We start from the raw sequence: 103,296 nt of genomic DNA, 5'->3' as shown, positions 1-103,296 counted from the left end.
ACAAAGTGGGATTAAAATGTCTTTTTGTCAACAATCTATGTAAAAGACTAATGTCAAAGTGGATAACAAATGATTAAAATATAGTGGTTGCATAAGCATTCAGACCCTTTGTTTAGGTAAGCCTAAATTAGTTCAGGAGTCAAATTTGTCTTAAAAAATCACTTGTTAGATGGATTCACTCGGTGGGAAATAATAGGGGTTGACATGACTAGACCTTCCTCTGTCTCCCATACATACGACATCTGTAAGGTCCCTCAGTTAAGTGTTGAATTTCATGCACAGAGACCAGGGAGCTTTTCGAAAGCCTCATAAAGAAGGGCAGTGATTGATAGATGGCTAACAATAAATCAGACACTGAATTTCTTTAACCATGGTGTAGTTAATCATTTAGCTGTGGATTATGTATTAAACCACCCAGATACATCAAAAGATAGTCGTCATTCTGAATTGAGCTCCAGGACAGGAACTAAACTGCTCAGGGATGTTACAATGAGGCCATTGGTGATTTTACAACTGCTTCAATTGCTGTGATGGGAGAAAAACATTGAGTGAAAAGAACAGAAATATACAGAACACAAATGCATGCATCTTGTATGCAACAAGGCACTAATGTAACACGGCAAAGAAACACAGCAAAGGTCTAAATGTAAAGCCAGAACAACACTGAGTAACTGCCTCCTTACTTTCAAGTATGGTGGTGGCTGCATCATGGTATCAGTATGCTTGTCATTGGAAAATACCGGGGAGTTTCTCAGGATAAAACGAAATGGGATTGAGCTAAGCACAGGCAAAATCCTAGAGGAAAACCTGTGTCACATCAGAGAATGGGAGAGGAATTCAGCAGGACAATAACATACCACAGAAGGCCAAATCCTCACTGGAGTTGTTTACCAAGACAATGCTCCTGAGTGGCCAAGTTACTTGACTTAAATCTCCTTGAAAATCTAGGGCAAGAGTTGATAATTCCTGTTTAGCTATGATCCGCAACATCTTGATTGAGCATAAAGAATAATAGGCAAATATTGCACAATGCAGGTGTGGAAATCTCTTAAGAGACTTACCCAAGAAGACTCACAGCTGTAATCGATGCCAAAGGTGTTTCTAACATGTATTGACTCAGGGAGCTGAATATTTATGCAACTTAATGACTATGTCATTACATTTTAATGAATCAAAAAAACAAACATTATTCCACTTTGACAAAGTACTGTGTAGACTGTTGACAAAATGGCCAAAAAAATGTAATCCCCATTTAACAATTAAAAGTGAAGAAATCCAAGGGGTCAAAACCTCTACAAGTTCATTTAAGCTTTTTTAATAAACCAGAAATGATTTCTGGTTGTTTATCAAAGTCACCTGGCTAACTCACTCATCGATACTGCTTTGTAGTATACCCACAGGCATTCTTGTATGCAAACACACAAATACAAAAACCACTAGAAACAGTCTCTCCGTTGAGTCATTTATTTGTAAGGCACCATAGACATTTCCTTACTGCCGAGCGCTTCTTTCAGTCATGTTGTGTAGTCAATGTTTCGGTTTGGTTGGTTTACATTAGATGTGACTTTTCCCCGCCACGTCTTTTAAATGAAGCTATAAGTATTGGTTTTTCATAACACAGATGACATACATTATCGCCAAGTACACACCTATGAAGTTTCACATATAATGACAAATTAAAGAGTTTTAAAAATTACATTTACAAAGCTCAACAAGGAGGCGACATTTCCTCAGCATTGTCATGGGGGCAGGAGAGGAGGGGGGATATTGGGTAGTACCTCTTTCCATAGCACATCACATAATACACACGCTGCACTGACACGTCGTCTTCCATCACACGCATACACACCAAAAGCAGCTTTGAAACATACAAAAATGCTTAAAAAAGTATATATGTATATTGATATATAAATGGGCCCTTCACAACAGAAACACACAAACCATTCATGTCCGAGTTTTGCTCTAAATTCAATCAAACCTGCAATAGCAAAGTTTACAGTGTCTTGGTTTACAAACTACTGCCCGAAAACACACTTCTTATTCTGAAAACTTGAAGCATCTACCTGTGAGGAGAGTCTACCTGGCAGAAGTAGTAGTCGGTCTTTAGGGTCCTGTGATTTGAATCAACCCATTGGGGGGGAATAAAGTCTGTAAATACTGTGGTTTGATTGAATACAGCCCTGGGTCTGGTTTGGTGTGGCATTGCTGCCACCTACTGTCCTGGAGAAGAACTAAAACGTATCGCCTTGAATTAGAAAGACAGTTATTCGTCTGAGGGTAGGTCTTAGGTTAGTGCGCTACAGCTGTGTTAAACGGTTTGGCACCATGCTCGCTCACCACACATTCTAGCTCCAAGTGCTATGCTAACCAACAGAACGACATATGCAAATGTATTCCTCTCTCTTTCTACCAATAGGATCTGATCTGAATGAGCACATGATTGATGTGAAGCTTAGGTCCCGTTAGATTTAGGCCTCGTCCAGGATCAACCCTTACCCTTCAGACACTTCCTCTGTCTAGGGGAAAGTGCTTAGGGGCTAGGGGTTGATTTGGGACTGGACCATAGACTTGGTCAGTTAAGAGAGTGGACAGACAGGGGCGGGAGGGAGAATACGAAAGGTGGTTCATAAATATAAAACGTACGTTTGCACACACACACACACACACACTCGCTCGAGCTCCTATGACTTTTACACTCGACTGTCTTATTCAAGTGGCCCTTTCAGAACACTGTCTGTGAGATCAGTGAGCAGAGTTAGCAGTAACTCTGCAGCCAATCAGCAGAGACCTACAGGAGGAAGTGGTCCGTAGACACTGATCAAAGGTCAGTAATGTTTTGATCGTTTAAATCTGAGCTTAAGGGCAACTTCTACGAGGAGAAAAGGAACAGAGGTCAGGGGTTAAAGGGTTAGAGCTAAGATGGGACCAAGTCACAATTTTGCAAGTCTCAAGTTTTAAGCTTTGAGTCAAGTCCCAAGAAATAACGGGCAAGTCTCAAGTCAAGTCCCACAGCTTGGGTCAAGTCACAAGTTCCTAATTTTGGGTTTCGAGTCCTCAAGTCAACGCTTAAGTGTTTTATGCCAATTTCATTGTAACTGCAATGATTTAGGACCAACGTGTTTTAAAAACTGAACGCAACGATTTTTTGGGACTGATCCAGAGATGGCACCACAGGTCCCAGAGTGGTTAGTTTCCCCTGGGGCTTGGACCTTTCCCTAATCTGGTAACCTAACCAGGTATAAAGACTTTATAGGGTATGACAGTCATTAATCAGTTGTAAAATGGTTTTTATATGGACAATGATGTGAGTGGGACCCAAGATTATTATTTTTTTTTTACTCCTGGCCCTTGGGAGGATGAAAACCCCTGTCAAACTGCAGCAACCCTGTACTTGTTCACATGAATTATATTTAAAAACTAGACTAACAGGGGTTTCCTCTACAGACACAACAATTGCAATTGGACAATAACTCACAGGGCTTGCTTTATGCAGGTTTGCATCGTGTAGGCCTCTGCAACTTTAATTCAAATGTAACTCACACAGTCCATGTAAATCAGTAGTGTTTGATTAATTTCAGTTAATAGTTTTAGATTGAAAAGGTCAAGGCAGCCTAGCCAGTCCAAGTTTGAATTTAGCTTGAACCAAATTTGATCACATTCACATTTTCTCCTAACACAAATAAATGGTCTATAAAATAGGCTACATAACATTACCACCTGGTTGTTATCAGTAGCCTAGTTGATTAGACTGAGAAGTCATCTCGTTTTCTTCCCCTACAGTTTAGGTGTTGGCTGCTGTAACATTTCGGGTTAAGAGTTCTTGCTTTTGTTTGTTGGGAGTGATGTGTTATCACGTTTGCTAAATAAATACCGCAGGACAGTGGAGTGGGGCGCTTGATAAAATGTCAAGTCATAAAATGTCCAAGTCACGTGACTCGAGTCCACATCTCTGGGTTAGCGGTCAGGGTAGTATCTGTTGGCAATGGGTTGTCAGCAGCAATAGTGAACAGAGGAGAGGAAAGGAAAAGAGGAAGGAGTCAGACAGAGGAGACCTGTCCAACAGGCTTGGTGACGAACTGATTTGATGATAATAGAAGATGAAAAAGAAGGATAAGGAAGCGATGGAGTGGAGGCCCAGAGAGTAACTCTAAAGACCTGAACCACGGGGTGACACCTACTGTATGAACACTCAACTCAACCCCCCCCCCTAGCCCTGCCACAGTAGATCCACTCCTGGATGTCCATCAGTCCAACTTGTCTCACCCTCGCCCCGCTCTCCACTCCTTCCCATTCACGCTCCACCATCAGTCGGACTTGTCTCCGTCCTCTTCCCTCTGTTCTCTCTCTGCTGCGTCTCTGGCCTTGTCTTCTTTAGCCAGCTGGGCCTGAGCCTGGTGGGGGAGGAGACAAGAGAACAAAACACAAGGAGTGGAAGAGAGCCGTGAACTGGGGGGGGTGGGGGGTGCACGTGTTACCTGCTAGGGGGGTGTGTGTGTGTGTGTTACCTGCTAGGGGGTGCTCGTGTTACCTGCTAGGGGGGTGTGTGTGCGTGTGTTACCTGCTAGGGGGTGTGTGTGTGTGTGTTACCTGCTAGGGGGTGCTCGTGCGTGTGTTACCTGCTAGGGGGTGCTCGTGCGCGTGTTACCTGCTAGGGGGGTGTGTGTGCGTGTGTTATCTGCTAGGGGGTGCTCGTGCGTGTGTTACCTGCTAGGGGGTGCTCGTGCGTGTGTTACCTGCTAGGGGGTGCTCGTGTTACCTGCTAGGGGGTGCTCGTGCGTGTGTTACCTGCTAGGGGTGCTCGTGCGTGTGTTACGTGCTAGGGGGTGCGTGTTAGGGGTGCTAGGGGTCGTGTTACCTGCTAGGGGTGCGCGTGTTACCTGCTAGGGGGGGTGCTCTAGGGGGGTGCGCATGTTACCTGCTAGGGGGTGGGGGTGTGTGTGCGTGTGTTACCTGCTAGGGGGTGTGTGTGTGTGTGTTACCTGCTAGGGGGTGCTCGTGCGTGTGTTACCTGCTAGGGGGTGCTCGTGCGCGTGTTACCTGCTAGGGGGGTGTGTGTGCGTGTGTTACCTGCTAGGGGTGTGTGTGTGTGTTACCTGCTAGGGGGTGCTCGTGCGTGTGTTACCTGCTAGGGGGTGCTCGTGCGCGTGTTATCTGCTAGGGGGGTGTGTGTGTGTTACCTGCTAGGGGGTGCTCGTGCGTGTGTTACCTGCTAGGGGGTGCTCGTGTTACCTGCTAGGGGGTGCTCATGCGTGTGTTACCTGCTAGAGGGTGCTCGTGCGTGTGTTACGTGCTAGGGGGTGCTCGTGTTACCTGCTAGGGGGGTGCGCGTGTTACCTGCTAGGGGGTGCTCGTGCGTGTGTTACCTGCTAGGGGGTGCGCGTGTTACCTGCTAGGGGGTGTGTGTGTGTGTGTTACCTGCTAGGGGGGTGTGTGTGTGTGTGTTACCTGCTAGGGGGGTGTGTGTGCGTGTGTTACCTGCTAGGGGGGTGCGTGTGTTTCCTGCTAGGGGGTGCTCGTGCGTTTGTTACCTGCTAGGGGGGTGCGTGTGTTACCTGCTAGGGGGTGCGTCGTGTTACCTGCTAGGGGGGTGCGCGTGTTACCTGCTAGTGGGGTGCGCCTGTTACCTGCTAGGGGGGGGTGCGCGTGTTACCTGCTAGGGGGTGCGCGTGTTACCTGCTAGGGGTGCTCGTGCGTGTGTTACCTGCTAGGGGGTGCTCGTGCGCGTGTTACCTGCTAGGGGGTGCTCGTGCGCGTGTTACCTGCTAGGGGTGCTCGTGCGCGTGTTACCTGCTAGGGGGTGCTCGTGCGTGTGTTACCTGCTAGGGGGTGCTCGTGTTACCTGCTAGGGGGGTGCTCGTGTTACCTGCTAGGGGGTGCTCGTGCGCGTGTTACCTGCTAGGGGGTGCTCGTGCGCGTGTTACCTGCTAGGGGGTGCTCGTGCGCGTGTTACCTGCTAGGGGGGTGCGCGTGTTACCTGCTAGGGGGTGCTGTGCGCGTGTTACCTGCTAGGGGGGGTGCTCTGCGTGTGTTACCTGCTAGGGGGGGGGTGCTCGTGTTACCTGCTAGGGGGTGCTAGGGGTGCTCGTGTTACCTGCTAGGGGGTGCTCGTGCGTGTGTTACCTGCTAGGGGGGGGCTAGGGGGTGCGCGTGTTACCTGCTAGGGGGTGCTCGTGCGAGTGTTACCTGCTAGGGGCGAGCGCGTGTTACCTGCTAGGGGTGCTCGTGCGTGTGTTACCTGCTAGGGGGGGGTGTGTACGCGTGTTACCTGCTAGGGGGTGGCGTGTGTTACCTGCTAGGGGGTGCGTGTTTACCTGCTAGGGGGTGCTCGTGCGTGTTACCTGCTAGGGGGTGCTCGCGTGTTACCTGCTAGGGGTGCGTGTTACCTGCTAGGGGTGTGTGCGCGTGTTACCTGCTAGGGGGTGCTCGTGCGTGTTACCTGCTAGGGGTGCTCGTGTTACCTGCTAGGGGGTGCTCGTGTTACCTGCTAGGGGGGTGCGCGTGTTACCTGCTAGGGGGGTGCTCGTGCGCGTGTTACCTGCTAGGGGGTGCTCGTGTTACCTGCTAGGGGGTGCTCGTGCGCGTGTTACCTGCTAGGGGGTGTGCGTGTTACCTGCTAGGGGGTGCGTGTTACCTGCTAGGGGGGTGCGCGTGTTACCTGCTAGGGGGTGCTCGTGCGCGTGTTACCTGCTAGGGGGGTGCTCGTGCGCGTGTTACCTGCTAGGGGGTGCGCGTGTTACCTGCTAGGGGGTGCGCGTGTTACCTGCTAGGGGGTGCGCGTGTGTTACCTGCTAGGGGGTGCTCGTGCGCGTGTTACCTGCTAGGGGTGCTCGTGCGTGTGTTACCTGCTAGGGGGTGTTGTTACCTGCTAGGGGGGGTGCGCGTGTTACCTGCTAGGGGGGTGCGCGTGTTACCTGCTAGGGGGGTGCGCGTGTTACCTGCTAGGGGGTGCTCGTGCGCGTGTTACCTGCTAGGGGGTGCTCGTGCGTGTTACCTGCTAGGGGGTGCTCGTGCGCGTGTTACCTGCTAGGGGGTGCTCGTGCGTGTGTTACCTGCTAGGGGGGTGCGCGTGTTACCTGCTAGGGGGTGCTCGTGCGTGTGTTACCTGCTAGGGGGTGCTCGTGCGCGTGTTACCTGCTAGGGGGTGCTCGTGCGCGTGTTACCTGCTAGGGGGGTGCGCGTGTTACCTGCTAGGGGTGCTCGTGTGTGCGTGTTACCTGCTAGGGGGTGCTCGTGCGTGTGTTACCTGCTAGGGGTGGTGCGTGTGTTACCTGTTACCTGCGCGTGTTTCCTGCTAGGGGGTGCTCGTGTGTTACCTGCTAGGGGGTGCGCGTGTTACCTGCTAGGGGGTGCTCGTGCGCGTGTTACCTGCTAGGGGGGGTGCTCGTGCGCGTGTTACCTGCTAGGGGGTGTGTACCTGCGTGTTACCTGCTAGGGGGTGCCGTGCTACCTGCTAGGGGTGCTCGTGCGCGTGTTACCTGCTAGGGGGTGCTCGTGCGCGTGTTACCTGCTAGGGGTGCTCGTGCGCGTGTTTACCTGCTAGGGGGTGCTCGTGGGGTGTGTGTTCCTGCTAGGGGGTGCTCGTGCGCGTGTTACCTGCTAGGGGGGTGTTACCTGCTAGGGGGTGTCGTGCGCGTGTTACCTGCTAGGGGGTGCTCGTGCGCGTGTTACCTGCTAGGGGGTGCTCGTGCGCGTGTTACCTGCTAGGGGTGCTCGTGCGCGTGTTACCTGCTAGGGGTGCTCGTGCGCGTGTTACCTGCTAGGGGTGGTCGTGCGCTAGGGGGTGTTACCTGCTAGGGGGTGCTCGTGCGCGTGTTACCTGCTAGGGGGTGCTCGTGTGCTAGGGGGTGCGCGTGTTACCTGCTAGGGGGTGCGTGTTACCTGCTAGGGGGCGTGCGCGTGTTACCTGCTAGGGGGTGCGCGTGTTACCTGCTAGGGGGTGTTACCTGCTAGGGGGTGCGTGTTACCTGCTAGGGGGTGCGTGTGTTACCTGCTAGGGGGTGCGTGTGTTACCTGCTGCGCGTGTTACCTGCTAGGGGTGCTCGTGCGTGTGTTACCTGCTAGGGGGTGCGCGTGTTACCTGCTAGGGGTGCTCGTGTTACCTGCGTGTTACCTGCTAGGGGTGCTCGTGCGCGTGTTACCTGCTAGGGGGTGCGCGTGTTACCTGCTAGGGGGGTGTGCGTGTTACCTGTGCGCGTGTTACCTGCTAGGGGGTGCTCGTGCGCGTGTTACCTGCTACCTGCGTGTTACCTGCTAGGGGTGCTCGTGCGCGTGTTACCTGCTAGGGGGTGCTCGTGCGCGTGTTACCTGCTAGGGGGTGCTCGTGCGCGTGTTACCTGCTAGGGGGTGCTCGTGCGCGTGTTACCTGCTAGGGGGTGCTCGTGTGTTACCTGCTAGGGGTGCTCGTGTGCGTGTTACCTGCTAGGGGGTGCTCGTGCGCGTGTTACCTGCTAGGGGGTGCTCGTGCGCGTGTTACCTGCTAGGGGGTGCTCGTGCGCGTGTTTCCTGCTAGGGGGTGCTCGTGCGCGTGTTTCCTGCTAGGGGGTGCTCGTGTTTCCTGCTAGGGGGTGCTCGTGTTTCCTGCTAGGGGGTGCTCGTGCGCGTTTTACCTGCTAGGGGGTGCTCGTGCGTGTGTTACCTGCTAGGGGTGCGTGTTACCTGCTAGGGGGTGCTCGTGCGCGTGTTACCTGCTAGGGTGGTGCGCGTGTTACCTGCTACCTGCTAGGGGTGCGCGTGTGTTACCTGCTAGGGGGTGCTCGTGCGTGTGTTACCTGCTAGGGGTGCTCGTGCGCGTGTTACCTGCTAGGGGTGGTGCGTGTTACCTGCTAGGGGGTGCTCGTGCGTGTGTTACCTGCTAGGGGGGGGTGTTACCTGCTAGGGGTGCTCGTGCGCGTGTTACCTGCTAGGGGGTGCTCGTGCGCGTGTTTCCTGCTAGGGGGTGCTCGTGTTACCTGCTAGGGGGTGCTCGTGCGCGTGTTACCTGCTAGGGGGTGCTCGTGCGTGTGTTACCTGCTAGGGGGTGCGCGTGTTACCTGCTAGGGGGGTGTGTGCGTGTGTTACCTGCTAGGGGTGCTCGTGCGCGTGTTACCTGCTAGGGGGGTGTGCGTGTTACCTGCTAGGGGGTGCGCGTGTTACCTGCTAGGGGGTGGTGCGGTGTTACCTGCTAGGGGGTGCGCGTGTTACCTGCTAGGGGTGCTCGTGCGTGTGTTACCTGCTAGGGGGTGTGTGTGTTACCTGCTAGGGGGGTGTGTGTGCGTGTGTTACCTGCTAGGGGGGTGCGTGTTACCTGCTAGGGGGTGCGCGTGTTACCTGCTAGGGGGGTGCTCGTGCGTGTGTTACCTGCTAGGGGTGCTCGTGCGTGTGTTACCTGCTAGGGGGTGCTCGTGCGTGTGTTACCTGCTAGGGGGGTGCGCGTGTTACCTGCTAGTGGGGTGCGCCTGTTACCTGCTAGTGGGGTGCGCGTGTTACCTGCTAGGGGGGTGCTCGTGCTACCTGCTAGGGGGGTGCTCGTGCTACCTGCTAGGGGTGCTCGTGCGCGTGTTACCTGCTAGGGGTGCTCGTGCGCGTGTTACCTGCTAGGGGGTGCTCGTGCGCGTGTTACCTGCTAGGGGGTGTGCGTGTTACCTGCTAGGGGGGTGCGCGTGTTACCTGCTAGGGGGGTGCGCGTGTTACCTGCTAGGGGGTGCGCGTGTTACCTGCTAGGGGGGTGCGCGTGTTACCTGCTAGGGGGTGCTCGTGCGCGTGTTACCTGCTAGGGGGGTGCGCGTGTTACCTGCTAGGGGGGTGCGCGTGTTACCTGCTAGGGGGTGCTCGTGCGCGTGTTACCTGCTAGGGGGTGCTCGTGCGCGTGTTACCTGCTAGGGGGTGCTCGTGCGCGTGTTACCTGCTAGGGGGTGCTCGTGCGCGTGTTACCTGCTAGGGGGTGCTGTTCCTGCGTGTGTTACCTGCTAGGGGGTGCGTGTGTTACCTGCTAGGGGGGGTGCGCGTGTTACCTGCTAGGGGGTGTCGTGCGTGTTACCTGCTAGGGGGTGCTCGTGCGTGTGTTACCTGCTAGGGGTGCTCGTGTTACCTGCTAGGGGGTGCGCGTGTTACCTGCTAGGGGGTGCTCGTCGTGTTACCTGCTAGGGGGTGCGCGTGTTACCTGCTAGGGGGTGCTCGTGCGTGTGTTACCTGCTAGGGGTGGTGCGCGTGTTACCTGCTAGGGGGTGTGTGCGCGTGTTACCTGCTAGGGGGTGTGCGTGTTACCTGCTAGGGGGTGCTCGTGCGTGGGTTACCTGCTAGGGGGTGCGCGTGTTACCTGCTAGGGGGTGCTCGTGCTACCTGCTAGGGGGGTGCTCGTGCGTGTGTTACCTGCTAGGGGGTGGGGTTACCTGCTAGGGGGTGCGTGCGTGTGTTACCTGCTAGGGGTGTGCGCGTGTTACCTGCTAGGGGGTGCTCGTGCGTGTGTTACCTGCTAGGGGGTGCTCGTGCGCGTGTTACCTGCTAGGGGGTGCTCGTGTTACCTGCTAGGGGGTGCTCGTGCGCGTGTTACCTGCTAGGGGGTGCTCGTGCGTGTGTTACCTGCTAGGGGGTGCTCGTGCGCGTGTTACCTGCTAGGGGGTGCTCGTGCGTGTGTTACCTGCTAGGGGGTGCTCGTGCGTGTGTTACGTGCTAGGGGTGCTCGTGTTACCTGCTAGGGGGGTGCGCGTGTTACCTGCTAGGGGGTGGTGCGCGTGTTACCTGCTAGGGGGTGTGTGTCGTGTGTTACCTGCTAGGGGTGTGTGCGTGTGTTACCTGCTAGGGGTGCTCGTGCGTGTGTTACCTGCTAGGGGGTGCTCGTGCTGGTGTTACCTGCTAGGGGGTGCGCGTGTTACCTGCTAGGGGGGTGCGCGTGTTACCTGCTAGGGGTGCTCGTGCGTGTTACCTGCGTGTTACCTGCTAGGGGGTGCTCGTGCGTGTTACCTGCTAGGGGTGCTCGTGCGCGTGTTACCTGCTAGGGGGTGCTCGTGTTACCTGCGTGCGCGTGTTACCTGCTAGGGGGTGCTCGTGCGCGTGTTACCTGCTAGGGGGTGCGCGTGTGTTTACCTGCTAGGGGGTGCTCGTGCGCGTGTTACCTGCTAGGGGTGTGTGTGCGTGTTACCTGCTAGGGGGTGCTCGTGCGCGTGTTACCTGCTAGGGGGTGTTACCTGCGTGCGCGTGTTACCTGCTAGGGGGGGGTGTTACCTGCTAGGGGGGTGTGCGTGTGTTACCTGCTAGGGGGTGCTCGTGCGTGTGTTACCTGCTAGGGGGTGCTCGTCGTGTTACCTGCTAGGGGGGTGCGCGTGTTACCTGCTAGGGGGTGCTCGTGTTACCTGCTAGGGGGTGCTCGCGTGTGTTACCTGCTAGGGGGTGCGCGTGTTACCTGCTAGGAGGGGGTGTGTGTGCGTGTGTTACCTGCTAGGGGGTGCTCGTGCGCGTGTTACCTGCTAGGGGTGCTCGTGCGCGTGTTACCTGCTAGGGGGTGCGTGCGCGTGTTACCTGCTAGGGGGTGCTCGTGTTACCTGCTAGGGGGTGTGTTACCTGCTAGGGGGTGCTCGTGCGCGTGTTACCTGCTAGGGGGTGCGCGTGTTACCTGCTAGGGGGTGGTGCGCGTGTTACCTGCTAGGGGGTGCGCGTGCCTGCTAGGGGGTGCGCGTGTTTCCTGCTAGGGGGTGCTCGTGCGCGTGTTACCTGCTAGGGGGTGCTCGTGCGCGTGTTACCTGCTAGGGGGGTGCGCGTGTTACCTGCTAGGGGGTGGTGCGCGTGTTACCTGCTAGGGGGGTGCGCGTGTTACCTGCTAGGGGGGTGCGCGTGTTACCTGCTAGGGGGGTGCGCGTGTTACCTGCTAGGGGGGTGCTCGTGCGCGTGTTACCTGCTAGGGGGTGCGCGTGTTACCTGCTAGGGGGGGGGGTGCTCTAGGGGGTGCGCGTGTTACCTGCTAGGGGGGTGCGCGTGTTACCTGCTAGGGGGGTGCGCGTGTTACCTGCTAGGGGGTGCGCGTGTTACCTGCTAGGGGGGTGCGCGTGTTACCTGCTAGGGGGTGCGCGTGTTACCTGCTAGGGGGTGCGCGTGTTACCTGCTAGGGGGTGCGCGTGTTACCTGCTAGGGGGTGCGCGTGTTACCTGCTAGGGGGTGCGCGTGTTACCTGCTAGGGGGTGCGCCTGTTACCTGCTAGGGGGTGCGCGTGTTACCTGCTAGGGGGGCGCGTGTTACCTGCTAGGGGGGTGCGCGTGTTACCTGCTAGGGGGTGCTCGTGCGCGTGTTACCTGCTAGGGGGTGCTCGTGCGCGTGTTACCTGCTAGGGGGTGCTCGTGCGCGTGTTACCTGCTAGGGGGTGCGCGTGTTTCCTGCTAGGGGGTGCTCGTGCGCGTGTTTCCTGCTAGGGGGTGCTCGTGCGCGTGTTTCCTGCTAGGGGGTGCGCGTGTTACCTGCTAGGGGGTGCGCGTGTTACCTGCTAGGGGGGTCGCGCGTGTTACCTGCTAGGGGGTGCGCGTGTTACCTGCTAGGGGGTGGTGCGTGTTACCTGCTAGGGGGTGCTCGTGTTACCTGCTAGGGGGTGCGCGTGTTACCTGCTAGGGGGTGCTCGTGCGCGTGTTACCTGCTAGGGGGTGCGCGTGTTACCTGCTAGGGGGTGGTCGTGCCGTGTTACCTGCTAGGGGGTGCGCGTGTTACCTGCTAGGGGGTGCGCGTGTTACCTGCTAGGGGGTGCGCGTGTTACCTGCTAGGGGGTGCGCGTGTTACCTGCTAGGGGGGTGCGCGTGTTACCTGCTAGGGGGTGCTGCTAGGGGTGCGCGTGTTACCTGCTAGGGGGTGCTCGTGCGCGTGTTCCTGCTAGGGGGTGCTGCGTGTTACCTGCTAGGGGTGCTCGTGCGTGTGTTCCTGCTAGGGGTGCTCGTGTTTCCTGCTAGGGGGTGCTCGTGTTACCTGCTAGGGGGTGCTCGTGCGCGTGTTTCCTGCTAGGGGGGTGCTCGTGTTTCCTGCTAGGGGGTGCTCGTGCGCGTGTTTCCTGCTAGGGGGTGCTCGTGCGCGTGTTTCCTGCTAGGGGGTGCTCGTCGTGTTTCCTGCTAGGGGGTGCTCGTGCGCGTGCTACCTGCTAGGGGGTGCTCGTGCGCGTGCTACCTGCTAGGGGGGTGCGCGTGCTACCTGCTAGGGGGGTGCGCGTGCTACCTGCTAGGGGGGTGCGTGTGTTACCTGCTAGGGGGTGCGCGTGCTACCCGCTAGGGGGTGCGCGTGCTACCCGCTAGGGGGTGCGCGTGCTACCCGCTAGGGGGGTGCGCGTGCTACCCGCTAGGGGGCGCGCGTGTTACCCGCTAGGGGGGCGCGCGTGTTACCCGCTAGGGGGGGAGCGCGCGTGTTACCCGCTAGGGGGGGAGCGCGCGTGTTACCCGCTAGGGGGGGAGCGCGCGTGTTACCCGCTAGGGGGAGCGCGCGTGTTACCCGCTAGGGGGAGCGCGCGTGTTACCCGCTAGGGGAGCGCGCGTGTTACCCGCTAGGGGAGCGCGCGTGTTACCCGCTAGGGGGGCGCGCGTGTTACCCGCTAGGGGGGGCGCGCGTGTTACCCGCTAGGGGGCGCGCGTGTTACCCGCTAGGGGGGCGCGTGTTACCCGCTAGGGGGCGCGCGTGTTACCCGCTAGGGGGGGGCGCGCGTGTTACCCGCTAGGGGGGGGGCGCGCGTGTTACCCGCTAGGGGGTGCGTGCGTGTGTGTTACCCGCTAGGGGGTGCGTGCGTGTGTGTTACCCGCTCGGGGGTGCGTGCGTGTGTGTTACCCGCTCGGGGTGCGTGCGTGTGTGTTACCCGCTCGGGGGTGCGTGCGTGTGTGTTACCCGCTAGGGGGTGCGTGCGTGTGTGTTACCCGCTAGGGGGTGCGTGCGTGTGTGTTACCCGCTAGGGGGTGCGTGCGTGTGTGTTACCCGCTAGGGGGTGCGTGCGTGTGTGTTACCCGCTAGGGGGGGGTGCGTGCTAGGGGTGCGTGCGTGTGTGTTACCCGCTAGGGGGTGCGTGCGTGTGTGTTACCCGCTAGGGGTGCGTGCGTGTGTGTTACCCGCTAGGGGGTGCGTGCGTGTTACCTGCTAGGGGGTGCGTGCGTGTGTGTTACCTGCTAGGGGGTGCGTGCGTGTGTGTTGCCTGCTAGGGGGTGCGTGCGTGTGTGTTACCTGCTCGGGGGTGCGTGCGTGTGTGTTACCTACTAGGGGGTGCGTGCGTGTGTGTTACCTGCTAGGGGGTGCGTGCGTGTGTGTTACCTGCTAGGGGGTGCGTGCGTGTGTGTGTTACCTGCTAGGGGGTGCAGGTATCCTTCTCCTGACAGAAGCGAATGCAGATTCTCTCAAGGTAGCTATTCAAAGGCTTGCGTTTCCAGCCTACTGAGGTAGTTCCAGCCTCGGACTACATTATGCTACGATTGGCTCATTGAGCTGCGTGTTGCATTATGATATTGGTAGTTCTTCGTGCGATTACCAACCATAGAATATCAGAAATACTACAACCACGGCAGTATTGGTTCTGGGGGTAAAGTCCCCACTTGGATACATCACGTTGACCGTTTAGCGCATATTTATTTTTAGTCACATATGCGAGTGAAATGGTCACACTGTAGAGCCCTGGAGGTGTGTGTTGCTGATGTTAGGTGTGTGTGTGTGTTACCTGTGCATGTGCTGCCTGTGAGTGGGAGTGAGAGGCCAGGATGGAGGACAGGGACATCAGTCCCGCGCTGGAGGTTGGGGGGAGGCTGGGAGCAGACAGACCCATGGGGAGAGGGGCCATCGTGGGGAGGCCCAAGCCCTGGAGCTGAGACAACTGGTGCACCTGGAGCTGCTGCTAAACGCACAGACAGATACACATGGTTATATACACACACATATTCATACACGAGTCACATATGCACAGTTAACACACACACACACACCAGCCTACCCGTATGATAGAGTTCATCTCAGGAGGAGTGACCTGCTTGGCTCTCTCTATGGCCCCTAGGACCTGCTGCTGATGCTGCAACACACACATCCAAACACATTTAGCTATTGTACAGAATTAAATAGATTGACATTGTACAACACGTTGATATGGGATTATGATATCCTAAGGAAAAGTATGTGTAGAGAGGAGAGTGTAATACCTCTTGAGATAGGTAGGGGAGAACCTGAGCACAGATCCCGTTTAGTCTCTTCACGATCTCAGCCTGGGGAGAAGAGACAGACAGACAGACAGTCAGAATCATAGAGATAGAGGTTTCTAGTGCCCAAAGCCCGTTTTAGCATGGGCAGCGCCATTGAAGACACTCACCATTTTTTATTTTTATTTTACCCCTTTTTCTCCCCAATTTCGTGGTATCCAATTGTTGTAGTAGCTACTATCTTGTCTCATCGCTACAACTCCCATACGGGCTCGGGAGAGACGAAGGTTGAAAGTCATGCGTCCTCCGATACACAACCCAACCAGCCGTACTGCTTCTTAACACAGCGCGCATCCAACCCGGAAGCCAGCCGCACCAATGTGTCGGAGGGTACACCATGCACCTGGCAACCTTGGTTAGCGCGCACTGCGCCCGGCCCACCACAGGAGTCGCTGGTGCGCGATGAGACAAGGACATCCCTACCGACCAAGCCCTCCCTAACCCGGACGACGCTAGGCCAATTGTGCGTCGCCCCACGGACCTCCCGGTCACGACAGAGCCTGGGCGCGAACCCAGGGACTCTGATGGCACAGCTGGCGCAGCAGTACAGCGCCGTTAACCACTGCGCCACCCAGGAGGCCCCACCATTTTTAAGTAGTTAACTGAGTGGTACTTCCTATGGGTTAAGGAAGGATCACAAAATTCCATTCAGGTCATCAGGAGGGATCAGCCAATGAATTATACTGGTGAGGAAACATTCCATAACTACAGGTGGCAGTAAATCGCCAACCTTGGCTTTATGCCGTGTGCACCCTTTCAGTTTGTTTACCAACTCAGAAGTAGTAGAATAAGAAAATGTACTACTTCAAAATGGAGATGGCCTCAATGGTGCCAATGCTCTCACAGACGCCATAATGGGAAAGATGCAATGTTGCATCCTCTAACGATCTCTATGGTCAGAATACAACACAGTACCAGAGAGAGAGAAGGGGGGAAAGAGAGAGAGGAAAAGAGAGTGAGTGAGAGATAATAAGTTACCTGTTTGTGCATTTCAATGTTCAGTCCATAAGACATCTCGTAGTACTGCAAAAAGAAGATTTGGGAGTTTGTGACGTAACACTAACATACTGCAGAATTCCAAATCAATCCATAAATACACTTGTGTACAGTACCAGTCAAAAGATTGAATGAATAGGTGTGTCCAATGCGCTCTTTTTTTTATGATTCTCTACACTGTAGAATAGTGAAGACATCAAAACTATGAAATAACAGATATGGAATCATGTAGTAACCAAAAACGGGTTAAACAAATCAAAATATATTTGAGATTCTTCAAAGTAGCCACCCTTTTCTCAACCAGCTTCATGAGGAATGCTTTTCCAATAGTCTTGAAGGAGTTTCCACATATGCTGAACACTTGTTGGATGGTCCAACTCATCCCCAAACATCTCAATTGGGTTGAGGTCGGGTGATTGTGGAAGCCAGGTCATCTGATGCAGCTCTCCTTCTTGTTCAAATAGCCCTTACACAGCCCGGAGGTGTGTTGGGTCATTATCCTGTTGAAAAACAAAATATAGTCCTACTAAGTGCAAACCAGATGGAATGGCGTATCGCTGCAGCATGCTGTGGTAGACATGCTGGTTAAGTGTGCCTTAAATTCTAAATAAATCACAGACAATGTCACCAGAGAAGCCCCCCCACACCACCTCCTCCGTGCTTCACGGTGGGAACCACACATGCGGAGATCATCCGTTCACCTACTCTGCGTCTCACAAAGACACAGTGGTTGGAACCAAAAATCCCCAAATGGGACTCATCAGACCAAAGGACAGATTTCCACCGGTCTAATGTTCATTGCTTGTGTTTCTTGGCCCAAGCAAGTCTCTTCTTATTGGTGTCCTTTAGTAGTGGTTTCTTTGCAGAATTTTGACCATGAAGGTCTGATTCACACAGTCTCCTCTGAACAGGTAATGTTGAGATGTGTCTGTACTTGAACTCTGTGAAGCGTTTATTTGGGCTGCAATTCCGAGGTGCAGTTGACTCGAATGAAGTTATCCTCCGCAGCAGAGGTAACTCTGGGTATTCTTTTCCTGTGGCCAGTTTCATCACAGCGCTTGATGGTTTTTGTGACTGCAGCCGAAGAAACTTTCAAAGTTCTTGAAATTTTCCAGATTGACTGACCTACATGTCTTAAAGTAATGATGGACTGTCGTCTCTCTTTTTTCTTTGATCGGCTCAAACGCATTAGGAAAGAAATTCCATAAAAATTAACATTTAACGAGGCACACCTGTTAATTGAAATGCATTCCAGGTGACTACCAAGAGTGTGCAAAGCTGTCATCAAGGCAAAGGGTGGCTACTTTGAAGAATCTCAAATATATTTTGATTTGTTTAACCCGTTTTTGGTTACTACATGATTCCATGTGTTATTTCAAAGTTTTGATGTCTTCACTATTATTATTCTACAATGTAGAAAATAGTAAAAATAAAATAAAAACCCTGGAATGAGTAGGTGTGTCCAAACCTTTGACTGGTACTGTATATCTGAGAGAATTGTAGTAATGGACAACGCGTATCCTAGGTTGGCTAAAAGTAAAAGAAGAGGTGATGATGTCACTCACCATGATGTAATGACGCTGCATCTCTGACTTCTCACTAGCTAGCTTGTCACACTCCATCTTCAAGCTGATTGGATATATGACAACATTTGGTGAGGAACATGTCATACATATATACATATATATACACATATATATATATACATATATATACACATATATATATACACATATATATATACATACATATACATATATATATACACATATACATATATACATATACACATACATATATATATACATATATATACATATACATATACATACATACATACATACATATGAGTGAGTGCATGTTGGAGTCTGAGTGCATGCAGTGTTTGTGGGTGTTTTCAGTGTGTGACTGAGCATGTGTGTGTTTCAGTGTTACCTATGGTATTGTGCTTGTAGGAACTGAAACTCGTCCTTGATGCGGTCGCAGGAGTCAGAGGTGGTGAACTTGAGAGGCTGGGAGGACTGGGAGGAAGCCTGGGGGACAACAATAACAAATATACAACAGTCAGAATCCCCAAGACAACAACAACAAACAGTTAGACAATCAACAAGATATCAACAATCAGTGAGAAGCTGCGTTTCCATCCCCTACCCCTCTCACCGACGTGTGCATTTCTTCACTCCCCCTGTATATGGGACTGTATGTTTATCAGAAGGGGCGTACACTTGGGTGTGTGATAGAAAGGGAACAGGCACGGTTTGTGACTGTGTGTGTGAGAGACAGATGGGGGTGGTATTGTTTGTTTAGTAACAGAGGGATTGACCTCTGAGATTAACCTTACTGCAGTTTTTTTATCTAGGCTTTTACTGGGGGCTGGGGTGGGGGGATAATATTAGCGCAGGCTGAGAGGATGTGTGAGTCTGAGTATGGTCAGTGTTAGATGAGTTTCCAGAGGTGGCCAACTAACAAGAATGACCCCAGGCTGAGTCAGAGCCATAATCCAGTGTTAAGCTTCTCATTAAGGCCTTACTACTTCAGACTGGTGGAAGGAGGCCACCACCCAAATTACACCAGGGCTCTACAACTACCATCCTGGAGACTTATTGGCTGTGAATGCTTCTGCTCCAGCCCCTACACAAACACACTTGGTTTAGCTAATCAAGGTCCTCCTGATGAGGTGATTAGTAGGGCTGGAGCAAAAGCCTGTGCACCCAGTGGAGCACACACTCTCCAGAAGGGGCTGGTAACTACTAGAATTGAGAGAGGACAGGTTTATGCAGGGACAAACCCTGATAGTGTGAACTACGATCCCGGCCTAAGGGGTAGTAGGACGCTAAAGAGAAAGAAGAAGCACAGAAATAGGCTCAACCATAAACTGTGTACATTCTTATTTCCCACCCACTATCAGCATCATTAGCACACCAGTATTAATTTTAAAACCTTTAGGCCTAAATTATTTAGCCACAACATCCCGTATATTTCAGTTGGTAGAGCATGGCACTTGCATCGCCAGGGTTGTGGGCTCGATTCCCTGGGCCACACATACATAAAATGTGGGCATGACTAAGTCGCTTTGAATAAAATAGTCTCCTAAATGGCATATTTTATTGTATATTACATCCACTTCTGTAGTGATCCCAAATGGCATAGTGGCTGGAAGTCCTTGAGACTAAAATGTAATCAAGGATCCAAATTAAAGACATCCATTGAATCCTCAATCAAGGGTACCTTTTAATTATTATTGTATGAATTAACTGATTTAATTCCACATGCCCTTAAGGTGTTAGGTTTGACTAAAAGACTAAAAAGTTATCTAGCTAGCAACGTTGGCTAGGCTACGTATTATTAGCAGATGTCACTTTACCTAGCTAGCTGAGATATCCCTGTTCAAATATGTCACATTACTAATGAGTGGACAACGTTTAGTATAGTAATATAGACTGGCTAAAATGTAAACATCCATTCACAAATCTTAATGAAAACCGCTGTAGTTAGTAATATTGGTTAGCTAACGTTAGCTAGCTAAGTAGGAGCTAGCCTGGAATGTAAACAAATGCCGGGGGCGCGTGACAGACAAGCGATTGAATCCATCATCAACAACACAAATGAAAACATACCACGGCCATCGTAGATATCCCCCTTTATTCTTACATGGATAAAGCTTAATTGTTTATGTGACTAGCTAGAATAGCTCGAATTTAGCTATCATCGAGCTAGTTATGCTAACGTTAGCTACTTACCGAGTGTCTTGATTGTGGAAACATCATGTCAATGGATTTATCGGTGTTCCTCAGCAACCAGGATAAAAATATCTAGACCCCGTTTTTGGACAACTATAACGTCTTCCCTTTCTTGTTTTTTAGACAGCTACGTTAATGTTAGCTGGCTATGTATTTATCTTAATGTTATCTAGGACACCAGTTAACCGGTCTCGCGCCGTGATGGTTTTTTCTCCAACGCTGTTGGCTAGCTAGCGTTGGTTTTGATTTGGTTCCTGGCTAAAAATTAACAAATTGCACAAACAAAGGCTGAACATCAAGACGTGCAAAATTAGATATGGCACCGATTACGAAGAATCTTAAAATAAATCTGGGCTAGGTAGATGTTGACAAAGTCACAGCAATATCATTTCTTGTTAGCTAACTAACTAGCTAGCAAATCTGAGCAGAGACATGCGAGCCAACGTAAATTTAGGTAGCAGATTTGTATATTGTCCAATTCCTCGTAGATATTCTAGCTTCTGTCAAGTGGGGCAATCGTGTCGAAAATCTGTTCTTGAAAAGCGTCTTCAATTCCACAATATGTTAGCTAGCTACCGATAGCAGGCTAGCTAATGTCCACACACAAGCCTTCACTACTAGCTGAAACCACCCCTTGCTCAACAAAATGTACGAGTCATCGATGAGCAGGCGTTGCATGTGATGAGAGAATGAGGCGGCGCTCCGAAGGCCCATTTTAGATGTCAAATGTATAAAATTACAGTTTGCGGAAGTGTTGCTGCTGCCGTGTGCCCCCCGGTGGAAGGTGTGTAGAACTGTCCCCTAATGAAAGCACGCAAGTGTGAGATGTGGTGGTTCCCTAACACTCATAACAATAGCCTGCTCATTTAATGTATAATGACCCCAATCCCATAACTTCGGTATCATGATCCTCATAATGTAGATGAAATATGTCCATCACTGATTATTTCTATTCTGTGACACTCCATCTATTTCACTATCAGAAGTCACAGAATAACAGCTGACAATTCTGAGAGATGACAGCATTTCAAAAACACCAAGAGAGGATGGAAAACCTCTATATAGACCCAAGAGCCATATTGTATAGACACTCTTTGATGGAACAAGGGCCAGGTCCAGAAACAACCCCTATTATTCAGAACCATAGGCACTTGAAGGCCTACTTATCAAATCCTCTGAGAACTACAGAAGTGAATAGTGGCTAGAGGAGAAGTGCTTGGGTTGTTTCTAGACATGGAATATGCCAGACTAGTCATGAACCACACACACACACACACACACACCATCAGCAAGTATACGAACAAATTTATTTAAATTTAAAACAGATACCTTGTCATTATGTTCTCTCTTAGAAGGCGGAAATGATCGTAATAAATCATGTTCATGTTTGAATGAGGATCAGGCAACAGTGGTTGAAACAAATGCATGAAAACACACAACAAAAAAAGAAATATGGCGAGAGTATTGCAAATCAATAATACATAACCAACCGATCAATCAATAACCGATTTCACCCTTTCATCAAGATCTCTGCATCAGCCAATACATTTTTCAGAGGCTTCACCTCCTCCCAACACTAAACAATACATGCAATTATATAATTACACAAAAAATGTGTACTTATAGTTTTTGTTAGGGGTGGCGTAGTCGCCACGTGTTTAGGTCTCTGGTGTTCTTAAAAATGGGACCATCCAAGATGGCTGTTCCCTGATGATGATGTCAGCGTTGGCACTTAAGAGAGAGAGAGAGAGCCTGGCTCTAGAGAGTTGGGTTGGCACACAATATAATACATAATTTACATTTGGGTTACATACAAAATAAAGAAACAAAAACAGCATTGTATATTTTATACACCAACTAAACATTTAACCCTCAGATTAAAAAATAAATCAAGTGGTCCTAAATACAATAGTGTTCCGGTAATGTTTTTTTAATCTTACAAAAAAGATTGAAAGGAAATAAGTCAAGCTAAGTTCTCAATATGCACCATGTCCATGTTAATCTGACCAGGTAAAGCTCTGGGTCCTAGTTACAGCCTAGGAACAACTCTGGGCCCTAATGTGCAGACACTTCAGGACTGCCAACCAATTAACCCACAGAAAGTGGTAAACAAGAGATTAGTAGTGTTTCCTATAAATATAAACTGATTAATCACCAAGTTAGATGATTGTAGTTAGGGCTGTTTTCACCCTTCATTGTGGAGGCAGTACTGGAGCCCAAGTGCTTGTCTGTTTGCTATGCGAGTTGTATTCAACACATTGTTTGTGGGCAGGTCAACACTGAATTAAATACTGCATGTCATACTTGGATAACATCCTCTAATACTGGCTGCAGTGTGCAGGCTTTAGTTCAAGTACAACACTAACACACTTGGTTCAACTAGTTGCGGTCTAAATCCAAATCCATGATTAGTTCTCAATCAGTTGACTGGGGTGTTAGTGCTGGTATGGAACAAAATCCTGCACAGGTGTGCTTGAGCTGTGTGTTGTGCAGCTATGCTTTAACTTGGAATAGCATTTTAACACCTGGTTTACCTCCCTGCTTCTACTGTAGGAGTGTCTATTGACAATGTGTAAAATCTCAACAAGCACAAAGCACACCCCCGGATGGTACAACTAACAGTAGGACATTAGAAGGAAAGTTCCCCTTAACACTGATCTAAGGTCACTTTTGCATCCCCCCTAATGGATAAAGGCCCAATGCTGACTTTTTTTTTTTTTTACCTCAAAATCAAGAAATTTCTGGGTAACAATTAAGTACCTTACTTTGATTATTTTTGAAGCATTTTGAGTGAAAACGAACAAAAATAGCTTTTTAGCAAGAGTAATTTATCAAGCATGAATTTTGCTAGGACTGTCGAAGTAGTGTGAGTGGCATTGTGGAAACTGAAAACTAGCTGTTATTGGCAGAGAGGTTTGAAACTTTATTTATTGGTTTATTAACTAATTTACCGTATGGTGATATCGAACAGACAAATCAAAACCCCATCCCACCAAAATAGGCAGAAATTTCAGGCGGTCTTTTCAAACAGCTCTTACACTAACATAGCATTAACACCATTTTCACAATTTCACAAGATTATTCCAACCTCAGTGTGGAAATCTATACAAAACACAGGAAAATCACAATTGACTGCACTGGGTCTTTAAGGTTAGCATTGAGGGAGGGTAAGCTGATCCAGGATCACACCCTTGATGATAACACATCAAACAGTGAAGTAGGGAACTTGGGGCTTGAGAGATTCCCTCATTCGGAGCTGGAAGCTTGTCTGATCCACTGTTGATCCAGAGAAATAAAAAGTAAAAAAAATAACCTTCTAATGATAGTGTTGGTCATGTATCCTACCACAGCTGTATTCACACACAGTCTTTGTTGAAACAAACACTCATGAGTGAATGGCTTAGTTGACTGTGAACCTAAAACCAGGGGTGCACAACCCAGTGCTTCGAAGTCCGCATTCCTGCTGGTTTTCATTTCTCCCCGGCATTTACTTGATCAATGAATGTTACCAATCGGCTAGGGATTGCAAACACCTGATTTCACAGGTAGAAATCAATTTTTGGTTAGAAGGCAACAGAAAAAAACCACAGCAAAACTGCAGCCCTTGAGTACAGAATGCAACAGTGTACCCTTGTCCTCTACTGCCCATCGCTTTCTAGGATTTGTGAATTCACTCATCGAATTTCCACTCACTTCATGAATTGAAAACCGAATTGAGCCCCGTCTCCCCCATCTGCCTGCCTGTCTGATGCATGGCGATAGCCCTTAATGAGAATAATGAAGAAAAGTTGCCTGTAGAAAGAGGTTCAAAAGTAGATCTGCAACGTCACTGGTTCTATCAAAGCAAGCCTCGGAACTTGAACTAAAACAACTCAAACCAACGACAACGCAAACTGTGTTTAAATTACAACGACAGAGCAAGCATAGACCGTACTGGTCTCCAATCACTGGTTATAAAAATTCACCTACGTTCATATGATACATTTCCTATGTATGCAGTTACAGAGCTGTGTCTATTAGAAACCCAAGAGGAGAAATACAAGTTTTCATCAATGAAATGAAACAAAGTGACTTAATGTGAGAAGAAAACCATAGAATTTAACATGGATATAGATAGAATGGCAAAGTACATCTGGAATTGTCTTAAGATTCCAAAAGAAAGCAGAGATTTAGTACATACTATAGTAGACGTTTGTTTTGTTACAGCAGTTTAGACTCAAGTCTAGCCCTGACCGCATTTCAACATGATAGAAACAAAAGCAGTAAAAATTAATCAACACCTTCAAACCTGGTTCCATAAATTATTAAATTAAAAAAAAAAAAAAATCTTTATTTAGTTACTCTTTTAATATCATGTCTTTAGTCAACATATTGTGAATAACTAATCTGCTCTAGTGTTAGTAGGGAGAAGCTGCAGAGGAGAGCCGAGGATCTAGAATGTTCTAAAGGTTCTAGACTAGAAGGCTCCTGATGGTTTAGAACCTCTGTTCTGAGACTGTTCCTTTCCTCTCACTGCAGCCCTCTGTGTGTGTAGTCCTTTTATAATCAACTGATTATCAATCATCAAAGAAATCCAGAATCACAGTATAAATACTAGCAAATTCATAGGAAAACAAAAACAGTACACTATCGAAAAAAGTGGATTTTCTTTTTTTTTTTTTTTTTTTTTTTTTGCCAAAGATTTTTTGTACCACAGAGTGTTTTTGTACAGGAGCGTTTCTGTGTACATGTATTTACAAACAGAAATATACACAAACAATAACTTTTTGTAGACTTCAGAGTGCGCTGTCCATTTGGGAGGCAGGATCATACATCCCCCGCTCCCCCGCTCCCACCAATCAACAACCACCTCTCATCAACAAACAAAAAAGTGTCTATACAGTAAAAAAAAAAGTAAACAACGTAAAGCTTCCTGTGTGTCTGGGATAATGGATGCCACCGTGTCATTTGTGGGGATTGATTGCCCAGAATCTCCAGAGCACATCTATTTGGGTCGCTGGGCAACTTAACACGTGATGTCATACTTTCAGACTGATGTACTGTATGCTGATGACATCATCCATTCATGACTCCCTCCCCCTCAGCGACTGTCCAATCAGAACATAGTTGCGAGTATTGGATGTTCGGTACTCTTAATGTAGCGTGTATCAAACAGAACATGGTACTGCCGATGTCAAACGGAAGCTTCCGGTGTATCAGTCAGTATACCAGTGAAGGAGGGAAGCGATGTGATCAAACCTAAACATGAACAACCACAGTCGTCTGTAAAGGATAAAATTAGAGTCAGTTTCTGGTTACCATCTTGTTTTTTGTGATATTTTGGCAATTTTGCAAATTTTTTAAATACGAGATTTTGTTTTGTTAACCGCTTCTAAAACTTTTCAAACCACTTCTTAGTCGTCAGATAGAAGTTGACGTAGCAACAAGTTACTATTATTAAAAACTATTTGTAAAAAAGCTCAGCGATACACATATTTAATCAATTAGCTTTTTCCACTCCTTCTGGTGCTTTCAGTCTTAGTGTATTTTGTCTACATATGTAATTACTTTATAACATATTTAATTATATATATATTTTTGCGTTTGCAACGATCACTCGGAGTATACATTCATCGATGCGAGGTGCAAACAGAATCCTTGGTCTGACTCCTCATTTGTGTGTGACATCACTTCCTGCTCGGGTCCTAGTGGCTTCCTTTGTTACCTCATCGTCTCCACCCCACTCCCAGTCTTTATCCCCTCCCTTATAGTGTAAAACGTCACCCTCTCAGGTGTTTTTTGCCTTGCGGTTGGGTCACTCCTTCCACCAAATCAGAGGATGTGATCTCAAGCCAGTTGACTGATGGTTCAAGAGATAAAGACCCACAGTTCACTGACCACACTGGTCCTCCTCCTCACCTTCTCTCACACACACACACACACACACACACACACACACACACACACACACACCCCCACCCCCACCCTTTGTCCCCTCCCGTAGTCACTGTATACTGCATGGCGTGTGTGTATGTGTGGTGTGGAGAAGAGGAGACTGACAAGCTGCTGAGAACGAGGGAGAGGACAAGCTTATGGCAAAAGGGTAGAAAGAGGGAAGGAATGAGAGAACGAATGGGAGGAGAGATATTGGAAGAGAGGGGTCTTAAAATCGCTGGAGTGAAAAGCAGGAGGGGAAAGATCAACTAGACATGTAGGTGTGTGTAAGCTTCATAGGTGTCCGTGTGTGTGTAGGCTAAGCTGTGCAACTGGGAAGAGTGTGTGTGTTTGTGTGTAGGCTAAGCTGTGCAACTGGGAAGAGTGTGTGTGTGTGTGTGCAAGAGTCTCTCAGACCAGGTTGTATTCTTTGAGGTTGAGCTGCAGGATGGTGTCTTTGACGGCAGCGAAGACGAAGCGGATGTTCTCGGTGTCCGTAGCGCAGGTGAAGTGGGAGTAGATGATCTTGTCGCTATCCGGGTTCAGGTCCACAAACATCTTCAGGATAAACTCCCGGCCCGCCTGGGCATCTCGCTGGGGACCTGGGGCGGCACAGACACGAGCACACACACACAGTCAATCCCGCATCACGGTAGTCAGAAACCATCAGACACACGGTATATCACGAAGGTAACTGTAGACAGACACACACACACCATCAAACTCAGGGAAGTAATCAACCAGGTGGGAGTATGAGATCTTCTCCTCCAGCAGATCCTTCTTGTTGAGGAACAGGATGACTGAGGAGTTCTGGAACCAGGGGTAGGTGATGATGGTCCTGAACAACGCCTTACTCTCCTCCATACGGTTCTGACAGAGGGACAGAGGACAGTTAGTAAGGGTGTTTGATGTGTGTGTGCTGTGATGTGTGCGGCGAGTGTGTGGTATCATTGACATGATAACCACAGTTCTAGGATCAGATTACCTAACCCAAACTCCAAAAATGAACCATTAAGGCATATCAGATCCTGGATCACTGGATAGAGTCAAATTCTACATAGTCCACCAATGTTTCACTATTGGAAACCGGGAGTGCAAAAAGGCGAGCCATCTCTCCCACCTTTCCCTAGTGTGTGTGTGTGTGTGTGTGTGTGTGTGTACACACCTCGTTGTCAGACTCCACCAGGACTTGGTCGTACTCGCTGAGGGCCACCAGGAACATGATGGAAGTGACATTCTCAAAACAGTGGATCCACTTCCTCCTCTCTGACCTTTGACCCCCTACATCCACCATCCTGAAGCATGGACGGAGCGAGGAGAGGTGCCAGGACACAGAGGACGAGAGAGAAGAGACGTTAAACAGTGTTGTTGTGTTTGTGGAACAACTAATAAGAAAAACTCTAAAATGGCTTCTTGAATCCATCCATTAAAAAAGGGTTGGTCCTCATTGATTTTCTATGTCTGTGATTTAACTCTACATACAGTAGTGTATGGATGGATTCAACAGCTACATGAAGACTGAGCCCAAAACCACACACATATACAGAAGGGTGGTGGCAAACTTGAGATGTAGAATCCTAATGGCCGCCATTTTGGCACCTAACGTTCCAAGACAATCCCATTCCACTGAGAATCTAAACGAGAACGTTTGGTGGCAACATGGAGGATAGTTTGTTCGCTGAATTCTGTCTCATCTACGGCCCTGAGAGGTCACAGTTAGGAGAGCCTACGGTGGAAAACACACACAGATCATAAACTGAAATACAGTACCAGTCAGAAGTTTGCACCTACTCATTCCAGGATTTTTCTTTATTTTTACTATTTTCTACATTGTGGAATAATAGAAGACATCAAAACTATGAAATAACACATATGGAATCAATCAAAAAAAGTGTTAAACAAATCAAAATATATTTTATATTGGAGATTCTTCAAAGTAGCCACCCTTTGCCTTGATGACAGCTTTGCACACCTATTGGTCGTTCTCACAACCAGCTTCATAAGGTAGTCACCTGGAATGCATTTCATATAACGGGTGTGCCTTGTTTAAAGTTAACGTGTGGAATTTCTTTCCTTCTTAATGCGTTTGAGACAATCAGTTGTGTTGTGACAAGGTAGGGGTGGTATATAGAAGACAGCCCTATTTGGTAAAGGACCAAGTCCACATTATGACAAGAATGACTCCAATAAGCAAAGAGAAACGACAGTCCATAATTACTTTAAGACATGAAGGTCAGTCAATGCAGAAGATTTCAAGAACTTTGAAAGTTTCTTTAAGTGCAGTCGCAAAAACCATCAAGCGCTATGATGAAACTGACTCTCATGAGGACCACCACAGGAAAGCAAGATGGTGTGGGGTTGCTTTGCTGGTGACACTGTTGGTGATTTATTTAAAAATTTAAGGCACATTTAACCAGCATGGCTACCACACCATTCTGCAGCGATACGCCATCCCATCTGTTTGTGCTTAGTGGGCCTATCATTTGTTTTTCAACAGGAGATTACCCAAAGCACACCTCCAGGCTGTCTGAAGGAAAATCAGCCAACAAGTGCTCAGCATATGTGGGAACTCCAAGAGGTCTGGAAAATCATTCCTCATGAAGCTGGTTGAGAGAATGCCAAGAGTTTGCAAAGCTGTCATCAAGGCAAAGTGTGGCTACTTTGAAGAATCTCAAATATATGTTTAACACTTTGTTGGTTACTACATGATTGTGTCCAAACTTTTGACTGGTACTGTATGTAACACAGTGTGGAAGCAAATGTAGGTAACACTTTACTTCTTGAAGATCTGACTTTAAACTGCTTATTATCATTACATCATTTAGTTTATGTAGGCCTATGTTATAGGCAGTTTATAACCTTATCTATGCATAAAGTGTTACCCAGTGAATGGATCATCAGTAAAGAGTGAGCGGTGCCCATCCCCATTCTCAAGTTGCCCCTAACCTCAGATCTAGGATCAGATAACCTTACCCCAATTCAAAACATTAACCATAATGGGGATGCAGGTATATCAGATCCTGGATCAGTGGATGGAGGAGAATTCTACCTAGTCCACCCAGTGGCAAGATGGGAGGGCAAAAAAAACAAACCAGCTCTCCCACCATTCCCTAGTGTGTGTGTGTGTGTGTGTGTGTGTGTGTGTCCGTGTCCCTGAAGCATGAGCCAAGCACAATTGTGCAACCCTGGTGGAGGTGAGACAAAAAGAGGAGAACGGGAGAGGAGGTAGAGAGAGGACTAGGAACAGAGAAAGAGGAGCAGATGAAGACTGAGGAAGGGATGAGAATAAAAAAGGGAAGAAGATGGAGGGATACAGAAGGCACCTCTGATGGCGGGATTCCTTTGCTGGGTGAACGACAGGAGTGTGTCCTCCGAGTAGTTCTGACTGGAGTGTGTGTGAGAGAGTGTGTGTGTGCGCATGTCAAGGTTTCTTCCTTCCGTTTCTCTATGCCACTGTCCTCCTAGGTTGTCTTTTAGGTTTTGTTAAGCATTCTTCTGTGTTAAACGATTCAAGTAGAAGCAAAGGTAAGTCATGTAAAATGTTACTCTGTCTGATCAAGTTACATTATGTACCAGGAACTGATTCAGACCAGGTGAGACTTGTTCTAAGTCAGCGATATTAATCAATGATTTAACATCCAGGGAAAAGGCAACCAGCAGTACGGTGGTCTTCGAGGCCTAGATTTACATAGTCCTGTCTTTGAATTAAACAGATAGTGAATGTATGTGATTTAATTTGTGATGAAACGCCCTCCTGTTGTAGCATGGGATACTGCAGTCCACAGAGACCAAGAGCCAATCAGAGCCCTGCAGGACCCCAGGCCCGAAATAACATCCTTCACTGGGAGAGAGAGAGAGGACGACCTCCTTTCCTCTGCCAGGATGAACAGAGGGGAGAAGAGGAGAAAGAGGGTGACCCATTTTAAAAAGACGGGCGCCAGAATGTAGGACTTTGGACTCACGAGGATGTGTCTGAGTGGAGGAGGTTGTGAGAGAGAGAGAGAGAGAGCACCATAATGGTGGAGATCAAGCCTACAATAAAACACAGCTCTGTCCACTGCTGATCGAAGAGTTCAATGATAGTTATGGAACAACCAGAACGTATGACATGTGAAATGAACGCACACATCGGTATGCCCTGTCCAAATACTGATAAATAAATGCATTTTTCCTTAATTTAAAGTAACCACTAATTCATGACATGACTGGATTGGTGAAAGCTTAAAGTGGGAGCCTAACATTCACCTATGCTCTCATGCCAAAGCAGTGATTACTTTGAGAAAAGGAGGATGCATTTTAAGAAGTAATGGAGCAGGGTCATGGGATGATTCACTGGTTAACATGACTGCACAAGGGCACTGATGCTAGCATCCCCTTCCTGAATGATGCATTTGCTAGGCCAATGTTAGCACCTTAGCCTCTTCTACTTGAATAGGATGCTTTTTGAAAGCGGACGTTAATTGCGCCACCTGACTGATGCTTTTGCTGGGCTCATGTTAGCACGTTAGCATTGTCTACCTGAAAATTATGCATTTTCTAGGCTAATGTTAGCAACTCCACCTGACTGTGATGTATTTGCTAGGCTAAAGTTAGCACACTAGCATTGTCTACCTGAAAATGATGCTTGACAAGTCGAAGGGATACTCTATGATGCCGGTGGTGGGGATTCGCACTCTCAGAACATCTTGCTGTGTGGGCAGATAGTTGTTGTCTGAGATACGGTCCAGATCAGTTAGATAGCTACAAACCAAGGGAGAAAGAGAGACAGAAAGAGACAGACCACAGTCATATAAAGCACGGTAGATAGTTAGCATTACCGCCACACACCCCTACCAATCCAGAGAAGGTGGATCAGTCCAGTGTGGAAGGCTTTGGCGACCGTACCAAGTCTATAAGAACAGTGGTGTTGGTCCGTATTAGGCTTCCAACACCACCCCGAGCCCCATACACAGACCCGCTCACCCCCCAAAGCAACTCTGAGAACGTCCGTTTCAGGTCTTTTACCGTCACAATAAAAGACCTTGAGGCTTTAGTTTTGTTGTAGCAATTTTTGCATCAAGCTAACAAGCCATTTTGATGCCATTTCACATCCTTTCTAGTTTGGGGTTCTGCAACGATTGCATAACAGTTGGGTTGTCCTGAGTGGGCCCAGTCTCAGAGAGGTGCTATGTGGGGACCTGGGTGTGTGTGTGTGTCAGTGTGTTGCAGGACAGTGACATAGTGAGGACGTCGGTGGCAGCAGCAGAGGCAGAGAAGGAGCAGTCCCTCGCTGCAGTACCGTGACGGTACCTGAAGATGCAGTTCTCCAGGTCAAACGGGTACTCTATGATTCCGTGGTGGGGACCCGGACACGAAGCACATCCTGCTGAGTAGGAACATATCCCTCCGCGGTGACGCGGTCTATATCACTAAGGTAACTGCAGACACACACAGACACACAGTCTATCACTGAAGAAACTGGATGGCTGCACATACGCACTAACATGCTGACCAGACTGCTCGTTTGTGCGCCATTGCACGCATGTTGATTTTGTCCAACCACACCAGACGCGATCAAGACACGCAGGTTGAAATATCAAAACGAACTCTGAACCAACTACATTCATTTGGGGACAGGTCGAAAAGCATTATATAAACATTGGGTTGTTATTTTACCTGAAATGCACAAGGTCCTCTACGCCGACAATGAATCCACAGTTAAAAGGGTAAACAGAGTTTGTTTCTAGTAATCTCTCCTCCTTCGGGCTTCTTCTCCTTTGACTTTATATGGCGGAGTGCTACCAACTTTAAGGTGTATTACCACCAACTGAACTGTGAACCTCAGTTCATCCTTCAATCACACTGTGGGTATATAATCCGAAAAACCAATGAGGAGCTGGGAGAGGCGGGACTTGCAGCACGTCAAGCATCACAAATAGAACCAAGTTCTATATTAGAGCCTGGCTATGGAGACACTCGTTGACGTGCGCAAGCAGTGTGGGTGCAATGATAACATCTGTGTACATTTATTTTGCTATGCTTACGATGTGAGCACTGTGGTCAGCATGTAATTCTCACACACACACACACACACACACACACACACACACACACACACACACACACACACACACACACACACACACAGAGAGAGAAGAGACTGATTAGCTGTAATACAACAGGGTTTTTGACAGGGGCAGCGTTGGGAGCGATTCTTCAGCCCTGGTCCTGGAGATGCCTTGGGTGTGCAGGAGTTCGTTCCAACCCAATCCAACTCAAACACACCCAATTCAGCTTATCAAAGTCCTGATGTCCAATTATCCGGGTGTCAGCAGAGATGGTGTCCTCTCATAACGTTAACAGGCAACCAACCAGGAATCAAAGATCAACATTACGCTCACACACACACGATTCAATTTATTCTAAGGTTTGACTTGACTTAAATGTAAGCAATAGATTGTGTAAATGATAAATGCGTGTGTAGTAGTGTATTATTGTTGAATAAGTACTGGAGATTTATTCCCAGCACCTCTTAGAAGGTAAAGCAATGGTGTATGTTCAACATAAGCTTCCATTTAGCTGAGTGTGAGGGGTGGAGAGAGAAGTACGTGAACTGTAGTGTGTGTGTGTACAGTGCATTCGGAAAGTATTCAGACCCCTTTGATTTTTTCCCACATTTTTGTTACGTTACAGCCTTATTCTAAAATGGGTTACAAAAAAAAAATCCTCAATCAATCCACACACAACACCCCATTTGACAAAGCAAAAGCAGGCTTTTCAAAAACAGAAATAACTTATTTACATAAGTATACAGACCCTTTATACAGACCCTTTGGCCCTGTCCGGGGGTGTCATCGGATGGGGCCACAGTGTCTCCTGACCCCTCCTGTCTCAGCCTCCAGTATTTATGCTGCAGTAGTTTATGTGTCGGGGGGCTAGGGTCAGTCTGTTATATCTGGAGTATTTCTCCTGTTTTATCCGGTGTCCTGTGTGAATTTAAGTATGCCCTCTCTAATCCTCTCTTTCTCTCTCGGAGGACCTGAGCCTGAGGACCATGCCTCAGGACTACCTGGCATGATGACTCCTTGCTGTCCCCAGTCCACCTGGCCATGCTGCTGCTCCAGTTTCAACTGTTCTGCCTGCGGCTATGGAACCCTGACCTGTTCATGTGCTACCTGTCCCAGACCTGCTGTTTTCAACTCTCTAGAGACAGCAGGAGGGGTAGAGATACTCTGAATGATCGGCTATGAAAAGCCAACTGACATTTTCTCCTGAGGTGCTGACCTGTTGCACCCTCGACAACTACTGTGATTATTATTATTATTACTATGAACATTTGAAAATCTCGGCCATGTTCTGTTACAATCTCCACCCAGCACAACCAGAAGAGGACTGGCCACCCCTCATAGCCTGGTTCCTCTCTAGGTTTCTTCCTAGGTTTTGGCCTTTGTAGGGAGTTTTTCCTAGCCACCGTGCTTCTACACCTGCATTGCTTGCTGTTTGGGGTTTTTAGGCTGGGTTTCTGTACAGCACTGTGATATATCAGGCTGATGTAAGAAGGGCTATATAAATAAATTTGATTTGACTTTGCTATGAGACTCAAAATTGAGCTCAGGAATGTGTCGAGGCACAGATTTGGGGAAGGGTACCAAAAAATGTCTGCAGCTTTGAAGGTCCAAGAACACAGTGGCCTTCACTATTCTTAAATGCTGGCTGTCCGGCCAAACTGAGCAATCGGGGGAGAAGGGCCTTGGTCAGGGAGATGACCAAGAACCCAATGGTCACTCTAACAGCGCTCCAGAGTTCCTCTGTGGAGATGGGAGAACCTTCCAGAAAGACAACCATCTCTGCAGCACTCCACCAACCAGGCCTTTATGGTAAAGTGGCCAAACGGAAGCCACGCCTAAGTAAAAAGGCACATGACAGCCCACTTGGAGTTTGCCAAAAGGCACCGAAAGGACTCTGACCATGAGAAACAAGATTCTCTGGTCTAATGAAACCAAGATTGAACTCTTTGGCCTGAATGCCAAGCGTCACGTCTAGAGGAAACCAGACACTGCTCATCACCTGGCCAATACCATATCTAGGGTGAAGCATGGTGGTGGCAGCATCATGCTGTGGGGATGTTTTTATGCGGCAGGGACAAGGGGACTAGTAAGGATCAAGGGAAAGATGAACGGAGCAAAGTACAGAGATCCTTGAAGAAAACCTTCAAGGACCTAAGACTGGGGCGAAGGTTCACCTTCCATCAGGACAACAACCTTAAGCACACAGCCAAGAGTGTACCGAAGCCACTGCTGCGTGGCTTCGGGACAAATCTCAATGTCCTTGAGTTGCCCAGCCAGAGCCCGGACTTGAACCCGGTCGAACATCTCTGGACAGACCTGAAAATAGCTGTGCATCAACACTCCCCATCCAATCTGACAGAGTGTGAGAGGATCTGCAGAAAGAAAAATGGGAGAAACTCCCCAAATACAGCTATAAATTAGCATTTTAAAATAAGGCTGTAAAGTAACTAAACATGGAAAAAGTGAAGGGGTCTGAATACTTTGTCACACACACAGTGCATTTGGAGTCAGTATCTCACTTTATTTCTAGCCATCAGCTCTCTGGAGTTGGGGCAACCGGTCAAGAGGCACCAGAGTGAACCACATACACACAGGCGCGCGCACAAAAATGACTTAACCCCAACACACCCACGTGCGCTCACATCCACCCCTCCCCCACATGAACAACCTCTTACACACAAACACACCAGGACATACTATTTAGTAGAGTCTGATAGCTGGTATTCCCTGCGTCTGTCGTAGGCCTCCTGTATCCCAGGGTCGGCCCACAGGGTCTTGATGGCGCTGATGTAGGGCTGGTCGAAACCACAGATCTTCTCTATGTCCACCTCCTTCACTAACATGGCATTAGACTGGGGAGGGAGGGGAGAGACAGACAGAGAGAGGAGGGAAGAGTGAGCGCATTGGAACTAGATAGTGTTTGTGTGAGTGACTGTAGAAGCGTTCTGACCAAGCCTATTCTGGTTGTGTGTGTGTGGAAGGCAGTGTTTTTTTTAATGGTTGCGTTAGTACTTCCTACCCGGTTCTGTTCGTATTTGAAGGGGATCTTGAGGTTCTCTGTGGCTTTGATCATAGACTGCATGGAAGTGAAGATGTTCTGGTACACCAGCCTGATGAAACCCCTCTTGTCCTCCTCTGTGTAGCCCGCCCCGTGGATGATCCTCATCTGCTTGATGAATGTACTCTTCCCACTCTCTCCTGTACCTGGTCACACACATAGAACAACCACTGTTAGCACCACCCTCTCCTGTACCTGGTCACACACATAGAACAACCACTGTTAGCACCACCCTCTCCTGTACCTGGTCACACACATAGAACACCCACTGTTAGCAACACTCTCTCCTATACCTGGACACACACACCTACAGTGAGCTCCAGAAGTATTTGTTTTGACTCTGTACTCCAGCATGTTGGATTTGAAAAGTGCAGACAACTTTATTGAGGGTATTTTCATCTATATTGTGTGAACAGTTTAGAAACTACAACTATTTTTGTACATAAATGGCAAGGGGGGTTAAGGGCACCAAAAGTATTGGGACAAATTCATTTGTGTATTAAAGTAGTCAACATTTTTGCATTTGGTCCCATATCCTTCGCACACATTGACTACATGAAGCTTGTGACTACAAATTTGTTTGATGCATTTGCTGTTTGTTTTGGTTGTGTTTCAGATTATTTACCATTAATTTTTATTGGGCACAATAAAAATGAATTTCTTACACTTCTACATTAAATGTGGATGCTTGTAATGGTGAGAGGTTAGCATGTCTTTGGGGTATGATATTTGTGCATCTAACTTTCACTCATCGTTATTCACGATTCATCCAGGACTATCCGTAACCATGGTAGCATCCATTTTAAATGTTTATAAACATTCTATTCTTATTTACAATAAAAGTGACTCCAAAATGGATACACATTACTTACCATTTATTCCTATTGGGCACAAAATAATATGAAACACAACCAAAACAAAACAGAAAATGCGCACCTGTGCTATGCAACAGGTGCGATAATTTAGCGGGGATAGGTGTGTAAACGCTATTCATAAAATTACATTGAAAAAAAGTGTGCAAATTGCATTAAACCTTCAATACATCACTAGAGAGCATAGTATACAGAGCCAGCGCGAACGAGACGGAGAGCGAGACAGAGAGCGGGGGAGAGCGAGAAAGCGAGGGAGGGTGTTGTGTTGTGAGTGCCAGGGTGAAGGGGAATCCAGTGAGATCCGTTTCAACAGTGTCGTTCTTTAACACAAACAGCTACTACAGCAGCAGACAGCTTCTAAGAGAAGGAACCAGATGTTTGTCAGATCTCCACAGTCATGTCCTCCTCCTCAGACTGACACCCCCACCAGCACCACCCAAAGCTCCATTCAACCCAGCCTGCACTGCAGTATCCAGTCGCACACTGGCTCTTTTCACCCCCATGGTCAACTACAAACTATAGGACGGTTTGGGGTTACTATGAAATCCTATTACTGTAAGACCCCCAGTTAGACTCCCCTCACAGTTTCTACAAAGGACTGCTTGCTGACTCCAACCCCATGAATTTAAATCATTGGCTTGGTGTAGGTATGGGCTACAGGGAGTTTCCACTGCCTTCACATTCCTTCTTTCACCAGTCCTTTCCAATCCATGAAGAGGAATGAATGAGTGCACACTTCCGTGAGAAGGGTAACAATCGTAAACAGAGGAATGGGTTCAAATGAGTCTCTATCCAACCAATGACATACACTGAACAAAACAACAAAAACGCAACATGTAAAGTGTTGGTCCCATGTTTCATGAGCTGAAATAATAGATCCCAGAAATATTCCATACCCACAAAAACTCTCGCTCAAATTTTGTGCACAAATTTGTTTCCATCCCTGTTAGTGAGCATTTCTCCTTTGCCAAAATAATCCATCCACCTGACAGGTGTGGCATATCAAGAAGCCGATTAAACAGCACGATCATGACACAGGTGCACATTTTGCTGGGGACAATATAAAGGCCAATATATAATGTGCAGTTGTCACAACACAATGCCACAGATGTCTCAGGTTGATGAAGCATGCAATTGGCATACTGACTGCAGGAATGTCCACCAGAGCTGTTGTCAGAGAATTGAATGTTGATTTCTTTACCAATTTTAAATCGATGGCAATTTGAATGCACAAAAATACAGTGAAGAGATCCTGAGGACCATTGTGAGGACTATTTTTTTTAAGGTATCTGTGACCAGTCATGAAATCCCATAGATTAGGGCCTAATTCATTTATTTTGACTGATTTCCTCATATAAACTGTAACTCAGTACAAATCAATGAAATTGTTGCAAGTTGCGATTATATTTTTGTTTTTCGTATCTAATCCAGGGGAGGCAGGGGATTGGTTCAAACAAAACTGTCACATGACTTGACTGCCAGAAGTAGACCCCCGTCTTTCCAGTAGAAACTTGGGACCCTGCCATACCCTCATCTCCTTTAGCAAACACAAGCCTATCCAGGGCCCAGCCAGACACCGTGCACTACAAAACAGTACTGGGAACAGATCTAATTGATTACGCTAAACTGTTTATGCTCTCAGATACGTCAAAGGTTCTTTGTCCCGATACTACAGCCATCTGAGAGGGGGGGAAGTTATGGAAGACGATAATCAGCCATATCATTGGGTGAGATTAAACAACTTGAGCCGCTTGCCCTTTAAAGGAGGGGTGTTCCCCTACAGTACTGCTGCAACTCTGCTCTCCCTGGTAATTAACTGATTGATTTCTGGCACCAGCTGTGCTCACCTGGGTCATGTCTTGTACGAACGAGACGGAAAGAAACGGCGAGGTACTATCTGAACTTCTCCAATCAGAAATTCATTTTCTGATGCAGTGGTTTTATGAGAACTCACAACACACACATTTGGCAAAGTAACCGTTTTAGCTAGATTTACTTCACCTCGCTGGCTAAACCCTCACTAGCCAAGGGGACTGCTGGTAACCCATATTGCTCAGCCTCTCAGCACCATATGCACATAAATACACATATACCCTGGAGGCAGGCTAACACCAGGCTACTGCCACGTCAATCCCTAAACACAGATCTGCTATATCTGCAAACGGAAAGAGATGGAGAAAGAGATGGAGAGAAAGAAACACCACCACCTACATTCAAGGTTTTTGAAGAGCAGCCATATTTCGGTTGCCACGGCAACCCTATTCTCTCCTCTTGCATTTTTTCCCTCTTTCTTTCCTAGCGGATAGTAAATATAACTACGCCTCAAGCTCTCTCTCTCCATCTCACGCTGCTGCTATGTAGAAGAGCTCTGCTCCTCTTTTCAGTCTGTTAGATACAATACTGAGGAGGAGGATGAGGCTGTTTCTAGACAACTGTTGCGCAAACGTTGTGCTGCTGCCATGTTGTGTTGCTATCATGTTGTCATGTGGTGTTGCAACCATGCTGTGTTGTCATGTGTAGCTGCCATGCTATGGCGTTGTCTTTGGTCTCTATGTAGTGTTGTGGTGTCTCGTCATGATGTGTGTTTTGTCCTATATTTTTTATCCAAGCCCCTGTCCCCTCAGGAGGCCTTTTGGTAGGCCATCATTGTGAATAAGACTTTGTTCTTAACTGACTTGTCTAGTTAAATACAGGTTAAATTAAATAAAAATGTATACAGTACCAGTCAAAAGTTTGGACACGCCTACTCATTTAGGGTTTTACTTTATTTCTTCATTGTTGAATAATAGTGAAGACATCAAAACTATGAAATAACACATATGGAATCATGTAGTAACCAAAACAAGTGTTAAATCAAAATATAATTTAGATACTTCAAAGTAGACACGCTTTGTCTTGATGACAACTTTGCACACTCATTCTCTCAACCAGGTTCATGAGGAATGCTTTTCCAACAGTCTTGAAGGAGTTCCCACATAAGCTGAGAATTTGTTGTCTGCTTTTCCTTCACTCTGCGCCCCTACTCATCCCAAACCATCTCAATTTGGTTGAGGTTGGGTGATTGTGGACGCCAGGTCATCTGATGCAGCACTCAATCACTCTCCTTGTTCAAAAAGCCCTTACACAGCCTGGAGGTGTTAGGTCATTGCCCTGTTGAAAAATAAATGATCTTCCCACTAAACGCAAACCAGATGGGATGGTGTATCTCTGCAGAACACTGTGGTAGCAATGCTGATTAAGTGTGCCTTAAATTCTAAATAAATCACTGAGTGTCAACAGAAGAGCACCCCCACACCATCACACTTCCTCCATTCGTCACAGTGAGAACCACACATGTGGAGATCATCCGTTCACCTACTCTGCATCTCACAAAGACAGTTTGGACTCATCAGACCAAAGGACAGATTTTCACTGGTCAAATGTCCATTGCTTGTGTTTCTTGGCCTAAGCAAGTCTCTTCTACTTATTGGTGTCCTTTAGTAGTGGTTTCTTTGCAGCAATTTGACCATGAAGGTCTGATTCACGCAGTCTTCTCTGAACAGTTGATGTTGAGATGTGTCTGTTACTTGAACTCTGGGGAGCATTTATTTGGGCTGCAATCTGAGGTGCAGTTAACTCTAACTTATCCTCTGCAGCAGAGGTAAATCTGGGTCTTCCTTTCCTGTGGCGGTCCTCATGAGAGCCAGTTTCATCATAGCGCTTGATGTTTTTGCAACTGCACTTGAAGAAACTTCCAAAGTTCTTGAAATGTTCCCGATTGACTGACCTTCATGTCTTAAAGTAATGATGGACTGTCGTTTCTCTTTGCTTATTTGCGCGGTTCTTGCCATAATATGGACTTGGTCTTTTACCAAATAGGGCCATCTTCTGTAAACCCCCCCTACCTTGTCACAACACAACTGATTGACTCAAACGCATTAAGGAAAGAAATTCCACAAATTAACTTTGAACAAGGCACACCTGTTAATAGAATTGCATTCCAGGTGACTGCCTCATGAAGCAGGTTAAGAGAATGCAAAGCTGTCATCAAGGCAAAGGGTGGCTACTTTGAAGAATCTCAAATATATTTTGATTTGTTTAACACTTGTTTGGTTACTACATAATTCCATGTGTTATTTCATAGTTTTGACAATGTAGAAAATAGTACAAATACAGAAAAAACCTGGAATGAGTAGGTGTGTCCAAACTTTTGACTGGTACTGTATATATAAAAGATGCTGCTGATGTAAGGTCAGTTTTGTATTTCCCCTTCACAGTATTGGGATGCAGCCCAAGGAGAGAAGATGCTGTGTTACAGTACTGGAACACGGCCCGTGTCCTCAGTGAAAGATCAGTCTGAGGTCTGATTTATTTCTCGTGACCCTGTCATAAGATCTCTCCTTCCATCTCGCTTCTGTTCTGTCGCTTCCTCTCCTCTAGAGCACACTACCAGCCTCTGTCTCCCTCCTCTCCTCTCCCCCAGCCCACTCCCGCCTCCCCTTCACCCAGCCTCGCCCTTACTCCATCTCTCCTCTCATGCCCCTAATCGTTGTCTTCCTCCCTGAGGCTGGAAATCCATCTCCCCATTATCATCCACCTCCCCTTTCCCTTCGCCTCTCCCGTCCCTCACTCGCTCATTCTCCTCCCTGTCAAGCATTTGGGATATTCAGAACTAGAATCTGTCCATTCTTTTTTGGTGGCGACCTAGAAAAACGGAGGTCACCTTTTAATAGACCACACTACTGGGTTTGATAACACTTTCCTTCCCAGTCGGCAAAGAGAGAGCGAGCGAACCAGAACAATGGTTACATATACACTCACACACCTTTTACTAGCTGACACTACTTGGGTCTTTCCAGGCAGCAGCGGGAGAAAGACAGCATCGCTTAGAAAAACGCCCACGAGGCTACAGCGCAGGGTGAAACACACAGCCCACACACACACACACACACACACCCACGTCTGGTAAAGAGAGGGGTGTATGTGGTATCAGATATGATGGTGGCAAGAGAGCAGAGTAATCGGGGAACCTTGCGCAAAAACCTCAAACGGAGACGCACACAAACAGTACTGATTTTTAGCGGACACTAAACATCACATTTGAAAAATTAATTGGTAAATGCACACAAATGTTGAATGTGTTTGTTTAACATACAATTCCTCAGGGAAACAGAAAAATAGAATGAGGTCAGCAAAAAATCTGGACGTTGTGTTGAACTTGAGTAGTGTGTGTGTGTGTGTATAAATACAGTTGAAGTCGGAACTTTACATTCACCTTGGCCAAATACATTTAATCTCAGTTTTTCCCAATTCCTGGCATTTAATCCTAGTAAAAATTCCCTGTTTTGGGTCAGTTAGGATTATCACTTTATTTTAAGAATGTGAAATGTCAGACTAATAGTAGAGAGAATTATTTATTTCAGCTTTTATTTCATTCATCACATTCCCAGTGCGTCAGAAGTTTACATACACTCAATTAGTATTTGGTAGCATTGCCTTTAAATTGTTTAACTTATGTCAAACGTTTCAGGTGGACTTCCCCAAGCTTCCCACATGGTCATTATGGCCAAACAGTTCTATTTTTGTTTCATCAGATCAGAGGACATTTCTCCAAAAAGTACGATCTTTGTCCCCATGTGCAGTTGCAAATTGTAGTCTGGCATTCTTTAGTGGTTTAGGAGCAGTGGTTTCTTCCTTGCTGAGTGGCCTTTCAGGTTGTCGATATAGGACTCGTTTTGCTGTGGATACAAGGTCCTTTGCTGTTTTTCTGGGATTGATTTACCCTTTCGCACCAAAGTACGTTCATCTCTAGGAGACAGAACGCATCTCCTTCCGGAGAGGTATGATGGCTGCGTTGTCTCATGGTGTTTATACTTGCATACTATTGTTTGTACAGACGAACGTGGTACCTTCAGGCATCTGGAAATTGCTCCCAAGGATGAACCAGACATGTGGAGGTCTACAATATTTTTTTTTTTTGGGGGGGGGTCCTGACTGATTTCTTTTGATTTTCCCATGATGTCAAGCAAAGAGGCAGTGAGTTTGAAGGTAGGCCTTGAAATACATCCACAGGTACAACCCCAATTGCCTCAAATGATGTCAATTAGCCTATCAGAAGCTTCTAAAGCCATAACATAATTTTCTGGAATTTCCCAAGCTGTTTAAAGACATACTTTGTGAACTTCTGACCCACTGGAATTGTGATACAGTGAATTATAAGTGAAATATTCTGTCTGTAAACAATTGTTGGAAAAATTACTTGTGTTATGCACAAAGTAGATGTCCAAACGGACTTGCCAAAACTAGTTTGTTAACAAGAAATTTGTGGAGTGAAAAACGAGTTTTAATGATTCCAACCTAAGTGCATGTAAACTTACGACTTCAACTTTATGTTATTTCATAGTTTATGTCTTAATTATTATTCTACAATGTAGAAAATAGCCCAGCAGCAGAACCGCTACCTCCGCCTTTGTGCAAGGAGCACTGCCAGAGCCCTGCAAAATGACCTCCAGCAGGCCACAAATGTGCATGTGTCTGCTCAAACGGTCAGAAACAGACTCCATGAGGGTGGTATGAGGGCCCAACGTCCACAGGTGGGGGTTGTGCTTACAGCCCAATACCGTGCAGGACGTTTGGCATTTGTCAGAGAACACCAAGATTGGCAAATTCACCACTGGTGCCCTGTGCTCTTCACAGATGAAAGCAGGTTCACCCTGAGCACGTGACAGTCTGGAGAAGCCGTGGAGAACATCCTCCAGCATAACCGGTTTGGCGGTGGGTCAGTCATGGTGTGGGGTGGCATTTCTTTGGGGTGGGGGCCGCACAGCCCTCCATGTGCTCGCCAGAGGTAGCCTGACTGCCATTATGTACCGAGATGAGATCCTCAGACCCCTTGTGAGACCATATGCTGGTGCGGTTGGCCCTGGGTTCCTCCTAATGCAAGACAATGCTAGACCCCATGTGGCTGGAGTGTGTCAGCAGTTCCTGCAAGAGGAAGGCATTGATGCTATAGACTGGCCCACCCGTTCCCCAGACCTGAATCCAATTGAGCACATCTGGGACATCATGTCTCGCTCCATCCACCAACGTCACGTTGCACCACAGACTGTCCAGGAGTTGGCGGATGCTTTAGTCCAGGTCTGGGAGGAGATCCCTCAGGAGACCATCCGCCACCTCATCAGGAGCATGCCCAGGTGTTGTAGGGAGGTCATACAGGCACGTGGAGGCCACACACACTACTGAGCCTCATTTTGACTTGTTTTAAGGACATTACATCAAAGTTGGATCAGCCTGTTGTGTGGTTTTCCACTTTAATTTTGAGTGTGACTCCAAATCCAGGCCTCCATGGGTTGATAAATTTGATTTCCATTGATAATTTTTGTGTGATTTTGTTGTCAGCACATTCAACTATGTGAAGAAAAAAATATTTAATAAGAATATTTCATTCATTCAGATCTAGGATGTGTTATTTTAGTGTTCCCTTTATTTTTTTGAGCAGTGTATATACACAAGTGTGTTTGCAAATCCAGAGGTAGACATTTGCATTGTGGTAAAGCAGACTGCTGATAACAGGTTAGGTGAGGTTAACCAGTGGTGAACTGTGGTTGATTATCTGTGTAGTTCATTTCTGGAATACCCCACTGTGGGATGGGAACATGATCATAGACCGTGTCGATGCTGCCCAAGCTCCGTCTACTATGCCTCACAACTTTTTTTTTAAATAACTATTTCTTAGTGTCTTGGGATTTTTTGATTCGTTTTTCCCCATTATGTTTTTGTTGTACCCTGAACCTGTTGTGGAAACGTGGGTGTGTGTGTACTACTTTAGAAAGGAGAAGAAATAAAGGACTATTCATAGTACAGAGACAAAACACAGGAGCATGCCTGCTGGGCGACCCAAAGTATACGCATCTCTCTGGCAGCATTTAGTGCGCATGCACACACACAGAGTAGCAGCCAAGGCAGCCCTAAGGCATACAACACACACCAGCTGCCTACCAACTGAGGTTATAGAGATCCTGTGGTCAGCCGCAGGCCAGTCAATGTTACCTACGCTGTAACGCCCCACTTCCCCTAGTTGGACTACCTAAACACACCCCCCTTATCCCCAAGCTTAGGGTAAGAAGGGGAACAAACGTATGTACCAGCAAATCAGTTCCGTTCTGACATCAACAGGGGGAAGGGAGGGGATATAAAGAGACAGAAAAAGGGAACGATGAGGGGGGGTGCAGAGACAGAGGGATACAGAAAGAGGGGGAGAAAGAGACGTGGGGGTCTGACCACCGGGGTGGGGTATAAGAACTGGAGTCTGCATCCAAGATGTACGCCCCGTTAAATTTCAAGGTAATCTAATCACGTTCGCCAGTTCATGGACCGTCTATATCCGGGTTGCATCCGGTTTATACAGACCAGCATCACATGTGCACTACCACTCAGTGCACACAGAGAGCAGTGCGAGCAGCAACATCATGTTATCCAAAAAATATGTCAGACATTGCATGAATATAAAAACAATAATATCTTTGGCTGTGAGTGCTAAATTAAATTAAGTTTATTTTTTAATATTCGGCCTCAGCTACAATTATTTGACAAATTCAGATTTTTATGGCACAAATGTGATGACTAAAAGGGTCTTATTAGCAGGCCTGGAATTTCTTAGTGGCAAGGCAATTTTGGCATTCAAGAGGAACCCAGTGTGCCAGGGCACCAAGGCCACCTTCTAGGGCACCAAGACCACCTGCTAGGGCACCAAGGCCATTAACCAAAATAGACCATTTAAATTGATATATATATATATATGCTAAATGCCAGTCATGTTTGATAAATATAAGGTGGGATATTTATTTCCCGCACAATAGAATGTCTCAACTTTTGTACTATGGAGCATAGTACATTGACATAGGCTAGTGCTTTTGCTGTTCATTAGGCATACGCATCTTGTTGATGTGCCTCGGAATAATTTAACTAAAATTGTTTCGTTTTTTTATTCCGTTTCTATATCTGGATTCCATTTTTACAAGGCCCTACCTGGTGATTTACGTGTGTGTTTATGCATGCATGTATATCTCACACACACACAGTTAAAGTCGGAAGTCTACATACACCTTAGACAAATGCATTTAAACTGAGTTTTTCACAATTCTGACATTTAATCCGAGTAACAATTTCCTGTCTGAGGTCAATTAGGATCACCACTATTTTAAGAATGTGAAATGTCAGAATAATGGAAGAGAATGATTTATTTCAGCTTTTATTTCTTTCATCACATTCCCAGTGGGTCAGAAGTTTACATACACTGAATTAGTATTTGGTAGCATTGCCTTTAAATTGTTTAACTTGGATTATACGTTTTGGGTAGCCTTCCACAAGCTTTCCACAATAACTTGGGTGAATTTTGGCCCATTCCTACTGACAGAGCTGGTGTAACTGAGTCAGGTTTGTAGGCCTCCTTGCTCGCACACGCTTTTTCAGTTCTGCCCACAAATTTTCTTTAGGATTGAGGCCAGGGCTTTGTGAAGGCCACTCCAATACCTCGACTTTGTTGTCCTTAAGCCATTTTACCACAACTTTGGAAGTATGCTTGGGGTCATTGTCCATTTGGAAGACCCATTTGCGACCAAGCTTGAACTTCCTGACTGATGTCTAGAGATGTTGTCAATATATCCACATAATTTTCCTTCCTCATGTACCATCTATTTTGGGAAGTGCACCAGCCTCTCCTGCAGCAAATCACCCCCACAACATGATGCCACCCCCATGCTTCACGGTTGGGATGGTGTTTGCTGGCTTGCAAGCCTCCCCTTTTTCCTCCAAACATAACAATGGTCATTATGGCCAAACAGTTCTATTTTTGTTTCATCAGACCAGAGGACATTTCTCCAAAAAGTACGATCTTTGCCCCATGTGCAGTTCCAAACGTTAGTCTGGCTTTTTTATGGCGGAGCAGTGGCTTCTTCCTGAGTGGCCTTTCAGGTTATGTCGATATAGGACTCGTTTTACGGTGGATATAGATACTTTTGTACCCGTTTCCTCCAGAATCTTCACAAGGTTTTCGCACCATAGTACGTTCATCTCTAGGAGACAGAACGCGTCTCCTTCCTGAGCGGTATGACGGCTGCGTGGTCGCATGGTGTTTATACTTACGTACTATTGTTTGTACAGATGAATGTGGTACCTTCAGGCGTTTGGAAATTGCTCCCAAGGATGAACCAGACTTGTGAAGGTCTACATCCCATGATGTCAAGCAAAGAGGCACTGAATTCGAAGGTAGGCCTTGAAATACATCCAAAGGTACACCTCCAATTGACTCAAATGATGTCAATTAGCCCATCAGAATCTTCTAAAGCCATGACATCATTTTCTGGAAATTTCCATGCTGTTTAAAGGCACAGTCAACTTAGTGTATGTAAACTTCTGACCCATTGGAATTGTGATACAGTGAATGATAAGTGAAATAATCTGTCTGGAAATAATTGTTGGGAAAATTACTTGTGTTATGCACAAAGTAGATGTCCTAACCGACTTGCCAAAACTATAGTTTAACAGGAAACTGGAGTGGCTGAAAAACTAGTTTTAATGACTCCAAGCTAAGTGTATGTAAACTTCCAATTTCAACCGTATATATATATATATATATATGCATTGTGGTAAAGAAGACTGCTGATAACAGGGCCGTCTTCACTTATAGTCTACCGGCGACGCCGGTGAGAAGGACCCAATCACGTGACAGGCATTGGTTAATAAGAATTTAATTATCTGATAAAGACATGCGAGCGAGAGATGCTTCGGAGCATGGCGATTGGTAGCTGGGAGAAGCGAAGAATAATTATTGTATTCAGCGCAAGGGCACAATGGCCACTTTGACTGAAAGGCATGGATTTTTTTTAGGGGGCATTACGGCCATGTCCGTCGATGCCGCCGGGAAATTCGAGAGGTGCTTATTAGGAATTTTCTAATCTGACTTCTCTATGTGGCAATTATCTTTCTAGGCTGGGTGTCAGTTAAACTGCAATACCGAAGCAAAGCTGTAGGAGCAGTCGAAACCGTGCTTCTAGAACGGAACCGTGGCCCCTTGGAACTTACAAATTGGACAGTTTTCCCCTCTACCCTCACAAGGCTCAAAACTGCGACAAAAAAACAAACACTTGCATTTGCAACCATTTGACTTGGCAGTACGACACACATGTTTTATTGGTCGCTAGGGTGCAAGTGAAAAACAAAATGTAGCTGGTGACGTTAGTCTTTGGTTCAAAATTAGCTTTTCAAAACAGCAATGGGTAAGTAAAACCAGGTATTCAAAAATTCTTGGTTGAATCTTCGCGATGCGCAATTCAGTCATCATGCAATGTTTGAATTAACTTTATTTTGTTGTAATTTTTACTCACCTTTCCCCCCTGATTTTTGTGATTACGATTTTGTCTCGTCGCTGAAACTCCCCAACGGGCTCGAGAGAGGCGAAAGCAGAGTCATGCGTCCTCTGAAACATGACCCGCCTAACTCGGAAGCACCACTGAACTGAGGATCGAGGTAAGCTTGCAGGTGCACGGCCCACCACAAGGAGTCGCTAGAGCACGATGAGCCAAGTAAAGCACCCCAACCTGGCCAAACCCTCCCCTAACCCGGACGATGCTGGGCAATTGTGGCCGGTTGTGACACAGCCTGGGATCAAACCCCAAGCTGTAGTGACGCCGCAACACTGCGCTGTAGTGACTTCGCAACACGCCTTAAACCGCTGCGCCACTTGGGAGGCTGAATGAACATTTCTAAAGGCATTCCCCAAAGAACCTTCCCAATTAAATGTTGACTGCAAAGTAGGTCTATCTGGCAGAATGATTTCATGATGATTTGGACCAGTCGCGGGACATTTGTTTAGCAAACTGCCATCACATTAGGCTACAATGTACAGTGTAGGCTATGAGTAAAAAACAACAACGAGCCAAACAATGGTCTGTTGCTAGTTTACACAAATTAAAGGGCAACTAAACACCTCCAATGTTGCTTTTGTTCTCCTTATGTGGTTTAAGCATTGTCGTGGACTTAAATACAGAAATTGAACGTTCTTTTCTATGAAAAGGTGATTTTGAGAGTGAAAACCTGGGAAAAAAATAGGATAACTCAGAAAAAAATAAAACCGCGAGAACTGAATTTACCAAAAGATAAAGCTGGATTTTATAGGAACAGTAACACCCTTTCTTTTATAAAATAAAATCTTTGCACCATTTTTTCCCTTCCAAACAATAAATATAAATTATATTGTCAAGTTAAAATGTAATTGATTTGTGTATGGAGGGTAGGTCATTATAGACCACAAACGAAAGATAACATTTAAATTATGCGTGCATTGTCCACTTTCCCTAGTCAGTATTCTTTTAATTCGGGCCAGTAGCTTTCAGTTGGCACTGGCCCGGTGTGCCACTCGCAAATGTACCTGAATGTCAAGATCTGCAAGGGCATGCTAATATAAAAGACGGCTAGTCATTATTAGGTTCTGTATGGAATGCAGGCACATTATGAGACTCAGGTCACTATCGCTGAGCGGTGGTCAAAAACCAGGTGCTGGTGCCATCAACTGAAAACATTGGGAGCACCAGCGCCACCAGAATAAAAGTTAGTCTGGAACTCTGCCTCATAACCCCCCTACATCTCCAGAGAGGAATGCATGACCCCGTTTGGGCTGTGTGTGCTTGGTGTTCCATGAGGATTGGCGGCTGTGGGACACACATTCAATTAAAATCCTCTTCATTAACAAGGTGAGCACCTGGGAAAGTATTTATAGGCTGGCTTCTGAGTGTGTGTGTGTGTTCGGACTGTGTACAGCCGGCAAGTCAGTCACAGTGGGTCAGAATCATAGAAACATTTTGTTGAACCTGAACACTGTGTTGATGGCCTACGAGGTAAAAAAAATGGCCACTAAAAAAATAAATGCTATTACAAAAAAAATGCATTATGTAATTTGATGTAATACAAGTCAGATCATTATCCCTAAACCTGACCCTTGGAATGGAGGGATTTAACACACACACACACACACACGGCTGTCAAAACTAGCTCAAGAAGCATGACAACATTCCCTTATATGACCAAAATAATGAGAGAACACCTGAGTCTTCTCTCCTGCAGGCTATTTCTGCTCTGACCGTCACCAGGGTTTAGAACTAAACCCATCAACCTGCCCCTGGCTAGTGAGTGACCACCCAAATCGAACTTCATCTGAGCTAGCTTATTCTCCATTGGGAGAGTCTAAGCCCTGCTAGCCCGACATGGATACCCCTCCCATTTGGAGAGAAGCTGCAGGGCAAGAAAGTGACTAGTAGGCAGCAGTTCATTTAGCCAACAGCCCAGGTCACCCATGCCACAGATACACAGCCCCAAGTCAGGCTACAGCAGCCACCAGCCCAGCCAGCCAACAAAGCTCCAAGTCATGCTGCAGCAGCCCCCAGCCCAGCCAACACAGCCCCAAGTCAGGCAACAGCTGCCCCCAGCCCAGCCAGCCAGTCCCAAGTCATGCTGCAGCAGCCCCCAGCACAGGCAACACAGACCCAATTCAGGCAACCGCTGCCCACAGCCAGCCAGTCCCAAGTCATGCTGCAGTAGCCCCCAGCCCAGCCAGCCAGCCCCAGGTCAAGTTACAGCAGCCCCCAGCCTGGCCGGCCCCAAGTCAAGTTACAGCAGTCCCCAGCCCAGCCGGCCCCAAGTCAAGTTACAGCAGCCCCCAGCCCAGCCGGCCCCAAGTCAAGTTACAGCAGCCCCCAGCCCAGCCGGCCCCAAGTCAAGCTACAGCAGCCCTGATCCCAGCCAGCCAGCACAGCCCCAAGCCCAGCAATAGCAGCCCAGGCCAGCAAGCCCCAAGTCAAGCTACAGCAGCCACCAGCCGAGCCAGCCTTGTTTTGACCAAGTAGAGAAAAACACAGCTGTGGACCATGGCTGGTCCTATGGCCTGATATTGCCCTCAGTAGCACATGTTACAGGGGAGATTTGGGGGGACCATGGCTGGTCCTATCTTCAGGCATCAAAACTCAACTCTGGTCATACAAGCACTTCATACCAACCAACCAAGCCATAGGAAACCACAGTATTTGCATGTACAATCAACTCCTGATAAATGCAACTGCTTGGGACTGTGGTACTCGTAACATCATGCATTGAACAGGAGAGTGTAGAACTATGGAGCATTTAAAAACAAGGTGATTGACCTGGAAAACCACGCATAGCCCTGGTGAGACGTGTGACTAACAGGAGTCAGTGACATATCAGTCTAAGCTTTATCCATGTTTAACAAAGCCTATTATAGACCTGGACTAATCCTTCTTTACACCACCTTATCCCTGCTCAGACACAAATACACAGCCTAAACTCACTTAGAATAGTCTGTTTACTGCATGACTGGTCACACAGAGGCACAGGCACACACTGCCTCTCACAGAAGCCCCACTGACGGACTAAAATCTAAGAATCTGATACAGGAAGTAGACTTCTCCACTGATCCCTGATGAGGGCTAACCTGGTCTTTACATGCTTTAGTTCCTGCAGAACTAGTACTGGTTTTAGTTCCAGCCCTGGTCCCAGACTCACACAGCATTGTATCACAAGAGTAGGAATAGTCAGTAGGTATAAACAGAGATATATTGATGAAGTGAGCAGTCCCAACCCACACATCCATCATCTATGTGCTCCACTCTGAAGCAGTAGAATTGAGAAATGGAAGTGGGGAACAGTAATCCAACAGCGCCTACTCTGTGTACACACACCAAAAATATCAAACGCAATATGCAAGAATTTCTAAGATTTTACTGAGTTACTGTTCAAAGAAAATCAAATCAATAGAAATAAATTAATCAGGCCCTAATCTATGGAATTCACATGACTGTGAATACAGATATGCATCGGTTGGTCACAGATACCTTTAAATAAAAATAAAAAAGGGGATCAGAAAACCAATCTGGTTTCATGACCATTTGCCTCATGCAGCATGACATCTCCTTCACATAGAGTTGATCAGGCTGTTGATTGTGGCCGGTGGAATGTTGTCCCACTCTTCAATGGCTGTGTGAAGTTGTTAGATATTGGCGGGAACTGGAACACACTGTCGTACACACCAATCCAGAGCATCCCAAACATGCTCAATGGGTGGCATGTCTGGTGAGTATGCAGGCCATGGAAGAACTGGGACATTTTCAGCTTCCAGGAATTGTGTATAGATCCTTGCAACACTGGGCCATGCATTATCATGCTGAAACATGAGGTGATAACACCAGATGAATGGCATGAGGATCTCATCATGGTATCTCTGTGCAATCAAATTGTCATTGCTTAAGTGCAATTGTGTTCATTGTCCATAGCTTATGCCTGCCTATACCACAACCCCACTGCTACCATGGAGCACTCTGACATTGACATCAGCAAACCGTTCGCCCCACACACCATATACCGCTGTCTACATATCTGCCCGGTACAGTTGAAACCGGGATTCATCCATGAAGAGCACACTTCTCCAGCGAGTGGCCATATCAAAGGTGAGAATTTGCCCACTAAAGTCAGTTACGATGCCGAACTGCAGTTAGGTCAAGACCCTGGTGAGGACGACGAGAACCCAGATGAGCTTCCCTGAGATGGTTTCTGACAGTTTGTGCAGAAATTCTTTGGTTGTGCAAACCCAGTTTCATCAGCTGTCCAAGTGGCTGAAGAAGCCGGATGTGGAGGTCCCCGGCTTGCGTGGTTACACGTGGTCTACAGTTGTGAGGCCAGTTGGATGTAATGCCAAACTCTCTAAAATGACATTGGAGGCAGCTTATGGTATAGAAATGAAGATTAAATTCTCTGGCAACAGCTCTGGTGGACATTCCTTCAGTCAGAATGCCAACAGCACACTCCCTCAAAACGTTAGACATCTGTAGCATTGGGCCTTTTATTGCCCCCAGCACAAGGTGCACCTGTGTAATGAGCATAATGTTTAATTAGATTCTTGATATGCCACACCTGTCAGGTGGATGGATTATCTTGGCAAAATGAGAAATACGGTAGTCACTAACAGAGATGTTAACAAATTTGTGCACAGAATGAGAAATAAGCTTTTTGTGCATATGAAACATTTCAGAGATCTTTTATTTCAGCTCATGAAACCAACACTTTACATGTTGCGTTAATATTTTTGTTCAGTGTGAGTTATATATTTTTTTCTCTATGACCTAGGCCTAATATGCTCCCCACCGGTTCAAGTCAAGAATACAATACAGTAGGATAGAGTGTGATGAAATAGGGAAAAAAATGACTAAATAGCCTACAATAGAATAGTGCGTCTCTGTGTGGTTTGGCCTACTTCTCAGAACTGAGCCAGGGTCCACAGGGAAACGACTGGAGAGAGGGGCAATCACACGTGTCAGACAACCTGGGATATGTTTTGTAAGTGTGAAACGGGAGCAAACGTTTCTGAAACAGAGGTAGTCTACTACTCGAAATGAACTTGTCCAATAGAAACACAATGCAATTTTTTAATTTCTAGAAGACTGGTAGATGCTGGCAATCTAAGGCCAGTTATTTTTAGGAACGCCAAACTGATCCTAGAGACCTGTGTCTTAGGAAAACTTCTACTGCCAGGAGATTTAAAAAGAGCTACTGCTGATTTAGCCTCCATGCTCTTCATCGTGGGGGTCTGTAAAAGCACAGACACACATATACAGACACACAAGTATCTTCATGCTTCTGACTGATGTTGTTTCATATATACATTTAATTCAGAGAGCACACCATAACTCTTTCCCATATAGAGCCTAGGCCTAGCTATAGGAATTGCATCTGCCAGGTTGTGTAATGTGTGACACCCTAGACATCCTTTTCAGCTCACCTGTATTCTTTATTTAGCAGTACAACTGTTACAGTCTATCACCTTCCAATGGATCATTCATTTGGCTGGGGTTAACATAAAAATAGCCAGGAGGGATCTGTTTTCTGCCATACAGTACCACTAACATGACAATATATGCTTAAATTATTTTCACCATCAGATTCATTCTGAAATTGACCTTTCCAGTCCTTGTAGTAATAGTAGAACTTGGATATAACAATATGGTGACACTAACGTTACTCATCTAATAATACATAGTTAGCATAACCACTTGATTTGATTACGAACCATTCCCCCGTTCTAGGAATTCAATTGAAGCCTAGCACTTAGCTAACTAATCGTTCATAGACTAATTGACTAGTTAAACCAAGGGTGGGTGGATGGTAAGCAAGATACAGTTAGCTAACAAGCAAGCAATGACAGCAAATAGCTAGATGCCAACGTTAGGTAGCTCGTTGGTACTAGCAAGCACCAACACCAACAGCTAAAGTGACCAGATGTTGGCAAAGTGGCTTGGTGATTTAGCTAGCAACAGAAAGTAGCTATCTTACCCATCTGACTAGCTAACAAACTCCTTTGCTAACCAAACACATATCTAGCTAGCTAACGTTAACTAAAACATATTGACTGGTTAGCTAACATTAGCTAGCTCACTTGAGGCGGGGGGGGGGGGGGTGGAGGCCTGAAGCTTGCTAGCTAACCTATCTTGTTAGCTAAATTGATATTTCACAAAACGGCAACTAGCTACGTATGGTTCAAAGAATCCCCAAAATATGGATGAGTTTGAGTTACCGAGAAGGAGCAATTTCAGTTCTCTCCTCGAGTCCCGCTTGTCTCGCCGGAGTTGTTTGTCTATCTCCGCATTGATTCGTTTCGATTCCTTCGCCTCTTCGCTCAGGCAGCAAGCCATCATCGACTCCAAAGTCATCCCTCCTGGTTTTGGCAACCCACGGGTTAGAATGGACAAGCTGGATGACAGATTTCGGTTGGATGGGTTAACTTTAGCTCGGTATCTAATATCCCGATCCTCACTTCTAATGTCTTGCGAAGAGGTGGACTGAGGGGTCTTGGATGGGAATGGGGGAGGGGAGCTAGGGGCCTCGCTGTCAAGTTGTCCCCAACCGAGAACTGTCCGACTTCACCCGTGTACAGACCTCAGCAAATCACGGGAGGATCGGCGAAGAGGGGGCAGTGTCGATGCGAGGGGGTGTGTTGAGGGCCTCTCTCCGTTGATGCGCGCTTCAAGCCTTATTTAGATTTCTCACGTTAGCTAGCTAACGTTAGTTGGACAACTGGCTAGCTACCTGGCTAGCTAACTATCCCTATTACCCGCCTCGATTGCGATACCCCTTGTTCACTGACTGGGTTCGTGGGTCCCTACGAACGAACCTAACTCCACTGCCGCGACATCCAACAAGCTAACGTAGCCAACTGTCCGCCTTCTCAGAGCTGTCCGCCCCCTAGATAGAGCCAAGCCACAATTGTCAATAAAATGCACACGAAGGCAACGCATCCATATGACCAGTCTTGCAATGACACAGTCAACGCTTCCCAACAAATGTTCGTCCTCTTTTTCTATCCAACTAAACGCTAGCTAGTTTCCAGCGTTATGTCTCGATAGCTGAACGTCTTCGTGATGTGTCAGAGCTGTGATGCTGGCAAACTGAGAAATGACCATTCCCCAGTCAGATTTGGCTGACTAGCTAGCAGTGCAACATTCGATTGAATCTCGCATCATTTTTGGCGCAGTTATCGAGCTATCTGACGTTAGCTTGCTAATACATTTCCCATGAAAACACAGCCGCTAGTTAAATAAACAGAAAACAAAATGCGTATTGATGGCCTTCGTTCAAGAAGATGGATCCATCACTCGCTAGCAACTAGCAGTTCCATTTATTAGCAGATCGTTGCGTTTCTGTTGAAAACCGTGGGCATGGCACACTCTAGAATCTAGAGTCTAGATTGATGCCAGGAGGGTACTAGGCAACCAAAGTGAGTGACAGTGGGTTTGCACGCTACATGAGCAGGAAAAGGGGTGGGGCGTCTTTTAATTCTGGATGTGGATTCTGAGAACCACTCAAATTGGGTCGATGCATACAACGAACGGCACATAAAATACAGCTAGAATTCAACGACAGATAATTCCGATCTTTGCCATATTTCCTTATGAGTTCATAATAGATCTATTTAGGGTGATTACCGGTATTGTTTTTTCAATGGCACTGGGATCAACGGATTAATATCGCAGTTCCCACCCACTCATGATCTGCTGGTTTGCATTGCAAATGCGGGCTATTAGAGTTGATGGACGTTAGGGTACTTGGTGGTAACTAGCCCCCCCCCAAGAACAAGTCTAATTGCCGATACAAAAAAGCAACATTCGCACATTGCATGTCACCATTAATATCCGCGCTATGAGGAGATTTGATGCAAGGTTCCTCTTTTTAATTCACCTGCACATTAATTTTCTCTGCTGTTCTTTTTCCGTACAATCCATTATGTACAATGGCACTACATATTATTTGAATAATGCAAGATTTTAAATCCCAACAGTTTTAAAAATTATATTCAGTAGCAAAAGGTTTTTCAATAGTTGTTAATTCAGAAAAAAAATATATTAATTGGAATATAATATTGGAATATAACTAATAACATTGGAATATAACATTTAATAACAATAACTCATAACTAATTAATTCAGTGTAACATTGATGTGGCAACTCTTATGCTCTGCTATTGCACAATTCTAATTTGTACATAGGTCACAAATAAAGCTATCCCCAGTAAAAGTGGAGCACAACTCATAAGCCCACCTGTGACTAAAAACAGGGGGAGAGATGCCAATTGAAATGCTCTCTTAAAAATGTTGCTAGCTATCAAGTTATATCAAATCATATTTCTCACAGGCGCCAAATAGACCTTACTGTGCAATGCTTACTTAAAAGCCCTTAACTAACAATGCAGTTCAAGAAATAGAGTTAAGAAAATATTTACTAAATAAACTAAAGTAAAAAATTTAAGAAAAAGTAACACAATAAAATAACAATAACAAGGCTATATATAGGCGGTACCAGAACCGGGTCAATGTGCAGGGGTACAGGTTATTCAAGGTAATTTGTACATGTAGGCCCCAGTGATGTACTGGGCTGTATGCACTACCCTCTGTAGCGCCTTACGGTCAGATGCCGAGCAGTTACTATACCAGAGGGTGATGCAACCGGTCAGGATGCTCTCGACACATGCCAAATCTTATCAGGTCCCCGAGGAGGGAAAGGCCTTCTTCACGACTTTCTTGATGTGTTTAAACTATGATAGTTTGTTGGTGATGTTGACGCCAAGGAACTTGAAACTCTCGACCCGCTCCACTACAGCCCTGTCGATGTGAATGGATGCTTTTGGCCCTCCTTTTCCTGTAGTCCACGATAATCTCCTTTCTCTTGCTCACGTTGAGAGAGAGGTTGTTGTCTTGGCACCACACTGCCAGGTCCCTGACCTCCTCCCTATAGGCTATCTCATCGTTGTCTGTAATCAGGCCTACCACCGTTGTGTCGTCAGCAAACTTAATTATGGTATTGTAGTCGTGCTTGGCCACGCAGTCGTGGGTGATTGGGGAGTACAGGAGGGGTCTAAGCACACACCCCTGAGTGGCCCCCATGTTGAGAATCAGCGTGGTGGATGTGTTTTTGCCTACCCTTATTACCTGGGGGTGGCCTGTCAGGAAGTCCAGGATCCAGTTGCAGAGGGAGATGTTTAGTCCCAGGGTCCTTAGCTTAGTGATGAGCTTTGTGGGCACTATGGTGTTAAACGCTGAGCTTTAGTCAATGAACATCATTCTCACATAGGTGTTCCTTTTGTCCAGGTGGGAAAGGGCAGTGTAGAGTGCGATTGAGACTGCATCATCTGTAGATCTGTTAGGGCGGTGTGCAAATTGGAGTGGGTATAGGGTTTCCAGGATGATGGTGTTGATGTGAGCCATGACCAGCCTTTCAAAGCACTTCATGGCTACCGTCGTGAGTGCTACGGGGCGATAGTCATTTAGGCAGATTACATTAGTGTTGTATTCGGCGCATGTGACAAATAAAATTGGATTTGATTTGATTTAGAGACGGGTTACCCACTTGCAGATGAATTCTCATAAGGAACCCCGATCGCCGTCCCCTGTACCTCTGTCTTTTCCTCACGCAAATGATTTGGGGCTGGTCTCGGAGAAACAGTATATCCTTTGCGTCGGACTCATTAAAGAAAAAATCTTTGTCCAGTTCGAGGTGAGTAATCGCTGTTCTGATATCCAGAAGCTCTTTTCGATCATAAGAGACAGTAGCAGCAACATGTACAAAATAAGTGACAAACAATGCAAAATTGGTAGTAAGGTTGCTCGCTAGCACTAGCCGTTCCTATTTGTATATTACAAACATTATAGTTCTAACTTCATTAGAATATATATACAACTTTTTCAAAATTAAAAAAATTGAGAAACTTACCTCAAAATCATTTAGTTAAATAAAGGTTAAATAAAGGTTAAATAAAATAAATAAAAACAATGTGCTGAGCAAGAGCAGTGGCAGCCAGGTAAAGAGTTGGGAAAATAATTTGGTGACATCTTGTGGTCTTAATGTGAATTACAGGGGGTGGGGGAAGTTACCCCCAGGGGGCAAGATACCACCCAGTACCCTATTTTCAATAGGTTAGAACACTGATGACAATTTCTTTGGAGACCATTACAGCATATAAAAAACAACAACATAATAAATAAATAAACAGAACCACCACGACAATAAAGCAAATGTAGAGAGCAAAACTTTTGAAGAAGTGTATTGACATCTTGTGGCCATATTGCATAATTACAGTCTCAAGCGGGGCAGGCCCTTGAGAGCTTTCAGGACCCTGAAAAAGCTGAGATAAATAACACATCGAAAATAACAGTAGGAGCTTTAAAATATCAACCACACAATTGAGTCAAGGGAACACACCCACATTTGAATCAAGGCCAAGGGAAAGACGCAGTGTTTATAAATCCATCAATGATGGGTATGGGACCTGGATATGATGGGATACAATGATGGGTATGGGACCTGGATATGATGGGATACAATGATGGGTATGGGACCTGGATATGATGGGATACAATGATGGGTATGGGACCTGGATATGATGGGATACAATGATGGGTATGGGACCTGGATATGATGGGATACAATGATGGATATGGGACCTGGATATGATGGGATACAATGATGGGTATGGGACCTGGATATGATGGGATACAATGATGGGTATGGGACCTGGATATGATGGGATACAATGATGGGTATGGGACCTGGGTATGATGGGATACAATGATGGGTATGGGACCTGGATATGATGGGATACAATGATGGATATGGGACCTGGATAGGATGGGATACAATGATGGGTATGGGACCTGGATATGATGGGATACAATGATGGGTATGGGACCTGGATATGATGGGATACAATGATGGGTATGGGACCTGGATATGATGGGATACAATGATGGATATGGGACCTGGATAGGATGGGATACAATGATGGGTATGGGACCTGGATATGATGGGATACAATGATGGAAATGGGACCTGGATATGATGGGATACAATGATGGGTATGGGACCTGGATATGATGGGATATAATGATGGGTATGGGACCTGGGTATGATGGGATACACATCACTAGAAAGAAGCGGGAGTTTGAGTTTCACTTTCCAAGCGTAGATCACATTCCCTTTCCATTCTGAGGCGACTGTTGAGGGGTTTCCACTAGATAGCACAGCCACAAAGTATATCTGTCTATGTCTGTAGTTTGGTTATATCATAAAAATTCCTGAAAACTAAAATAATATTTTTGGTCATAAGTTAAGGTTAGGCATACGCTTAGCAGTGGGATTAAGGTTAGGTTTAAAATCACATTTTATTCAGAAGATACATTTTAGAAGTAGGCGGGGTGGTAACTAGTGACGACCCTGTTGAGGGTTGAGAGGGAGGCTACAGCTAAAGAGAGGACAAAGTCAAACAACACAGAGTCAATAGGCTCAGTCAGTAGTCTGCTCACTTCACTACAAGCCTGCTGCAGACATAAACAAGGTAAGACATTCAGGGTACCGGTATTATAGTTTCTATATAGTTGATATGTCTTTATATATTTGTTTATATTGTAGCAACCCTCTAGGACTATCATGCAGGGCCTCGTGGGTAAAGGAGTTGCACCTAGTTCGGCTCTGATAGGCCACTAGGTTTGGGGGTTGAGGGGGATAGAGAAATGGGAGATAAGAGAACGTAACTCAACCGCATACCCATAGTACACTATCGCAGAAATCTCTCATCGAGTTGGTTTCTTTCCACCATTGGTGGACAAACCTAAAGGTCCTGATGAGCCGCTGATTGTTAGAGAAGGGTTGGAGTAAAAGCCTGCACACCCAGTAAATCTAAAAAAGGAGTGTTTGCCAAAGTTTTATGACTTAGACATAAATATGCCTGGTTAGTTCAACCGTTTCAGCGTACACTTCACCTTTGACCCTGGAAAGAGGAATTCCTATCTGCTCAATCTAATCAGAGACCTAATGAACAGCAGGAGCTTTAGAAGTGCAGCAGCGTGAGGCTGTAGTGAGGGAAGGGACAACCAAAGTCTACGTTGACTTTGGTTGGCCCCTCGCTACGGCCTCACGCTGCTGCACTTGTTCGCTCACAATATCGCCTTCGACAACAATGGCAACATCAGAAGTCCCCCCCTTCAAACCAAACAGGGGAGACTACGGCTTTCATCACTATTACAACTATGAACGTATGTTACCTTATCCAGACGGGGATGAATACGACACACTGGGAAATCTCAACCACAGTGGCAACCACAACAAAGCACTTCTTGCTTATGTTACTAAACGCTGCTACAACTCCCTGGATTCTAGGGACAACAAGAGACCGAGTTGTATTCAGAGTCAGACAGGAAGGCTATATGGGATTCAGAGTGGACAAGCTCTACATAACACAGAACCATCCATACAGCCACCCACAAGGAATTGCATACAACCCACGGAACACCTATGAGGTCACACACAACCTCCTAGGGGAGATCCAAAGATTCCGGGAACTCCCTGGAATGACGCCAGGTGAAATCCGAAGCTGCTGCAAAAGAGATGTGAGTCAGCTGGGGTGCCTCAGCAGGGATAGCACTGCTGCTGATTTTGTATTCGGTGGAGAGGATTTCATTCGTCCGTACGGTGGACTGCAGGGTGCTGAGGTAATGAGCAACAACTGTCAGGCTGAAGCTGGAAACAAAGAGCACACAGAGAGGGAGAGCTCAGATCAGATGGACGGACATCTCCAGAAGGCTCCTGGACCAGTGGTGCTTTATAAGAACAAGAGAGGCTGGACTACACTGTGGTCATGGGCGGGGCCCCTGAGAGCTACGACACCTCAGTGCTCCTGAATCCCGGCCTGCAAGCCAGGCTGCACCAGGAGAACTCTCATTGGTTCTAGTGGGGAGGATCCCTCTTATTTATCGCTCTGTGAAGCCAGTCTGCAGCTGGGTTAAAGATGGAAGGTAGCCTAGCAGTTAAGAGTTGTACCAGTAACAGTAAGGTTGCTGGTTAGAATCCCTGAACCGACTAGGTGAAAAATATGTTGATCTGCCCTTGAGCAAGGCACTTAACCCTAATTGCATAGGGGTATAATAGGGGTATAACGGGTGTTCGGCACAGAAGGGAAATCATGTTCATTACAACATACATTTAACTGCAGTAGACCACAATAAATTCAAATCACCAGCACATACGGAAAGTATTCAAGCACCTTGACTTTTTCCACATTTTGCTACGTTACAGCCTTATTAAAAATTGAATTTAATTATGTTTTCCTTTCATCAATCTACACACAATACGGGTTCAAGTCTGGGTTCTGGCTGTGCCACTCAAGGATATTCAGAGACTGTGTGCCTAGGGTTGCTGTTCTGTTGGAAGGTGAACCTTTGCCCCAGTCTGATGCCCTGAGTGCTCTGGAGCAGGTTTTCATCAAGGATCTCTCTGTACTTTGCTCCGTTCATCTTTCCCTCAATCCTGACTAGTCTCCCAGTCCCTGCTGCTGAAAAACATCCCCACAGCATGATGCTGCCACCACCATGCTTCACCGTAGGGATGGGGCCAGGTTTCTTCCAGATGTGATGCTTGGCTTTCAGGCCAAAGTTGCATCTTGGTTTCATCAGATCAGAGAATCTTGTTTTTTGAGTCCTTTAGGTGCCCTTTGGCAAACTCCAAGTGGGCTGTCATGTGCCTTTTACTGAGGTGTTGCTTCCGTATGGCCACTCTACCATAAAGGCCTGATAGTTGGAGTCCTGCAGAGATGGTTGTCCTTCTGGAAGGTTCTATCTCCACAGAGGAACTCTGGAGCTTTGTCAGAGTGACCATCGGGTTCTCGGTCACCTCCCTGACCAAGGCCCTTCTCTCCCGATTGTTCAGTTTGGCCGGGTGGTCAGCTCTGGGAAGAGTCTTGGTGGTTCCAAACTTCTTCAATATAAGAATGATGGTGGTCAGTGTTCTAGGGGACTTTCAAGTCTGCAGACATTTTTTGGTACCCTTCCCTAGATCTGTGCCGCGACACAATCCTGTCTCGGAGCTCTACGGACAATTCCTTCGGTCTCATGGCTTGGTTTTTGCTCTGACATGCACTGTCAACTGTGTGCTTGTCCAAATCATGTCCAATCAATTGGATTTACCACAGGTGGACTCCAATCAAGTTGTAGAAACATCAAGGATATTCAATGGAAACAGGATGCACCTGAGCTCAATTTCAAGTGTCATAGCAAAGGGTCTGAATACTTATGTAAATAAGGTATTTCTGTTTTTATTCGTAATAAATGTACAAACGTTCAGAAAAACCTGTTTTCACTTTGTTATTATGGGGTATTGTGTGTAGATTGATGAGAATAATTATTATATATTTCTTTTTAAATAAGGCTGCAATGTAACAAAATGTGTCAAAAGTAGAGAGGTCTGAATACTTTCTGAATGCATTTTAGGCCTGCTCACCTTCAGCTTATATTCAGTGACAGTCATTCTATTATAACGTTATTTTTCAGAAAGACAAGAATGTCCACATTCTCTGCTAAGAGGGCAGCTCCGTTAGCTGGAAGTGTTTCCCCTAGGATTTCTTCCAGTAGAGGAAGAGTAGGAGATTGGAGACAATAGATCTTATTTACAGCTACAAAAAGTGCAGTGTATGTACTAGGTAGCGAGAACAATGTTTTTTGTTGTTGTTGTTGTTTTTTAAAAATCAGGGCATAGAACAATGCCAGTGTAACTGTAGATACAAATGTAGTGACAGACAGAACAGAAAATGTAACTTGTATTGTGCATCAATAAAAAACATGACTATATACCCCATATGCACATGAACACTGAGCTACACAACTATTTAGACACACTAACAACCTACGAGAGAACAAAACCAAAAAAAAACAGTAACAGAACAGAGAGAAAGTATCTCAGAATAGGAGTGCAGATCTAGGATCAGGTCCCCCCTGTCCATAATCTTGTTCACTATGATCTAAAAAGGCCAAGCTGATCTTAGATCAGCACTACCTACTATTCTGAGATGCTTTATGAATACAGGCTGATAGAGATTGTAGGGACAGTAACTGGAATGCTGGCCAGGGCTATGTATAAAGTTGTGAGAATCTTGTGGAGAATTCTATATTTTTTCCCCCTCTTTCCTCATCACAACACTGTCCATTCCATTAGTCCTGTTGTTGTAGTTGTGACTGCTGGAAGTAGTGACAGAACAATTTTCTGACCTCCTCACCCTGGAGGTGGTCTGAAGTTCCAGAGGGAGAGGGGGCGCGGGCTGCAGTGTGACCAGGCTGGGGGTTCTCACCCTTGATCACCTCGCCATGCCATTCCCCCCGGAACAAATCTCCATGGGCCTCACACACGTTATGCAGGATGCAGCAGGCCAGGATCATGGTGGGCACCACGTCCAGGCTGCAGTCGTTCCTCTTGCTCAGGCATTGCCAGCGCGCCCGCAGGCGAAGAAGCGCCGTTGCTGCCCCACGCCACGCCCGCACAAATCGCTACAGCAGGAGATAAAGTAACCAGGTTAAACGTTGATCAACAATTTTTTTTTTTGATTTACTGCAGCAAAACTCTGGGTCTACTACAGTCTAATGTGTAAATTTAGCTCACAACTGTGTAAAACGTTACTACTTTGAGTTTAATCCATGAGTGATTCTGTTTTGCGTTGTTGAAAATAAAACCTGCCTGGTTGAAGGCCCTCCGGGCCTCCGCGTGCCCCCCTTCCTCCTCCTCCACATCATCCTCCTCTTTCTTCTTGGAATAGGCCTTCATCAGCCAGGGCTGGAGGGGGTACCCTGGCTCCCCCAACAACACATATCTGGACAAGACAATGTGCTTTCAGTCTATTAGGCTGGTAGGACACAGGTCACCAGAGGGATAACAATAGTAATTGTATCACTGGACTACTATTACTGCTCATACTTATACAAGTAATAATGATAGCACTATCTAAAAGGGGTAAATAATAATATCAATGATACCTCAGGGGTTTTCCCATGAAGCTCGGGGGTGGGTCAGGTGACAGCACACCCTCAGAGGCCGACGCCCAAAGTGCTGAGTTCTGCAAGATGGCTGTCGGCTCAGTGCTGCCAGGGAAACCAGCACAGACGTCCCAGAACTGACCCAGCCCGTTCACAGCCACCTAACAGACAGATAGGAGTGTTACTACCTGACAGACAGGCAGATGAATGTTACTATCTCACAGACAGACAGGCAGTCAGACACAACCATATACTGTAACACTTCAATTAAATGCCGAGTCTCAAATAGCCACCTGTCCCTTTCAATAGCCGGGCATCGGCACAAAATTCAGCAATTGTTTGTCTAAATGAATTGTTATAGGCACACGCTCTCCATGGTGCTGAACCGCAAAATCTGGGGTTTATGATAGGCAGCCTAGTCTTTGCAAGTCTGATCTGCGAAGGATGTTATTCTAATGTTTATATTGGTCATACTGGTCACAATAAATGGCATGGTAGTCTTTTCAACATTTTATTGAGGAAAAATAGACGCTTGGCTCAAATAGAGGCCTGTCTCTAATAAGAGCTGGCTGTGTTCAGCAATTGAAGCAAATAAAAGCCCGGGCAATTTATTGCAGCAGAGGTCCTGTCCTACCTGGGAGACCACAGAGAGCCACCCGTCTGGGTTGGCGTAGTTGGCCACGTTAGCGGACGGCGTGAGGATGGCAGTGTGGAGGGTTGCTACGGCGCCCACACAGTGAGGGAAGCCCCAGCGAGATAGGAAGTGACGTGCAGAGTCTTCTACTTCCTGTACGCTGGGCGAGCATAGGTAGACGGGCCGGAGTAGTGTGACAATGGCGTGACACACGTCCCTAACACACTTACACACCGTGGAGCTGCCCACGCCAAACAGCCCACTAATGGTGCGGTACTCAATGTTGGACGCCAGCCGCCACAGGGCAACCGCCACACGCTTCTCCAGCGGAAGCGCCCGGCGGAAGTGGGTGTCCTGGCGAGCCAGGCGGGGTTTCAGCTTGCCACACAGGAAAAAGAAGGTCTCCCGGCTCATGCGGAACTTCTCCAGCCAATCAGAGGGCTGGAACTCAGTCATCACTACCCGCTCCCACCAATCAGTGCACTCCGTGCTGGTCCAGGGTCGGGTACGGATGTCACAGCTGCAGCGCACGTCTCGAGCTGTCAGCATCTGGAGAGAGAAAGAGGGAGAGACAGAGAGGGGGGGTCTTTGTTTTCACCAGTGATATAAATCAGTATTATAGACCGGGTGGTTTAAGCCCAGAATGCTTATTGCCTGAAAGCCGTGATATATCAAACCCTATACCACGGGTATGACAAAACATTTATTTGTACTGCTCTAATTATGTTGGTAACCAGTTTATAATAGCAATAAGGCACCTTGGTGGTTTATGGTATATTGCCAATATACCACGGCTAAGGGCTGTATCCAGGAACTCCGCGTTGAGTTGTGCCTAAAAACAGCCCTTAGCCGTGGCATATTGGCCACAGTGGTGACCTGTCATTCAGGGCTGGTGGGGCCCGTTTTGAGCCCCACCTGTTTAGCAAAAAAAATTATATATATACACATGCACATATATAGATCCAGTTGCAGAGGGAGGTGTTTAGTCCCAGAGTCCTTAGCTTAGTTATGAGCTTCGTGGGCACAATGGTGTTGAACGCTGAGCTGTAGTCAATCAACAGCATTCTCACATACAGTGCTGTGAAAAAGTATTTGCCCCCTTCCTGATTTCTTATATTTTTGCACATTTGTCACACTTAAATGTTTCAGATTATCAAACAAATTGTAATATTACACCAAGATAACACAAGTAAACACAAAATGCAGTCTTTTAGTGATACTTTTATGTATTAAGGGAAAAAGCTATCCGAACCTTCATGGCCCTGTGTGAAAAAGTAATTGCCCCCCCTTGTTAAATCATGAATTTACTGTGGTTAATCACATTTTTTGGAAAGCCGAGTTCAATTTCACTAGCCACACCCAGGCCTGATTACAGCAAGACCTTTTGAATCAAGAAGTCACTTAAATAGAACCTGTCTGACAAAGTGACGTAGGCCAAAAGATCTCAAAAAGCAAGACATCATGCCGTGATCCAAAGAAATTCAGGAACAGATGAGAAACAAAGTAATTGACATCATCAGTCTGGAAAGGGCTACAAAGCCATTTCTAAAGCTTTGGGACTCCAGCTAACCACGGTGAGAGCCATTATCCACAAATGGAGGACGGATGGTGCCGGCTCAGCGCTCCTGGTCACCAGTACGCCTCCTTGGACCAGGATATCCTGCGCCGGCTCTGCGCACTGTGTCTCCGGTGGGTCTGCACAGCCCAGTGCGTCCTGTGCCAGTGCCCCGCATTTGCAGGGTGAAAATAAACATCCAGCCAGGACGGGTTGTGTCAGCTCTACACTCCAGACCTCCAGTATGCCTCCACAGTCCATTACGTCCTGTGCCTCCTTCCCGCACTCACCCTGAGGTGCGTGTCATCAGCCCGAGGCCACCTGTACCAGTCCCACACACCAGGCCTCCAGTGCGCCTCCACAGTCCAGTACGTCCTGTGCCTCCTCCCTGCACTCACCCTGAGACACCAGTATCGTTCCCACGCATTTGGCCTCAAGTGCGCCTTCACAGTCCAGTTTCCGGCGACAGTTCCCAGTCCAGGGCTTCCGGCGACATTTCCCAGTCCGGAGCTTCCGGCGACATTTCCCAGTCCGGAGCTTCCGGCGACAGTTCCCAGTACGGAGCTTCCGGCGACAGCTTCCAGTCCGGAGCTTCCGGCGACAGCTTCCAGTCCGGAGCTTCCGGCGACAGTTCCCAGTACGGAGCTTCCGGCGACAGTTCCCAGTCCGGAGCTTCCGGCGACAGCTTCCAGTCCGGAGCTTCCGGCGACAGCTTCCAGTCCGGAGCTTCCGGCGACAGCTTCCAGTCCGGAGCTTCCGGCGACATTTCCCAGTCCGGAGCTTCCGGCGACAGTTCCCAGTACGGAGCTTCCGGCGACATCTTCCAGTCCGGAGCTTCCGGCGACAGCTTCCAGTACGGAGCTTCCGGCGACAGTTCCCAGTACGGAGCTTCCGGCGACAGTTCCCAGTCCGGAGCTTCCGGCGACAGCTTCCAGTCCGGAGCTTCCGGCGACAGCTTCCAGTCCGGAGCTTCCGGCGACATTTCCCAGTCCGGAGCTTCCGGCGACATTTCCCAGTCCGGAGCTTCCGGCGACAGTTCCCAGTACGGAGCTTCCGGCGACAGCTTCCAGTCCGGAGCATCCGGCGACAGCTTCCAGTTCGGAGTTTCCGGCGACAGTTTCAAGTCCGGAACCTCCAACGACGGTCCCCATTCCAGGGCCTCCGGCGATGATCCGGCGATGTTCCACAAAGGCGGAGGGATCAGCGTAAAGAGGGGGGGCCGAGGGTAGATGCCCACCCGGACCCTCCCCTATAGGTTCAGGTTTGCGGCAGGGAGTCCGCACCTTTGGGGGGGGGGGGTGTGTACTGTAATGAATGTAGGAAAATATAACACAATAGATCTGGTTTAGATAATATAATGAAAAAAAAACATACGCTTTTTATTTTTATATCATCTTTAAAAATAACAAGATAAAATAAACATTCAGATAGGATGATGGGGACAATTTCAGCGAAAAATATAAGAGGGCAACAGTACTTGTGCAAAGTTTCAGAATAACTTACAAAATGAGTGTGCTTACATGACATTTATCATGAAGTCACCCAGGTGTCCCACACAAGTAGCCCAAATGTACCCAAGTGGCCAAATTGGTGATGGTATACAAATAACTATATACAAAATTCCAAAATGGTATTCTAACACCCCCCCCAAAAAAAAATTGAGAAAAAAAATATATACATTTACAAAATAACATGGGTAACTATTTGCACACTTTCAATATTTGGAAGACCCTCAGTCCTCTATCAAATCAAATTTATTTATATAGCCCTTCGTACATCAGCTAATATCTCAAAGTGTTGTCCAGAAACCCAGCCTAAAACCCCAAACAGCAAGCAATGCAGGTGTAGAAGCACGGTGGCTAGGAAAGACTCCCTAGAAAGGCCAAAACCTAGGAAGAAACCTAGAGAGGAACCAGGCTATGAGGGGTGGCCAGTCCTCTTCTGGCTGTGCCGGGTGGAGATTATAACAGAACATGGCCGAGATTTTCAAACGTTCATAGATGACACGCAGGGTCAAATAATAATAATCACAGTAGTTGTAGAGGATGCAACAGGACAGCACCTCAAGAGTAAATATGAACAGTTTAGGGTTCCATAGCCTCATAGGCTATTTCATTTCACAAATATATTTTATATTATTAATTTCAAACAACGGCATTGGCATGAGAAGAACGTACCAGTCCACAACGGTGACGTTGTTCCTCTTCTGCAGGCACTTTACAGATTATACATAGTGGCTACAACGGTGTCCTCTCAGTTAAAAAAATATTCATCCACTTGGGAATCGCTAAATGAATTGTCCAACAACAATCTGTCTCACTTTTCCGATCAATTTCTTCTAAAATTGTGTGTACATATGTACAGCTAGACTTAGATTTAGCTTTCCCTGACTGAGTCACTGTACTGATTGATATATAAACAGCTGAATCTGCGCGTTTACCAAAAACAACGCTGTGCGTAAAATGCGTAGCTCCTTCCGGAATAAAACTTCAATAGCGAATGACTCTCTTTACGCTGGAGTTTACGACATGGGTTGGTCTTCCAACACACAACCATTGCATATTGCCACTTACCTCAGCTCATTGGCTATCTACCCAGCTAGATTTCAAGACGATCAGTGGTCATTGGGTTAAAATACAGTCGATCAACGAGACAGTGGTCATATAATTGGTGCACAATGAGCTCGTCACTTGTTATCTTCCAATCGTTTTTTTTCGGGTCAATACGTCCCGCGAGATGACCCATGAGGTTTGGTTGTGTTACAAACAGCTGATTGCAAGGAAACCAAACATGACTGGACAAAGTCAGGTATAGTCTGTGTATTTACGCAGGATGTTTAGTCGAAAATTGAATGACACGAAATTCAACGAGATAAGCGTTCACAAAATGTTTTGTGTTAGGCTATACATTTCTTATTTAACCGAACAAAAGACCATTCATTGTGTAACAATGAGCCTTGGGATTGCAAACAGAGTAAGATCTTCAAAGGTAAACGATTTATTTCAATGCAATCTGTGATTTTGTTACGCAAGTGCTGGTTGATATGGGGGTCTGTGCTCAGATAATCGCATTGTATTCTTTCGCAGTAAATCCTTTTTTACATCTGACAACGCAGTTGGATTAGCAAGATTGTAGGCTTTTGAAGCATGTGAGACACTTGTATTTTCAGGAATGTTTAATATGACTATTTGTGGCGAACACCGTATGTTGTCGAATTCAAACCCGTATCCGGGATCGGTAGATCAGAGAAGTTAAGCAAGTCAGCCATATCAGCTATGTTTTTTTAAAAAGGCAGTAAATGAGGCTAAATTAACCGTTTCGCTGGCTCCGCCAATAGCCAGGTGTAGCGGTGGTAAGGATTCACTCCATGGTGCTGAAAAGAAAGCTCTGCTGTTGAGACATCTTTATGAACAGGGCCTTTGGAAACTATTCAGACCCATTTACTTTTCCCACATTTTCTTACGTTACAGCCTTATTCTAAAATGGATTAAATAAATAACAAAAATCCTCATCAAGCTACACACAAAACCCCATAATGACAAAGCCAAGAGGTTTTTAGAAATGTTTGCAAAGTCATTAAAATTAAAAACAGAAATACCATTTTTATATAAGAATTCCGAACCTTTGCTATGAGACAAAAAATTGAGCTCAGGTGCACCCTGTTTCCATTGATCATCCTTAAGATGTTTCTACAACTTGATTGGACATGTGGTAAATACAATTGATAGGACATGATTTCGAAAGGCACACACCTGTCTAGATAAGGTCCCACAGTTGACAATGCATGTCAGAGCAAAAACCAAGCCATGAGGAATTGTCCGAGACAAGCTCCGAGACAGGATTGTGTCGAGGCACAGTTCTGGGGAAAGGTACCAAAACATTTCTGCAGCATTGAAGGTCCCCAAGAACACAGTGGCCTTCATCATTCTTAAATGGAAGAAGTTTGTAACCACCAAGTCTCTTCCTAGAGCTGGCCGCCCGGACAAACTGAGCAATCAGGGGAGAAAGGTCTTGGTCAGGGAGGTGACCAAGAACCCGATGGTCACTCTGACATAACTTCAGAGGTCCTCTGTGGAGATGGGAGAACCTTCCAGAAGACCAACCATCTCTGCAGCACTCCACCAATCAAGCCTTTATGGTAGAGTAGCCAGATGGAAGCCACTCCTCAGTAAAAGGTACAACATCCCGCTTGGAGTTTGCCAAAAGGCACCTAAAGACTCTCAGACCATGAGAAAGAAGATTTTCTGGTCTGATGAAACCAAGATTGAACTCTTTGGCCTGAATGCGAATAGTCATGTCTGGAGGAAACCTGGCCCCATCCCTACGCTGAAGCATGGTGGCGGCAGCATCATGCTGTGGGGATGTTTTCATGGGCAGGAACTGGGAGACTAGTCAGGATTGAGGCAAAGATGAACGGAGCAAAGTACAGAGAGTTCCTTGATGAAAACCTGCTCCAGAGAGCTCAAGACCTCAGACTGAGGAGAAGGTTCATCTTCCAACAGGACAACGACCCTAAGCAAACAGCCTAAGACAACGCAGGAGTGGCTTCAGGGGCAAGTCTCTGAATTTCCTTGAATGGCCCAGCCAGAGCCCGGACTTCAACCCGATCAAAAATCCCTGAAGAGACCTGAAAATAGCTGTGCAGGAACACTCCCCATCCAACCTGACAGAGCTTGAGAGGATCTGCAGAGAATGGGAAAAACTATCCAAATACAGGTGTACCAAGCTTGTAGCGTCATACCCGAGAAGACTTGAGGCTGTAATCGGTGCTTCATCAAAGTATTGAGAAAAGGGTATTAATACTTATGTAAATGTGATTGCTATTTAATTAAAATAAAAAAATAAAAATTCTAAACTTGTTTTTGCTTTGTCATTTTCGGTAATTGTGTGTAGATTGATGAGCTTTTTTTTCTTCTTTTTTTTCCTTTTTTTTTAAAGTGTCAAGGAGTCTGAATACTTTGCGAAGGCACTGTAAGCCCTAACAGTTTGTGGGCACCGTTTGTCACCGTTATAGTGCAATTAATGTATTGTGTAGTGTTGTGCCATGCTGGCATGGCAAAAATGGGGTTTGCCCCTCCAAGATGTACATGCTAAAATTGCCACTGATTGGCCATATACCACACGCCCTCGTAATGTATTGCTTATGGGCGCTGTTACCCCAAGTACGTTTTGCTAGGTCATTGTGGACTGGTAAGTATCTGCTTCTGGTGCAAAATGTTACATGTCTGAATCCAGCAATATAAAGTTACTTTTGAGACTGTCGTTTCAAGCCTATCCAAAATCTTCACCATTCGGAGTTAATACCTAAACGTAACCTTAAACACTTCTTAATTTGACGTTTACAACCAATTAGAATTTTGAGAAACACGGTTGAACGTCTTATGTGACACATAGTTTATTGCTTTGTTTAAGCGTGTGCTGTTACGGAGTCTAGTTGATAGGTAATCGACTAGCCGGACTGTTCCCCGGACTCCAGTTGTAGGGATTTGTACAATGCACAAACAAGGCTATTGAACCTGACATTGGTGTCTGTCTTTATTCCTTTATCTAACATATCATACTGAAACATGTGCGTTTAGCTATTCGTGTATGGAACGCAGTCCAATGAACTTTAATATAAATGGCTTGGTTTAGCTTTGTCAGATTACAGTACCATGAGCATTCGCCTCTGTCTTTGGAAGAAGTATTGTCTGTGGCGGATACGTCTCTTCACCTCATTGAGTCTCTGTGTATCCGCGTTTCTTATGTCTCTTCGGCGCTTCATCAGCATATAGGTCATAAGAAAGATTAACGGCTGAAGCTTGTCTTCATCAGCCATTTTAATATATTTCAACAGCTGAAGAGCTTCTCAGAAATTTACAAAAGCAAACATGATTTCTAACCATTGAGGTACATAAGGTTGTAATGGGCGGTTCGGTCGTGAACTCGGTTGCAGGAAGATTAGAACAACACCAGGTTAAACTTCCGGTAGTATTTTCCCATGAATTTCAAAATAAAAGTTTTACTGCTAATTCTAAATGTTATAGCGAACAGATTAGGCTATATTATATATGTAGAATATACATATACATATATATACATATATATATATGTAGAAGCACGGTGGCTAGGAAAAACTCTGTAGAAAGGCCAGAACCTAGGAAGAAACCTAGAGAGGAACCAGGCTATGAGGGGTGGCCAGTCCTCTTCTGGCTGTGCCAGGTGGAGATTATAACAGAACATGGCCAAGATGTTCAAATGTTCATAGATGACCAACAGGGTCAAATAATAATAGCTCAGGAGTAAATGTCAGTTGGCTTTTCATAGCTGATCATTCAGAGTATCTCTACCGCTCCTGCTGTCTCTAGAGAGTTGAAAACAGCAGGTATGGGACAGGTAGCACGTCTGGTGAACAGGTCAGGGTTCCATAGCCGCAGGCAGAACAGTTGAAACTGGGGCAGCAGCACAGACAGGTGGACTGGGGACAGCAAGGAGTCATCAGGCCAGGTAGTCCTGAGGCATGGTCCTCAGAGAGAGGGAAAGAAAGAAAGAGAGAGAATTAGAGAGAGCATACTTAAATTCACACAGGACACCGGATAAGACAGGAGAAATACTCCAGATATAACAGACTGACACTAGCCCCCCGACACATAAACTACTGCAGCATAAATACTGGAGTCTGAGACAGGAGGGGTCGGGAGACACTGTGGCCCCATTCGACGATACCCCCGGACAGGGCCAAACAGGCAGGATATAACCCCATCCGCTTTGCCAAAGCACAGCCCTCACACCACTAGAGGCATATCTTCAACCACCAATTTACCACCCTGAGACAAGGCTGAGTATAGCCCACACAGATCTCCGCCACGGCACAACCCATGGTTGGTGCCAACTATAACATTTCTCCCCTGTGTGAACAGTCTGATGGTATTTTAAATGGCTATGGAAGGCAAAGCATTTATTGCATATTGCACACCTGTATGATTTCTTCCATGTGTGTATGGTCTTATTAATTCTAAGGCCCTGTGATCGAGTGAAGCATTTCCCACAGTCTATGCAGCAATATAAGGTTTCTGCAGTCTGTGAGATATCATGTGTGTCGTTAAGTTTAGTTTCTGGTTGACGCATTTGCCACAATCTTTGCAGCAATAGAATTTCTCTCTTGTATGCATCTCTGTATGTTTCGCCAAGTCTTCCTTTCTTTCGAAACATTTGCCACAGACTTTACAGTAATTTGGTTTCCTTGAGTGCACACTTGAATGTCTGGTCAAGCATACCTTCGTTCTGTAGCATTTGACACATTCTTTGCAAGGATGTGGTCTTTCATCTATGTGACTGGTTTAATCTTATTTGAAATTGCTCACTATGAAATTTCAGAGTTTCCCAATTCCTACCAGCACGTGAATGTGGCATACGTCATTCAGTGACAAACACATCAAGAGCTGTAATTTGGTCGTTACTAGCGTCCATGGCCGCAGTCATAAACCCTGCCCATTTCTACAATTTAACTTCTGAAAATGTGATTTAAAACCGAACCGAACCCTAACCAAACTTTTACCTTTATTTTATCAGGGAGTCATACTGAGACCAAGGTCTCTTACAGATGAGCCCTGAATTACATAAAATGCAAGTAGAAAGAAAAAACCCGCTCATAAAAAACCCACATTCATCAGTAATATGGTGCTCAGTCAGTTTTCTCAATTGCCCTAGAAGCAACAGAACATACAATTTAAGAACATTTTGAAGATTGTTCCACAAATAAGGTGCAAGAAAGATAAATCTGCTTTTAGTTAACTCGGTTGAGACCAAATTAATATCTGGATTTAGCCATCCCTGAGACTGGGTGTAGAAACTAGTATGTCTAAAGGTTAGTAATGATGTTAGGTACAGTAGGCCTTTTTGTAAAAGGGCTTTTATAAATGAAAACATAGCAATGTAGCAACCTACATGAGGGCCAACGAACCTTCTGGTAACAATGCAGTGGCGAATACTAACATTGTCATCCGTAATAAAGCGCAGTGTGCTATGATAAACTGCATCTAACTGATTTAATGAAGTGGCAGCTGCTTTCATATATATGGTGTTGCCATAGTTTATGACCAATAGGAACAACGACTGAGTAATCTGCTTTCTACTTTTTTAGCGATAAGCAGGACCTATTTCTATAGAAGAAGCCCATTTTTATAGGGAAGAAGACCATTTTATGCTCAGCTTCTTAACTAACTCCTCAATATGCTTTTTAAAAGACAGCTTTTCATCAATCCAAAAGAAGAGTTGTTTTTATATGGCTAAAGGAGAAGGATTACCATATTTATTGTCTTCAGGAAATTAATTCCAAATCTTTTGATGTGTGTGTAGCCTGGGAAAAAGAATGAGATGGTCAAATCTATTTCAGTCATGGGTTAATAAGAAATTCTAAAGATGTTATTATCCGATTCAAAAACTATTTGGACCTTCGGGTACAATCCGTTAAATCAGATCCTCAATGAAGATAGATTGCCTTGAATATGCTACTGGATAATGAAGAGTTTTGGCTCATAGATTTATATGGACCGAATAATGACAATCCAAGCTTCTTTGAAAATATTTATAATAATCAAATTTATCTCCTTAGAAACAAATAACTCTATTGTAATGGTAGGCGGTTTCCAATAGGACTCGTTTTACTGTGGATATAGATACTTTTGTACCTGTTTCCTCCAGCATCTTCACAAGGTCCTTTGCTGGTGTTCTGGGATTGATTTGCACTTTTCGCACCAAAGTACGTTAATCTATAGGAGACAGAACGCACCTCCATCCTGAGAGATATGACGGCTGCGTGGTCCCATGGTGTTTATACTTGCGTACTATTGTTTGTACAGATGAACGTGGTACCTTCAGGCATTTGGAAATTGCTCTCAAGGATGAACCAGACTTGTGGAGGTCTACAATTGTTTTGTCTGAGGTCTTGGCTGATTTCTTTTCATTTTCCCTTGATGTCAAGTAAAGAGGCTGAGTTTGAAGGTAGGCCTTGAAATACATCCACAGGTACACCTCTAATTGACTCAAATGATGTCAAGTAGCCTATCAGAAGCTTCTAATGCCATGACATCATTTTATGGAATTTTCCAAGCTGTTTAAAAGCACAGTCAACTTCGTGTATGTAAAATTCTGACCAACTGGAATTGTGATACAGTGAATTATAGTTGAAATAATCTGTCTGTAATCAATTGTTGGAAAAATGTTGTGTCATGCACAAAGTAGATCCTCACCGAGTCCTAAACGACTTGCCAAAACAAACTATAGTTAACAAGAAATTTATGGAGTGGTTGAAAAACTAGTTTTAATGACTCTAGTATTAAGTGTATGTAAACTTCCGACTTCAACTGTATATTACGGATTGTGTCTCTAAAAGAAACTTTAAATTGCAATGTGGTCTCCAGGTTTAAATGGGTGGATGGTGAAGTTCATGTGCTTGATGTAACATATCCTGGAAAAGTTGAGCAATCTTGCAACTATTAACTTCGAATCAAAAGCAAAATATCTGGAATCTTGACACAGTGGAAAGGGAAAACACCCATCCATTTAAGGGAAGACTTCCCTGATTCTCTACTGATATTGCAGTTTCCACATTTATTCCATGACTCTACCATCTCCAGGAGAATCCCTTTTCAAATCATGGGGGGGGAAATTCACATTATTTGGAATGGCAAACCAGATAAAGTTAAACGAGCATATTTATATAACCCATATGAGTTTGTAGGGTTAAAACTACTAAATATTACGGCATTAAAACTCTTAAACCCCCCCATTGTATCTACATCCAAATTGGTTTTCTAGCAAGCTACTAAGAGGCCCATCCTGTTTGAGTGGGCTCTTTGCCTTTTTGCATATTAAAACCGTACATTTTCATTGGAATCACAATGGATCCCTGTTTTAAAAGTATTACAATTTCATCCTCCAGAAAAGGCAGATCTAATTTTACTGCAAATAATATGGTGTACTGATTGAGGGGGAAAAATTGTTGTCAAAAGGTTTGACAGCAGTACTGTATAAAAATCCTAGTCATTTGGGAAGAGGTTTTTGATGTCCCTTGGCGTCGGGTCTATGAACTGACAAACAACAATTGACACAATCGTTTTGTTTCAATTTCAGCTATTACATAAAATACTTGCTACAAAAATAATGCTCAATATATATGGGACATTGAACAGTCAGCCTTGTGCAGACTTTGCCACGAGGAAGCAGAATCACTGGAATATATTTTCTGGTTCTGTCTATTGGTGGCTCTCTTTTGGAGTCAGGTCCAAGGGTGGTTGTTATGACATAATATCAGGGACATGGAAACTGTATTGTTAGGAGATCGATGTTTCTTCAGATCAGTCAATGGAAGATATGATTATACTCTTGGGTAAAGTATTTATTTTTTTGGCAATATCTGTAGAAATGTCACAAGGACTCAAAATACATCGTAAAATGGAGGGATGTATTGCAAAAGGAAATATAAAATGGCTTTATACTGGGAAAGAGGGGTTAATCTGTGGACATTGGATTTTCAGAATGAATGGTGGATTGGCCGCTGTGGGTGAAAATCCAGCACTTGAAGGGGAAATTAGGAATATATGTATAATTGTTTAAATACAGGTATTGCAGATGTGAGCGAAAATAGCTGTAAGTAGCAGTAGAAGTATTGTTGTCCGTTAGTTTACTCCAAGCAGGTTCGGGGTGGTAGGGTAACATTGCATTTTACAAGTCATTGGAACAAATATAAGAACAGAGTTTGGTTAAGTTTGTATGTATATGAGCAATACGAGTCTAAAACCACAGAATATTAAACTGGTCATTCAAAAGTTACAATGGTTTGAGCCCATTTTTGCTACTGTATGCATCTTACACAACCAGGCCAAATAAAACATACAGTATGTTGTGTAAAGAGTTTGGCTCACTTTCTATGGATCTAATTTAACTGCACTGTATAAGTATCTGAATAGGTAATAGTGTGTAACCCGTGGAAGAGTGGCTGCTGCATGTGCAACAGCTAATGGAGTTCCTAATAAACTAAACTATGGATGTAATTGTTTCTCTATGGCTGTGGACACTTCTAGAATCTTCCCCGTGATGACAGAGACCTAATGTGCAGCCATTATCCAATCGTTGCCTCTTTCACCATGTGTGCGCAGACACCATTCTGTTGGGAGGCGTGGTAACCGGTGCTTAGGACCATCTTGGTAGCCACATTGTCGTAGATACGGTTGTCGTGGCGAGGAAGGAAGCCCCTCTGCAGCTTGTGCTCCAGGTGCATGTGGTTCTGAGGGGGGAGACCAAGGCACGCTCTGAAAGGGAAAAGGGATACCTAGTCAGTTGCAAAACTGAATGCATATAACCACAGAGACCGGCACAACATTATTATTGGACAAGAGAGACAGGAAGTTCAGTAACAAACATTACGATTGGTGACAAATCCCTAACCAGACAGGGTGGTAGGTGTTCTGACCTCATGATGTTCTCAATGCAGGCTCTCTGTCTGAAGTAGGCATTGACCAGCGGGGCCCCAGGGGGGACGAGGGGAGCTTTACACATGAAGGAGAGGATAGCCAGGACACTGTGGAAGGACTGGAAGGTCTCTGATCCTTGGGGCCGAACACATACACGCTGACACAACTCTGTGAGGAGGACCAGGTCCAGGATGATAGGACTGGCTAGCAGAGAGTCCTGGAGAGAGACACCTTTGTTAGAAAAATCAGGTGGAGGTGTAGGTGTGTGTGTGTGAGACTCACCTCACAGGTGTTGTGCATTGCGATAGTGTTGGTTCCTCCCATCATGATCTCAGAGGTGTATTCATCCATCGCCCTCTTACTGTCCCCCACATACGGCACATACTTAATCACCACCTACACACACACACACACACACACACACACACCGCAAGAGTCAAGTATTTCTCAAGAAAAACTACAGATACTTTCTGCCCCTTTAGTAAAACAAAATGCAGTGCTATTGATATCTACCAGGTATGAAAAAACACACACATTCTACTCTTAACTCAGATCAGGTGTCTCTGTGTTACACACACACACAAAAACGCAAACTTACACAGTGGTCAGGTTTCTCCCCTTTGCGGTACAGTATAGGGTTGGAGTTGACCATGTCATCCACCACATTGCTCTTGGAGATCTCCTTGGAGCGGAACTGCTGCGGTGCTGAGAGGTTCATACCATCATTGTTGCCAAGGTGATTGTAGCTGACAATGGAGGTGGGCTGTTATGGCAACAGACCGCAACACGTTATTGTACAGTCTGGTATTAACCTAGTGTTTACACACATGAAATTGCCCTTATACCTGGGTAATATCGTTGTAATAACAGTGTTTTATCATGTTGTATAGTAATTTTAGAATAACTTAGTAATTGTATAATTATGTACTTCGTCATTATACAAGTGGAACGGGGACGGTTCATATAACAGAAGTACGAATAAAGTGAATTAATGGACTGGGTCGACCTCTCACCTTGATCCCAGCACTGATGAGGAAGTCGACCAGGACTGACTTGATCTTTGTCTGACCAGACTTGAAGTCATCTCCTGCTATGAACACATTTCTCTCCACAGCCAGCTCTATCGCCCCAGGGACAAACGTGTTCTGGGGAGAACCGTTAATGTAGGCACAGCCCTCCAGGATACTGGCTACGGCAAACAAAGTAGAGGGAGACACCTCCCCACCTGACTGATAGAGACCGAGAGAGTGTAAAAAAGAGCGAGAGAGTGTAAAAGAGAGAGAGAATAGATCTGTCAGATCTCTACCTGTATGGCAGCCAGGAGATTCTTGGCCGTGTCGTTGACCCCGGCTGTGAGGTCACAGAAACGTTCTGTGTTGGCCGTCCACAAAACGATGACCTTCTCCACGCCGCTTGAATGCCGGAAGTCCTGAATGTCTGCTCTGATCTGCTCCACCTGGAGGGAGAGAGAGGAGAATCCCTATTCAGACACACAGAGACACATGGGGTCTATGGGGTAAGAAATAAGGGGTTAGGGGACAGGGTGTACGAGGCACACACACACACACACACTACTTGGGATTGGGCGTACCTGTTCAGCCATGGTCCCTTTAAGAATATTGTCTGCTCGGCCCGCCTGGTTGGCAGCTATGAATTCTGGGATATAGATGGAGGCTCGGGGTCGGAGGCAGCTCATGTGTGGGCGGAGCTTCTCCTGGAGGGACCAATCAAGGACCTCGGCTCTCTCCATCGCACTGCCCAGGTCCATGGATGAGATGTCCCAGCCTGACACACACACACTCTTTATTTAATTAGTTAGCTAACGTTTTACAAACCTAATGTATCTTAAAAGAAAACCTGTCAGACAGGCCCAAAAGAACGTAGAGGACCAGTTAGACTAGAGAACCAGAGTTGTGTACTGTAACTCTGCCTCCAGGGCAGTGCTGGAAAATGGTGCTAGATAAAACTGATAGAGTTAAACAGGAGGTTAAATAACCAGCCTGGCAGACAGACATTCCACATGGAGCCTCTTACCTTCACCACAGTGGCCCCTGAAGAACTGACCTAGGGTCAGCATTCCTTCTCTGGTTACATACAGACACACACACACACACACACACACACCACTCCTTTACCATCAAAGACTATATCATTAGGGTGCACCATCGGTAGGAGGTCACGGAACGGAATGTTAACTTCTTTTCCATCTGGCCCCGGCCCTAAACACACAGTTGAGGACTGGAAGAGGGAACCGTAGTAGTTGGCTTTCTGGGAAGGGGAAGGGGGGTTAGAAAAGGGGGAGAGGGTAATAAAACAGAGACAGAACAAAAATAAATAACAAGTATTGAATAATAGCACATTAAATCAGTGGTATTCAAACTTTTTCTACAGGGACTCCTTTTTTCCCCACCAGAATTTCACCCAACCCCACCAAAATCTAATGACACAACCTTAATTTACCATTTAGCCTAGTGGTTAGAGCATTGGACTTGTAACCGAAAGGTTGAAAGATTTGAATCCCCGAGCTGGCATGGTAGAACTCTGTCATTCTGCCCCCGAACAAGGCAGTTAACCCACTGTTCCTAGGCCGTCATTGAAAATAAGATTTTGTTCTTAACTGACTTGCCTAGTTAACTTCTCTAGGGTAGGGGGCAGCATTTGGAATTTTGGATGAAAAGCGTGCCCAAATTATACTGCCTTCTACTCAGGCCCAGAAGATAGCATATGCATATAATTAGTAGATTTGGATAGAAAACACTAAAGTTTCCAAAACTGTTAAAATAATGTCTGTGAGTATAACAGAACTGATTTGGCTGGCGAAACTTGATAAAAATCCATTCAGGAAGTAGGATTTTTTTGTTTGTTGTAGTATTCTATTCAATGCCATTACAGTATCCATTGACTTAGGACTCAAATTGCAGTTCCTATATCTTCCACTAGATGTCAGCCTTTAGAAATTGTTTCAGGCTTGTAGTCTAAAAAATATGAGGGAGGAAGAGCAGTCTAAATGAGTGGACCCTGCCGTGTCACAGAGCTTTTTCATGCGCGCAACCAAGAGAGTGCCTTTGTTTACCTTTTATATTGACGATGTTATTGTCCGGTTGAAATATTATCGATTATTTAGGATAAAAAACAACCTGAGGATTGAATATAAACATATTACCAGTTAGACTAGAGAACCAGAGTTGTGTACTGTACCTCTGCCTCCATGTTTCTATTAACTTTTCAGATACAATTTGGATTTTTTTGTCTGCCTGTTGTGATTGTGTTTGAGCCCGTGGATTATTGAAGAACACGAACAAAATAGAGGTTTTTAGATATAAAGAGAGACTTTATCGAACAAAAGGAACATTTATTGAATAAATGAATGTCTTCTGAGTGCAACCGTATGAAGATCATCAAAGGTAAGTGATTAATTTTATCAATATTTCTGACTTGTGTAACTCTTCTACTTGGCTGGTTACTGTTTGTAATGATTTGTCTGCTGGGCTATGTTCTCAAATAATTGTAAGGTATGCTTTCGACGTAAAGCATTTTGAAATCTGACACCGTGGTTGGATTCACAAGAAGTTAATCTTTAAACCTATGTAAAATAGTTGTATCTTTTCTGAATTTTTATAATGAGTATTTCTGTATTTGAATTTGGCGCTCTGCAATCTCACTGGATGTTGGCTAGGTGGGACGCTAGCGTCCCAAATATCCTAGAGAGGTTAAATAAAGGTAAAATAAAATGTAAAAAAATATAGAAGGTAAAGGACTGCCTGTGTTGTAAACATTAGTGTGTCAGTCAATATTAATCCCTTAACACTCCACGAAACCCATCATATCAGTGTGTGTGAAGCCATCACTGTATTAGGGGTATAATGAGGCTCTGCAACAGGGGAGAGGCATGTCTTTGGAAAATAGGCCAAAAAACTGTTACAAAGTAGGATCAACGAGACACACACACCACCTTACCTGTTCTCCAGTTTTGGTTCTCCAGGTGAGTCCCAGTCTGTTGGCCAGGACAGCAGCGGTGACAGTTGTCCCATTGTTTCCTCCCCAGCCAACTAGCATCACCCCCAGCCTGGGGACACGTCGCTCAGTACAGAACTCAAGCTCACTAACAGAGGGGGTCACCTGGAGGGGTGGAGTCGAGAGAGTTACACAGTTAGAAATTAGATAGGTGATGCTGTGTGTGTGTGTGTGTATGTGTGAGAAACTTACTGTGAGTGTGTCTCCGTCCCTGCGTACAGCAGTAGTATGGTAGCAGTATTGAGCCTCGATGTGTGTATCTGTGTACTTCACATTGGGATTGTTGATACGAATGTTCTCAGTCATGACTGCAGGCTTGAGAGAGTGACAGAGGCAGAGAGACAAAAAGAAAGAGTGAGAGTGCAACAGGAGAGTTAGGGGAGATATTAAGACAGTTAGCCAAGGGGTTCTTTGGCTTCATTTATTTATTTGAATAACTTAATTTCCACAAATAGAGCACTTATTTTTAATTTGTAAAAAAAAAAAAAAAGTATAGACTTAATAAATTTATACGGTAGCTAACGATGCAAATAAAAAAAGTTAGCTAGCTCGCTTAACATTGCCAATATGGTCAAACTATCTACATTAATAAGTTTAGAGGCTAATTGTCAAAAGCGTATTTGTCATCTTTTGATTGTAAAGATGAAACGTCAGTGGTGAAACGTCACAACTGGAGTAACAACATTTTCTCCGAAATTCTCACTTGAATTACGACTTGGAGGGTCGTTCAAGTGAAACGTCTCAGTCGGAACTCCGCACTTCCGATAGTGACACGCCACGAGCCACGACTGTAGAGTTAGCAACAATAGTCAAATCAAAGGTTCGTCTGCAAAATAAAAGTCCTGCATTGAAACTGATGCAAACCGATAAATAGTGGAATCATGCCACAATTGGACTGGATAATGGTGAAAATGGTTGGAATGTCGTTATAATTTCAACAAAAGACAATAATTAATTAATTTTAGAATATACAGCAAAATCAATTTAAATCACGCTGTGGATGTAGGCTCAATAGACTTCAAAATTGCATTGGGGCTTCAAATCAAATTTTATTTGTCTCATGCGCCGAATTGAACAGGTGTAGGTAAACCTTACAGTGAAAAGCTTACTTACAAGTCCTTAACCAACAATGCAGTGTTAAGAAAATACCTTTAAAAAAGTAAGAGATTAGCATAACAAATAATTAGACATCACAGTAAATAACAATAGCGTGGCTATATACAGGGGGTACCGATACAGAGTCAATGTGCAGAGGCACCAGTGTCGAGGTGAGTACTTGGCTTTTCCACAGGGGGTACTTGAGAAGACTCATGAGACCATAGGCATACTGGTAAAATCCACATGAAGGGGGTACTTCAGGGGTTCTCCCCCAGGCAGAGCAAAATTCAGTTGATGGTTTGTAAACTGAAAAAGGTTGGGAACCACTGGTATAGAGAGGAGTGGGGACAACTCTCGGGAAGGAAGTAATAGAGCAACCTTAACCAATAACTAGCCACCTTGTCAAGAGGTTCTGATCTCTTGGCGTAGCAGTTTAATGATATTGGCTTGATAGTCGCTGGGTCAGTGTTCGAATGCGTGTTCGGGCTACCCCCCAAAATCGCCTGAGATGCAAAAAAAATCATTGTATTGCTTTGAGTCTATTTTAGCCATTACTGGAGTGTGTTTGACAGGTCATTACTCAACGTTAACGGGGAAAAACTAATGGCACAAGCAAGATTGCTTTCATTTTAGGCTGGCGACTCGAACCCAATCGATCCAGTGACAATAGGCGAGAGGAAACACAAAGGAAATCTATGGCTGAAAAGGAGAAACCCTCAGCTGGTCAGACTTGACACGCGAGTTGATGCTTATACACTGTACAGCCTTACCGTTAGATTGTGAATGCATGACATGGAGTTTCAGGCGAATCGGTGACACCTACTGTAGCCTACAAAACACAATTCTCAAGAGTAGCCTGTGTATGCACAGATATTAGCATCGTAACTCCTATTGCGGAACCTTGACAGTGAGAATTGACTTTAGTAGTAGTAAAAAAAAAAAAAAAGCCTAGTACGCAGTTAAAGCCTGCGCACTTTGGTCTACTTACCGTGTAATACGTTGGAGCCAGGAGATGGAATTGTCTCTTCTAAACAACAATGATAGGTTACGGAAGGTTCTTCGTTGATTTGATAGCTTGTTTAGATTTTTTTCTGTTATATTTAATCGAATAGCCTAGTAAATCGCTCGTTCTCATGCGCAGACCAACCTCTTCAATTCGTCAAATGAACCGAAGTGAAATGAAGGTGTGATGCACCAATATTGCCATTGCGAGTGCATGAGGATATCCCTTAGCCCTGTTCATTTATAGATAGCTTAGTGGTAGAGCCGGACTGGCTACTTGTAAGCAGAGGAGTGTCTATGCAAAATCCCAGACATTTACATATACAGTTGAAGTTGGAAGCTTACATACACTTTAGCCAATTACATTTAAACTCCGTTTTCACAATTCCTGGCATTTAATCCTCAAAAAAAAAATCCTTGTTTTAGGTCAGGATCACCGCTTTATTTTAAGAATGTGAAATGTCAGAAAATTGTAGAGAGAATGATTTATTTCAGCTTTTATTTCTTTCATCACATTCCCAGTGGGTCGGAAGTTTACATACACTCAATTAGTATTTGGTAACATTGCCTTGAAATTTTTCAACTTGAGTCAACCGGCCCATATCTCCTGACAGAGCTGGTGTAACTGAGTCAGGTTTGTAGGCCTCCTTGCCTGCACACGCTTTTTCAGTTCTGCCCACAAATGTTCTATAGAATTGAGGTCAGGGCTTTGTGATGGCCACTCCAATACCTTGACTTGGTTGTCCTTAAGCCATTTTGTCACAACTTTGGAAGTATGTTTGGGGTCATTGTCCATTTGGAAGACCCATTTGCGACGAAGCTTTAACTTCCTGACTGATTTCTTGAGATGTTGCTTTAATATATCCACATTATTTTTCGTCCTCATGATGCCATATATTTTGTGAAGTGCACCAGTCCCACCTGCAGCAAAGCACCCCCACAACATGATGCTGCCTTCCCTGTGCTTCACGGTTGGGATGGTGTTCTCCGGCTTGCAAGCCTCCCCCTTTTCCTCCATACATAACAATGGTCATTACGGCCAAACAGTTCTATTTTTGTTTTATCAGATCAGAAGACATTTCTCCAAAAGGTACCATCTTTGTCCCCATGTGCAGTTACAAATCGTGGTCCGGGTTTTTTATGGCGGTTTTGGAGCAGTGGCTTCTTCCTTGCTGAGCGGCCTTTCAGGTTATGTTGATATAGAACTCGTTTTACTGTGAATATAGATAATTTTGTACCTGTTTCCTCCAGCATCTTCACAAGGTCCTTTGCTGTTGTTCTGAGATTGATTTGCACTTTTTGCACCAAAGTACGCTCATCTCTAGGAGACAGAACGCGTCTCCTTCCTGAGCCGTATGATAGCTGTGTGGTCCCATGGTGTTTATACTTGAGTACTATTGTTTGTACAGATGAACGTGGTACCTTCAGGCGTTTGGAAATTGCTCCCAAGGATGAACCAGACTTGTGGAGGTCTTCAATTTTTTGTCTGAGGTCTTGGCTGATTTCTTTTAATTTTCCCATGATGTCAAGCAAAGCGACACTGAGTTTGAAGGTAGGCCTTGAAATACATCCACAGGTACACCTCCAATTGACTCAAATTATGTCAATTAGCCTATCAGAAGCAAAAATTCCTCCACAGAGATGTCAGAGACAGATCAACAACTACAGGAAGCATTTGGTTTCACTCATTGCAGCTAAAGGTGGCACAACCAGTTATTGAGTGTAAGGGGGATTGGGTGTTAGACAACTTTGTTAATTAAATACATAATATAAGTATAATTTTTTTGTAAACTCAGGTTCCATTTATCTAATATTAGCTATTGATTGAAGATCTGATATCTTTCAGTAAAAAAAATATGCACAAATAGAGAAAATCAGAAAGGGGGCAAATATTGTATATCCTGTATCTCCTGATGCCTTGTCACCTTACCCCTATACATATCTACTTCTATCACTCCAGTATCCCTGCACATTGTAAATAATGGTACTGGAACTGACTGACCCTGTATATATCTGGTATGCTTACTTACTTTCTAGTGTTCTTATTTCTATTTCTCGTGTGTTTTTTTGTACTGCCTTATGGTATTATTAGTATTACATTGCTATTGATTACTGCTTTGTTGGGTTTAGAGCTCGCAAGAAAGACATTTCACTGTACTTGTGCACGTGCCATTAAAACTTGAAACTGAAACATTGTAGACCAGTCTCCTGGTGTAGCGTTCCATTACTCTATAGTGTTTAAAAAAAACTTAGCCTATAGACTTTGAGATATTTTTGTATTTTATGACATTAAAGACTTGTGGTATGCTATGTATGCCTCTCCCTAATGTCAATATGCTTTGTCTACTGCTGTTTAGGTTAGTTATTATTGTTTTGTCTTAGATAGCTCTTTTGTCCCATACCCCACACATGCGGAGACCTCATCTGGCCTCACCTGGTGCCTCCAGAGACACAAACGCTCTCATTGTCACTCAATGCCTCGGTTTACCTCAACTGTATTCACATCCTACCATACCCTTGTCTGTACATTATGCCCTGAATCTAATCTCCAGCATCACACCTATTCCCCAGCTCTCATTTGTTGACTTCTGTAACCGTAAAAGCCTTGGTTTCATGCATGTCAACATCAGAAGCCTCCTATCTACGTTTGCTTTATTCACTGCTTGAGCACACACTGCCAAACCTGATGTCTTAGCCGTGTCCGAATCCACCAAAAAGGCCATCAAAAATTCAGAAATGTCCATCCCAAACTACAAAATCTTCTGACAAGATAGAACTACCAAAGAGGGCGGAGTTGCAATCTACTGCAGAGATATCCTGCAGAGTTCTGTCATACTATCCAGGTCTGTACCCAAACAATTCGAGTTTCTACTTTCCAGAAATAAGTCTCTCACCGTTGCAGCTTGTTATAGACCCCCATCAGCCCCCAGCTGTGCCCTGGACACCATATGTGAATTGATTGTCCCCCATCTATCCTCAGAGTTCGTACTGTTAGGTGACCTAAACTGGGATATGCTTAACACCCCGGCCATCCTACAATCTAAGCTAGATGCCCTCAATCTCACACAAATTATCAAGGAACCTACCAGGTACAACCCTAAATCCGGAACCATGGGCACCCTCATATATGTCATCCTGACCAGCTTGCCTTCTAAATACACCTTGGCTGTCTTCAACCAGGATCTCAGCGATCACTGCCTGATTGCTTGCATCCGTAATGGGTCCGCGTTCAAACGACCACCCCTCATCACTGTCAAATGCTCTGTAAAACACTTCAGCGAGCAGGCCTTTCTAATCGAACTGGCCCGGTTATCGGCCTCATCCCATCAGTAGAGGTTGCCTGGTTGTTCTTTAAAAGTGCTTTCCTCACCATCTTAAATAAGCATACCACATTCCAAAAATGTAGAACTAAGAACAGATATAGCCCTTGGTTCACCCCAGACTTGACTGCCCTTGACCAGCACAAAAACATCATGTGGCGTAATGCATTAGCATCAAATAGCCCCTGCGATATGCAACTTTTCAGGGAAGTCAGGAACCAATATACACAGTCAGTTAGGAAAACTAAGGCTAGCTTTTTCAAATGGAAATTTGCATCCTGTTGCACTAATTACAAACAGTTTTGGGACACTGTAAAGTCCATGGAGATTAAGAGCACCTCCTCCCAGCTTCTAGAAAACACTGTCACCACCGATAAATCTACAATAATCGATCATTTCAATAAGCATTTTTCTACGGCTGGCTATGCTTTCCACCTGGCTCTCAGTATCCCGACCAACAGCTCTGTACCCCCTGCAGAAACTTGCCCAAGTCCTCCCCTCTTCTCCTTCATCCAAATCCAGACAGCTGATGTTCTGAAAGAGCTGCAAAATCTGGACCCTGCAAATCTGCTGGACTAGACAATCTGGACCTCTTTTTCTAAAATGATCTGCTGCAATTGTTGCAACCCCTATTACTAGCCTGTTCAACCTCTCTTTCGTATCGTTTGAGATCCCCAAAGATTTGAAAGCTGCTGCGGTCATCCCCCTATTCAGAGATGGAGATGCATGGAGATACTCTAGACACAAACTGTTATAGCCCTATATCCATCCTGCCCTGCCTTTCTAAAATCTTCGAAAGCCAAGTTAACAAACAGATCACCGACCATTTCGAATCCCACTGTACCTTCTCCACTATACAATCTGGTTTCCGAGCTGGTCATGGGTGCACCTCAACCACGCTCAAGGTCCTAAACGATATCATGACCGCCATCGATAAAATCAATCACCGCATTCTTATTGTTCGACTCAATAGCCTTGGTTTCTCAAATGACTGCCTCGCCTGGTTCACCAACTACTTCACAGATTGAGTTCAGTGTATCAAATCGGAGGGCCTGTTGTCCGGACCTCTGGCAGTCCCTATGGGGGTGCCACAGGGTTCAATTCTCGGGCCGACACTTTTCTCTGCATATAACAATGATGTTGCTCTTGCTGCTGGTGATTCTCTGATCCACCTCTACGCAGATGACACCATTCTGTATATATCTGGCCCTTCTTTGGACATTGTGTTAACAAACCTCCAAACAAGCTTCAATGCCATACAACACTCATTCCGTGGCCTCCAACTGCTTATAAATGCTAGTAAAATTATATGGATGCTCTTCAACCGATTGCTGCCTGCACCTGCCATCCCGACTAGCATCTCTACTCTGGACGGTTCTGACTTAGAATATGTGGACAACTACAAATACCTAGGTGTCTGGTTAGACTGTAAACTCTCCTTCCAGACTCATACTAAGCATCTCCAATCCAAATCTAAATCTAGAATCGGCTTCCTATTTCGCAACAAAGCCTCCTTCACTCATGCTGCCAACTTTAAGCATAAGCTGTCAGAGCAGCTTACCGATCACTGTATCTGTACACAGCCCATCTGTAAATAGCACACCCAACTATCTCATCCCCATATTTTTTTGCTATTTTGCCTTTTTGCAAAACTGTAATAAATCTGATCACTTTTAAATGGATACGAAACCGTAGTCCTCATTTTTCGGAGAAGCTAAAATTCTTTGTATTATTATTTGTTGAATGGTCTAATGGTAAAGGTCATTCACACTACACATTCCACATGCTTGGCCTATAATTGTGCCGCTCCGAGCTAAGGTCAACTCAATCCTTTAATGCTAGGACATAAGATATTAGATGTTTTGTCTCTTAGTCTCTTAATAGTATTCAGTGGTGATGCAAGGCTCGCTACCTTGGATAGATACGTTGGCAATGCTTATGGGCCTATAGCATTCACATAATAACGAAATCAGATTAATGAATGTACTCTGAACAAAAATATAAATGCAACATATAAAGTGTTGGTCCCATGTTTTATGAGCTGAAATAAAATATCCCAGAAATCTGTCATACACACAACATATTGTGCACACATTTGTTTACATCACTGTTAGTGATCATTTCTCCAGAGCTGTTGCCAGAGTATTGAATGTTCATTTCTCTACCATAAGCCGCCTCACACGTTGTTTTAAAGAATTTGGCCGTATGTCAGCCCAGTACTTCCACAGCAACGCCACATCCTGCTTCTTCGCCTGCAGGATTGTCTGAGACCAGCCACCCTGACAGCTGATGAAGCTGTGGGTTTGCACAATCAAAACATTTCTACACAAACTGTCAGAAACCATCTCAGGGAAGCTCATCTACATGCTCGTCGTCCTCACCAGGGTCTTGACCTGACTGCAGTTCAGCGTTGTAACCGACTTCAGTGGGCAAATGCTCACCTTCGATGGCCACTGGCACGGTGGAGAAGATGGCTCTTCACAGAAGAATCACGGTTTGGTATGCAGACATTGTGTATATCGTCGTGTGGGTGGGCGGTTTACTTATGTCAACGTTTTGAACAGAGTGCCCCATGGTGGTTGTGGGGTTATGTTATGGCAAGGCATAAGCTATGGACAATGAACACGGTTGCAAGATACCTTGACGAGATCCTGAGGCTCATTGTTGTGCAATTCATCTGCAGCCATCACCTCATGTTTCAGCATGGCCCCATGTCGCAAGGATATGTACACCATTCCTGGAAGCTGAACATGTCCCAGTTCTTCCATGGCCTGCACACTCACAAGACATGTCACCCATTGAGCATGTTTGAGATGCTCTGGATGTATGTGTAGGACAGCATGTTCCAGTTCCTGACAATATTCAGCAACTTCGCACAGCCATTGAAGTGGAGCGGGACATCATTCCACAGGCCACAATCAACAGCCTGATCAACTCTATGCGAAGGAGATGTCGTGCTGCATTATGTAAATGGTGGTCACACCATATGCTGACTTGTTTTTTGATCCACGCTCCTACCTTTTATCTTAAGGTATCTGTGACCAACGGATGCATATCTGTATTCCCAGAAATGTGAAATCCATCGATTATCGCCTAAATAATTAATTTCAATTGACTGATTTCTTTTTTTGAACTGTAACTCAGTCAAATCTTTTAAATTGTTGCATGTAGCTTTTATATTTTTGTTCAGTGTAGTTTCTTATTATATTCAACATAATTCCAACCAACCTACACACACACAGAAAACACACACACACACAACTGAGGTCCACGTCCACCACAGTCCATTCTGTGTGCAAACTAGACAAACCAGTCACCTCCCTACTGCCTCTCAACCACACCCTGACAACATGTGGTCTGACCACACGCTCTGTCCTTCACTCACCTTCGTTAACCACACTCATATGATAATGAGTAACCTCCCTAAAAATGTCTAGGCTGTAGCTCAGTGGGCTAACATAGAGCCTCTTCACACTTACTACAAATTCAATAAATCAAGTCTCAAATATTAGGAACATGTCTGTGCATTTCAGCTGTTTCAAAAACTATTACCATTTATACTGTGGGTGTCACAATCGTTTAAAGATGGATTGGACCAAGGTGCAGCTTGGCAGGCGTACATTTTACTGTTATTAAATGACACCGAAAAAAAAAAAATTACAAAAACGAACATAAAGCTACATGCAGTGCAGAAAGCAACCACACACAAACAAGGTCCCACAAACTAAAGGGGGAAAAGGCTGCCTAAGTATGATCCCCAATCAGAGACAACGATAGATAGCTGCCTCTGATTGGCAACCATACCCGGCCAACAAAGAAATAAAAACTAGAATGCCCACCCAAATCACACCCAGGCCTAACCAAATAGAAATGAAAAAAATGACTCTCTAAGGTCAGGGCGTGACAGTAGGAGTTTTGGCTCAATGAGGCAATTCTGTTCAGTGTCCTGCTTCAAGGGGGGCAACTGTCGAGTGTCCCACGCTACTTCCATTAGTAGCGGTCATGATGTAGCAAGTTTACATTTTAGTAATATGTGTAGCTGACTGTATTTTAATGAAAATTGTAGTGAGTGTGAAGAGGCTTTATGTTAGCCCACTGAGCTACAGCCTAACCTCAACAGCTACCCCTGGAAGTTGCAGGTAGGCTTGCGGTTAGAGTGTTGGTATAGTAACTGAAAAAGGTGGAAAAATTGACTGTCCTGGCCTTGAGCAAGGCAGTTAACCCCCACAACTGAGCCGTGGATGTTGATTAAGGCAGCCCCCTGCACCAGAGGGATTGGGTTAAATGCAGAAGACACATTTCGGTTGAATGCATTCAGTTGTACAACTGACTAGTTATCCTCTTTCCCTTCCCTAGTTGTAGTGTATTACATAGTAATAAATCAGGTGCAAAAAACAGTTTTATATGTGCTAAAATGAAACCAGATAATTTTGTAATCAGGTTATATGGTTTAATGGACTCGCAGTTCTTGTTCTGACAACAACTGCGATTGGACAAAAAAAACAAAAAACAGGGCTGAACTAGCTGTATGCAGGGTTGCGTGGTGTAGAGCTTCAACTAGATTGCGTGGTGTAGAGCTCATCAACAAGACTGCATGGTATAGAGATCATCAACTAGACTGCATGGTGTAGAGATCATCAGTGTCACGGCCGTTAAAAGAAGAGGACCAAGGTGCAGCGTTGTGAGCATACATACTTTTAATAGTAGATGTCGCCAACAAAACAATACCAAAATAAACCGTGAAGCTTAAGGGGCTATGTGCCATCAAACAAAGTTAACTTCCCACAAAGACAGGTGGAAAAAGGGCTACCTAAGTATGGTTCTCAATCAGAGACAACGATAGACAGCTGCCTCTGATTAAGAACCACACGCGGCCAAACACAAAGAAATAGAAAACATAGAAACTAGAATGCCCACCCAAGTCACACCCTGGCCTAACCAAAATAGAGAATAAAAACCACTTTGGCCAGGGTGTAACAGTACCCCCCCACACACCAAAGGTGTGGACTCCGGCCGCAAAACCTTACTCTAAAGGGGAGGGTCCGGGTGGGCTTCCTTTTACGGCGGCGGCTCTGGTGCGGGATGTAGAGCCCTCCACCTCCCCCCACTTTGGTGGCACCTCTGGTGCGGGGACCCTCGCCGCCGACCCCGGACTGGGGACCCTCGCCGCGGGCCCCGGACTGGGCACCCTCGTAGCAGGCCCCGGACTGGAGGCCGTCACTGGAGGCTCCGTGCCCTGGATCGTCGCTGGAGGCTCCGTGCCATGGATCGTCGCTGGAGGCTCCGTGCCATGGATCGTCACTGGAGGGTGGAGACGTATGGGCAGTCTGGTACGTTGAGCTGCCACAGGACTCACCAGGCTGGAGAGACATAAAGGAGGCCCTGTCCTAGGCAGAGGCACGGGATACACTGGGCTGTGGAGGCACACTGGAGGTCTTGAGTAGAGCCTGCACAACCCGTCCTGGCTGGATGGTTATTTTCGCCCTGCAGAGGCGGGGCGCAGGCACAGGACACACTGGGCTGTGCAGACGCACTGGAGACACAGTGCGCAGAGCCGGCGCAGGATATCCCGGGCCGTAGAGACATACTGCTGGCCAGATGCGCTGAGCCGGCATCCTCCGACCTGGCTGGATGCCCACTTTAGCCCGGCCGATTCAGGGAGCTGGAAGGTAACGCACCAGGCTTTGCACTCACACTGGAGACACTGTGCGCTCCACCGCATAACACGGTGCCTGACCAGCACGACGTTCGCCACGGTAAGCACATGGAGGTGGCTCAGGTCTCCAACCTGACTCAGCCACACTCCCCTGCCTCCTGGGCTTCCTTGCAAGCCGCGTCCCTTCGTAACGCTGCCGCTCTGCGCTTGCTGCCTCCAGTTCCTCCCGTGGATGGCGATACTCCCTAGCCTTCCTCCTGGGTCCCTTTACCGTCCAGGATCTCCTCCCAAGTCCATGAATCCTGAATACGCTGCTTCTCCTTACCACGCTCCTTGGTCCATTGTTTGTGGTGGGAAGTTCTGTCATGACCATTAAAAGAAGCGGACCAAGGTGCAGCGTTGTGAGCGTACATACTTTTAATAGTAGATGCCGCCAACAATACCAAAACAAACAGTGACACTTAAGGCTATGTGCCATCAAACAAAGTTAACGTCCCACAAAGACAGGTGGAAAAAAGGGCTACCTAAGTATAGTTCTCAATCAGAGACAATGATAGACAGTTGCCTCTGATTGAGAACCACACCCGGCCAAACACAAAGAAATAGAAAACATAGAAACTAGAATGCCCACCCTCGACACACCCTGGCCTAACCAAAATAGAGAATAAAATCCTCTCTATGGCCAGGGCGGGACAATCAGCTAGACTGTGTGGTGTAGAGATCATCAACTAGATTCAGCCGTGGGCCAATTTTTTTCTTGAGCTGATGGTCGGGGGGCCTGAACATAATTACAAATAATTGGAATTTACCTCAAGAAGCCCAAACAGATATAATATTAGAATAAAAATGTCATAATTTCAAACCTTGCTTACATTTGTTTATGATCACGTGCCTCTATTATTCGTGGACATACTTGGGAACAGTTTCCCAAATTAAAATCACTTGAACTTGATTTTCTGGTGTTTTTACAGTATTAAATATCCAACAATGAACATTTAAAAAAAAAAAAAAAAAAAAAAATTTTTGCTCAGAACTTGGGGGGCCAAATAAAACCCTGGTGTAGACCTTTGCATCTGTAATTAAAATGATACTCATAAGGTTATCTGATCCTAGATCTGTGCTTGAGGGCAGACAGGAAATATAGCATAGTGTAGTCAATGTCGAAATTAGTTAAAGGTCATTAGTTAAAGGGCAGAAGTTGGGAGAAAATACAAAAATAGCCTAGCGTTTATTAGTATGCAACCAGAGTAGGCTATTGAAACCACAGACCATGGTCTTTTTCAAGTGGCTCAGCATAGGGAGAGAGAGCAGCTGGGAAAAAGATAGTATCTTCTGTCCAGGACAAAGAGGACTGGATGAGAGAGAAAAGAGAAAGTAAATCAGCAGAAACAGACTGGCTTCCAGAACAGTTCAATTACAATAATTTAAAACACATACCCATGCAACAACAGAGGAGCAACCAAGCAACAAACACACACACACACACACACACACAGAGCAGCCTCTCACAGCCTCTCATTGGGCACAAGTCTTTACGTTGTGCGATCTGATTGGTTTGTTCATACCACATAGTGTCCATTGGTTCCAGTCTAAGCAGTTTGACCACAGTGGAAGGCTTGCAACAATCTGTATTATTCAGATCCCTATGAAATGACACCATACAGTAGATACACTACATGACCAAAAGTATGTGGATGCCTGCTGGTCAAACATCTCATTCCAAAATCATGGGCATTAATATGGAGTTGGTGCTGTCATAACAGCCTCCACTCTTCTGGGAAGGCTTTCCACGAGATGTTGGAGCATTGCTTCCATTCAGCCACAAGAGCATTTGTGAGGTTGGGCACTGATGTTGGGCGATTAGGCCTGGCTCGCAGTCAGCGTTCTAATTCATCCCAAAGGTGTTCAATGGGGTTAAAGTCAGGGCTTTGTGCAGGCCAGTCAAGTTTTTCCACACCGATCTCGACAAACCAATTCTGTATGGACCTCGCTTTGTGCACGGTGGTATTGTCATGTTGAAACAGGAAAGGGCTTCCCTCAAACTGTTGCCACAAAGTTGGAAGCACAGAATCGTCTAGAATGTCATTGTTTGCTGTAGTGTTAATATTTCACTTCACTGGATCAAAGTGCCTAGTCCAAACCATAAAAAACAGCACTAGACCATTATTCTTCCTCCACCAAACTTTACAGTTGGCACTCTGCATTCGGCAGGTAGCGTTCTTCTGGCATCTGCCAAACCCAGATTCGTCCGTCGGACTGCCAGATGGTGAAACGTGATTCATCAATCCAGATAATGCATTTCCACTGTTCCAGAGTCCAATGGTAGCGAGCTTTACACCACTCCAACCAACGCTTGTCATTGCGCATGGTGATTTTAGGCTTGTGTGCGGCTGCTCGGCCATGGAAACCCATTTCATGAAGCTCTCAATGAACAGTTCTTGTGCTGATGTTTCTTCCAGAGGCAAGTTTTGCAACCGAGGACCAACGATGTTTACGTGCTACGTGCTTCAGCACTCGGCTGTTCTGTTCTATGAGCTTGTGTGGCCTACCACTTCACTGCTGAACTGTTGTTGCTCCTAGACGTTTCCACTTCACAATATCAGCACTTACAGTTGACTGGGGCAGTTCTAGCAGGGCTGAAATTTGACAAACTGACTTGTTGGAAAGGTGGCTTCCTATGATGGTATCACATTAAAAGCCACTGAGATCTTCAGTAAGGCCATTCTACTGCCAATGTAGTCTATGGAGATTGCATGGCTGTGTGCTCAATTTAATACACCTGTTAGAAATGGGTGTGGCTGAAATAGTGGAATTCACTATATACTTTTTAATATATAGTGTAGATTCTACAGACCCTACTGAGTACTCCCCACCCCACTTTTACATTGGCATAATGCATTGTTTTGCCTGTAAGTTGTTTGACCACATAAAAGTCCAGTAACACTTTCTATGCACTATCTTTTTGTAAAGACTCACCTGTTTTGTATTCTAAGGACTGTGGTGAGTAGACTGGACACTGGTTTTATTGACAAGCAATTGATCGTTTTGCCCATACTGTGCTATATTTGTATATCTGTGCTACTGTGCTATATAGTGTCCAGGCATCCCATTTTAAGCTATTTGACCACAGTAAAAGGCCAGCAACATTCCATATAATTCCATGGCCAATGAAATTGCACCATATATACATTCTACAGATCCTTCTGAGCATTCCCTACAACCCTTTTACTGCTGCACCGAGAATAGTTTTTGCTCTGTAAACCAATATGTAATCCACATACAGGGGCCAGTGGAATGGGTGGAGTGTAACCTTTATTTAACTAGGCAAGTCAGCTAAGAACAAATCGTTATTTACAATGACAGCCTACACCGGCCAAACCCAGACGACGCTAGGCCAATTGTGTGCAGCCCTATGGGACTCTCAATCACGGCCGGATGTGTCATTGTCATTGCTCTAGAGCTATTGTGTATTTCATATACAGTGATTTTCATTGCGTGCATTTATTCGACTTTGGAACATTTAATGCAAATGTCACTTAAATATGAACAAATGTGAACCAGGATGTCTGTAGTGACGCCTTTAGCGCTGAGATGCAGTGCATTAGACCGCTGCGCCACTCGGAGCACACAAAAAAAGAGTAAAAGGCCAGCAATAGTCCGTATAATTCAGTGCTCCATGAAATGACACCATTTATACATTCAACGACCCAACTGAGTATTATCTACAGTACTTTTACTGCGGCACCTTGAATAGTTTTTGCTCTAGAGCTATTGTGTATTTCATATACAGTGATTTTCATTGCGGGCATTTATTCGACTTTGGAACATTTACTGCAAATGTCACTTAAATATGAACAAATGTGAGTCATTGTCCATGTTCAGACAATTATTTTTAATGTATCGTGAATAACTGAGGTTATTGACACGTTCCTACCATTATGTGGGGGACTTTTATTTAGAGCGTTTCCAAAATTCCGTGACCCGGAAGTATTTCTTTGTGTGGCTGAAGGAGACGTTGATGATAACAGCTCAGCGAACCAGATATTCTGGCTATTAGAACGGCGAAGATAAAGGTAACTATCTGTGGTTAGTTAAGATAACCACCATTTAACCGTTAGACGCATCTCTACTGAATGACAGTGCATATGCCACACATTTGCGAGTTGCTCCAGCGTCACTAATGTGTTAGCTACAGTAGCATGATACTGATAGGTAACATTAATGTAGTTAGCTAGTTAACGTTAGCTAAATGGCTAAGTGATTTTCACAGTAAATAGTCCGCCTAAATGGACATAATCTGCCAACTAGCTAGCTAGTTACCAAACTTTGATAGCTGTCACACATGATTGCTAAATTTAGTTAAGTTAGCTAGCTAGCTTCTTAGGAACCGAACATGTTTACATGGTAACGTTCTTGTATACAGTAGCTAATCATGTCACAGTAGAAGAGGAAGTTAATAACTCCTTAGGTCTGTCTACATGACAACATAGACGAAGTTCTCTCTATTTAATTCAAATGGCTTTATTGGCATGGGAAACCATATGTTTACATCCATTTCACTTGCTTTGGCAAACGTGAAATGAACAATCAAATGAACAGTAAACATTACTCACAAGTTTTGAAGGACTAGAGACATTTAAAATGTCATATTATAGCTATGTACAGTACAAAAGGGAAAATAAATAAACATAAATATGGGTTGTATTTACAACTGTGTTTGTTCTTCAATGGTTGCCCTTGTGGCAACAGGTAACAAATCTCTCTCTCTCTCTAGGCTCTTGTCACTCTGGGGACTCTTGGAACTTCTCTGTGTGTGAGAGCGTGTTGCTGCCTATATCTACACCTCCTTGGAGGATGACCATGGAAGAGATGAGGATTGAAACCGAGACAAACTCCATGGTCTCCATGACGCTATACGCTGTCATGTACCCCGTTTTTAACGAGGTAATGTGTGTGAATGTTTTGTCTAATATAGATTCAGGTACATTTTCCAGTGGCACACCGGGCCAGTGTGAACTGAAAGCTATTGGTCCAAATGAAAAACATACTGGCCAGGGCCAAGATTTCAAAGGATAGTGGATGATGCGTGCATCATTTAAATATCAGGGGATTTGATCTTTAATTTGCGAGCTGAGCAAGCTAGCCTATAACCTACTCTCCATACACAAATAATAACATTTTAACTTGACAATATAATATTTACATTGATTGTGTAAGTTTTATTTTTCATCTCAGAACAATCTAAAAAAGGGTATTCTTGTTTGTGATTTTGATCAGTCAGTTCTAGGGCCCTTTAAAATCTGTTTTATCTTACACTGAATTCCGTTTTCCAGGTTTTGTTTTTCCGGGTTTCTGAGTTTTCCTGTGTTTTCAGGTTTTCACTCTCTATATCACACTTTTTTATAGAAAAACAAAAATCTGGGATGTTCTTAGTCCACAACAATTCTTATGCTGTTTTCACGTGCTAGTCGGAAAACGTTTTCACAACAGAAACCGTTTACTCCAAATATTGTTTATTTCCATTTTGTACTTACACAGAAGTTGTAGTTCAGTTGTCTCTTTATAAAAAAAAGAAAAAAAAAGAAACGAGTGGCTGGAAGAAGTTGAAATATGGAACCCTGTGGACTTCACTCCACTTTAGAGCATTGAAGAATTTATCATTTATAGATGTGCAACTTGTGCTTAACCTAAAATGTAAGGAGTAAAAGGTACATAACTTTTACTTCACTATATTGCTAAATAAAATTATAAAAAATGTAAAAAGTAAAGTACAGATACCCAAAAAAACTACTTAAGTAGTGCTTTAAAGTGTTTTTACTTAAGTACTTTACACCACTGACTAAACATGAAATTCTTACTTATACAAGGTTCTTTCTTTTCCAACAATGCAGAGTTAAATATACACTATGCAGAAATCACTCTGCCATTTCCTGGTTGCTAAAATTCAAATAGTTCACCTAATTTAAGTTTGTGACAAAACAAGCAAGTATAGGGTAGAGAATCATTGTCAAATCAAAATGATATTTTATTTGTCACATGCGCCGAATACAAGAGGTGTAGACCTTAGTGAAATGCTTACTTACGAGCCCTTACCCAAAAATGCTTTCAGAAGTTGAAAAAAACAAACTCGAAATAAGTGGCAAGTGAAAAATAGAAAATAAAGTAACAAATAATTAAACAGCAGCAGGAAAATAACAAGCGAGGCTATATACAGGGGGTACCGGTACAGAGTCAATGTGCACTTCGCAAACTGTTCAGATTGGAATGGCAATGCGTGGAAACCATACACAGATACACACTGATCAACAAGCTCACACAACACAGACACAGACCGGTTAGTCGAGGTAATTGAGGTAATATGTACATGTAGGTAGAGTTAACTTGACCATGCATAGATTATAAACAGAGAGTAGCAGAAGTGTAAGTCTGACTAGGGTGGCTGGAGTCTTTGACAATTTTTAGGGCCTTCCTCTGACACCGCCTGGTATAGAGGTCCTGGATGGCAGGAAGCTTGGCCCCAGTGATGTACTGGGCCGTAATCACCACCCTGTGCCGGTCAGGTGCCTTGCAGTTGCCGTACCAAGTGGTGTTGCAGGCTGTCAAGATGCTCTCAATGGTGCAGGCTAAATCTTTTCAGCCTCCCGAGGGCAGGCACTGTCATGCCCTCTTCACAAGTGTGTGGGTGTGTGTGGACCGTGATAATTACTTAGTGATGTGGACACTGAGGAACATGAAGCTCTCGACCTGCTCCACTACATCCCCCTCTGTGGATGGGGGCATACTCGCCCCTCCGTTTCCTGTAGTCCACCGGCAGCTCCTTTGTCTTGCTGATGTTGAGGGCGAGGTTGTCCTGGCACCACGCTGTCAGGTCTCTTTGCCTCCTCCCTATAGGCTGCGTCATCGTTGTCGGTGATCAGTCGTACAACCGTTGTTGTCAGCAAACTTGATAATGGTGTTGGAGTCTTGCACGGCCACGCAGTATTCGGTGAACAGGGAGAACAGGTGAGGGGCCCCCATGTTGATGATCAGCGTGCCAGATGTGTTGTTGCTACCACTTGGGGGTGGCCCTTTAGGAGTTCAAGGATCCAATTGCAGCGGCAGCTGTATAGTCCCAGGGTCTTGAGCTTGGAAGCGACTGTGGTGTTGGTACATGGGACTATGGTACGACTTCCGTTTAAGAACCCAGCAGCTTTTACATTGAAGAGCGTTTGGAATAAACGGTGTCAATTGCAACAGACAAAACGTTTTCCAAAAGAATCAGGACAGTTGAGAGCTGTGCGCTCTTGCTGCCCGACAGATGATTCTGCTCAAACGAGGCTATGTGTGCGGCCCGTGTGAGATAAATAATCTACATAACGAACTAGCAGCTTCAGGAATTCCTGTTTTTTCATCAATTATATAGCCTTGATTGTTATTTTCAATCTTACAATTTTTTTTACTGGTTTGGATGATTGGCCTGGAGAGCTTCCAAAACCTCCCCGGACCAGCAGGCAGCCATGTATGTCGAACCCTGGATGAGTGTGTGTTCTTGTCAGCCCCTAACAATGTGTGTGTTGGTTTGGCAGCTGGAGAGGATCAACTTGTCAGCTGCCCAGACTCTGAGAGCAGCCTTTATCAAGGTAAGACACACCAACACAGGACCCCTTACCCCATATATGTATGACCTTTGCCCTTACGTAACCCTTGGGCTCTGGTTGCATGTCAGTAGTCTAAATCAAGGATGGGCAGCTTGAATACTCAGCAGATGTAATGGTGTGTTTTTGTATGTGCGTGTGTTTGTGTTGCTAGGCGGAGAGGGAGAACCCAGGCCTAACTCAGGACATCATAATGAAAATTCTGGAGAAGAAAAACGTTCAGATAAACTACACAGAGTCTCTGCTGCGCATGGCTGCAGATGATGTGGAAGGTGTGTGTGTGTGTGTAGAAAAGTACCAGCACTAAGCATCTGCTTACAAGGGCATCTAAGCATCTGCTTTCAGTATGTTTATAGTTGTTTATTAAAATATACTCCTATGTCCTATTTTTGTGTGTGTGTGTGTGTATAGAGTTCTTAGTGGACAGGCCAGAGCAGGAGTTCCAGGACCTAAATGAGAAATCCAGAGCTCTGAAACACATCCTCAGTAAGATACCTGACGAGATCAACGACAGGGTACGCTTCCTACAGACAATTAAGTGAGTACACGCACACAGTATACACTAGGGATGCAACGGTACAGTGGGCCCCCGGTTCGGTATGTATCACGCTTTGTGGGTAACGGTACGGTTTCGGTATCTTTATTTTTCCAGAAAAAAATAAAAACACATCACCCTTTGAAACAATGAACTCTTTATTTTGTCAATAGACAAATAAAACTTTCTGTTCAGAAAAATGGCAGCATGTCTGACTAGGCCTGGTTTCTGTCTACTTGAAATCAAGGGGAGAAAAACATTAAAATTAAAAGTGCTTCTTAGCTTTGACAACCTGTAGGTGATTTGCCTTCTCTATTTTAAATTAACAAGGTACATACTTGCATAGGCAATACAATCTTTGGCTATGAATACTCCCACTGCTTTCGTTATTTCTTTGTTTTTCTGGATTTATCGCAAATTGTTGTTGGAAGGCAGCAGCGAGAGATTGTGTTTTTGGCTAACGAGGGGACTCTCCTTGCTCCAGCTCCACCAGCAAGGGTTACGGCCGGGTGAGGGCCACGTAAATGACACATCATGTTAGAAGTGTTTCCACTCGAGTAGCCGACAGTGGCAAAACAATGCTTGCAGACTCTACTTTTTTTGTTTACGGTCTTCTTACCCTCTTCACCGTATTGAATGCTGAATCCAAAATGTTCCCACACAGCGGATTTGAAAGACGGCGGTGCCTCTTCAAATTTGCTTCTCTCTGTCTCTAGCACTCACCATTGTCACATTGGATCTGAGAGAATATATATATATTTTTTTAGTTTCCACTCTCTTCATGAGGCCCCTTTAGGGAGGTTTCCTACTGAGATGTCATTGCAAATTGTTCATTGGTTGTTTAAGGGAGAGGGTTTGCTGTCACTGCGGTTGCCACATTTTGAGACATTGCTGTGGAGCGAAGTTTGCCAGCCCTCAGGAACCCCCTAACGGCCTGGAGCCCCAAACAGTTGTCTGCCTTGCCTGTTCACAAGCTGCAAGTCTAATTCTGTGGATCTGAATGTACAACATGCGTGTAGTCTGCAGCGCAATAAGCACGTTTTGGAAAATGACAGGCATATCATAATTCCGCGGTTCACGTGTGCGTATTGAACCATAGGGGGCGTACCGAACGGTTCAACAACATACAGTATACCGTTGCATCCCTAGTATACACTAACACACACCTTCATTAGCATGTCCTTGACATCCTGCTTGTTGATTGGTGCTGGTTGTTCTTTTCCATAGAGACATTGCCAGTGCTATAAAGGAGCTCCTGGATACAGTCAATAACGTCTTTAAGAAATACCACTACCAGAACCGTAGGGTAAGACACACACATATGTGGAATATACACTGAGTGGACAAAACAGCTCTTTCCATGACATACTATATATCACCTGGTCAGTCTATGTCACAGGTGAATCAAGGTGAAAAGCTATGATCCCTTATTGATGTCACTTGTTAAATGGACTTTAATCAGCGTAGATTAATGGGAGGAGACAGGTTAAAGAAGGACTTGGATTGTGTATGTGCGCCATTCAGAGGGTGAATGGCTAAGAAAAAATGTTGAAGTGCCTTTAACCAGGGTATGGTAGTAGGTGCCAGGCGCACAGGTTTAAATGTGTCAAGAACTGCAACACTGCTGGGTTTTTCACGCTCAATAGGTTCCTGTGTGTATCAAGAATGGTCCATCACCCAAAGGACATCCAGTCAACTTGACAACTGTGGGAAGCATTGGAGTCAACATGGGCCATCATCCCTGTGGAAGGTGTTCCTAATGTTTTGTCCACTCTCTGTTTCTTCCTTATCTTTAATGTGATCAATGGCTGCAAGGAGAGCTGATATCATTGTGAAGGCGATGTTCACATCTGTCTGTCTATTCTGTGTGTCCAGGCTCTTGAGCACCAGAAGAAGGAGTTTGTCAAATACTCCAAAAGCTTCAGCGACACCCTCAAAACATACTTCAAAGATGGAAAGTGAGTTGTGTGGAGTAGATTCATAAGGACACTGAATAGATAGATCTATGTTCATCGACAGCAGTGAGTTGTGATTGGGGGATTTTTTTTTCCTTCACAAAACAGCACTTACTAAACCCACAGCAAAAATACACTGAACAAAAATATAAACGCAATTGTAAAGTGTTGGTCCCATGTTTCATGAGCTTAAATAAAAGATCCCAGAAATGTTCCATAGGCACAAAAAGCTTATTTCTTTCAAATGTTGTGCACAAATGTGTTCACATCCCTGTTAGTGAGCATTTCTTCTTTGCCAAGATAATCCATCCACCTGACATATGTGGCATAATCAAGAAGCTGATTAAACACCATGATCATTACACAGGTGCGCCTTGTGCTGGGGACAATAAAAGGCCACTCTAAAATGTGCAGTTTTGTCACACAACACAATGCCACAGATGTCATGATTTGAGGGAGTGTGCAATTGGCATGCTGACTGCAGAAATTCTCCCCAGAGCTCTTGCTAGTGAATTTGGCAGTATGTCCAACTGCAGACTACATGTAACCACGCCAACCCAAGACCTCATCCAGCTTCTTCACCTGCGGGTACGCCTGAGACCAGCCACCTGGACAGCTGGTGAAACGGTGGGTTTGCAAAACCCAAGAATTTCTGCACAAACAGAAACCGTCTCGGGGAAGCTCATCTGCATGCTTGACGTCCTCCACCAGGGTCTTGATCTGACTGCAGTTTGGCGTCGTAACCGTCTTCAGTGGGCAAATTCTCACCTTCGATGGCCACTGGCACGCTGGAGAAGTGTGCTCTTCACGGATGAATCCTGGTTTCAACTGTACCGGGCAGATGTGAGAGAGCATGTATGGCGTTGTGTGGGCGACCGGTTTGCTGACGTCAACTTTGTGAACAGAGTGCCCCATGGTGGCGGTGGGGTTATGATATGGGCAGGCATTAGCTACGGACAATGAACACAATTGCATTTTATCGATTGCAATTTGAGTGCACAGAGATACCGTGGCGAGTTCCTGGCCCATTGTCTTGCCAATCATCTGCACCATCACCCCATATTTCAGCATGATGATGCACGGCCCCATATCACAACGATCTGTACACAATTCCTGGCAAAATGTCCCAGTTCTTCCATGGGTTGCATACTCGTGACGGCAGGTAGCCTAGTGGTTGGAGAGTTGGACTAGTAACCAAAGGTTGCAAGATCGAATCCCCGAGCAGAGAAGGTAAAAATCTGTCGTTCTGCCCCTGAACAAAACAGTTAAC

General features: G+C 45.5%; 5 protein-coding genes across 7 annotated transcripts in view; 1 reads left to right on the top strand and 4 right to left on the bottom strand.

Annotated features, from left to right (window-relative positions):
- Positions 1-1,448: 1,448 nt before the first annotated feature.
- Positions 1,449-20,578, bottom strand: LOC135543417 (TLE family member 5-like). Of its 2 annotated transcripts, none has more exons than XM_064970655.1 (8): positions 19,901-20,578; positions 18,096-18,193; positions 17,726-17,789; positions 16,143-16,187; positions 15,108-15,170; positions 14,906-14,980; positions 14,636-14,809; positions 1,449-4,391 (listed from the first exon to the last, which is right to left on the bottom strand). In XM_064970655.1, exons 1-8 carry the CDS (start codon positions 19,925-19,927, stop codon positions 4,305-4,307), a joined length of 633 nt encoding a protein of 210 aa, XP_064826727.1. In that variant the 5' UTR covers positions 19,928-20,578; the 3' UTR covers positions 1,449-4,304. The 2 variants fall into 2 exon arrangements, with proteins under 2 accessions (XP_064826727.1, XP_064826728.1); XM_064970656.1 differs by having other exon boundaries at positions 14,636-14,806; positions 19,901-20,575.
- Positions 20,579-21,187: 609 nt separating this feature from the next.
- On the bottom strand, positions 21,188-54,573 carry LOC135543416 (guanine nucleotide-binding protein subunit alpha-11-like). Its single transcript, XM_064970654.1, has 7 exons — positions 53,402-54,573; positions 34,880-35,064; positions 34,558-34,712; positions 30,425-30,553; positions 26,979-27,108; positions 26,530-26,683; positions 21,188-26,415 (listed from the first exon to the last, which is right to left on the bottom strand). Exons 1-7 carry the CDS (start codon positions 53,535-53,537, stop codon positions 26,225-26,227), a joined length of 1,080 nt encoding a protein of 359 aa, XP_064826726.1. The 5' UTR covers positions 53,538-54,573; the 3' UTR covers positions 21,188-26,224.
- Positions 54,574-57,405: 2,832 nt separating this feature from the next.
- Positions 57,406-72,806, bottom strand: LOC135543415 (uncharacterized). Of its 2 annotated transcripts, none has more exons than XM_064970652.1 (5): positions 71,013-72,806; positions 63,805-64,353; positions 63,171-63,331; positions 62,875-63,007; positions 57,406-62,687 (listed from the first exon to the last, which is right to left on the bottom strand). In XM_064970652.1, exons 1-5 carry the CDS (start codon positions 71,175-71,177, stop codon positions 62,355-62,357), a joined length of 1,341 nt encoding a protein of 446 aa, XP_064826724.1. In that variant the 5' UTR covers positions 71,178-72,806; the 3' UTR covers positions 57,406-62,354. The 2 variants fall into 2 exon arrangements, with proteins under 2 accessions (XP_064826724.1, XP_064826725.1); XM_064970653.1 differs by lacking the exon at positions 71,013-72,806 and adding an exon at positions 67,537-69,026.
- Positions 72,807-75,722: 2,916 nt separating this feature from the next.
- On the bottom strand, positions 75,723-83,189 carry LOC135543414 (inositol-3-phosphate synthase 1-A-like). The gene is made up of 11 exons (XM_064970651.1): positions 82,913-83,189; positions 81,019-81,141; positions 80,770-80,931; positions 78,948-79,080; positions 78,404-78,597; positions 78,119-78,268; positions 77,826-78,041; positions 77,411-77,575; positions 77,095-77,208; positions 76,812-77,029; positions 75,723-76,650 (listed from the first exon to the last, which is right to left on the bottom strand). Exons 2-11 carry the CDS (start codon positions 81,130-81,132, stop codon positions 76,461-76,463), a joined length of 1,656 nt encoding a protein of 551 aa, XP_064826723.1. The 5' UTR covers positions 81,133-81,141; positions 82,913-83,189; the 3' UTR covers positions 75,723-76,460.
- A 12,700-nt stretch (positions 83,190-95,889) lies between these two features.
- The window catches only part of LOC135543413 (programmed cell death protein 10-B-like), an 11,869-nt gene continuing 4,462 nt past the window's right edge, over positions 95,890-103,296 (top strand). The window contains exons 1-7 of the mRNA XM_064970650.1: positions 95,890-95,975; positions 96,677-96,846; positions 99,468-99,521; positions 99,691-99,808; positions 99,948-100,074; positions 101,299-101,377; positions 101,947-102,029. Coding sequence (XP_064826722.1) covers positions 96,757-96,846; positions 99,468-99,521; positions 99,691-99,808; positions 99,948-100,074; positions 101,299-101,377; positions 101,947-102,029 — 551 coding nt within the window. The 5' untranslated portion in view covers positions 95,890-95,975; positions 96,677-96,756. The remainder of the gene's footprint in view (positions 95,976-96,676; positions 96,847-99,467; positions 99,522-99,690; positions 99,809-99,947; positions 100,075-101,298; positions 101,378-101,946; positions 102,030-103,296) is intronic.

This window comes from Oncorhynchus masou, chromosome 7, assembly GCF_036934945.1.
Source record: "Oncorhynchus masou masou isolate Uvic2021 chromosome 7, UVic_Omas_1.1, whole genome shotgun sequence".
Taxonomy (NCBI): domain Eukaryota; kingdom Metazoa; phylum Chordata; class Actinopteri; order Salmoniformes; family Salmonidae; genus Oncorhynchus; species Oncorhynchus masou.
Note: the sequence above shows the minus strand (reverse complement) of the source record. Positions and strands in the feature narration are given on the sequence as shown.

Coding starts and splice junctions, on each gene's coding strand:
- LOC135543417 (XM_064970655.1), bottom strand. CDS start 19,927: ATGATGTTTCCACAATCAAGACACTCG. Junction 17,790..18,095: donor CTACAAGCACAATACCATAG/GTAACACTGAAA, acceptor ATATCCAATCAG/CTTGAAGATGGAGTGTGACA. Junction 14,981..15,107: donor TCCCCTACCTATCTCAAGAG/GTATTACACTCT, acceptor TGTGTGTTGCAG/CATCAGCAGCAGGTCCTAGG.
- LOC135543416 (XM_064970654.1), bottom strand. CDS start 53,537: ATGACTTTGGAGTCGATGATGGCTTGCTGCCTGAGCGAAGAGGCGAAG. Junction 35,065..53,401: donor ACTGAAATTGCTCCTTCTCG/GTAACTCAAACT, acceptor GTGTGTGACCAG/GTACAGGAGAGAGTGGGAAG. Junction 26,684..26,978: donor TGGTGGAGTCTGACAACGAG/GTGTGTACACAC, acceptor TCCCTCTGTCAG/AACCGTATGGAGGAGAGTAA.
- LOC135543415 (XM_064970652.1), bottom strand. CDS start 71,177: ATGGCTGATGAAGACAAGCTTCAGCCGTTAATCTTTCTTATGACCTAT. Junction 63,008..63,170: donor TTCATGGGAAAACCCCTGAG/GTATCATTGATA, acceptor TGTCTTGTCCAG/ATATGTGTTGTTGGGGGAGC. Junction 62,688..62,874: donor CCCGGAGGGCCTTCAACCAG/GCAGGTTTTATT, acceptor CTCCTGCTGTAG/CGATTTGTGCGGGCGTGGCG.
- LOC135543414 (XM_064970651.1), bottom strand. CDS start 81,132: ATGACTGAGAACATTCGTATCAACAATCCCAATGTGAAGTACACAGAT. Junction 78,598..78,947: donor TAATGATATAGTCTTTGATG/GTAAAGGAGTGG, acceptor TGTGTGTGTCAG/GCTGGGACATCTCATCCATG. Junction 78,042..78,118: donor ATCTCCTGGCTGCCATACAG/GTAGAGATCTGA, acceptor GGTCTCTATCAG/TCAGGTGGGGAGGTGTCTCC.